The sequence below is a fragment of the Sparus aurata genome, chromosome 12 (assembly GCF_900880675.1).
Source record: "Sparus aurata chromosome 12, fSpaAur1.1, whole genome shotgun sequence".
In the NCBI taxonomy this organism is placed as follows: Eukaryota; Metazoa; Chordata; class Actinopteri; order Spariformes; family Sparidae; genus Sparus; species Sparus aurata.
In genome coordinates, this window is record NC_044198.1 from 23,504,351 (window position 1) to 23,644,831 (window position 140,481).

General features: G+C 41.2%; 15 protein-coding genes, 2 long non-coding RNA genes and 1 pseudogene across 19 annotated transcripts; 3 read left to right on the top strand and 15 right to left on the bottom strand.

The window, feature by feature from the left end:
- Positions 1-22,217: 22,217 nt before the first annotated feature.
- On the bottom strand, positions 22,218-38,357 carry enc1 (ectodermal-neural cortex 1). The gene is made up of 3 exons (XM_030436433.1): positions 38,008-38,357; positions 29,532-31,348; positions 22,218-25,038 (listed from the first exon to the last, which is right to left on the bottom strand). The coding sequence occupies exon 2, from the start codon at positions 31,340-31,342 to the stop codon at positions 29,567-29,569; it is 1,776 nt and encodes a 591-aa protein (XP_030292293.1). The 5' UTR covers positions 31,343-31,348; positions 38,008-38,357; the 3' UTR covers positions 22,218-25,038; positions 29,532-29,566.
- A 3,183-nt stretch (positions 38,358-41,540) lies between these two features.
- On the top strand, positions 41,541-50,980 carry hexb (hexosaminidase B (beta polypeptide)). 2 transcript variants are annotated; one of them, XM_030434852.1, is made up of 14 exons: positions 41,541-41,896; positions 42,038-42,189; positions 44,217-44,282; positions 44,955-45,001; positions 45,105-45,215; positions 45,302-45,403; positions 45,581-45,713; positions 46,095-46,275; positions 46,360-46,446; positions 46,546-46,618; positions 48,409-48,589; positions 49,003-49,093; positions 49,213-49,317; positions 50,632-50,980. In XM_030434852.1, the coding sequence occupies exons 1-14, from the start codon at positions 41,619-41,621 to the stop codon at positions 50,693-50,695; spliced, it is 1,671 nt and encodes a 556-aa protein (XP_030290712.1). In that variant the 5' UTR covers positions 41,541-41,618; the 3' UTR covers positions 50,696-50,980. The 2 variants fall into 2 exon arrangements, with proteins under 2 accessions (XP_030290712.1, XP_030290713.1); XM_030434853.1 differs by lacking the exon at positions 48,409-48,589 and adding an exon at positions 47,388-47,562 and having other exon boundaries at positions 41,543-41,896.
- A 54-nt stretch (positions 50,981-51,034) lies between these two features.
- Positions 51,035-57,121, bottom strand: gfm2 (GTP dependent ribosome recycling factor mitochondrial 2). The gene is made up of 20 exons (XM_030434851.1): positions 56,791-57,121; positions 56,616-56,700; positions 56,003-56,048; positions 55,821-55,918; positions 55,606-55,731; positions 55,420-55,508; positions 55,240-55,328; positions 55,091-55,151; positions 54,320-54,505; positions 54,162-54,242; positions 53,920-54,068; positions 53,434-53,574; positions 53,238-53,337; positions 52,961-53,147; positions 52,802-52,878; positions 52,581-52,719; positions 52,298-52,483; positions 51,944-52,059; positions 51,676-51,858; positions 51,035-51,355 (listed from the first exon to the last, which is right to left on the bottom strand). Exons 1-20 carry the CDS (start codon positions 56,797-56,799, stop codon positions 51,227-51,229), a joined length of 2,277 nt encoding a protein of 758 aa, XP_030290711.1. The 5' UTR covers positions 56,800-57,121; the 3' UTR covers positions 51,035-51,226.
- A 210-nt stretch (positions 57,122-57,331) lies between these two features.
- Positions 57,332-60,146, top strand: nsa2 (NSA2 ribosome biogenesis homolog (S. cerevisiae)). Its single transcript, XM_030434859.1, has 6 exons — positions 57,332-57,491; positions 58,445-58,632; positions 58,723-58,873; positions 59,005-59,184; positions 59,322-59,514; positions 59,833-60,146. Exons 1-6 carry the CDS (start codon positions 57,489-57,491, stop codon positions 59,898-59,900), a joined length of 783 nt encoding a protein of 260 aa, XP_030290719.1. The 5' UTR covers positions 57,332-57,488; the 3' UTR covers positions 59,901-60,146.
- Positions 60,147-60,823: 677 nt separating this feature from the next.
- Positions 60,824-65,371, bottom strand: tor1 (torsin family 1). 2 transcript variants are annotated; one of them, XM_030434854.1, is made up of 5 exons: positions 65,007-65,371; positions 62,907-63,172; positions 62,641-62,816; positions 62,357-62,484; positions 60,824-62,222 (listed from the first exon to the last, which is right to left on the bottom strand). In XM_030434854.1, exons 1-5 carry the CDS (start codon positions 65,203-65,205, stop codon positions 61,978-61,980), a joined length of 1,014 nt encoding a protein of 337 aa, XP_030290714.1. In that variant the 5' UTR covers positions 65,206-65,371; the 3' UTR covers positions 60,824-61,977. The 2 variants fall into 2 exon arrangements, with proteins under 2 accessions (XP_030290714.1, XP_030290715.1); XM_030434855.1 differs by lacking the exon at positions 65,007-65,371 and adding an exon at positions 64,170-64,558.
- Positions 65,372-65,970: 599 nt separating this feature from the next.
- Positions 65,971-66,385, top strand: LOC115592274 (uncharacterized). The gene is made up of 2 exons (XR_003986100.1): positions 65,971-66,108; positions 66,207-66,385. It is a non-coding gene; the product is annotated as an uncharacterized LOC115592274 (long non-coding RNA).
- A 530-nt stretch (positions 66,386-66,915) lies between these two features.
- LOC115592270 (torsin-1A-like) lies at positions 66,916-70,696 on the bottom strand (annotated as a pseudogene).
- A 2,172-nt stretch (positions 70,697-72,868) lies between these two features.
- LOC115592268 (torsin-1A-like) lies at positions 72,869-76,136 on the bottom strand. Its single transcript, XM_030434856.1, has 5 exons — positions 75,843-76,136; positions 74,924-75,189; positions 74,664-74,839; positions 74,030-74,154; positions 72,869-73,925 (listed from the first exon to the last, which is right to left on the bottom strand). The coding sequence occupies exons 1-5, from the start codon at positions 76,012-76,014 to the stop codon at positions 73,684-73,686; spliced, it is 981 nt and encodes a 326-aa protein (XP_030290716.1). The 5' UTR covers positions 76,015-76,136; the 3' UTR covers positions 72,869-73,683.
- Positions 76,137-77,504: 1,368 nt separating this feature from the next.
- LOC115592272 (torsin-1A-like) lies at positions 77,505-81,009 on the bottom strand. The gene is made up of 5 exons (XM_030434858.1): positions 80,814-81,009; positions 79,176-79,441; positions 78,916-79,091; positions 78,624-78,748; positions 77,505-78,517 (listed from the first exon to the last, which is right to left on the bottom strand). Exons 1-5 carry the CDS (start codon positions 80,977-80,979, stop codon positions 78,273-78,275), a joined length of 978 nt encoding a protein of 325 aa, XP_030290718.1. The 5' UTR covers positions 80,980-81,009; the 3' UTR covers positions 77,505-78,272.
- A 4,873-nt stretch (positions 81,010-85,882) lies between these two features.
- On the bottom strand, positions 85,883-89,312 carry LOC115592269 (torsin-1A-like). Its single transcript, XM_030434857.1, has 5 exons — positions 89,103-89,312; positions 86,899-87,164; positions 86,643-86,818; positions 86,345-86,469; positions 85,883-86,241 (listed from the first exon to the last, which is right to left on the bottom strand). Exons 1-5 carry the CDS (start codon positions 89,272-89,274, stop codon positions 86,000-86,002), a joined length of 981 nt encoding a protein of 326 aa, XP_030290717.1. The 5' UTR covers positions 89,275-89,312; the 3' UTR covers positions 85,883-85,999.
- A 7,351-nt stretch (positions 89,313-96,663) lies between these two features.
- LOC115593343 (zinc finger protein 665-like) lies at positions 96,664-100,273 on the bottom strand. Its single transcript, XM_030436860.1, has one exon. It carries the CDS (start codon positions 100,113-100,115, stop codon positions 98,742-98,744), a length of 1,374 nt encoding a protein of 457 aa, XP_030292720.1. The 5' UTR covers positions 100,116-100,273; the 3' UTR covers positions 96,664-98,741.
- A 3,745-nt stretch (positions 100,274-104,018) lies between these two features.
- LOC115593335 (zinc finger protein 260-like) lies at positions 104,019-109,507 on the bottom strand. The gene is made up of 2 exons (XM_030436853.1): positions 109,219-109,507; positions 104,019-108,558 (listed from the first exon to the last, which is right to left on the bottom strand). Exons 1-2 carry the CDS (start codon positions 109,388-109,390, stop codon positions 106,424-106,426), a joined length of 2,307 nt encoding a protein of 768 aa, XP_030292713.1. The 5' UTR covers positions 109,391-109,507; the 3' UTR covers positions 104,019-106,423.
- A 2,994-nt stretch (positions 109,508-112,501) lies between these two features.
- On the bottom strand, positions 112,502-113,126 carry LOC115593346 (uncharacterized). Its single transcript, XR_003986294.1, has 2 exons — positions 113,002-113,126; positions 112,502-112,917 (listed from the first exon to the last, which is right to left on the bottom strand). It is a non-coding gene; the product is annotated as an uncharacterized LOC115593346 (long non-coding RNA).
- Positions 113,127-115,018: 1,892 nt separating this feature from the next.
- On the bottom strand, positions 115,019-116,952 carry LOC115593340 (gastrula zinc finger protein XlCGF57.1-like). The gene has a single exon (XM_030436857.1). The coding sequence runs from the start codon at positions 116,759-116,761 to the stop codon at positions 115,328-115,330; it is 1,434 nt and encodes a 477-aa protein (XP_030292717.1). The 5' UTR covers positions 116,762-116,952; the 3' UTR covers positions 115,019-115,327.
- Positions 116,953-119,587: 2,635 nt separating this feature from the next.
- On the bottom strand, positions 119,588-121,077 carry LOC115593342 (zinc finger protein 135-like). Its single transcript, XM_030436859.1, has 2 exons — positions 119,821-121,077; positions 119,588-119,736 (listed from the first exon to the last, which is right to left on the bottom strand). The coding sequence occupies exons 1-2, from the start codon at positions 120,926-120,928 to the stop codon at positions 119,702-119,704; spliced, it is 1,143 nt and encodes a 380-aa protein (XP_030292719.1). The 5' UTR covers positions 120,929-121,077; the 3' UTR covers positions 119,588-119,701.
- Positions 121,078-123,136: 2,059 nt separating this feature from the next.
- Positions 123,137-125,147, bottom strand: LOC115593338 (gastrula zinc finger protein XlCGF57.1-like). Its single transcript, XM_030436855.1, has one exon. It carries the CDS (start codon positions 125,006-125,008, stop codon positions 123,467-123,469), a length of 1,542 nt encoding a protein of 513 aa, XP_030292715.1. The 5' UTR covers positions 125,009-125,147; the 3' UTR covers positions 123,137-123,466.
- A 6,085-nt stretch (positions 125,148-131,232) lies between these two features.
- On the bottom strand, positions 131,233-135,458 carry LOC115592979 (zinc finger protein 501-like). The gene is made up of 2 exons (XM_030436297.1): positions 135,454-135,458; positions 131,233-132,918 (listed from the first exon to the last, which is right to left on the bottom strand). Exons 1-2 carry the CDS (start codon positions 135,456-135,458, stop codon positions 131,556-131,558), a joined length of 1,368 nt encoding a protein of 455 aa, XP_030292157.1. The 3' UTR covers positions 131,233-131,555.
- A 1,456-nt stretch (positions 135,459-136,914) lies between these two features.
- Positions 136,915-138,749, bottom strand: LOC115593336 (zinc finger protein 260-like). The gene has a single exon (XM_030436854.1). The coding sequence runs from the start codon at positions 138,717-138,719 to the stop codon at positions 137,058-137,060; it is 1,662 nt and encodes a 553-aa protein (XP_030292714.1). The 5' UTR covers positions 138,720-138,749; the 3' UTR covers positions 136,915-137,057.
- Between the last annotated feature and the right edge of the window lie 1,732 nt (positions 138,750-140,481).

Here is a 140,481-nt window from a genome sequence, read left to right on the forward strand (position 1 = left end):
AATGCGATTATTTCAGGAAGCTGGCTGCGGTTTATAAAAACATGTTCCCTTTGCACAAAGATCTTGCACAACGTCGTCTCGCCGAATGATTTCCCTCCAGAACTCCCCGAAAGGATTTCTGTGAGGAAACATAAACCGGGTTCACAGACGAGAGCTGCCCTGAGTCTATCAGGAGTTCACGCCAGTCAGGAGCGAAATACGACCCTTGTATCATTTGATACTGCGGACTTTACAGGCCTGTTGTTGTGGATCACAGGACTAACACTTTACACAGAGATCAGCTCCCCCGAACATTATGTTAGACGAGCCGTAAATCATCTTAACGCTGTGGCAACATGGCACAAACTCAATCCTGAGCCCAAATGAACCCTGATCCTGAGCTGACAGGTTCTGTACTTTGCTGGAGGGTTGCATCACAACGTCCGTGTGCTCAGTTTCACCTCGGGAACATTAAAGTTTGAGCTTATGTATTATTTGTTGTTTTGTTCTCATTGTGTCCGTTTACGAGCTGGTAGCCCGGCCTGAATGACGTACGAAGCCCAACAGGTGAAAGGCAAGGTTTGCAATACCGTATTCATTATTCATCCGCAGAGCCGAGCCTGTGAAGGATTGATCACGCCGGCGAACCGCTAAAGTGAAAGAAAATGCAGGAAAAACTTGTCTGACCGGAGACATCCTGAATGAGTTTCTGTCTGTTTCGCTCGCTCTCCCACATTAGTTTGATCAATAGCGCCGACGCGCACAAACATCGGGGGTCATCCATCAGCCGGAACCAGCTCGCACACAGAAAAGGAGGACATCAAATATTTACGCCCACAAGTCCTCCGAGCGCGGAGCAGAACTTTGACACGTACAGTGGAGTGAATTATTGAAACTATTCAACAACTATAAAGCCACTGACGTACACCCACAGCTGTTGACGGGCAGGTGAGGTAACCTGAGCTGTTGTCTCACTTCCACTTGAGGATCCATCACGAATAGATTGAAATAGTTGAAATGCTGAGCAGAAGTCAGGTGTTACCTACTGCACCTACCAGAGGATAATGTCTTAAGATGTTAATTACAAGTAGTTTTAAGTCTTCATTCCTCTTAGGTAATAATAACGCTGCCTCGCCCGGTTGATTGCTGAAGATGTGGGAATGTTGCAAAAGAGCAGTTAGATGTTACAGCACAGACAATGGGTTGCAAATCAGACAGCTGCGTAGCCTGATTGAGCAAACCCTCTTTATTTGCAGGCGAAACAGGAAATAAACACGCAAGAAATTCTGAAAAAACGTTCAACTGACAAACCCCAAATAACTTGTGCTTTTTGAGAAGCGACTTTTGTGTAGTTGCAACAGTCCGTACTGCAGGTCACATGACTCCTTTTGGCCTCGTCTCAAGGAACACATCAGTCAGTAACCTACGTTTGACAATGAATGATAATGTGTCTTTAAAAAGGCGGTCACTAACAAGAGGCAAAATGAAGCTACAGGTCAGGTCACAGAGTCAAGAGTCAACGCATGCACAACAACATGACACTTATATACTAATTTCAACATATCTGTGGTTTGCAGGAATGTACAATGCCAACGTTTTATTCTGCTGAATGGGCTGCGTTTTCACTGCTAATTAGGAAATGTCGACATGCTTATACAGGTACTATACTATACTTCTCCGCTGCCATGACGGCGGCTAGCGGAACAAGCTACTGCTAACGTGAGTTGTTCAAAAACTTTATTTTTAGCAAACTCTTTTGTACACAAACAATGTTCTCAGTGCTCGTGTTCATGTGTAGAGACCCTGGTGATACTACGAGCAAAGTTTCATGTTGTGTCGAGCCTTCTTAGTGTTTTAAAAATACCAGTTTTGATGCTAGCACTAATCACTCCCATTGAAAATGAGTTTGACCCCCCAAAAAATATGGTAAATCTTAAAAGTGCCTCTTTTGTCGTAATTATGCTTTCACACAAAGGTTTGTCTCGGGTACATTCACAGAAAAAAGCCTAGGTTGCATTTTGGCGAGAGTTTAACGTTAAAGGACAACACAATTTCATACTGTTTTATTTTGTTTATATGTGGCGGACCCTGCCACCTCTCTAGCTTCAAACTGTGTTCTGGGGACCTTATTTTCCTCTGAGAACAGTTAATATATTCACTGATGGAAAAAAATATGATTTCTCAGTTTGTGTCATTACCTTATAAATAATGTGAATATTAAAAAACTGAATTGTAATTTATTCTCCAAACTACATAATGCCCCTTTTAAAGTGGATGGAAACTTTCTACATGTGGCAGTGTTTTCAGAACGTTCCGCATCATTGTTAAAAGGGGTATTAAACCGGCCCGGCAGGGTTTTTTTCCCTGCACATGGCTTCTTGTTCATATGCACGAAGATAATTAACAGAGATAGAGAAGAACTACGGCTCTTTCCTTCTTTACTACACCACATTCCACCTTAACATGGACGCGGAGACAAAAGGAGACAGAAGAAACAGGCAACAATGCATGTTTCACACTTTAAATGATACTAATCTACCTCCTTCCAGGGTTTTCTAAATTGCAAAGGTTACTCCAGCGCTCCACCTCCATGTGTTGTTCCCTCCAGTCGCCCAAATGGGCTCTCGGCAGGGAGCTAACTAGTAGATGACAGTCTGAACCAGCAGGTGACAGTGGCAGCAACAAAGCCAAAAGGGTGAAGAGGTTGAGAGGGAGGGGGTATCATTGAGAGAGGAGGTGAGAGAACGCAGGGGTCTGAGCACGGCGAATAAAACACTCAACCTCCTCCAATTAAAGGCAGCAGGTGCCAGAGGCTCCCATTGATGAAGCTGGCTGTCTCGTGAAAACATGAACTCAGCGCTATTTGTTAATTCTTCGCCCTTTTAGTCGCTCATAGTCGCAGCTTGGAAACAATTATTCCATCAGGCACGAGGCCTCTGTTAGGAAATCAACACGTCTGCACGTTTACACCTCATTTTCTCACATGGTAATTTTTGTGAATGAGCCATATGGTTGGGGGGTCGGGGTGGAAGTGGGGGGTGGGGGGGTCTGTTTCCTCAGTCGAGGCCAATCACAAGTGTCACTGCAGAGTGTGTGTTATTTATCTTACAGTGTGTCTGTTCGGTCGGAGATTAATCAGGGGAGGTAGGGTATGTTTGGGTGCCTTTAGAGGACGGCCCCGCAGGCTCTTTCCCAAAACATATGTGAGCGATTATGACAGATGGGGCCCTGGACAGGGGGCTGGGGGAGGGTGGTGTAGGGTTGTGGTTGTGGAGGGGTTGCTTCAGATGTGACTCCAGTGTTTTTTAACTGATGTATCGGTGTGACTAATTCAGCACTGGGAGTCTGTTTTTCTGACAATACATCAGCTCTTGCAGTCTATTCCTCTCCAGCCGCCCCCGTACAATCACTTTTCTCTCTGACTCACTGCTTTATGGTCTTATACATCTGGGCATGTATGCAAGAGACTGGGACCGATGTTTTTCCACTGATATTACTGCGTGCAACCATAATCCCACTTAAGCACTGACTGTATTTTTAACCTTTAGTTCACCATCTTGTTGTTCTCTGATCATTATTCACCATCTTTTTTTATCATCTGGAACAAGTATCACGGCTCATTACTACACGATCTACCATGCCGTTATATTCCTTAATTTCCTTAAGTCCAGAACAGTGAAAGAATGAACCAACATCATGAAGAGATTGTAACGTAATAACAGTTTTGACGTTGATGTATTGTGTTGCAGAGATATCTACTGTAGTTAGCATGCAGAAACAAAGACGAGCTTATTTGCATCGTTAACGCATCTGAAAAAAGACATGTTATTTAAACCTCAACGCAAAATAAATGAAACTCACCAAAACCATCTTAGATTGCTCTCCATAATCAACTCCAGTTCGATCCCTATGAATCCTCAATTCACAAGTAGGATGTTAAAATAATCCGGCTCTACACACCGGTTTTGTGGATTGCTGTAAATCGCCTCTGTACTGTATCCTTTGTCTTCCAACAGGCATCCATCGGTCTCAGAGACTGCGTTCAGTCCCCGTTTAGTGTCCAGAGGTGGCTGAGTCCTGTTGAGCTGAGTCCTGTTGCCCACAATGATTCCCCCCATGATCCAACGTTACATTTCAAACGGACTGTTGTTAGCTAATACAGCCACTTAACAGCTGGATGCAACAGGCAACGGAGAGTTAATGGTTATCTTGCACAGTATATTTTTTGGATCTAACTTGGACGGACAGCCATATCTTACACGTTACACCTTTGACAGTCAGTGTTATCTTGGTTGTTTTTTGCAATTATTTTTTTTTTTTTAAAGAAATTAACTTAAAGTCAACATTTTGAAGCTAATGTTTATCACTACTCAGCCAAATTCAAGCTGTCACAGCCACATGAGGCATTTTACTGTATGTTTCTTTAAACTGTCAACTCAAAATCTGAAGAAATCAAAGATTGAAGAATAACTGAAGAAAAAGTTAATCTCCGGTAATTTGACAAAACAATCCGAACTCAAGGACCACCTAGCTTTGTCCAATCCTTTCACTTTTCTTCCTCAGCAGACACTTTTTGAGATGGATCTGTTGACATGCAAGCTCAGAAGTCGTTATAATTCCATCAATGACATATTGATGACTTTTTAAAAATCATGTAAGTGGACCTTGAGTTTTGTCGAAGGACCATTTCTTGTAGTTGCTACTGATTTAGAAACCTATTTGCTTTTGTTGCTGTGATGATAACATCATAAACTCTTCTCAGCAGGCAATAAAACGGTGGGAATTACATTTCCCACAGACAATAATAAGTTTCTGTTCGGAGTATGGTGTCATGGCATGACATTTTTGTCCAGATCGAGATAACAAGAAAAATATGCCTTAATCTTATACGTGCTATACCTACCCTATAGCTGTTAATGTTTATGAACTCATGGGTCTTTTTCTGCTGCAGTATTGATTATCTGTTTCTCTTATCATACTGAGCTTTCACCCACCAGCGGCATCTTTCCTTTTGCCGTCAGTATGATGAATGACTGGACGCTGCACCACAGTCTTATCAGGAGGTATATCTGCAAACTTCTCATAATAATGCCATTTAGTAGTTTTTGCTATTACTGCCCCCGCGCTACTGAGGCACTGCAGTCCATCCAGTGTGTCTTTCATGTCCGATGATTGATTTGTTCCATTTATTTTACATCCGCTTTTAACTGTGAGCAGGAATTAGAAATAGTTTTCTCATCCAAACCCAGCCAGTGAACAACAAATGACAATACGCCGCCCAGCCCACAATGCCGCAGTGAGTCATTTTATCCCATTATTTCCCCTCAGCAAGGGACTACCAGTAATGAGTAAACAAGGCATTATGTTACTGAGTCTTTCTCTCTCAAAGGCTTGAGACCCAGAATGATGCAAAAACCAACAGACAACCAACAGTACTTATTGTTATTCGCCATAAAGTTTTATTTCTGGGGAATTGCAGCAGTTTCGTCTCTATTCAAATGCGGTGCGAATGGTTTCACAGCTCGGGGAAATGCAGTGGAAATCTCATTACAGTGTACACATGCTGGAAAAAATGTTGGCTCCGGGGCAAATTAAACGCCTTCTCCTGAATTGCAATAGGCTTGTTAGGATTTTAGTGTGGAAATGTAGCACAGGAGGTGGTGGGGGGGTGGGGGGGAGGAATGGGCAGGATAACAGTTCTGCCACTACCTGACTGCTGTAACAAGCGGGGTTAAACTGTAACCTGTGGTCTGCTGTGACCCTCTCAGCAGCAGCGACACGGGGGTGATTTGCATGAGATGTGACTGCTGGAATTTCCATCGGTCGCCTGAAGCACACTGGCAGGTGTGTGCAGTATGTGTAAGTACTGCTTAACGGATAAGCACCCCTTGATATTTGGGTCAATTCACATTCTGGTGTCATGTACCAACATTCCTGTGATACGCCCACCATGTTCAGGCAAAACGAATGTGATGCATTTTTCAGTGATTCACCCAATGAAGCATTTGCTGCTGAGAGCTAACAAGAATACAAAGGTGACTGTAGTAGAAGTGTGGTGTTGTTAAGAGGGAGAACTCTTAATATATGTTGGAACTTAACTCTCTTTATTTCAAGTTGTAACCTTTATATTTGGTGTCAATTTTATATTTTATCTTGTGATATTGCTGTGTTTGTTTAGTTAGGTTTAGGCACAAAAAAACATTGGGTTAATGGCAGGAAAAGATCATGTCTTGGATTAAAATATCTGGTTTTATTAGCCCAGACACAGCGAGAGATGTCCTGATGTCTCGTCAAAAATATGTTTTTTGTGTTGCTTCGATGTCACTGCATCTAATTAGAAATACCAGTTATTGTCACTGCAAACAAAGCCGGGGATTACCTAATGTCTCATTCAAAACACGCAGCTATGTCACTACAAACATTGCTGGTGACATCCAGTGTCCGTGTTTGTTGTCGCAAACATGGGTGGAATTGTCCTGACTTCTCCTCAAATATCTGTTTTTTTGTCAACGCACACATGGCTAAAGGTATCCTATAATCTCGTTAAAAAAAAACACATTTTGTTGGCAAAAACATGAATGGAAATTTCCCCAACCTCTAGTCACAAAAAGGCAGTTTTTGTCACAAAAAATATGGCTGCCAGTAGTGTCACCCTTACAGATGTTGAAACGCAGTCTGGTCAGCTTATGTACATGAAATCTCATTATAGTGCTAATGACACATACAAACGTAAACATATGTATGTTAGCTGAAACGTTAACTGCCAACATTTTATTGTGGGTAGTAGCCTGGACGCCTCTTAATACAGTCTGCGAACTAGAACAACAACATGGACGTCTGATACTACAATAATTGAATACTTGAACAAACAGCATCACAGTAGTATTGGATTAACACCTCCTTTACACACTCTGAACGATAGATTCGCAAGAAAAATAAGAAACAACACGGGTGGTGAGAAATCTTAAGGTGGCAGGAATACCATGAGAACAAAATCAGATGCTTTTGAGAAATGACTGATTATCGTGGTTTTCAGAACAATCTCTGCTGGCATAGTCTCAGAGTTACAGTAGTATAGCTATCAGTTATCACTTACAGTACTAAATTCTACCAAATTAGTGTAATATTAAAAAAGGTAAGCTGTAATATTTTGAAAATGTTATAATAAAGACTTCTTCAAACCCCAAAAAACATCATATTGTTGCAGGAAAAGATCATGTTTTGGCTCAAAATACTCGGTTTTGTTGACATGATACGTATGAAATGTACAAATTTAACATACCTAGCTCTGCAGAAATGTACAATACCAACATTTTTTTGCTGGCAACTGGGCTGGTTGTAAATACACACAACAGCAACAAATGTGTCTTAATCCTCTTGAAAATAGTTTCCAACAAATACACTGTTTACTCCTGTTGGACTAACATTTGCTAAAAAACGACAGTGCCCAGCTGTGTAAGGGAATAACTCAGCCTTCAGAAGAAAACAAAAAAGAAAGCACATATGTGGAATTCATTTTTAAAGCCACAAAAACAGGAAATCATTGCATATTTCTATGATGTGTTGTTGTATTACATGTCTAAATGTAATTGGACACATTAAGAGGAGGTGCAGTTGTTTGTAAAAATTAATTAATTGGAGCCATGTTTTAGTGGATGAAGCTTCAAAGTATAGTCAAACATATAAGCGCTGTAAATTCTGCATGTGCGTCTGTGTGTCTCTCTCTGGAGCCGAAGACAAAAAACACCTAGTGATTTCTGGGTTAATTAACATTCCAGTGTCATTTCACTGAGAGTGACCGAGCGCCCCAGGGGCATTGTGGGATAACAGATGCTCACAACACACACCACCACCGTATCAAACTGGCGTCACAACCTGAAGATAAAACCCACAAGAATGTCAGCCTTCTTTGGCTCGGGGACGTTTAATGACACTGAGAAAAGGTCCAATTCTCTCTCCCGGTCTGATGCAGAGGGCGGCGGCGGGGAAAGAATCGCAGTACATGACCTGCCTCAGGGGACAGAAATTTGAGTATTGAGCGGTGACCTTGAGTGATCCGCGAGCTAGTGAACCTGTTCCATCACAAATGGACCAACGCCAGTGCAGAGCCATCCGTGCTGGAACGAGGGCCAAAGTGGGCTCATTTGGACTGGACCAGAGCCAAAGTGGTGACTCTGTCAGCAGGTCAGCATTACTTAGAGCCGGCTAATGGACACGAGAGGACAAGGAGAGGAGAGGAGGGGGGGGGAATCTAATGTTAGGAAAGATGTGGAAAAATATGATGTATATTTATATCGTATATTTATACATGCAAGGGAAGGAAACATAATATAAACGAGGGAGAAATCTTTGCTGGCTTACCGTAGCAACAGTTTTTGAGGGCGTTTTAATCGCATCTCATCTCATCTTAATTTTTCTTTTAATTTCTAATTGGTTGTTTGGAGAAATATCAGAAAGGCGTGAAAACAGCCCGTCACACTTTCCAAGCTGATGTCTCGAAATCGCTTGTGTTGTCTGACTAACAGTCCCGCAACCACAATATCTGTCTCAAGTGTTGGAACAACAAAACAACGCGGATAATTTAACAGTGAGAAATCTTGTCACCTCAAATGATGTCACTATGTGTCAGCACCGGATGGGACTGAACTATTTTTACACCATAATTACTGTTTACATGTAGGATTTTATTCAAACACATAGACGCGCTCAAAGTAGTTTCCCACTGCCAGGAGACAATGGGTGCCTTTCTCTTTGTTTGTTTGTTTTAAAGGGAGTCTTAATCAGCCGATGATGGAAATGGCTAAAGAGCGAGGCATCTTGATCCTTTCCCATCTCTGTTGAGAGCTGCACATGCGCAGTACCGTTACTTACCTTTCAACACGTTGCTTGAGCAGAGATGGATGGAATGGGGTAGAAAATGAGTGTGTCGACAAGGCGGGTGTGTTTTCACCGCAGCCAGACGGAGCTGGAGCTGATAAACTTCTGTGTCTACTGCTGAGTCATTCGACCCAGCGACTGCATGCAGAAAGTACCCATTCCCATTAAAAGTCTGCGCAATGAAATGATTAAAATGTGTTCTGAGTTTGTCACACCAATGAAAGCCAGATGTTAGTGGGCGAAAGTGTTTTTTTTTTTTTTTTGTCCAGTGTCAAAGGGGTATAAAACAGTAACAGTCGTGAATATTTGAGGGTGTGGATCTTATCAGAGCTCTGTAGCCGGCTCCTGAGAGTCCATAGAGTCGAAACTAAACATGAAGAAGCAGCATTCACTTATTATGCGTCACATATCCGGAACAAAGTCCCAGAAAACTGCAGGTCCGCTCCAAATCTCACCTCTTTTAAATCAAGGCCGAAGCAATTGCAAGGCTTCGAACTGCACTGTGACTTTTATTTTCTTTTAAGCCTTTTGTATTTTAGCCTACTCTACTATTTCTTAACTTGTTTTCATGTTTTTTTTCTTTTTCTTGGTGTCTTTCTACTTGTTTTTAATGTATTTTAAATGCAGTTCTGAATGTCTTTTGACGCAACTGTATTCCCCTGTAAAGCACTTGGAGTTGCCTTGTGTCTGAATTGTGAGATACAAATAAACTTGCCTTGCCTTATTTCTGCTTGAGGCTATCTGCTCAAGGCTACATTAGCCGCGACCAGTAAAACAAACCCAAAATCTCAGATTTAGCTGTTTGCAGTTGAGTTGTGGATAATGTAGGGGCCCAGATTTCAACAGGGAAAAGGAAATGCATGACATTTTAAAGAAAGACGTCTCCGGTTCTGCTGGATTCATTCTGATTCTTTCAAAACAAATATGAAAAGAAAAGAAAAAACCTGTCAATCTTGAGTCCGACAATGTTTTAGGAGTACAACGTAAGGTCAGTTCCAGATGGTGAGGTAAAGTCAAGAGTTCGCAGGCAGTGGGAGAGGATGGAGTGCTGTGTTCTAGGGAGGAAGAACCGTTCCAGCTGATTAGTCATGACAGAGGGGTGGGGTTGTATGTCCCCCCCCCCCCTCCCGCATGTGATCTGATGAAGAGAGAATCTGCTGCTGCTCTCACACAAAAGCCAAGAAGAGTTGAAAGTTGAAAAGTGGGCCAGCGTCTCTTGGGACGTAAATGAAGAGAGACAGACGCACGAGAGAGATGACGTCAGGGTTCGAGATGGATGAAGTAGAGTTTAACCAGCGAAAGAAATGATGATTGCTCGTTATGTTAAATCCACATTTTGTCTTTGTGAAGCTGAAAAAGCACGACTGAGGTGCAAAACAAGCCAAACACTCTCGGTGAGCTGATTTGCAAATGGCCTTTTACGCATTTGCGAAGGAGATTTTTCACGTGCTTTGAAAATCCTGCTGGCTCCCAGTTTAATATACGATGCTCTAGTTTCTTGCTGCTGAGGATTAATGGGTGTGAAGATTTTTGTGTGGGAGGAGAACTGCGGGGTAAGGTGTTATACAGGGATTTCCTCATACGGCAGCTACTTTTTTTGGTTGGGGGGATTTATTGCGACTCCCACTGCAACTCACACATGAGGCTGTGAAGACGAGAGGGAACTGTCTCTCGCACAAATAACATCACAGGTGAAATGGAATATTTAAAGCAGTTATTTGTCTTTTTTTTTTTTACTCCTGTTTTTGTGGTGGAGCAAACAAGCGAGATATACGCGTCATTACGTGAGTTTAAAGTAGCTGGTACGAGGAATTTGTGACCTTTGGACGGTCCCAAGCTCGCTAAGCTAAGCTAATCATTCACTGGCTGTAGCTTTGTACGTAGCACACAGATTCGAGCCTTTAAATTATACAAATAAAGAGTAGTTGTTGAACTCTACCCACAGTTTCTTCAGCAGACTCGAAGATATCAAACATCAGGAGTTGAGCAACGTTTGGGAGGACAGTGAGAAATGAGACGCGGGGAGCTGGAGAGAAGACAGTCGTGGGAAAAGAGCGAAATAAGCGAGATAAAAAAGACATTCTTTCAAGTACATTAACTCTGTTAAGCTACAGTATATCATTCTAAATCCCCCTCAGCTCGCCCCGGCCTATTAGCCATTAGCACTGAGGACCATGTGTGTTATCACACTCCAACACACTCCAGCCAAGGTTATATCCCCTCATGTTTATGGCACTGCACTTTCCAGCGATTCAAACACGCCTGATTAAGCAGCGAGTCCACTTTTTCACCTTGGAAGCATATGACAGGAGTCACAAGGTAACACCCGAAGGCGCTGTGTTTAGGAGATAAGAGAAATAAAAAGGTCTTATCAATTTGCACCTGTGGCAGCTGATTCAGTCTGTGTGTGCTCAGTCTCAGATAGTCGGTCCTATCGCCGGTTCAGTGTCGCTTTAATCTTAATGTTTGGTTTGTTAGTTGGGATATAAACTGGGGAAATTTATGCAAGTAGAGTTTTATAATTCAAGTGTTTGTCTTTCCATGCAGAACTCATGAGGTGGCTTCTTTTATAGAAGAATGTTTATATCCAAGATGATGTCTGTAGATATAGAAATGTAGATGCCTCGTTGGATCGTATGTCAACATTGACGCCATATTGAACCAGGCAAAACTGGCCTGTACACAAATAGCAAGGAGCTGCAGTTTTAATGAATTAAAAGCACAATAATGTTCACATTTCTCCACCAATGAGATGCTTTTATATTCATGGGTTTATGATCCAAGTAGAGTAGAAGTTTTCTCTCCAGTGACCTCAGATATAAGCCTTAAAATGTCTAAAAAACGACTACACCTTTGTTATACTTTTTGTCGAGTTGAGTGTCAATTCAGAGCAGACATGACTCTTGGTGTTTATTCCTCCAGGAGGTCCGGCTCTGCACCCAACTCTCTAGTCGGATCTGCGCAGCTTCCATTCAACACTTGGCAAATGTTTTTTGTTTGCTTGTACAATCGCCTCAAGAGACGAGTGTGTATCAACCTTATTGGCTGACTGAATTACCAACATGGCGGAAAATAACTCAATATTTAATTGTCATAAGGAGCCAATGTTATTCAAGAATGAACTTGACTTATTTTTCTGGAAGAGTACTTGTAGAAACTTCCCAATAACTATGACCTTCCATTTGATACATTAAATGTGTAGAAATGTGGCTTCTACTGTACATATATGTCCACAGTCTGTAAAGCAAATATGAACATAGTGCCTGTGGCCGGTGAGCTTAGCACAAAGTCTGGAGAAAAAGTTTGCCTGGCTCTGTCCAAAGGCAACAAAACACCTACACAATTAACACGTTAGCTAAAGTGTAAAAGCAAGAGGGTTGTGGTTTTTACAGGGGCTCGTGTGCCAGACTGTTTCTTGGAACCATTTTACGAGTAAACCACAACTATTTCCCTAACCTCTGTCGGGGCTGGGCAGGTGGACAGGTCTGCGAACGGCATGAATATTTTGTAAATTGCGCTCCCAATTCCCAATATTGTCACAAATTCTTCTCACCTCTCTCTGCTGGCAATTTTTCAATCATTTTTCCTGCTCGTGATCTGACCCAGAGTCGTCACCGCTGCGGGGAATCCAGTGAAAGGATATCGCCTGTGACTTTGTCAAAGAGAAAACTCATTTTGCAGCATAATTGAAATTGTCATTTCATCCTATCTCGTCTAGGTTTTCAGAGGGAAAAAGAAGAAGAGTCTCCTCAGCATTCTCCCTAAATATGCTCTCCTCCTATTTGTTTTTTCTCTACGCTGGGAATAAAAAGATTTGCAGGCTTATATAGGGTACACACAGTGGAGCCCACAGAGAGTGGTGCCAGCACCCACTGCCGTCTGCCTCCCTGCAGACTCTGCAGCTAAATCCTCCCGCTAATCTCCAATTAAAATGGTGATAATAGGTGTTTGCCCAACTCAGTGCCCACCACTGCACCCCTGCTACGTCCTCCCTCCCTGCAACCTCCCGTCAAATCTGTCACGGGGGGACTCCAACACACACATACACACTCACATACACACTCACATACACAAACCCCCGGCAGACTCTTTCCAAAGTGCCCGAAGGATTGACCTAGATTGAGCCCACTTCACAAACTAATTTCTGCAAACACAAAGGAGGATTAGCAGAGATTAAGATGACAAGGTCTGAGGATTGAGAAGTAGCTGGCATAGGCCAATTATAATTACTGCCCTAATAAAAAGTGGACTGTGGCTAAAGCAGTCACTGGAGGGTTTGTGTTTGGATCTGCTCTGCTCTCAGACCATTAAATAGCTGTTGCCACCGACTTTACTTTGAAGGGTACACATGATACTGTACACTGCAGTTTGTTCTGGTCAAAGCTCCCAAAAGCTTTCACCAGTGCACATTTTCCACCCACTGCTGATGTTGAACTCCTCGATGTCTCCTCATCCCTGGAGGTCAGGGTTGCTGTAAATCGCCTCCATACTGTATCCCCAGTTTGCAAACTGACCTCTGTTGGTCTTGGTGGCTGTTTTCAGTCCTTGTTTGGTGTCCAGCTGTGTTCGCTCTCACGTCTCTGGCCACTGTCTCGGCCAACTGAGCCATGAGCTAATTAGCTAACGGGAGCTAGCCGCAGCCAAGGATAGCTAACAAAGAACAGCAGCAGCCAAAATTAACACAGCTCCGGTGATATGTTGTTTTTTGCACTGCCTTTGAATTCTGGCCTGATTCTACAAAGTACACCTCTAACTCACCTCCCTCTCATCACTTTGTATTCCTTGTTTTGGTTCTGTTTGCTCCCCACATGCACTGTTGTAGAATTATTTTCAGACTGTTCGCAGGTTGCCTACAAAAGCTTAACATTTTCCATATGTGGCTCTGCTTTGTCGGAAAACACATCTGCTGTGCCAGATTCATGAAAATAATTCATGAATGCATGTTCGGTTATTCCCCTGTATTCGTGCTGAAAAGTGAGATTAGGGAATCTAATGAAAATGCAGAATTCAGCCTTCTCAGGAACACTTGAATGGTTTAAATTTCTTCAATGTGTCGTGCATCTGAGAGCGACTCGGCGGCTTCGTGACGCCGCGGCTCTTCTCTGAAAAGACGGCTTTTTTTCAAGTAAATCCCCTTTTTTCACCCGCGATGACAGCACAAATATGTAAGCCCCGGCTCTGTCTCCTTTACTCGGTCCACACGAGGCGGAATAGAAGGGGAAAAACATCTGCAAGGAGAACCCAAGTTTTGATGTGGTCACTTAAGCCATCAGCAAATCCGCGTGATAAAGCTCCTCTGAAGTGTCAGATACTTTCATCGTTTCTGACGCGGAGCTTTGGGTGTTTTCAAAAACTTATCGCAGCACATTGGGGACCGGGTGTCTGAGTGACTGCGGCTGCACCGAGTGAGTCTGTGGGTGTTTGGAAGTGTGTTCGAGTGCATGTGTGGTTCGCCGTGTTTGTGTGTGTGTGGTCCGGTGCGGAACAAAAGCGGACACTCATCAGAGGAGTTGGCGTGTGCACAACACATTGGGAGCAGGGAAAAAAGCGGCAGGCTTTCATCTTTGCTCATGCTTGCCGAGAAACCCAGTGGGGACCACATGCCCGAGTCGGCCGAGGAATCCTTTTGTGTGATTAATACTAAAAGTTTAGGGGTCCCCCGCTGTCAGGGTCCCCAACAGGGGGTCAGGAGAAGCCAGTGAATTCTCTCAAAGGCACAGATAACAACCTGCCACGGGGGAGGGGAAGGCGGGCAAAGGATAAAACAGTAAAAAATCTGCATTACTCTGCTAATTACAAACTCAGTGGGCCTCCCGATCCCCCTCCTTCTCCACATACTGCTGTCCCAGCCTCACCTCTGTCCCGGCGTTTAGTTAAAGAGGCTCTCCTAATTGATGAAAGAGCGAGGACTTCAAACCCGCAGTCTGACTTCAAGTGCTTATAAAAATGCCTGAGAAAATTGGAGTTGTGCACACGACCCCGCGCTCATTCATTAGCTGCGGCGAGGCTACCTTACATCAGCACGCACTCATTTATCAGCCTCCTTGTGAGCATGCCTCAGTAAACACAGGCTTTCCATTCCTTCAGCTACTTTTTATTGTTTTCTTGATTTTTTTTTTTCTTTCTTTCTTTCTTTCTTTCTTCCCCCCTCGGTGAGGTTGTTTTGGTTTGCAGATTAAGGTCTTAGCCTGGAGTTGTTTGTGCAGACATGTCTGTCAGAAGGAGAGCGGGGCTGACCTTTATCTGACAGTTCGTTTCAGGGGGATCAGGGAGGGTCACTCTGCTGAGCATGATGGGTAATGAAGAGTTTGGATCATCTCTCTCCTAAAGGATTCACATTACATTGCTGAGTCCCCGAGAGCGTAAAGCAATCCAACCTTGAGGTAACTTAAGAAAGTTGGAGGTCAATAAATATATTTTCTTCAGTAGTGGAAAGTAAAGTGCTGCATTCAAGTGCAGTTTTAAGGTTTTTGTACATTACTGACTTACATTTTATGCATCTTTTGTCTTTAATTACACTACATTTACTGTAGCTGTCAGAAAATGGTTACATTATTAGATAGAGTCTTTTTGTATCAGTAACAGTAGTATTTTATCGTGTCATCACTCATAATACAAAGTAAACAGTATAGATTGTAGGGTTATAAACAAAGTCAAAAGTCTTTAAGTCTTTGGTTTTGCAAGGCGCTATGGAAAGAAAGTTTCTTCTTATCAGAGTTAAAAGGTGCTTAAGAAAATAAAATACCAATGAAATGCAATTAAATCAGAGGAAACATGAATCGCAGAGAGATCAAACAAAATATTACCCTAAAACCCTAAAACCTTTGTGTACACCTATATAAATACCTGACTTACATTCAATCCCTTCAAAATAAAAGAAAAGGCCTTGTGAAGCATTATTTCGAAACGTGTTTTTTACATTTATATTGGCATCGGTCCATAACTTAACCCCGACAATAGAAATACTTCAGCTTTTTTAATCCCTTTTGTAGCTTTTTGTACAGTTTAGATTTTCTCTCCTGTACTGAAAAACAAAGATAAAACACTCAAAAGTCTCTCCAGCGACGGCCTCTCTCCAGTTGGAGGTCGGGTCCTTCACAGTGTCCCCGGATTGGAGTCCAGCCAGCGGCTCTTTCCAGTCACTCTCTAATCTGTCCTACTGAATAACAGCCCATAAAAATAATGGTCACTCCGATGAAACTCTTGTCTTACAGTGGAATAACTGTTAGAGGCAAAAACTGGTGAAAGAATCCAAAATTTTGAAAAATAGAGAAAGGACTTTATGCAGATTTGTGCTTCAGAATGTTGTTTTTTTCCTTCTTTCTTCTCCCATTAATCATCCCACGACCCCTCGGGTTTATCTTGTGACCCTTAGGAGGGGGCCGACCCCGGGGTCAAAAACCACCGGACTAAACCAAACTGAATATAAAGCGGGGTTACAACGGCATGAGATTTTCACACTGCGATAAGCCTCATATTACACAATTACTACCATTTTTATAATCAGTTCCAACGACCCTTCACAGAATAAAACAGAGAGAAAGATTATATTATAACGTACTGTTGAAACTCACATTTTTGGTGATAATACTCGACAGGAGCTTTCATTTTGTGGTGGTTCTGGCGGCCTCGTGGTCAAAGCAGACAAAGAAAACATAGTTTTGCTGGCGTACCACCAGACTACCGAGCAGCTTCTTCTCTCAGACTGTGAGACTCCTCGGTTCATCCTCAGGCCTCTGCCATAAAACATTGTCTTTGTTGACTTATCCAACCAGAATTAGTCAGAATCCGACCCGGCGACAGGGGTTGTTAATAATAACTACATAGATATGGCCAGTCTTCTTGCTTCATGCTTATGTCGGGCAATTAGAGACCTCAGTAATTAATTGAGACTGTTTCAAAGCCAGCTGAAAGTTCACTGATTTTGAACAAAGAACTTTTTACGTTGCATCTATTCATTTTTACTCGAACAAATGCTCAGAATATCCCTTTCACCGCTGATTATTCTGAAGGATCTCTGAGAGCGTACATGTTGTCAGAATGATATAGGTCAACACCGACAAACTATCATACGAGTTGCGTCTGTTGTCTGTTTGAAAAGGGCAGCTGGCGGGGAATGAAAGGAGATAAGAGTGCACATTACAGCCGCCACCTCTCCCGTGAATTCCCTTCCTTAATTAGAAGGCAGGAGTTAATTGATTGTTTTGGCTCCCCGTTCACGTCGAGAGAGAATAATGTTCGACTGTTCAACAGACTTCTCCCGAGCTATGCCGCTTTAAAGTGCAGTGAGTGTACGCCGCCGTCCCACCTAAACCGCCAGGCCCTCCTCTGCCTCCCTCTCTCCTTACCCAACCTCAAACCACACCCGGGTGAAAATCCTTATAACAGCAGAAATTGCAGGGCAAAAAAAATGCCTTTGAGCCGCACTGATTAAAAGACCCAACAACTCGATTTCAAAGGGAACGTCAACAAACTTATGAGCACGCTGCCTGCAGTGACTCACCCCAAACTGTTATTACACCTACCTTTATGAAGCCGGGCAGCGTTTCATCTCTGTGCGGTTTTCAGCGATGAGATAAGCCTGGGATTGCTGCGGTAAGCTAAGTGGCCTTAAAAGCATCCCTAAGCGGTTAATAAGTATGTGCTAATGACCCCCAAACACGTCTTATCAACATGAAAAAGACTGATAAAGCTCGGTGGTATCCAAAGGCTGAGATGGTGTTTTCATTCACAGGCTCATAAATCTGCAGCTGTCAGAGGAATATTGCAACATGCAGGTACTGAGCCAGTTCAGAGGAACACATCGGCCCTCTTGTTCTTATGACTCCTTAGTGCCAATTAGAAAATGCTAGCATGCTAGCAAGTTAACCTCACCTACCTATTTGGTGGCACCCAGGTGCTGTTCTGCCGGTTCTTTGGGTTTCCACAGCCAAAGAACTGGAACCCGGCCAGGAAAACTGGTTCAGGGTGGCACCGGCACTTTGCTAGTCTAGATTTAGCTTTCATCAGGGCAGTCGCCCCTCCTCGAGGCCCAATTGTTGAAAAACGCATGCTAAAGTGCCCTGCTGGGCACCAAAACGTGTGCTAAAGTGCCCTCTTGGTTGGCAAAACACACTAAACTGCCCCCTTGGCTGGTTAAAACATGATAAACTGCCCTCTTGGGAGCAAAAACAAGTGCTAAAGTGCCCTCTTGGGAGCCAAACCGCGCGCTAAAGTGCCCTCTTGGAAGCCAAAACACGTGCTAAAGTGCCCTTTTGGGAGCCAAAACGCGTGCTAAAGTGCCCTTTTGGGAGCCAAAACACGTGCTAAAGTGCCCTTTTGGGAGCCAAAACGTGCGCTAAAGTGCCCTTCTTTTCGCCCCTGCCCTTCAAAAAGTCTGTGCACGCCACTGGTGACAGTGGTTCAAGGACCAGTCCTGCAAAGCCAAGAAAAGAGTCGCCATAGTTGCATTTGGGGCATTTATAACAGATGCTTTTATCCAAAGCGACAGTAATTCATACATTCATCCTGCCATGCAAGGTGCAGACCAGCACATCAAGAGCAGTTTTGGGTTCAGTATCTTGCCCAAGGACACTTCGACATGCAGACCAGGGGAATCGAGCCAGCAATCTTCCAATAACAAGACTCTGGCTCTGCCCCTGAGCCAGAGCCGCAGTAGTTGTTCCTAGCGAAAGTTGAAATTCCTTGACTAAAGTAAGTTACGAAGACAAAAACAACTCTCATATTTGTTGATACGAAGCCAGTTAGCTTAGCACACAAAGACATGAGAGTCGTTTCGATCCTCTCATCTAACTCTCGCCAAAGGAATGGTGCATTACTGCCTCACAAGTTTGAGTTTGTTGCCTGTGGAGTTTCTCACCAAATCAGAGAGGAAAGTAGTCAAGGTCAGTCACGTATTTGTTGCTCCCCGGTGCTCCATTAATTACGGCCCGTTTCCAAATGTCCTCGTCTGATGGGAAATCACTTCAGGTGATGTTTCGAGCCGTAAATTAGCTCGTGGCATCAGACAAACCCAATCAGCAGGGGGGTGGTATCTTTCCTGGGATGGCAACACATTTTAAGGATGGGGTCAGGCAGATTACCCAGGGAGAGGCTGAAGTAATGACACAAGTGAGAGACAAAGGCACGGGCCAAAACTGAGGGGAGAAAGAAGAGAGGATCCATTGTGCATCCGAGAAGAACCTCCTTAGACTTAATTACCGCTCATCCATTTTCATTCAGCCTGCTCGCGATAACACAGGGGGAAGGGCGCATGCTGTGGAGGATAAACAGAGGACTAATGAAGTCATGCACGCACTGAAATGGAACAAAAATGAAAAACACACATTTGAAAACATCGAGAGATACGACTCTCAGGAAATCTGAGCTCCCGGAAACAAACAGCGGCAAGAATTCCACCTCTGCGGCCAGACATCAGTCCGGAGTCTGATAAGAGAGGGTTTTTTGAAAATCTTGTGTGATCTTCAGAACTGATTCTCTAGCAGTCCGGCAGATGCTATTTCTTTCTCTCCCCCCCCACCTCCCTCAGTATGTTATCTCCTTCCTCCTGGTCGAGATAAGCAGGATCAGCTGCAGGGTTTCAGAGAAGGACAGTGAACTTTCTTTAAAGGAGGCATTTCAAAGCAGGCGACATATTCAGATTACCTCCGGTTTGTCACACGTCTGGGGAGGCCGCATCAAAAAAGTGGCGCGCTCTGAAAGTTAAGGAAGTTAACTTTGCCGCGAGTAGAGCCTCGCTTTAAATTCCATTTCAGGACATTTGACAGAGACACACACTGGCCCCCCGACACGGTCCCCCCCTCGCCCGAGGCGTCCTCAGCTGCCTGCCTGAATGCTGATGTAACTCGGGAGGTCAGAGCGAGCACAGCCCAGTGGACGGCTCTCTCATTTTGAAAACATCCCCGACATGATCGCAGCGTCTGTGTGTGTGTCTGGAGCAGCTCCACCCTGCATAGTATGAACGTCGTTTTGTGGGTGGGCGAAGGTGCAGGAGCTCTGCGGGCCTCTTCGGCTTCACGTCAACCCACCTCATGAAATCCTCTGGTAGAGATCTATTTGGCTTTGTGTGTCAACAATCTCATAACAAATAATAAATGTCCAAGTAGCTAACTATAGATTCAGCTACTTTGTTTTTATTTTTTTCTGTTGTGAAGGACGAGAACCGACGTCTGTGCATCGTGCAAGTAGTATTATGGCCACTGTGCACATATGCTGATTTTTATTTTACCCTAAAAGCTGCTACAGAAATTTGTCTCAGCCAGATCTATGCATTCTTCCCTGAGATGCTAATTAACTCGCGATGTTAAAGAAAGTGAGAATAAATTTTAAAAAAAATTGTCACTTAATCAAGATCAACACTAAAAGTTAATGGGCTCTATTCTGGGCCGAGACTTGTGCTCCGTCCGAGTTTGGTGGAGATCCGCCCGGTAGTTTTTGTGTAATCCTGCTGACAAACCAACAAACACACGAACAAACATGGGCGTGAATCAACCATATCCATGGACAAAGACCCCCGGATAGCTGAGCTGGCTAAGCTAGCTAACGTCGCAGCACAGCGGAGGAGGACGTCACTAACGTTTACATCCCGCTCTGTCACGCCTCCCTCTGTGTTCTCGTGTGGTTGGGGAGTGTAGAGAGAAAGAAGTTCCGACATGAAAACCCCCTCACAACAAGGTCTGTGGATTATCTTGAGCAACTGGGTCGCGTTTTCTGGAAAGACACGCTGCCGTCGAGCTTTTCATGTGTCTTTTATTCTCACTGTCGCTTATATTCGAGAAAGGAGAAGAAATCTCCAAAACTCTGCAACTCACACCGAAACAATCTACATGATTGGTTAGCGCGAGAGTTGAGAGGAAACATACGTATTTTAGATTTTTCATGTCAACGTTCACTTTAAAATAATCCGGACACTCAAATGAGTAGTGTAATATTTTGTGATTCATCTCATTATACACAGCAATTAAAGCTTGGGTGACTTTTTGTGTAGATTTCTTTTTTTTAATTCCTTTTGAAACTATGAATAATAAATGTGCAAACCTTGACCAGACATCTGCTGACACAGACACGGTGCAGCGTAAGGACATGCACTGCTGGTATACCGTCTTACATCTGCTGGAAATCGTTTCTTTACTGACTGTGTGTGTTCATGTGTGTGTGTGTGCTTGAGCTGCAGCTAATGCCTGCGTTGCCAGGCGACTGTGGCATGTAGGTACATTGTTTTTATCACACTGGGCCACACATACAGACTGCCCACACAGAAATGCTAGACTTTAGTCTGTTCCGCCAAGCTCCGCATAAGCTAACGGCACCCAAAGGATTCACAGTGTTGAAGGGTTGAGCCACCAGCGGTATGTTCTGGATGGTGGTCGGAGGGGAGGGGGAGTGGAAGGGGGATAAGACCCACTTCCTGGCGGACAGGAAATTCAACTTCCTGCCTTGATTAATGGGGGGACTGTTGGATCACACAGGGGGCACCGAGGGGCCTCCCACACACAGAGCTCCCACATTTCACCTTGGCTGTCGACCCCTCTCGCCTGAGAGAGCTTGAGAAAAACCATCTTGAAGCAATCCTGAATCTTAACGTAGATAAGATTTTTCTTTTTTTACGGCTCACTGCAACGTGTCAGCACATATTGTGAAAGTCAAAGCGGTGCTTGTTTATTTCCCAGGCTTTCTCCCCTCCCCTTTCCCCCCCAGTACACTTTTTTTTTTTGTTTGCATGAGGGTCAGGATCCAGAAAAACTGGTGTTTCTCAACCCTCCTGTCACCGGTCAGGAGTCGTGTCAGAGCGAGGAATGTAAACAGCGGCTGCAGAACGCGCCGCCGCCGCTGCTCGCTAATAGGGACGTTCGACTTGTTACGATCCAGGGGAGCGCTCAACTGGCGAGGGGCGCTTTTGCGAGGCATTTCGCTGATGAGAAGCGCGAGAAGGGGCGTAGGAAGTGAGAGGGGAGGCAGGCCATGGGAGGGAGGAGGGGGGAGCAGAGAGAGAGAGGTGCCTATTTGAGATTTCATGTTCTCCTCCAGCCCCCACAGTTTGCAGATAAAGGTTGCCGTTGCCAAGGTGACTTGACAGAGAAAGGGAAAGTATCTGGCTGCGTTTCGCCTGTTCTTGTGCAGCGAGCTTAGAAGCCAGAGGCACAGATAAGATGATTTCAGTCCCTCCTCCACAGAACAAAAGCCGTACGCATGATATACTGCCTTAAATACCTCAGGACACTCTGTGTGCTGCTGCCGTGTGTGTGTTCACTCCAAAGCCGCCTAAATATGCGAAACATGCAGTAATGAGGGGGAAAAAACTCTCACTCTCTCCTCTCTCCCCTTAGAAACCCGTCGCATTGAAACACAGAAGACACAAGGCGTTTACAGTCAAGAGGAAAAAACTCTTATGTTTATTAGCCATGAATTTCACATTGTGAAAAAAATCACATGTACAAAATAATGCCATTAAAAAATAGAAATTAAAACTCTTACATGACAAAAAAAAGAAAAAGATGAAATTGATGCGCACACACCGACAGCGATCTTTTTTCTTCTTTTTTTTTTAATCATTCTGTCTCATTTACATTGTTACATGAAGCGGGACACCGGATTTGGATTTCCAGATGAAACAAGAGGACAGGGCAGGAGTAGAAATGGGAAATGCCACTCAGCAATTAGGTGCAAATTGAAGGGGCATTCAGCACTCGCTGTTGCCGGGGAGACTTGGCTTCTATGGGACAGAAACGCTGCTGTCTGATTGGTTGAGGGGGGCCCACGGGCTCTGCGCTCAGTGGTCGGAGGAGGTCAACACTATGGAGCCACAAGGGTCTCCATTGAAGTCTTGAAATTGCCAATAAAAAAGATGGACTGTGTGTGTGTGTGTGTGTGTGTGAGCAGGAGCTCACAGAGCGGTTTCACCAATTTCTACCCCACGGATTTGATTCTTTGTTTTTTGTTTTTGTCATGAATCCAAGTTGACGGACGTTTTTTGGAAAAAGAAAATATATATACACACACGTAACACCAAAACATTACCTCTTACATTGAAGCTCAATGATTCCCATTAATATTCAATTGCAAAAACGTCAATGTTCAGGTCACCGAGACGGGACGCACGGACAAAAAAAGAAAAACACTTATCAGAGTTACCGAGTACGCAAGTGTTTTAAGACATTCTCTCTTTTTGGTCTTTTAAAAACTTGCTCGTTTTTTTATCTTCCTTTTTCTTTTATCTGAATGCTCGTCGTTGACACTATGGTGAAAAAGCACTGCGGTGTCTGCCCTTTTTTTTTTTTCCCGATGCACAGCTTACTGGATCCAACTCTACTCTCAACCCAGCGGCGGTGAAGAAAGACCGTTAGTTATCAACCCCCGAGGAGCCGAGTTAGCACATGTGACGGTTCCTCCAGCTGCCCCCCCGAGGACAGCTGCGAAGACATTCCTAACCATGTCAGGGTTACTCAGCGACGTCCCCAACAGTTACTAGGTCACAAACTGCATCGTCTCTTATCAGTTTTATGGTTCCTATATCTTCTTGTTTTGTTGGTACAGGGTGATTTAAGACAGGTTTGGACCCAGGTCAGAGCTTAAAGAGAATTTATAAGAAGGAAAAATGAATATTTCTTTCAACTCCCTCTCGACCCCCTCGGCCTAAACCGCGTCCACCACCGGTAATCCGAGCCATTCTTCCTGAAAAACCCCGTGAGAGGTGCACCTCTGTCTCTTCTTTTTTAAAAAAAGAACAAGCTCCTCCTGGGAAAGAGACTGAACTGTGCAAAATGCAGCCCGACTGAGATCAAATTAAAAAAAGAACAAAACACAACACCTGGCCATGCATGACACAACCGGAAACAAACGTACATTCACATAAGAACGCAGGCAGAGTAAAAGTAAATAAATAGGATTAAACATATTAAACATAACACAGTAAATCCTTGTCATATAAATTAAGACTACATTGCAGCGAGTTTTAACAAGAAAAACTGATTCATTCTCAGTTTTAGGGTTAAGGTGACAAGATTTCCTGCGACCACAGAGAAGAGTTCATGCCAGTTTAACTGAATCACTATGAGTGGACATGCTCTACAAAGGGTTCAGCTATGACTCAGCGAGCGAGCCGCGGCTTTTTTTTTTTAACCAGAATAACAGAAAGCATAGCCGGTCTCTTACAGCATTAAGTGTACAGCTGAATGTGCGACAGCGTCCGAATACCGCGTACAGGTGGGTTAGTTAAAACCGGCGCTCGGCGAAGGAGGGGGGTCGGCGTTAATGCGTAGCTGCAAAACAGCAAACATGTAAGGTCGTGACCTTGGAGGCACCTCGACCTCCGCGACCCCCCACCAACGCCACGCACAGGAAAAACCAACTCAGTCCTCCTCAACCTCAGCTGGTGTCGGTCGTCAACACCTCGTGGGCTGGCGAGTGACAGCAAAACTGCCAAAGCCTTCATAAGAGGAAACACTCAGCGGTTCTGTGTCAGAGCGCGTCTTTGAAAGAAGAAGAAGAAGAAGAAGAAGAAAAAGATAGCAAGGGTCAAACAGAAGAGCTTATCAGAGGAGAGAAGGGAAGGTTTGCTCCTTCATTGTGCCTTTTTTTATATATTTATATATATAAATCAGCTAAACTCAGTCATATCTGAGCTGCGTTCGGTTTCGTCAGCACACCCAATCACTGCATTCTCCCTCCCTCGGTCTAAATAGAAACATCCATCATGCTATACACTGCAGTCTCAATGAAAAGAGCTTTTTTTTGTTTTTCTTCTTGTTTATCATAGAGAGAAAGAAAAAAAACATCGATACGGATCCTCACAAGCCTGTGACGACAACACTGAGGGGGGAAAAAGCAGTTTTGCGTAACATGTTCTGGAGTCGTCGTATGGCGGCATGAAAGCACTTGAACGCCACGTGCACACAAGGAGTTGGGAGTCCGTGCCTCACATGACAAGCGGCGGGTTTTGTTTGGTTTGTTTTTTGCGCGACCGACTGCTGCTGCGTGTCTCAGCTTCCTTCTCGGAACCGGGAGGCGACGATCATTCCAGCGAAAGTGTCCGGCCGTACGTGTTTCCTGGCTCTGCGTCGCTTGCGACATCGAGATGAATGCGGGTGTCTGTACATCGCTGCTCAGCGTCTCTTTTCGGGGAGGAAGATGACGTGTGCTTCTTCACAGTTGGGAGTCCAGTAGATGATGCAGAAACAGGGATATCTGAAGGAAGACAGAGGAGATGATAAGACAAAAACACTTGACCGTTTAAGGGTGACTTTTTAATTCAAAGCTTAGAATAACACATCAAGAACAACAAGACGAAGGCTTTCCTGGACAACACCTGTACAATGCTATAGTGTTGATATTTAGCTCAACTGCATTTTATTCACTCCCTCTTCCTCAAAAAGAGCTACTGTATTACCATACACTGTGAAACTATGGCTGATGTAGCCATTGTATACTGTACATCCTGCTAGACTCATAGACTTGGTGAGTCCGCCCACTCTGTTTCTGTAGCCTACAGTCTGGCTGTCGTCAAGCTTCTCCTCTCCCCCACAGCCTACTACACTTTTTCACATCTGAGCGTGTTTTACTCTCAGAATTTCACTCTGGCCGTTTCCATTTTTAAAGCTATTACTTAATATGTACTTATGTATGAGGCACAGATGGTTACAGGCTTGGCAGCCCTCTCTCTCTGCTTCCAATGTGAATGCAATGTGATCAGCTGTTTGGAGATCTATGGCTCGTCTTCTTTCCCTTCCTTGTTGAGATTAGCTAAAACTCAAATAGCGCGTTCCACTCGTGGCTGACTCGTGCTGAAGCCTTGATCAATGTGCTTGAATTCCAAAAAGACTAGCAAAGCATTGGATGCTCATCAATGTAGCCTAGCTTTAGCAGCAGAGTATGCTACTGGTGCATTTAAACTGCATGCTAGCTCTGACTTTTGGGGCATTTTTGCATAAGATTTAGATTGATGCTACTCTCATATCCGTAAACTAAAAACATAGCCAAATCCAGCAGTCGGTTAACTCAGCATAAAGGCGGGAAAAACAGAGTGTAAGACTTCACAGTGTGGTCTGATTTGGTGTTATGACGCATGATACTTCTTGGACACGAACAGTAACCTCCTTGAGTGTAGCTAAGCTAAACGGCTGTGGACTGTAGCTTCAATTTTAGCCATAAGCTCCGTCCGCCAGGCTATACAGCTCATTCATTAAAACATCACATCTTGTTTGTTCAACCCATACAAAAAGACGCAACGTTTTTGGTTTACGGATCCAAATTTGCACGAGTAGCAGTGTGAGCTAACTGTTCCGTTACTGGTGCATTTGAGCTACATGCTAGCTCTGACTTAGGTTAGGCTACATCTTGCAAACTAGCAACACATGTTTTTTAGGGAATATTTAGACATTTTGGGACATTGTTGCTGAGAGTTTGATAAGGAGATGATGCACACTCTTAAGTTTTTAAACTAAATACAAAGCTTAATCCTACAGCAGGGGAATTTAGCAAAAATGCTGGAAAAGGGGGAAAACAGCTAGCTAGCTAGCTAGTCAGCTCTGTCCAATACCAGCAACTCTAAAGCTCACTAATCAAAACTTAACATATTGTTTGTTTACTCAGACAAAAAACACAGAGTAAAGACATCACATAGTGGTTTTATGGGAGGCTTTGGCCCCAGAAAACTTCTTGGGAGTGCAGCTAAGCTAACTGTTAACGACTGTTGGCTGCAGCGTCTAGGGCCATTTAGCCTATATGAGTCATCGGGATCTTCTCAACTTACTCTAAAGTAAATAGACCTAAGCGTATTGCCCGAAATGTCAAATGATTCCTTTTACACTGTGCACATATAGCCAACACCACGCTTCCTCCATTTAAACTCCCACACTGGGAATTGGGAGCCGGATGAAGCGGTTCAGGTTACTTCAGACTAAACTGTATGTAGACTCTGACTCATTTGTTGAGATGATATATTCTTTCGTTTAGTCATGGTCATATTCTTGGATTACCTGGAAAACATAGTCAGGCTTGAAATGGTGACACAACATGCCATAAACGTGACCCTTTCCTGGCTTAAACGCTGCATCTCAGCTCAATCAATTAGACCTTTCTTGCTGAGAAAACCGAGAACTGTTTGGTTGTTATCAAATCCTCAAAACTTCTGGCAGTGCAAATAACTTCTTGATACATAAAACAACCTGGAAATATAGCAAGGAAGTAAAAAAAAAAATCCTGCATTCGTCTAAATGTCAGTACTATTCGTCACTACAAAGAAAAAAAAACTTTCTAAAAAGGAAGGAATCTCAGACAAGTTGAAATTGTTCCCCTGGGAAAAACCGAGAGAGAACTTTCTTTCTTCTCTCGCAGCTACAATCTCCTTCTGTGAGGTCTTACATACTTCCTTTCCCCTTTCATTCCTAAACAGTCAGCCCCTCTCTTCCGTTCCTCCACAATTTTCGTCCTTTTCATGGCGTTCAGGGAGTAGACTTGTCAGTTGCCATGACAGGCAGGCGCACCGAAAAAAAACAAATTCTGTATTAAATTAGCGGCGGGATTATATCCTTCGCTGAGCACTGTGTAGCATTGGCTTAGAGATAGTTAAAACCCCTTCAGTCCGGTTTCTCCTTTTCAGAGATGAGTCACTGGAAAGAAAGGGACAAATATTTCATCCCGTGGAGAGGAGGCACATCACTGTATCGCAGCAGTGAAGCTGCTCCGAGCTGCTTCCTGGCATTATCATAACGGGGAGGGGGGGACTCTGCTGTGCTGGACAGCTGGGGAGTCACTCTCTCCTTCGCTTTCTCAGGAGCTGAGGGCCTACAGCCATTTCAACAATTACACTGCCTGCCTGCCTGCCTGCCTGCCTGGGTATGTGTGGGACCATCGGTACATGGTATATGTGATGTTATGTGATCGTGAGCCTGCAGCACTCAGAAAGATCAGGTTTGCCAGCTGACTACACATGCTCCACATACGTCTGACCTGTTTAGCATCATTGTGGGGAGAGCGGGGTTAGAACGAGGCCAAGAAGACGTAGATGGTAGGCAGAGGAGACTGCAGAGTTCAACGGTAAATTGTCAGAGCGAGACCATCAAGGGTGATGTGTGTCTGGGGGAGGTGAGGGGAGGGAGGGCTGACGCTATCTAGCCCTCCAACTCTCCCTCCTCACTTCCCTCGCTGCCACTTCTCTCAGTCACCTCTACTTGTAACTGATGATGAATGGTTTCCGACGCCGCGTGAGTCGCCGGGCCGCCTCCCTCTCAACCCAGCGTAAAGACCGTAACCTCATCAAAGGGAAGGCGACTGAGAGTGGATTATACTCGCCAGGGTGTTGTAGCCTGCTGGTGTGTGGCTTGTCTAATTGGCAGACCCCCGTTCCCCTCTTGGAGGGATTTCCCCCGCAGGAGCAATAAAAGTATCCTATTCTCTTTCAATTACCCTCTCTGTCCTTCGGCCCATCCCCACAGCCACATAACTCACTTAACCAACGCACACGAGCTTCCTATCGATGCCCCCCAGCGGGCCACTCTCCCGCCCCTGGAGCTCCATCCTCTCCTTCTCCTTTATTCAAGTTTATAATCTATACAGGGAAGTAGCGGCGCAGCGTTCTCCTCAACAACATTAGTAGATGGGGGCTTTCAAAATGTGTAAAACAAACAACCCAAAAAGATCCTGACCGGCTACTCGATCAGAGTCTGTGGAAGCCCTGAGGTCTCAAATTGATGTGGAAAGGTGTTAATTTCACCCAAATCTTCACCGTAGCTGCTGAGCTAAAGGCGTTAGCTGCATCCCGTCTGAGGGCCCTCTCAAATCCTCTCGGTATGAAGCCATTTTATGTTATTCTCGGTTATTTTTTTACATTTTTAAACAAGTTCTCATCTACTTCAGTTGTTTAGGAGAGCGCTGATTTACTGAGAAGCTCCAGAAATGTTTTGTGGACCACAAAACTTCGCCTGACTTTCCATCGGCACGCAGTAGATAATGGCTGAATCATCGTTTTGGGGTAATCTGTTCCTTTAAGTTGCATAATTGTTTCTTAAAACTTTGCCTTTATATTACTGTAAAGGAATTAAAGGGAAAGGGAAGGAAATTAACCAATAATCTTGTTTCATCTATAGCCCTCATCTGGTGGTCTGCTTCACAAATCCCGAATGGACTGAGCACTAATTCATTTATATAAATATATTAGAAATTACACCAAAAAAGCAACTGAATCAACGTTTACTGATGGGTAGAGGTAAAAATGCCAAAAAGAGACCTTCACTGACGTTTCCCCTCCTGTTGAACTCACTGTGAACAGTTCAAAACCTTAATATTGATGTAGCAGAGCCAGAGATTACTTCAGAGATGTCTCATTTTTCTTCCTTGTTAAAGCCTTGTACATTATGCACAATGCAACCCGACTGCCAACAGCTGAAGTCAGAGATATCTGGTGTGTGTTCGGCTAATGTAACCTCGAGCCACTGGCCTCGAACAGAGACGAGGAGGTCAGGTGAGCTCACTTCTTTCTACCTCCACACCCCCAGATGTCTTTTCTTTTCATTTTCAAATTTACAGTCTTCAGACTCGGCAGATACTGACTCAAGATGTATAACTTGAAGCAATTTATCATTAAGCATATGCAGTAGTGCTCCCAAAGACCTGTAAACAGATTTCGAGGCGCTGGTTTCTTCCTTTCAGACACACAAAGAGACCTGAGAGGTCAAACTCACCTCGGGGAAAGGTTGCAGGTCGAAGGTTTTGGGTCTCAGGCAGGCAGATGTTTCCAGGTACTGACGAAAGCAGTGGGAATGAGCGAGTATGGCACAGTGGTGATGCTGTTCCAAGCATCCAAGGTGGGGTCATAGCAGTCCAAAGTTTTGCAGCGCTGCGTGCCAAAGTACCCACCCACCACATACAGTTTGTTCCCTGACGCCACAGCCTGGCAGCTCATCCGCTTGGCTGTCACGTCGCCCACTTTAGTCCACTGGTAAGTCTCACTGCTGAATTTATAAGCCGAGCACGCTGAGAACTCTGTGTCCCCGCCCATGACAAAGATCTGGTTTCCCAGCACGGCGGCGGCTGTGTAGCGCCACGGCTGCGGGCAGGACGCCGGCACAGTCCATCGGTTCTCCTGCGGGTCGTAGCACTGCACCTTGGGCAGCTTGTCGTGGGTGACGCTGGTTCCTCCAAAAGCAAAGAGCTTGAGTTTGACGCTGACGACCGCTGCGTTGCTAACACCCTCTCTCAAAGGAGCTACCATGGTCCATTTGTTTGCCACTGGGTCAAACTGCTCCACCTGTTTGAGTGATACAGACGGGGAGGCCGGGAGGCAGCCAGTTGCTGCGGTGTGACCTCCGACCACGTAGAGGCAGTGTTTCAGCTCTGCAGAGCCGTGACCAAACCTGGCAATGAGCATGGGCGCTGCCTTCGACCATTCTTCATGGACGGTGTCGTAGACCCATACATCTTTGGACACACCGTTCTCTGAGCCTCTTCCGCCAGTGATGTACACCTTGCAGCCGATGGCGCAGGCGCTGAACTCCTTCCTGGGGCTGGGGATGTCAGCCTTGGGGATGATCTCTTTGGCTTTCTGGTCCACCAGGTACAACTTATCACACATGAAAGTCTGCCCGCCCAGAAGAAAGAGGGCATGGCTGGTTTTCCTTGGTCGTGCACATGGGCTGTTGACGACGCCATCGTTCTGCAGGATCTTCAGCTTGCATCGGATAGCCTCATCCACCAGCTCCTTGCTCTTGGCCTGGGCGTTGATCAACTCTTCCGTAGACACGTTCTCCATGAGAAAGATGGCAGGCAGCAGCGCCAGGCGAACCGTTCTCAGGAGCTCTGGAAGGTGGCAGTGCCTCTTTTCCAGGTCGTAGTTGATCCAGTTGAGTGCCGCTTCATAAACCAGTCTCTCGTCTTCCGTCTCCAGCTCCTCGTGTGACAAAAGCTGCACCACCATATCTTTGGGCAGTTGGAGGAAGTCCTCCGTCTTGCAAATAGCGGGAAAGTTGCTGAGGCACATTCCCCAGGAGAGCTCTGACAGCTTGGTGCACTGGTGGGCGTCAGACAACAACAGCATGCCAAGGCAGTTAGACGGGTGAAGGTTTCTCTCCAGGAATTCGGCACAGGCATCCCGGATGTCCTGAAACTCGAGCATGTCCCCAGCCTCTAGCAGCGACTCCGCATTCTCCTCATTGATGACCACACGGGACGAGTAAGCGTAATCCAGCAGGAGCTCTAAAACCTCCGGGTGGATGGAGTCACGGAAGTCTACCTCACTGGCCTGGCTCTCCCTCAGCCCGCCGCTGAACATGGCCTCAAAGTATCGGCTGCAGGCTGCCAGCACGGCGCGGTGGCAGGGGAAGGAGCGGCTCCCGGCGTGAAGCAGGACATCCGTGAAAAGCCGCTGCTGCCGGAGTGAGTTGAGGTGCATGAGGACACTGTCGGCATAGGAGGACTTGTGGAACAGGTAGATGTTCATAGAGCCGGTGCTGGCTCTTGATTTCCGGTTCTCATGGACGCACACGGACATTTTCATTGAATCCTGAAAAAGACAAGGGAAGAAAAAGACAGAGCTCTTGTCAATGCTTTTCATTTTTTGAAAGTAGGTGACCTTTTTTTTGCAGTGAGCAAAGATTTAAATGAGTTTACATTAAAGACGAGGCAAGTTTTTGGTCATGAAATGTGCATGTACACAGCATAAACAACAAAATCAGATCATTAGAGAGTTTTAAGCATCGATCTTCTATCATTCGATCTCGGTCTGAATTCACTGAAGGTCTCCACTCCTCCATGCTCCTCTTCCACTTCGATCCGTCCGCCACTAATTAGCCCGGACACATATCCAATGATATCAACTTCTGCGCACTACTGCATCTTCTACTAACTTCACATTTTTCACTGTGTCCACTAATTTTGAAGTTAAATGCAAAATATGCGGGAGAGACTTAGGTTTATGTAGGTTTATATGCCAAAGCAGTGTGTAATCACTGTAAATCAGACGAAATTATGTTGTTTACCAGAGAGACCAGACTGTTTGTCTGTAAGATTAGTCATGAGGAAGCAGACTGCGGGAGTTTCGGCAGCTTCCAATCAAGTATTAAAGTGTGCCGTCATTTTTCCTTATTAAATATTCTCAGCCTCAACTATTTTATATGCACACTGAGATGTCTAAATAATGCATTTTGCAACCGTGACATGATGGATTATGTGTATTTTCTTGGAGAGTATTGCAATCCTTCTCGAGAGAACAGGGAGACAAGGGATGCAGTGATTGCGAGTTGCAAAACAGCATACGTTTGGGAGTTATGAAGGTCAAGTAGATAACAATTGGCTTCTCGCGGAGACTAGAGGGCTTTTCCGCTTTCGGCTCCAAGCAGTACTAATCCCCCTCTTTTTTAGAGATACCATGATTTACAAGTAAGTTCCTTCGCAGAGCTCTTTAAGAAAAGAGGAGAGAAAGAGACAGCAGGACTCTTTTTAAGCCTCTGAGAAATGCACCAAATTTACTCCACTCCCCCTCCAGAAAGTCGCAGCTCCCATCTTCGCTGTCCTTGCTCTGTCCTCGCTCCCAGCTCACATTTATTCCACCCAATTTCCGGGCGCGTCAAGTGCCTCCTTCACTCTGTTTGCAGAGTCCCCGTGTGACCTAGTAAATCCACAGCTGTCAGATACTTTGACCGGACTTGCAGTCTTTTTTAAGTTCTCTTCTAGGTCACCGCTGATGATTTTTGGAGTGACAGAACATCGCTCAATCTAAGGAATAAACCTCAAAAACCAATCATACAACCGAAAACTGCCATTTAACATCCAAACAGGTATCAGTTAACAGCTGATCACAGCTAGAATCCATCAGTTAAATCTTAAGATAACAACTTTTTAAGACAAAAGAGAATGAAAACATCCATAAAATGTACTAAAACACTCCTGCAGGTTGTCACAAACACAGTTAAAGACTTAAGTTAATGACTTAGTGCAGAGCTCATGACTTTGAGGTGACTGACAACATGACACAGATGTTGTGTATTCATCTATGCTTTTATTTTGTAGGGGCTATGAGTACCATTTATTTTTTTATTTGTATTTATCCATTATAACTGACTCAAGTCAAGACAATAACCGACAATTACTTGCCTCTAATGACCGAAACCGATGAGATAATTGATCATTTCACTGTTTGTTCACTTGTAAAAGTTCATCATAGCCTGAAGTTTATGAACGCCGCAGGGTAAGAAAGTATTTTTCTTCTTCCCTCTCTCTAATTTCATCGTAAACAATAAAAACTCAATAAAATTAACCGTCGGCCTCTCTGCAGGTGATCTGATTCTCAAAAGAGCAATTTTTAGGTAAACCACCACTTCAAGACTTCCAAAGTTCAAAAGTTTCCAGGTGTTGTCGGTGGCTCCTCTGTGAAGCAGCTGCAGAGCGGAGCGGACAGTTCCCATTTTCCTTCAGTTGCATCATCTGCTCCAAAAATCCTCAGAATGCTGTCTTATGAATAGACAATGGGGCGTGAACCACATACAAATCAAAGTCCAGCGGGGCTTTCCAGCGAGTACTGTTTTACTCACACCTTCGGCTTCCACAGAACTGTATTGTTCCCGGTCATATGTTCCAGGGTTATGATTAAATTCCAGTTAAACCAACTCCCCAGACCAGCTGCTCTATGTAATGTTTTTTTATTTTCACCCAGGCTGTTTCGTGGCAGCTGTCAATGGAGAAAACACGACCTGCAGCATGTGTTAGCTCAAAATATTCTTTGTGCACAACTGTGTGTATTTGCCTTCAGCCGATATGAAGGCAGGCGCTTCAAGTTTTTTGGCCAAGCTAGCAGCACGCCTCTGGGGACGGCACTGTCAGTCACAGCTCCAGTTTGGTTCAGACTTGTCTGACGATGTCACCAACTACTGCATGGATTGTTATGACATTTGGTTTAGGACATTCATGGTGCCCAGAGGATGAAGTCTACTGACTCGTAACTGGTCATTTTTTGGATGGTTTAACATGAAAGTTCGTACAGGCGATAATTCTCCGTTGAGGAGGAACAGTAATAACTTTGTTTAGGATTTAAATGTTTTACTTCTTTATGACCAGTTACCTGCAAAATGAATGGAATAGCAACGACTTCTTTAGCGTAACTTTGTTCACTGCTAATCAGCAAGTGTTAGCATGCTAACATGCGATACTAAAATGGTAAAAGATTGCACATTAGACTTCCCAACAGGATAAGTTGACTCCAAAACGGACATTTAGTCATTAACAACTCTGGTCTTGTTGGTGCTGGTCACCAGCAAAACCAGCATATGTTGTGTTTTGGTGCTGGTCTATGCCTTTTTTTTTCCAGCAGGAAAAAGATGTTGACTTGTTTTAAAACATAAAAAAGAAAAATTGAAATGTCTCAATTTAGCTTGTCCGCCTTAGTCCAAGTCTTCAGAAGCCACAAGATCCCAAATCGATTTGAAAAGACGTTATTTACACCAGAATCTTTACTGTAACTGCAAAGCTACAAGCGTTAGCATGCAACCTGTCCTGCGTGGATGCACAAGCTCAACCGAGGGTGTAAATTATTTATTATTCAATCAATCAATTTGGGATCTTGTAGACTTGAATAAAGCAGTTTGGAGCCATTTTATTGATCTATTTTTTTAACATTTCAAAACAAGTCCCCATCTATATCACTTGTTTAAACGGATGCTAGCCTTACAACGCTGTTTTGCCGCGGAGCTTCAGAAATGTTTGGAGGACTACGAAACTTAAACTGTTAGCATTAGCATCGACTAGCGGTAACTCAAAACTCACTGCAGCGTCACATATCTCCTACGACGGCTGCAGACTCTCGCTCTTGTTATTCTAATGCCGAAGACTTCACAAAGAAATATCTGGTTTAATAGTGACGCTAAATGACTCATAAATGTGACACGCTTGAAACAACAAGAATAAGCAGCCTGCAGAGACTTAAAACTATACTAAATGTTCCACAGGTGTCCTCACAGCTGTCAGGTACACTCTCGCCTGAGTGAGGAATGTATTCCAATTAAAAGTCATATTTCACAATAATTATAAGCGGCACGAAATTATTTATCACGACTTGATGACATACACAACCGACCGCAACCTTGGCTCGTCGGGATTTATTGCATTCCAGCGCTGACAAAAACTTGCAACCCGTCATCCTCTGGCCTCTGGCTGCGCTATAATGAGAATATTCTAACCTGCTCTCTCACCTGCACGTCAACCTCCCTCCCACACACACACACACACACACACACACACACAAACACACATGCATACAGATACCGCAGCACGTGTTTTCTAATTACAGCTTGCAAATGGCTCGATTTGAATGAGTGGTCCTAATAAATCAGGCACTTAATTGGAGAAGGTTTTTTTTTTTTTGCATGTACTCATTAATTAGCACGTTATTAATTGTAACCCTGGGTGAGTCCAGGTCCGAGGCAGGAGAACACCTTGATTAGTCACGACGGGGGACTAAAATGATTGAGAACAAACCAACAGTCGTGTTTGTGCTCCGAGGAGAGATGGAGGACAACTCTGCCTCACCTGAAATCTCCATCGGAGAAAACATCATTGTCGCAGCCCTTTTATCAAACAATCTGTTGCCTGACTTCCAGAGTATAATCATTTCCTCTCCGAGATGACTCACAAGAGCTGCTTTCTCATCTCGATAATGGCACGGCACGACAGAGCCGAGTTCTCAGAAATGCCAAATATTTTTGCTCCGTTGTCCAAATAAAACTTTGCGCCAAGAGGTTTGAAATGTCTCGGGTTCTTGCTCGGCTTTCTACTTATCTCCTCGACCGTTTGTGCTCGTTATAATTTCAGGTCTCTCTCTTAATTTCGAAATCGTGACAATCACAGCCTGCGCGCCGCGTTTTCCCCATTGAATTACACACCGCCTCCTGTTTTGCACTTTTATCAAACAAACTTTCTCGGTAGATGAATGAGAGCTGAACAAAGAGAGGAGCAGTCAAACAGATACTTAAATCATTTGCATATTAAAGGATAAAGCCTGGACTACCAACTACAGCCTGCACGTCCTGAAAACCCCCAGTGTTCATTTACTTGCGATTTAAATGGAAATGTGTGCTTTGCTTCAACTCTCCAGTGGGAAGTTTTGTATTATTATTCAATGCAAAACCTTCAGAATCAAACAGAAACTTGGTTTTAAAAAGATTTTTTCTTACATGGAACATACTTTGTGTTCTCCTTGATCACAAACATCAACACCTCTTCAGACGGCAAACAGCCGGACGTCCCTCTGGATATTAACCCAACACGTTCAAACACAGATTATTAGGGGGGGGGGATCAGATTACTGCAACCCCCATATAACCACTCAAATCAGATTATTGCTTTAACCTAGTTGCTGACAGTAAACAAGCTGCTGTGAAACTCTTTGACTGACTGTCAGGCAGAGACTGATGTCAGGTGTTTCAAAACTTTATCCATGAAATTAGATTGGAAATGATGAAAAAATGAGTCGATCATAAGAAAAATACCAAACATTTCTCTGATTCCAGCTTCTCAAATGTGAATCTTAGCTGCTCATATTGAATAAAGTGATTGGAAACTGAATATCTTTGCAGAGAAGCGATTTGAAGACTCGACTTTGAGCTTCAGGGAACTTTGATGGACATGTTTCACTCTTTTTACTCGGTTATTAGTTTATTACATGAGCCCACTGAAACTATTAACTCAAAGTAGACGAGCAGAAATAGAAAAGTCTTGGAGCCGACTGGAGCTGAAACAGCCATCGATTCGTTGACTGAGAAAAATAACCAATTGTTTTGATCAGGGCCAGAGAATAATGATTATTCTCATCGTCAAATAATCTGATGATGATTTCATTGATTAACCGATGAGTCGTTTGATCTATAAAATGTCAGAAAACAGTCAAAAGCCCGAGATAATGTAGAGAAACCTGAAAATATTCGCATTTAAGAAGCTGCAATCGGCAAATTCTGACTTTTATTCCTTTAAAAACAAAACTCAAAGTGATTAATCGACAATAAAAATCGTCAATGACTAATTGATTAATCGATTAATCATCGCAGCTCCAATTCTGACACTTGTTTAATTCGCTTTGAAGCAAAAACTGTGAGAAAATGCGACACATTCTCTGCTTCAGCTTCTCAAATGTGAGAATTTGCTGCTTGCTGCTGGTTCATCAGACATGAAAAGTCGAATCTTTCACCAATCTTAACATCAAACACCTGACTGATCATAGAAAATCATCACTGGGTTCATTAATAAAAGCAACTATTAATTACAGCCACTGCTCTTGGTGTTACAACTGACTGGTGGTCACTAACAGTAACTTGGCGTGAGAGGAGGAGAATATTCCAGCAGCGTGACACTGAGATCCGGCTGGATGTCTGCGAGAGTTGTCATCCTCATCCCCCCTTCACAGAGAGCAGATCCACAGGCACATCACCGGAAAGCACATACATGCCACACTCCACAAAAAAGAAGCGCACAGTGAGAAAGAAAAAGGAGAGAGAGAGAGAGAGAAGGCATGCGAGCCTCTGCTCTCGCTCTGTATCCGAGCTGAGGCCCGGCTTTGGCTGCAGTCTGTTTTAAAATCATTGCCAGGTGTTCACAGTCAACCATGGACTCAGGAAGAGAGGGATGGGGAGGGAGAGACTTCAAAAGTAAACACCACAGGCTCATATGGGCCGGCTCAGTACATCTGCCACTTGGAGGAAGAAAGGAAAAAAATGAAACAAAATGCAAAAACATGGACGCTGTTTTTGATTGATCTGCATCAATCTGCATCAGACTCAAATGTATGTCTTCGAACCCAGATGTGCATTCACACCCAGAAGAGCTCCACTGTTGACTTTTATTCATTTATAACAAAAAGAAAAAAAATCACACCTTCTGCATGCATGGGTATGCAAGACACAAGGGGAGAGTGCACAAAGGACTGAGAGGGAGCTGGGGAGCAGATTGCATGGAAATAAAGAAGAAGCAGGAATAACAGTGAAAACACAACACGGACACGAGCAGCGGGTCTGTTGTGCATCAGCCTCTTTCTCTGCCACAGCCCCCGAGTTTTCCATCATCAGGTGAAAATCAGACACAAAAACAACGGGGTGCAGCAGCTGATGGAATTAAAACTAACAAATGTGTTTGTGAGGTGTGATCATGAGAAAAAAGGAGGAGATATTTATTTATTTTTACCTCTTTGGGTGAAAGCAGGAGTTCAATCGTGTCCGCGGGATCCCTCGAACATGCCACTTCTGACAGAGCCACGATGCAAAAGCCTGCGCGCCCGGGGAGCGAAACAACTCCGTGGTTATTCCCCGAGAAGCTGCAGCGAGACGAGGCCGCTTTCTCCCTCAGATTACTGCGCTACAGCTGACTCTGGATCAGATCCGGCGAAGTAGTAGTTTTTCTATGAAACAGGAAAAAAGAAGCTGTTTCAGTGGGTTGAAGATGATCGGAGGCGTTTCTCCTCCTGTGCTGCTCCGCTCCTGAGTGTCGCTCCTCCGCCTGCGCTCTCAGTCCTCTCCGGCTGGATCAATGGGTGTGTTTACAAAGAGAGGAGGGGGGAGGGAGAGAGAGAAGGAGGGAGAGAGAGGGGGGGTGACGCCTCCTCCTAGTGCAGGAAATGAAGTGAGACAGACTATGTGCGAAGATGAGGAGGATTCATCGTCTCAGGGCACAAGTTTCCCCCGCAAACGTGCAAACAGTTGGTTTAAGTTGGTAGATATATATTTTTTTGCACTGTTCCTTTAAGCCTCAACAAACTCTCCTTTGTTTTTCAAGACTGAATCAACAGAAACAAACTGAGGCTGCTGTTTTGACTTTGTCTATATGTGGCGGACCCCGCCACCTCTCTAGCCTCGACCTTATTCTCCTCCGAGAACAGCTCGTTTGTTCAGTTACGAAAGACGTAAATATGTATGAGTTTGCATCGTTACCTCATTGATATTGTAAATATTCAAATTCTGAGTTTGAACGCTTTCGCCAAAGTGCCCCTTTAAAGTTGCGCTCGTGTTTATGAACCTTAAACCTCAACCAGGCATCTGAAAAGTGAACAGTCAGCAGTTTTCAGACTAAGATTTACTTATGAACCATTTATAAAACATTTAAATCGGCCTCATCCACAACATGCAGGGAACACTCGTGTTACTGAATCAATAATCAATTCCCAATCTATTATCCATCTGACTATTGATACAATTAAGTAAAAACCTGATTACCACATAAACTAGACTAGGCTTAAAAGTTTGAACAATTTCGAGGTTATTTTTTAGTAAAGACACTTTGTCAGATTTCACAGTGTATGCTTAAGTGTCGTATTGTCACTTTTGTTTAAAAAAAAAAAAAGACAATCTGAAAGCTTCTTTTCTAGTTTACAAGTTTATTGTTGTCACATTGCAAATAATCACATGCAGAGTTGTTGTGTAGCAGTTTGCAACACATTTTAAGTTGGTATAAATACCCAAATAAAAAACAATGCTAACACATGAGCAGTTTTATTGTGTTGGGTTAGATTTGACCGAGCACTTTTTACAGTGTCACTCTAGGATCCGACTGCATTTGTCGTTTTTAAAGCCAGTTTAATGAACATTGTGCGAGTTTTTTAAAGCACAACAGTGGATGAAATGTTCCTGCCAATGTACAGACGCTGATGCTTAGAGCCCGAGCTTGTTCCCCAGTGTGCACTGTGATCAGGGCCTGAAAGAAAGAAGTTCAAGTTGTTTTTGTTTTGCTTTTGTGGCGTCACAACTCTAAAAACTACGATAACATATAGAAAAACACCATAGTGGTTTGGCTGAGTCACAGCAGACTCCCCGGTCGTTCCCACAGACAGTGTAAATCCTATAGGATCATAAAGGCCCTGTGGGTTTTGGGGTCGGGGTAGCTGGGAACAGGAAGTCCAACTTTATCCCTGGACATCTTGTGTGAGTCACATCTGCGGTTCCTGTTGACGGTACTTTTGGCTCTGACTAAACTCCTCACTGGACCCTCGAGGCCGTGTTATTCTGTCTGTCTGTCTGTTTTCGGTGATTAGAGCCGTTACATAATCACATCCTGCTTGTTTTCCCATCAACTGGCTTTTGTAGAGGCAGAATATCACAATTACAGTCGCTTCATGTTAAGGATGATGTAGCATATTGTTCCTGAGAGAGAGAGAGAGAGAGAGAGAGAGTGATTAGTTGGAAATAAAAAGCTCTTGGTGGCAGCAGCTGCTTCATACGTGTGACCGGAGAGACATCTAGTGGACAAAATTATCCTGACAATGCTGAGAAAACAGGAAGTCATTTATCTGACTATGATTGTCTTTCTATTCCCGGTGCTATATGTGTAAAAAATAACAATAACACCTGCAAAATAAAGCATTTATTTTCTTTAAATATCTATATTTTCTTTTCTTCTGACCTCATTAAAACCCCTCTCTTTACAACAAACAAGCTCTACAAGCTTAATGAAGGGAACACATTAAGAATATCACAATGACAAATCATTGTAATTCACCAAATGAGAAAATGTTTCATGTTATATGGGCCATAATTGAACTAATGCGTTCCTAGTAATCAGATTCAGATAAGAGTCTTGCTTTGAGATGTTTTATTAAAGAAGGTGTATGAAACCTGTGACCACAACAGTCATAAATTCAGTTAGTGTGTTGCTTGTGGATGGAATTAAGTGAACATAAATGATTTCCCTTTCTGCTGAGGACCAACTGGAGCCCCCTCAAGGACCAGTTCACTATGAGAATCACTGAATTAAAATAGCCATAGCGTTGTTTTGTATGCTCCCTTGCTGGTAAAAGTTTTAAACGGTGAGTAAATGCTTCATTTAATTTGTATTTTCATGTCATGCACAAGCGTTCCAAACACTCACAGGTTTACAAGACACCAAAATAACAGTTGTAGTGGTCAAACAGCTCAGTGCATTACAACATTAAACATTATTTGCAGCTTAAACAAAATGTTCTGCCTTTTCTCCCAGGCTTAACAAAAAATGTATGTATGTTATCCACATTAAAGCGATAACTAGCCCTATAGGGGTGTTTGTAGCATCGGATAAATCGGGTCCTGTCATCCATGTCGATGTTACTTTCCCACATACCACCTACCTGAGCATTGCTGCTGACCAGGTACAACCTTTCATGGAAACAATACTCTCTGATTGGCTGCAGCCTCTTTCAGCAGGACAATGCACCGTGCCACAAAGCAAAAAATGCTTCAGAGATGGTTTGAGGAGCGCAACAACGAGTTTGAGGTGTTGACTTGGCCTCCAAATTCCCCAGATCTCGATCCAGTCAAGCACCTGTGGGATGTGCCGGACCATGGAGGTCCCACCTCACAACGTACAGGACTCAAAAGGACCTGCTGCTGACATCTTGGAGCCAGATACCACAGCAGGGGTCTAGTGGAGTCCATGCCTCGACGGGTCAGGAACAAATCTTTGTAATGGCTTTTACTGATTTTATTTTATCTGAATGTTTATTATAAAAATCCAGCATTTCTTTTCAACAGCTCACATGTCATGTGACTCCAAACCAATGTGAAATTGCATCACCACACTGTGTGACATATGTTGTATTTGTTTTTCCAATAACTTGCATGTCATGTAATCAGTACCCTGTCTTGTCACACTGGTTGAACGGGACACACCTGTTTTGTTTTGTTGTTTTTTTTTTTTTTTCAAATCACTGCGTCCCCTTTAAAAATCGTTGCACAAACTTACTTCCGCATTAAAAGCCCCGCCCACCTCGCTCCACTCATAATGCCGCTGCCTGATCTGCAGGTCTTGTGACTCCACTTCCCTCCGTCAACATGATCACTACAGTGAGGTGGACGGTGCTGCTGCTGGCTCTGGGCTTCTGCCGGGGGCTGAAGCACAACTACATCGATGACTACGAGGTGGTGGAGGTGGAGGAGGACTGGGATCTGGTGTTCCAGCCCTCCGAACATGGCTCCCTGTGGCCTCTGCCGCAGAAAGTGCAGATCTCGGATGTTTCCTTCAAGCTGATGAGCTCCAGCTTCAGGATCGTTGACGCCAAGCAGTCGTCCGCCGGTCCGAGCTGCAGCCTCCTCCAGGACGCCTACAGGAGGTGAGACGCTCCGTTTTGATTTGCTGTCAAAGTTTCGCTTTGTGCGCCGTGGTGCGTTCAGGGACCCGTCACAGCTCAACAAACAAGTGGCCCCTCTCTCTGAGTGTGTGTGTATGTGTGTGTGTGTGTGTGTGTCCACAGGTATTATGAATACATGTTCGGCAGCGCTAAAAGGCAGCAGCTGTACAAAAGCAGGCGAACAGGCCCCACCGAGCTGACGGAGCTGCAGGTGTGGATCACGTCACCTGACTCTGAATGTGACGGGTACCCCAGCGTGACCTCCGTCGAGTCATGTGAGTGTCTTCCTCTTTGATATCACTTCATATCTGTGCACAATCTGATGCGCATGCGCAGTGCTGCTGGTTGAGTATTTCTGTCTATGCTGTGCTGTAAAATAAAAAAAAAAGTACCCAAACGTCATCGTGTATTATATTTACTGTAAGTGCAATTTACAGGTATTTATACTTTACTTGAGCATTTCCATGTTCTGCCTACTTTTAACTTCTATTCAACTAAACTTTGGAGGCAAGTGTTGTACTTCTTAATCCGTACGTTGATATAATAACTTTAGTTACTTGTTACTTTTAGGATTACATGCTGAGTGCGTGTTTAAATGACTTATTTTATTGACAAGAAAATCCAATAACTTGAAAAATGCTGAACGTCAGATCTGATAATCGGCCAGACAGATCATTGATCGACCCACAGTATATATGCATATGTGTAAATGTGTCATTTACTTTTACTCATACTACTACTATTAATACTTGAATACATTTAATATGAGGTACTTTAAGACTTTTAATTAATTATTATTGATAAGGGTGACATATTTTAACACATTCTCTTTACTTTTACTCAAGTATGAGAACAGATATTAAATGTATTTTAGTATAGATAGTAAAAGTAAATTACACATTAAGTAAAGTGTGTGTATTCTGGATACCAGGCGTCAGATTTTTCTGATTATCAAAATCCAAGTTTAATTTAAGCTGATGAATGTAATAAATTACTTTTAAAAATGTTCTACTTTGATTCTGATGCAGCATGTTATCTGTAAAGTAACTGTCAAAACCCCCGAACCCTTCACTCCACATTTATTTAACAGCTTTTTGTAGACTTTTACAGACAAAACCTTGACGATTTTATAAAACAAGATGCACACTTTGAATTAAACGTACCAACTGATAAAGTATTAACTGACATTCAAATGTCTCTTTTATCTTGCAGCATCTTTTACTTAGTGGTCTGATATTTCTCAACGCCTCTTCTGCGGAAATGAAATTTGCATGTTGTTATCTGCTGGCCGCTGATATTTCTCCACCTCGGAGGTCTTTTCTGTTTAAGGCAGCGTCGTCACAATGTTGACATTTCGAAACACACCTTGAAAAATGTCAGCGTTCAGTAGTATTTTGGATTCCACAGGGTTAAACTGACACAACATTGATATGAGGGCTTTTAGATTTGGATGAAAAGATGGATTTTAACAGGTTTTGTGTTAAAGCAGAAGTGGGAGCAAAAAACATTTAACTACAAATTTTATCTCGCGGCATTGTTGCTTGGTAATCTGATTATTCTTCTGCGGAAATGAAAGCATGTTGTTATCTGCCGGCCACTGATGATTAATCATAAAAAACATCCTTCTCTATTTCAGATATATTTCCCTTTTTTATGGTAGTGTTGTCACGATCCGGACGTTTCTAACTTTGATACAATACCTTGAAAAATGTCAGTAATCAAAAGTGTTACAAGATAAACTCGAGCACTTTACTTTGTATGTCTACTCGACTACATTTCAAAAGGAGACGCTGTGTGTTCCTCCTACATTTATATGACGGTTATAGTCATTACCTTTCAAATTTAAGATGCATTGCATCACACAATCATATGATGAGCACATTGAATAGAGTGTGTAGTTAAAGATTAAACCAGATGCTCACATAGATTTTTGTCTTGTGATCCGTGTCCCTACTGCAGTTTCACCAGAGAGACACTTTCCCTTCTAAACTTCTCATATGATTTAATGTAAATGATACTAAATAGGTTTATACGTTTGCTTTTGAAATACGTCTGTGCCTTTAATTGTAACTGAGTGTTTTTACATTGTTGTATTCATACTATTACCTAAAAAAATTACCTGTATACGCTGAGAATATTGAGCGTCTATCTGATTGTTGAAAGGGGGATATGCTCATCGTATTTACCAGTGGAATTGGAGTTTACCTGGATGGTAGATGCTCAGATTAACAAACTTCTACAGCTTTAGCAGCATAACAACCACCTGCCAGCACTGACCGTGCATCTCTGTTTGTGTCCACAGATGAGCTGTCAGTGGATCAGCCGTTTGCGGTCCTGAAGGCACCGACGGTCTGGGGAGCCCTGCATGGTATGATGACGCGCAAATGAAGAGTTAATGACATTATTTGTTTTCTTGCTGAGGGTTAGATTAGAAAATCCGTCTCACTCTTATGTTGAATACGCTAAGCTAATGTAGCTTCATATTTAACAGACCGACGTGAGAGTTGTATCCATCCTCTCAGCTACGTCTCACCTTATTCTTGTTCCGTCTTTGTAATGACAAAGTGTTTTCAGCCTCTAAAAGATTGAGAACTTCTGCTTTTATGTCATATTTGACTGAAAATCTAGACATTTTTTCACTATTTTCAGACATTTTATTGAAAAAATTATGAATCTAGGAAATTATCAGCATTTTAAACATAAATGAAACAAATCGTTTACTTGCAAAAAAGTATTTTTGACTTCAGCTCTACTCTGGACTATTAAACTGTGTAGGATGTGTCTTTGCACGTATTTTAATATGAAACATGAGCATTCAAAAGCTGTTTAACACAGCAGACGCAGCATTTCAGTAGACTTGCAAACTTGGCGTCACTCCCTGCAAAATAAAACTACAGTGCGTGTTTGTAACTCTGCTCCCATATCTAGGGTGTGTTATCAAGTGACCCACTTTTACCATATGGTATCATAAAAGCTCATAAAAAAGAACCTGGCACGACGACCTAAAGTGTGTTTGTTTGTTTGTAATCCTCGTTCGCAGGTCTGGAAACGTTCAGCCAGTTGGTGTATGAAGACGAATATGGAACTGTAAGTGAACGACTGTATGATTTATTTCAGATTTTCTTTCAAGAATGAGTTTGTCGAATAAGTCAGATTGATTTTTTTTTTTTTTTACTTTTTATCTTTTCAGAAAAGCATCAATTCAACACAGATCAACGACTTCCCCAGATTTGCCCACAGAGGCATCTTACTGGACACCTCTCGTCATTTCCTGCCCGTCAAAGTCATCCTGGCCAATCTGGTGCGTCAGTACAAGATTGTTTCTCTCATTGTTTAAATTCTATTTCCAATTTTTAAATTTTTTTTTCTCTTTGTTTATTCATGCAGGAAACGATGGCGATGAACAAAATTAATGTTTTCCACTGGCACATCGTGGACGATCCATCCTTCCCTTACCTGAGCCGAACATTCCCACAGCTCAGCCGGCAGGTCAGTGACACCGCTTACTGGAGTTAAAACGGCACTTCAAAAATATGTTTAGAAAAAAGAAAAACAGTTATTTCTTGCTTTTAATCAGAGAGGGGGGAATAAATCTGTCAATACTTGTAGAAAGATACTGAAATGCTACCCTCAGGAGCTGGTTCACTGTTGTACTCCTGTTCACAGGGAGCTTACCACCCGTACACACATGTGTACACACCCGCTGACGTGAAGATGGTGATCGAGTGGGCCCGTCTGAGAGGCATCCGTGTCATCCCGGAGTTTGACACTCCAGGACACACACAGTCTTGGGGCAAAGGTGAGTTTTGCAAAGGTTAAAAGATGTTTTCTCTTTTTACAGGTGTGTTTTTAAAAGGTGGTTGTATTAGCTGACTCTGAATTATGTCGTGTTACATTAAAAAAAAAAAAATGCTCTGCCAGATCGTCCTTTATTAATAAACATATTAAAGGTGTAATATTAGGGAAATAGCTGCCTGTCAAATCAGTGCTCCAAACCAGTAGGGGGCAGCATATCACCAGTAACCGCTAGCTGTGCAGTTAACGCTCCTGTGGGTTGCTAGGAGCTAGCTGGTTAGCATGTTAACTTCACTGATTTCTTCATCTTCTGTTGATTTTAGTGGTTAGGTACAAATTTAAACTAATGGATAAAACACATCTAATCGACCTCTTTTCCTCTCAGGCCAGGCGGATCTGCTCACGCCCTGTTACTCTGGCGCCAAACCCTCTGGCACCTTCGGACCGGTGAACCCCATCCTGAACACCACGTACGACTTCATGAAGCTGTTCTTCGGGGAGATCAGCACCGTGTTCCCTGATGCCTACGTCCACTTGGGAGGTGATGAGGTGGACTTCACCTGCTGGTGAGTAATCTGTGTTTAAAAATAATCTCCTTGGCGTCAAAGATCAGACGGCAGATATTGATTTTAGTTTTTTCTGCCTTGCAGGAAGTCCAACCCGGACATTCAGAAGTTCATGGAACAGCAAGGCTTTGGAGACGACTACAGCAAGCTGGAATCATTCTATATCCAAAAGTGTGTTTCCCATTTCGTTGGTTGGTTTTATTCTTTGTACAAGAAGAGAATCATTTTAAATTTTCTGCTTGTTTTTTTTTTTTTTTTGTGGTCTGATAGACTCTTGGAAATCGTCACAGCTACCAAGAAGGGCTACATGATCTGGCAGGAGGTCTTCGACAACGGTGTTAAGGTAACTAAAGAGAAATTGTGTGTAATTCTGCAGAAAATCAATAAAATTATATCCATGTTAAAGTTAGTGTAGCTTGCATATGTAAGTCCTACATTCCTATTTAAATCTGAACATTTTATATGTACTTTTATCACCATTTATCGGTCATTTGTGCCCAACATGTTTTGTTGTTTTTCATTCTGTGTTGTTAAAGGAGTAGTTTGGATGTTTTGGGAAATACGATTATTTGCTTTCTTGTCAAATGTCGGATGAAGAGATTGATACCACTCTCGTGTCTGAGTGCTAAATATGAAGCGATCACCAGCATCAATCTTACCTGACGGGCCAGATGGTTTGTTACACAGAACCATCTGGGAAGTTCTCTTCGGAAAGGGTTTGGAAAAGGGGCGGGCACTTTAAAATGATTTAAGGAACCATCTGTTTGACTTCAGCCAATCAGATCAACAGTAGGTCAGATCAATTAAGTCTGTAAATAATCTTCCGACTTTGGTGTGATCATGTCTTTGTTCAGGCACAACATGGACGTCAAAAATAAGTTGTTTTGCATTCCCCGTGTGTCCAATACTTATGCTAGGCTAAGCTAACTGGTTTCTACTGGTAGCATTATAACTAGCATACAGGTGTGAAACTGGTATCAATCTTCTCATTCGCCGCTCAGATAAAAAGTGAATAAACACATTTCCCAAAATGTCAAAACTACTCCTCACAAAACCACCCACTCATGTAGTGTCTGACCTGAGTACAACAGCGTGGTCTGTAACTATTCCAGCTAAAGTCAGACACAGTAGTGCATGTGTGGATCGGCGGCGGGTCTAATGATGAGATGAGCAGAGTGACAGCAGCAGGGTACACCACCATCCTCTCCGCCCCGTGGTACCTAGATTACATTAGCTACGCTCAGGACTGGCAGAAGTACTACAAGGTTGAGCCGCTCAACTTCAACGGTTAGTTTTTCATCAAAATGGCTACTTACGACGAATCAGTACGTTTTGGTGGAGGAAAACCTTGATTTAGGCAAAGAAAATCTGGATTTTGTTCAACAGGCTTACGCTTGAAAACTGCACAGTTGTGACGGAGTCAGACGACATGGGGCCGTGTGGTTGGTGGTTTTTGGAATGTGTCATGGATTGATGTAGTTCACCACAGTGGAGGACCAATCCTGCTTTATTTGAGGCAATGAAACCATAAAGGAAATACTCAGAAAATGACAATAATGAGTAAACGAAGCCTTGTTTGGGTGAACTGGCTTCAAATCCACCAGCCAGAGGAGAATAACTCAGGTTTGGTCCTTCAGTAAACTGGACCAAGACGAAATTAAGACTGAACCTTTTTTTGAAATCCCAACAATTCCCTAAAATGTGTATATATATTTTTTTTTCCTTGAGTAATCGATTAGTTGTCAGATCTAAATAATGTCAGAAAATGATGAAAAACATGACGTCACACATTGACATAATTTCTGGCTCGCTGCTAGTTTGGCACATCAAACTTAATTTAGCACAGCTGCTCTGTCGTTGTTGTTGTTGTTGTTGTTAGAGGTGCTGGGTCAGGCATGCGTGAGCTGACCAATCAGAGCAGACCGGGCATTCAGGAGGGAGGAGCCTTAATTTCATCATGACAACTAATCGATAAATTGAATATAAGCAGACGTTAAGATTCTTTAAAAGGACTTGACAACGGAAGGCTCAGACATTTTTCGTCTTTGTTCCACTCCACAATTCTCTTCTTTTTATTTTTATTTTTTTTAAATCTTGCTGACACTGATATATTTATGTGTGTGTGCTGTGTAGCTGAAACCAGACACACTTATCCACGTCTGGAAAGGAAACAAGCAGCAATACCAGAATGAGATGGCAAATGTTACATCATCAGGGTACCAGACCCTGCTGTCCACTCCCTGGTACCTGAACCGTATCTCCTACGGCCAGGACTGGCACGGCCATTACAAGGCCGACCCGCAGGATTTTGAGGGTTCGTCTGCTTGATATATTTTCATGGCAAGGCTTTTTTTTTTTTTTTTTCCTGCCCATTGCGACTGGTCATTTGCTTTTTATGCAGCATTGCTTTTTTTTTATTATTATTATTTACATGCTGGTGTTGGCTCTTTGCCCCGCTCATGTGATTGTTTTATTGCTCTGTTGTTGGCCTAGTTCAGATTTTATTAGCTGTATTGACTCTTCAACACAGATATGAAATGTAATAGAGATGTTTGTTCCCTCTGTGCAAACATGTGTAAGCCTGTTGAATGAACAGATGGAAAATATTGTAATTTCAATCAAACGTTTGCCGTCATTAATCACTCCAGTTCAGTGGAAGTTTTAGATTCCCTGGACGCTGCTTTGGCTGCCTGATCTCACCAAATATTAAATTTTTTTAAAAAACAGGAACTGAAGCTCAGAAGAAGCTCGTGATTGGCGGAGAAGCCTGTTTGTGGGGAGAGTACGTGGACGCCACCAACCTGACACCCAGACTCTGGTACTGTACGGCTCACGCGATGCCTTCATAAACTCATTATCAGCACATTGTGAACCTTAGCACATCATATGACAGAAGACTGATCTTATCATCTTTTCCTCGTCTTCGCTGATCCTCAGGCCTCGTGCCAGCGCTGTGGCCGAGCGGCTGTGGAGCGCCAAAGATGTGACGGACATCAACGACGCCTTCAACAGACTGTCAATGCACCGCTGCCGTATGGTGGAGTAAGTATCTGAAGCGTCTTCATTAGGAGGGGTAACGATACGCTAAATCAGCTGTTCGGTTCAGACCTCAATCTTTGGGGCAAGTGAGGACTTTTTTTTTTTTTTTTTAACTGAAATAGTTTTCCCTCCTGTGTTGATGACTTGAGAACAGTGGGAGGATAATCTAACTTCCTTGATTCTTTATCATCTGTGAAAACAGGTTTTAAAATATCTGCAGACTAAACACAAGATACATCTATTGTGTGTGAGCAGGTGATGTTTTTGGACCACTTGACATTACACATGGAGAAAAAATTTCTCCTAGATGTTTTATTTAATGTTTTTTCACAAGTGGGAGGAAAAAAAAGGGAACATATGAAGATTATCCTGCCAAACTTTTTTTTCCGAACCGGTTCTCAATTCATAATCACAGGTGAGAAAACAATTTAGATATCAAGAACACTATGAAGCTAGTATAACTTATAAATATGTAACACTTAACTTAAAGGAACAGTCCACCCAAAATTGAAAATGAAAACATGTTATCAACCTCATGCTGATGGAAAGTCAAGCTTCGTAGTCTACAAAACATTTCTGGAGCTTTACGACAAAAAAGTGTTGCAGCAGTCTCCTAAATGACTGAAGTGGATGGGGACTTGTTTCAAAAACAAATGAAAAAAAGACCAAAATGGCTTCATACAGGGTTCGTACACATTTTTTAAGGTCAAATTCAAGCACTTTTAAGGGTCATTTTTAAGATTTTCCAGCACCTTACTGCTGGGGTAAAATACGTATCTAAAGGAATATATATACTTGTGATTTTTTTCTTCACTTTTTATCACAATTATGTACATTGTTATGCTGTAAACATCTAAAATTATATTCTATAATAGCAAAAACTTCAGAAATTAATTATCAAGTCTGATCCGAATTTTGTGAAAGACACAGAGTTATAATGTCAAGCACTTTCAAGCACTTAAACTAAAATCTAAGCACTTTTCAGACCTTGAAAACACAACATTGAAATTCAAGCACTTTCAAGGATTTCAAGCACCCGTACGAACCCTGTTCATACAAATCATCATCACGTCCCAGATGTATTTGAAAAGACGTCATTTACACTTTCGATGCACAGCTGAGCTCCTGCACCCACTCTTTTTTAGAAAATGACTGAATTCAAATTTTGGTTGAATTGTTCCTTTAAGACCAGTCGACATGTAAGGTGCAGTTTCAGAGTTGTTAAACTCTCCTTTGCATCAGTCTCCAAATACTTCATCATCTAACAAACGTACTCCTGTGCTAGAAGATTGACTGACTATCTTTCTCCTATCCAAGCCGTGGAATCCCAGCTGAGCCGCTGTTCTCCAGCTTCTGTCCCCGAGAGTACAAGGGGATCTGAAAACACAGAGTCTGGCCGTGGGAGCAAGAAAGGGAATCCATACATCCATACAACAGCAACTACCCCCCACGCTTTTAAACTTTAAAATTCAAATGCTGAACTTGCCTTGTCAGAGGTGTCACTGCAGCGATCATCCTCTTTTATCCTTTTAAATCATCCTTTTTAAATCCGCTGAACTCTTGATCGCATTTTATGTCACACACACATCTTGGGATTGATTAATGCACTCATTGTTTTTCTATGAATGTTTGTATATTAACTGTGAATAAAAATGTTTACATTTTAGTTGCTGGTTGTGAGTTTCATCTAAAAAAAAAAACAAAAAAAAAAACAAGGGTATAAATACCTGGCTGCAAATTTATTTTGCATCCAACTGAGAACGTCGTACAATATTTCCATTATTCTTCTGCAGTAGGTGTTCATATATAAATATTATATATTCAGGCTACTTGTCTGTAGTCAAGTCTTTTAATGTGAGTCCTGGTTTAGGCCCAGTAGGCTGTTTGTCGTATTTCTACACCGAAGTTGAGATCAGAGCAGACCAGACAGTCTTTTAAGGAGGACGTTCTGGTCCTGAGGGTTCATGGCGTCATAAACGTCCAACTCCAGGGAGAAGGTGGCGTTACCAGATGTCAGCGTCCGGAGGATGGTGGAATAGCCCTTTAAAAAAACAAAAGAAATACACAAAATATGGGTTTGAATAATAAATAACTGTAGGACTGAACCTAAAAGCTACTGCAGATGCGCAGACATATTGATCACACGGTTGTATTGCAGGCAAAAAAGCCTTTCAAGCATTTACTTTCATGCATACAAAAGAAGGTTGTTTTACTCCAGTTAGTGCAATAAAGGGATTAATGGTTTATTTGATTCCCTCGTGCATAAAAGGTGGAATAACTTGAATAAAAAAGAACATCTCTTAAACATCAGTTCATCCCTGAAAGCTACAGACAACATGTTTGAATCGTGTGTCCACTCACCATCATCTCAGCCAGGGGCACATTCGCTATCAGCACCTTGTTGTCATGACGACTCTGGATGTCTTGGATGGTTCCTCGCCTTTGAGCCAAGTCCCCCAGCACGGCGCTGAGGTGCTCCTCCCCGACAGTCACCTCCAGCGACATCAGTGGCTCCAGCACCTGATTTCCCGCCAGCTTCATGGCCTGCGTGCGAGCGACCAGAACTGCTGTTTACCCGTCCATAATCCCGACATTTACGTTTATGATAAAAGAATGCGTGATGGTTTACCTTAAGCATGCAGCGAGACACGCAGGCGGACACCATGGCGGCGGACGTTCCTGGTTCGATGTTGACGCTTTGGATCAGCGTGGACACACCCAGTAAGGGATAACCTAGCAAGGGACCTGAAGGTGGACGCAGGCATTGAATAAAACATCTGGAGACAGTCTTAAATAATCGATGCGCCTCCAGGTCGTCCACACACAACATTCAGCAAGTGTCTTTTGTTCTGATTTGATACAGCAACCCCTAGTGGCAATATTTACATTATTGTGCATTTAGGACTAAATTTAAGTATAAATCTAAGAGTATTTGAGGCACCGGGATGGCTTTGCAAGAAAATAAGGTTTCGTTCAGTGATACCTTGAAGGTACGAGCTGTGTACTCCGTTCTCCACCGCCTCTTTCAGATCTGGTGACAGCTGCGCCTCCAGTTCCTCTCTGAGAGCTACTTCACACGACCCACTCGAAGACAGGATGTCCATAGGTCGGACGGTCAGCGCCACTGTCGCAACATGTCGTCTCTCTCCAACAGTACGGTCCAGCGTATCTGCATTAGAGTAGTAGAGTAGTACAGTATGTTGGTGGGAAGAACAGTTTCTCCCCCACAAAGATTTTTTTAAATGTGTGTGTGTGTGTTTTTGTACCTGTCGTAGAGACCTCATTGAGAATAGTCTCCCTGTACGCCACCTGTAGTGGTCCGAGGTGAGTCTCAATGCCGTACTCTCTTCTGATCCGATCGTGGATGATCTCTATGTGCAGCTCTCCCATCCCACACAGAATGGTCTGAGGATGTGGAGTGATTAGACAGTTAGTTGACTCATTGTGACTAAGGTGGTCCTGGCTAATCCCATGATGGTATTATTACCTGGCCGGAATCAGGGTCAACCCTGACTTTAAGACTGGGGTCTTCTCTCTGGAGGCAGCTGAGTGCGTTCTCAAGATCTACCAGGAAGAAATACTATGTGTCAGTGACGGGAAAGCTTGCTGGAGCGTTTGTAGCAAAAGAAATATCCATGTCACTGACCAGCCTGTTTGGCCATGGTGGGCGGCTCAATGGTGCAGAAGAAGACGGGATCAGGGACCTCCACCCCTGAGAGGACCACGCTGGCCTGCTCACCACGCTTCTTCCCTCCCCCGCCGTCATTTTGGGCTCGGCGGGCTGCGGCTGCTGCCGACGACTTCGACGAAACGATGGTGTCCCCTGTGACTGTCTTCAATGAGAGCGTAAAACATAAACTGAGCTTAAAAAATCTTCCAAATAGAAACTACGAAATGTGACTTATGAATGTATGATGCAGAACCTGCTTCAGTCCCACAGTCAGAGCGATGTTTCCCGCCGTCATCGAGGGGATTTCAACATGCTGATCCGCGAACGGCACCAGCAGCCGGCTCATCCTCTCACTACACACAAAACGACACAAAAAAAAAAACCTTCTGACACATCATACTCGTGATTTTGGTAAAAAAACTGACTGGAGGTTAATGAAAACGACGTACATGCTGTTCCTGTTGATGTTGTGGACAGCAGATTGTGGTTTCAGAGTACCGGAGTAAATCCTAAGAAACACCAGAGGACCGCGCTGCTTGTCATGGAGGACCTTGAAGGCCAGAGCGCACAGGTCGTCCTTGTACCACCGCCTGCAGGATGATTAACAGAGTGCGAATAAGCAAAACACATCTCAATCTCAACTCTGTGCTTCTTTGATTTGTGTATTTTTTTCTCTGAAATGAAACATCCAAACAGCAGCTGACCTTTGCTGTGGTTAAGATCGATCTCAACACAGTAAAGAAACAAATTAAGAGTCTTCTATCATCCTCCTCTCAGCCAGGAATAGCAGTGGATGTTTTAATACTTATTTTGTTAAAGAAAAATTTCACAAAGGTTAATAGGAAATAAGAAGATATTAAAACTACTGGAATGCAAAACCTACAGAAAATACTCCAATCATGCTGGAATTGTTATAGGTTGAATAAATCACTTACACCAGGTCATGGTGTCGTTCGTCGGGGGCGGGCAGGTAGGCGGTGATGGCGTCTAAGAGAGGCTGAACACCTTTGTTCTTCAGAGAGCTCCCACAGAGGACGGGGACGCCTTTACGGGCCAGAGTCACCCGCCGCACAGCCTCCTGCAGCTGAGGACACATGAGCACCGTTCATTCTGGATTCTCAAATAACAAGGCTGCTTTATAGGCTCATAGTGTGGCACCATGCCACACAACACTCACCCTGACGGAGGGGACGGCATCGAAATTGTCGCCAAAATCAGTCAGCAGCAGTTCAGCAAACTCGTCATCCAGGTCAGCGACCTGCGATGAGAACAGAAATATTAACCAGAGAAAACTTAACTAATTGTGAGCGCTGCTGTAAATGATTTGAAGTGTACCTGCTCAATTAAAGCCGTCCGGGCCTCGTTGACCTCCTGCAGCAGTTCAGGCTCATCCGACTGGTCAAGAGGTTTGCTTTCAAACTTTCGTCCGTCATCCCCCGAAGATCCGAGCTTCCAACTCAGCTTCTGGTTGGTTAACAGGTCGACCACACCGGAGAAGCTTTTGCCGCTGCCGACGGGAATCTATGAAACAGGAAGGTGACACTTAATGACACGCTGACAGATTTACTTTCTTCGTATGGTTTGATTACAATTTTTTAAGTAATGTAATTACATTTGCAGCAATTTGGCTTTGTGTTAAAGGACCAATTCACTCAAAAAAAAATAAAACTCTGTCATCATCTACTCACCCCAATCCTGATAAAAAAAAGTTGGGTGATGCCAACAAAATATTTCTGGACCTTTGAGAATTGGATTACACCAGAGGAGCTGTGTGGAACCATTCTAATTTTTGGTGTTTTTTTCCCAATATTTCATGCTTTAAAAACGATGGCTGTGAAGATCCAGAAATATTCTGTGAACCACAAAACTTCAGCTGACTTTCCATCGGCATGGGGGAGTGTAGATAAAGACAAAATTTTCATTTTTGGGTGAACTGTTCCTTTAAAAACCCTGTTTGTCTCAATAAGTGATGTAAACCACTTGTTAGAACACTTATTATAACAGCATTATCAGTAATTGTGACTTGTGTAGCATGTAATTGTTACATGTCACCAAGAGATTTCCTTTTTTTTTCTCATTTCTTGCTGTGTTTTTCCATCAGCCTACCTGCAGGAGGACTGGGTTGGCTTTCAACTTCTGTCTTATGCTCTCAATGGAAAAACTTAGGCTGAGAAAAAAAAAAGTTTCAGATTATTTAATTTGTTTTGAAATAAAAAGGTAAAAAAGAACTTTAGTCGGACTGTTCAGTCGCTCACTTTGCTGCAGGCTTATCCATCTTGTTCAGGAAACAAACACAGGGAACATGATGCTTCTCGGCTTGTCGCCACACGGTCAGAGTCTGAGCCTGTTTTCAAGGTCAGAGGGAAGCCAGTTATAGAACACAGCACAGGACATGTTCAAATATAAGAGAAGCAGTTTGAAAGCAGTGGACGGACCTCGACGCCGGCAGAAGCGTCAAACACGGCGACCGCCCCATCAAGAACACGAAGTGCCCGCTCTACCTCGAGAGTGAAGTCAACATGTCCTGTAATCACACACACAGGCAGACGGACGGTCATATTTGCGTGGCTGCTCCTTCTCAGAATCAGAATATAATATTCTCACAAGGATGTCACTTCTACCTGGGGTGTCTATAAGGTTTATTCTATAACTTTTCCAGTCAAACGTGACGGCCGCCGACTGTATGGTGATGCCACGCTCCCTCTCTTGAGCCATAAAATCTGTGACTGTATCTCCATCGTCCACATCTGAAAGCAACCGAGTCACAGAAATAAATTAAGGATGTAGGTAATAAAAACTAAATTTTGTCGCATCTTATTTTTGCCATCCTACACACCTCCAAGTGCTCTCGTGTAGCCAGAGTAATAAAGCATCCTCTCTGTGGTCGTTGTCTTCCCCGCGTCAATGTGAGCCATGATGCCGATGTTTCGGATCCTGCAGACACAGAGTGGGAGTTAACGCAGAGCCTTAAACACAGCTGAATCTAAACAGCAGAGTCTGCAGAGAGGAAACACTTACTTGGATATATCAGGATTGACCACCGCCCGCAATGACTTGACATCATCTGTGACAAAAAAAAAAAAGAATAAGTCATATCGTAAGTTCCTTTGTACGTATGACCTGATACATTCTTCAGGTTGTTCGTCTCGGAGGAGCTCAGAAAAACGGGGGGAACTGTGAAAATCCATCTGCTGAAGAAGATCGTGTGATATGATCGGAAGCTCAACTACTGAATGGACGCCGGTGCGCCCATGTTGGAAATTATGCAGAGAAAGATCCCCTTTTGGATGGTAAATAAAACATGATACAGTCCTCTCTTACGTCATGACTTTCTGCGTGCAAACGCCCCAAAACACATTTTTATTTTATTTTTTCACCCCTGCCCCCAAAAGTCCAGCACTGATACAACTAATCATACTGTATGATTACCAGATAATCCATGAAATATCTGGGAAACTTAAACCAGCAAATGTCTGGCATTTTTGCATGATAGCTGACTGCATCCAGTAAGTGATGATCAAAATTTGAACCCTTTACTTACCTGATGAATCAATGAATTAACCAATTCAAGCATTGCTTGATGCTAGTTAATTTGTTAATAACTATGGATCTTATTATGAAAACAACGTACCTGGAAGAAAGCTGAAGTACCTCTTTAGTTGCCAGCTCGGTCTACACCTGCAGCACTGGAGCCCAGCAGTGAGCAAACACCTTCCCTGTGAACGACAGCGACAATGTTATGAAACCGACATTACGTTAACATAAAGTATCACTGACAGCACTTGGTTTTGCTGGTTATATCTTACCCAAATCATCCTGCTTAAAGTCCGAAAGGCTCTCACAGGCAATGTCGATATGTTTTTTTATAATTCAAGCTTTACACTCAGAACCAGTCCGAGCTTCAGTAGAACCACTGTGGAGCGACATTGCTCTCAAAAGATGTCAGCTCATTTGTAATAGCGACAACATGACGATAACAAATCAAGGGAGCCTTATAGCTCCAGCCAGCAGGTAAATACTAAATGTATCCTGGAATACAGTATTAAAATGTCCTACAAAACAACATAATGCTTGCTGTTAAATGTCACGCTTTTATAATGCGCAGCTCCAAAATACGTCCCTAGAAACAAGCGTGTCCGGCTTATGTTTTCCGGCATCGAAACAAAAATGTCCCCGTCAGGATTAGAAAATGTAAAATTGTTTCATACAAGTTATAATGTTATCCAGAAATTATGTACTAAATTATCACAAAGTGAAATCGCGCATTTTGTCCGTAATAAGCTTCAGTGTCACGTTAAGCGTCCGTTAAGCCGAAGCCGGTCAAATTAGACCAGCGGACAAGCTGCTACTTCCGGATGACGCACTTCCTCTAAGTATCGGCTGCGGGGAAAACAACATCGAAAGGACCCCAGCCCCGAGTGAAAAACACCGAATATTCTGCGTCTTTACCAACTGCTACCACCTGCGACGTATTCACTGTAACCCCTAACATCTTATACACAAAATGGTAAGAAGGCAAACCTTTAAAATCGCTTAATTTGACTTTTATCACGCTGTTTAACAGGTTAGCATGCTGTGCTAGCATTAGCAGCAGTTGACATGTGGCTCGGTGGAGTGCTGCTCCGCTCTGGTGTTGTGTTTAGTATTCACATTTAAAACTCTTGCCACCTGACAGAGATGTAATTTAACTAATATGTGTATGAGTTTGAACATGTTTAAGAATCATGTTTCTTTTTCCACTTTTTTTTCTGAAAGTTGGCTTACTTGAATACGATCCATATGGTGTGCGAAGTTGCTAATGTCGGATCGGAGTTGAGTTTCTTAAAACGTCAAGTACCTGAAGTGTAACTTTGGCGTTGGTGGTCATTTCATTTCATCCAGTGTGGATCCCTTTGGACTGCCTAGACGTTTAGCTGTGTGGGATTAATTACTTAATTTAAATTTATTTTGTCGGCAAGCTAGAGATGAGCTGAATTGTTTTCCTCTACAATAATAATAGATGGATTGCTCCAGGGTCGCAGTCAGCACTATCTTTTAATGATCAATCAGTCAATATATGATGCTTCTTAACCGAAAATAAGCCTTTAGATTTTATGTCCATTCTTCTGTCCCAAAAGCAAATACATTCGATTTGTTATGCAATAAAGTAGAGGAATGTACAAAATCCTGATAATTTTTGGTACTTTTGCATGAAAAGTGACTGAAATTACTAAATAATAAGTTAGAAATATGTTGTCAAGTTAACAAGCACATCTAGATGGATTTCTTCAATAAAAGATGTGTAATACCATAAATGAACTCTGATTTACTGATTGAATGTCACTTTTCACTCTTAAGCAGACTGTATTTTGGTCCACATTAGAGGATTTCATACTTACTGCACTGTTGTGGTTTGTAGTTCTTACTTGGAACTTCATAATCAGGGTGAATAAACTTGCACGGTTGCTTTATGTTTTACAGCCTCAGAACGAGCACATTGAGTTACACCGTAAGCGGCATGGCTACCGCCTGGACCACCATGAGAAGAAAAGGAAGAAGGAGAGCCGTGAGGTTCATGAGCGATCCCACAAAGCCAGGAAGTTGATCGGTTTGAAGGCCAAACTGTACCACAAACAGAGACATGCAGAGAAGATCCAGATGAAGAAGACGTGAGTATAGACGGAGGATAGAATTTGCTCTTTTCGAAAAAAATCAACTATGGAAATTGTGTCCAACAATCCTGACTTGTATCTTTGCAGCATCAAAATGCATGAACAGAGGAACACCAAGCAGAAGAACGATGATAAGACCCCAGAGGGAGCAGTGCCAGCCTACCTGCTGGACAGAGAGGGACAGTCCCGGGCTAAGATCCTCTCCAACATGATCAAACAGAAGAGGAAAGAGAAGGCTGTAAGTACCTAATCATCTGCAGCCCATTATCTATAATATTTTTAATCAGCTAATTTTATAATTATGTTATACATGTATGGGGGGAACAAATTAATTGGTTTCTCAACACAAATGTACAATGTGTTCTGCAGGGCAAATGGGAGGTGCCCCTGCCAAAGGTTCGTGCCCAGGGAGAGACGGAAGTGCTTAAAGTCATCAAAACTGGAAAGAGACAAAAGAAAGCCTGGAAAAGAATGGTCACCAAAGTTACCTTCGTCGGTGATGGCTTCACCCGTAAACCTCCAAAGTATGAGCGTTTCATCAGACCCATGGTAAGACTGCTTTTAAATGTCATGGTCTTCTACAGATTCTTCGTGTGCTTTTAGGATTAAAGTTGAAGCTGAGTGGTGCAATTTTGTTTCACATCAATAGACACCATAATGACCTCCCTCTCTTTAATCTTCTTTAGGGTTTGCGTTTTAAGAAGGCTCACGTCACACATCCCGAGCTTAAGGCCACATTCTGCCTGCCCATCCTCGGAGTGAAGAAGAACCCCTCGTCGCCCCTGTACACCTCACTGGGAGTCATCACAAAAGGAACGGTGGTAGAGGTCAATGTCAGCGAGCTGGGCTTGGTTACACAAGGAGGAAAGGTTATCTGGGGTGAGTACTCATCAGTCGATTGGTCTGTGTAGTTACACGCTCTTCAGTTATGTGTCTTTCCCTCAGGTTTGGAGTTGATTCAGAAACATCTGCGTAAACAATCAAATCCAGCTTCCAATTTTCATCAGAGGGTTAAACAGTGACTTGATAAACTCTGAGATATTGATGTAGAAACACTGATTGGAATCAAGATAAAAGTGTTCAAGATTCAAACTGTAATACATTTTACGGTGCAACATAGTATTATTTACTATATATAAAATCAGTGTGGTGTATGATTGTGTTGTAACTGACTTTTTTTTTTTTTTAACTTCCCAGGTAAATACGCCCAGGTGACAAATAACCCAGAGAACGACGGCTGCATTAACGCAGTTCTGCTGGTATAAGACTCTTGACCTTTTTATACAGACTGTGCCTGGTAACTCTGAATTTACACGAGGAGTGTTCACTACAACAAAGAACACAAAGATGCAACAAGGAATGGGCTTCATATCACGGGACCATCAGGAAGATCGCTGATGCTGCACTTGGCAACACAACCGTATTCTGTAACAGCTGGAAGCTCAACGGAGAAGAAAATGGGGTGATTTATGTGTTAAATGTGATATAAATAAACTTGATATGACATCGTTTTTGGACTTTTGTCTTTTTCTTTGCCTGCTACTAAAATACTCTATTGCATTACAATATGAGTTTTTTATACAGTCTACAGTGAATATAAAACAGCATTCCTCATCAATCCATGCTATAGCAGAGATTTGAGACAGTAACTCTGCTTTTATACTGAGTTTTACTACAAATGAGCTATTTTACGTCCTATCAGCTACATGTCTTTACTGCAGCCCTATCCACAGCAACAGGACCAGAATCTACCACATGGTATCTGCTGTTTCTGTCTTGCATACAGGTGAATGTTGGAGCTAGAGTTGCACTTTGCACAGTGGTGTTTCACAAGCCATTTGATTATTACATAACTCCTATTCCAGTCCAAGTTCCCAGCTGGCGTTTGAGTCTTTGTGCTCATCTACTGCATTACGTGAACAGATGAGAATCCAATCTGAATCATTTGAGGTCAAAGAGGAGAAAATTATCTGTGGAATTACTGCCGCACTATACACATGCTTGGGAAAACTAGCCTAATACATGGCATATGCACGGTTTGCATCAGCGGTTGTGTAAAAGAAACACCAGATTATGTCAAAAACCAAGCTTTTTTCAGGGAATACATTTGAAATTGAACTTTTTTCTAACCTTGAAAACATAACAGTAAAAATAGGCCCATTCCCAAACTTTCAATCATCAGTGACAGAATGAAAATTTCACATTTTATTTGCGATTTCCTAGTGTGGTGTGTTTTACAGCAGAGAAGCTCACTGGTGTTTTCCATTTCACACCAACGATGTTTGTCCACAGAACACCAGAGCTTCTTCATTAACAGGAAGCTGAACAACTACATAGAAAATACACCATGACATTTTTTTGTTACGGTTTCATAACCTTCAGACTTTGAGAAATCAACAAAACATTTAGTTTCACAATACAGGGGACTCTGACTTAAGACTTCTTCCTCTGTAAGAGGGACTATAGCGCAGAGCGTTGTGTTTTGAAAGAAACCTCTTCGCTGATTTTTAAATAATTGGATAACGAACCACTGTGTTATATACAATATCATCGGGGTTTTGTATTTTCAAGGATAAAAAGGAAAATCAAATTCTGGTAAAAATCAATGTTGTAAGAATTCTATCCTGAGGTGATACACAGCGTCCAGAAACAATATGACAGTAAGGCAAAAATTACATCTGGAGACATTTTACCATGGACACATCCACATCAATTTATCATATTAATCACATCAGATAGTAAAGGTGTGTGGCTGCACGGTATAAAAAGCACTTCTTGCTAATGTTGATTTCAATATGATACATTGAAAGTTATCTGCATTGATGTATTTCTGTATCTGAACGGTGGGTCTTTGCTGTAAGGCCACCGTTACATGTCATTGAACCCATTTGTACAGTTTGTAAAATTTCAGTAGATCTTTAAAAAAAAAAAAAAAAAAAAAGGGAAATTAAAAAGCATTAAGGCTCCAGAAATCCACGTATATAAAAACAAATGCACAACAGTGACGTGCCAGACTTTCACTGACAGAAGGACAACCCCTGTTGGCCGATGGGATTTGACATAAAAGCGGAGGTCAAACCCTTCAATCAGTTACACGGGATATCATTTCCAGTCTTATTATTTTTTAATCCGACTGGCGCTGTGCTCTGTCAGCCTTCTCGTTGAGTGTAAGCGAGATGCAACATCGGAGAAGGCCTGCGACATCCTCCTCGCTGCCACAAGGTCAGACGGAGAAACCCCAGCTGAGACCTTTTAAGCCAGCTTTACTTCTTCTCTTTAGTCATTTGGCTTGTTTTTAAAAGTGCACACAGTGATCAAACAGCGTCCACGAGATGCTGACTTTTAAGTGTAGTAGTCAAGTTTGCTCTCTATCGTTTTGCAGCCTTTGACGGCGAACACTCTCTCGGCTTTTGGGAAGTAGACCAGATCTCTGGCCACCTGGTCGGCCACATTCTGGTCCGGCTCAACTCCTCGGGCTTTCATCTCGGCCATGGCACACTGGACGACGTGTTTGTACTCCAGAGGCAGGAACGGGACGAAGAAGTCCACCAGGTTCTTGTCAATCAAGCTTGTGTGCCACAAGCCACCTGAAGGAACAAATCCACAGAGACGTCCTCAATACCCAAATTCACATTTTTCATCAGATGTAGTTTCTGATAGATAATCATTCCAAAGTAAAACAGCAACACAAAGAAGTATTTTAATATTTTTTTTTACGAACTTTTCTTGTTGTTGAACACCGCTAAAGAGAGCGCCGTTTCCAGGTCTTTGAGCTCGATCTCTTCCCGTTGTTGTCCTGTTTTCCAGAAATCTAAAGCAGTCTGTATGATGCTCTCCGCTCCAGCATTGCTGTAATACAACACGCACAGATATACATCTTGAAGACCCTTTAAGATCTTTTCACTATTTTTGGAGTGACACTTCAGACATACAACACACACTTTAGCTCCATGGATTGATACCTGCATGTGGTTCAAATAAAAATGTTTGACTGGTCGCACTAACCTGAGGAAGATGAAGATGGCTTTCCGGTAAGAAACTCCATCCAGCTTATCGTAGTAGTCTAGGTACGGCTTTATGCTGTCGATCAAGCCGGGATGCATCTTGTCCATCTCATCAAAGATGAACATGGAATGCGCACAGTTGGTGACGTTACCTTTTATCCACTGCTGCAACTGAGTCTGAGGTGAAACAACAGAACATGTTTTTTTGAGTCAGAAAGTACCGCACCTGTGTACTTCAATTTAAGGTATATGGAATTATCATACTACCTTGTAGGTATCTAATTGACTCGAATGTGGGAAGTGAAGTTCAGACGTGAACACATGAACAAAGCTGCTGTCCATTCCCTCTTTGTAAATGCTGTCCGCAATCAGCTGACTAACAAAGTTCTTCCCTGTGCCCGTCCATCCGTGCAGCGAGAGCACCAGCGGCTTCTTCGGGTTGTCGTTGCTCATGAATCCGCTCACCGCTTTCAGGATGATGCGTGACGCGATGTGCTGTCCGAACAGTTTGCTGTCCAGGTCAGCGTTGAGAGCTAGAGAGAGCGCACAGCAGAAAGTCAACAGGATCAGTGGCTGACTGAAAACATTTTTCTCAGCATCTCCCTCAGGAATCTGTTTAGCTTCCTTTGGTGTTGTGATCCATTTAGTTTTTAAGGTGACAGTTCAAACAATTGCCACGCTCATTTATCTTAACTTAATTTGAGACAAAAGTATGTGAACGTGCTTTACAGTATCAGTACAAACGGGGCTTTAACTACACATTGCAAGCATGCCAACCAAAATGTCCGGTGCAAGACCACATAAAGTTTATGAAGGTGTCTGCTTTTAGCTCAATGTTCAGGTTTAATCTCAAATAATGCTATTCATTACAGCGCTTAGAAATTTAGTCAGTGGATGGCTCAGTTTAAAAAGACTGAACAGTGAATCCTGTCTTTTCTGCGGAAGAAATTTTAATGATTAGAAATCTTCACAGGTAAAAATCTTGAAATCTTTCTTTGAATTTTTTTTTTTTTTACGATGACAAACTCTTTGTTTTCATGACAGTATAAACAAAGTGACCTTAACGGACAACACAATGTCATACTGTTTTACTTTGTTTACATGTGGCGGACCCTGCCACCTTACCAGCTTCAAACAGCGTTCTTGGGAACTTACTGTCCTCTGAGAACAGCTTGCTTATCCGGTTATGGAAAGCATGAACTATGTCTCAGTTGGTGTTGTTAGTATTCAAAACTCGAGTTTGAATTTCTTCTCCAAAACAACATTGTTCCACATTCCACATTTTGTATTGGGAGGATTTGATGCTTTACTATCTGATAGTAAACTACATATCTACGACTTTGTTGTTCAAAAGATCATTCAGAATGTATTACTCTTCTGGTTAAGTTTCGGTTTTAACGAGTCGAGTCATGCCGTTTTTATTCCCACGCAGACCGCACGTTGTGTAGTAACAACGTTACAGGCTTTTCTCCATTTAGCAGCGTTAACGCAGCAACAGTGTTTACACATTTGAATGGCGCACATGCTCACCTGTTCCATTGAAGGCTACCCATTTTGGATCACAACTTTCATGTAAATAATTCCATATTGTCCGCCCGAGTGTTGCACCGACACCTAACACTACGGTTGTTGTGATCGGATCGAACGCGTTCACCAACACGCCGGCTGTCGAAAAGACGTGTAAAAACAAAAACAAGTGTGCCGCTTTCATCGTCGAAACCGATTAATTCCTGACAGCAATCGTATTTATCCGGTAAAACAAACATAACACCAGGGTAAAACCGCGCCGAACCTGCAGGGCTAACTAGCTTCTTTCTTTGCAACGCGGAACTTCCGCACACGTCATAACCACGCGACAAAACACAGCTCTGTTCAACACCACTAAAACCGTTTGACAAGTTAAAAGACGATGAACATATTTCCAATCAACATATTACACTTGCATCAACGAGAACATTTAATTCCTGATATTAAACGCATTTATCGTGTAAAACAACCACAACACCACGGTCAAAACGCGCCGAATAAGCTGGCTAACTAGCTTATTTCTTAACAACGGGCAACTTCTATATGCGTCATAAACACGCGTCAAAACACAACGAGCTATGTTCAACACCACCGGTCACGTTAGACAAGTTAGTTAACGACGCATTAGCATTAAACGAGTAACAGCTGAAGCTTGTAAAAATTTAGGTAATAGTTTTGAGTAAAGTTGCGATGTAACAGAAGCACCAGCTCGGCTAACCTTAAATCAATCGTTGACATTTAAAAATCACAACGTTAGCTTAACAGGTTTGAAGTGTGAAAACATCAACAAAGAATCAAATATGGTGGCCAGTGTGTTAACCGGACACCCCTGTGTCTTACCTGTCCTGTTGAACGAAATCCACTCGGGTCGACAGCACTCGTGGAAATAGTAGAGGATGTTCTGGTAGCTGGCTAAGAAGCCCGTCAGAGCCGCAGCCATGCCAACCGCTATGCTGGTGCTGATGGGCTCGATCGCTTCTGTCATGCCGGAGCAGACGAGCATCCACAGCAGCAGGACGTGTCGCTTCCTCGGCTTCATTGCGCGAAGATTCACCAAACTCAGTCACGAAGAGTGTGAGTGAGATGTGAGCGGGTCAAAAAGTGTTTGCTAAAGCGGACTGAGTAAACACAGTGGAGAGTGATGGTGGCGGAGGAGGCGGGGCGGTTGTCAGGCACTTCCGGAACTGATGTGACGTCAGAGTCCAAAGGTGAAGCTTTTGGGTTCAGTTGGGGCTGAACTACTGGAAATGTACCTCTTTTATCACAATCCTCGAGTTTTTCAGATGTTATAAACACGTCATATACAATTAAAGTGACAGACGCTCCAAAAAAGAATTGTTTTTTTTAAGTAAGAGTCAGTTTACTGATTCTGTAGGTCGTCTTCGTACGACCATACAATAATAATAATAACAGATTCAATTTATATAGCTCCTTTCAGGGTACCCAAGGACACTTAACAAAGCGGAACAAACAAAACAAAGAGTAAATGGAGCGCCAGTCAGTCAGCACGGAGGGAACAGCCGCACCATGTCAACACCGCTATCAGCACCGCCGTCAGCAGCGCAGGGAATAGCAACTTCCGTCAAAGCAAACTTGCGTCTGGCGGCCCCGTTCACACAGTGGGGGCAACACATTAGACCCAGAGATCCAATCCCAGCGATGGAGCCTGGGGTGAAGTGACAGCAGAGGTCCAGGAGCTCCTGTGCTGAACACCTGAAGACCCCGCCAGCAACGGCGGAGCAGCGACCATCCAACATCGCCGCGAGCCGGGGGAGACCACAGCAGCAGTGGAGAGCGACAAAGGAGCCCGAGGTTGCGGTGGAGGAAGGACCAACAGAGCAACGATGGACAGCCCACAGAGTATTGAGCATGTCGGCTTATAAACTAGCGTTGCTATGCTAACAGCTGATCGGCGAGGCTAACAGCTGATCAGCGGAGAAGGGTGAGTCCATGGAGCCTATTCTTCAGGTGTGCAGCCTTCAAAGGTAGTGGCACAGCCTCAGAGCTTGTAAAGACAACTTGGCTTTCTTCTTTCAACAGAAAAAAGCAGTTTTGTCACGGATCGAGAAGAAGATATTCATGCCAGCGTCCTCTCGCATCCGGGTTGCCATGGTGATACAAAGAAAACATGACAGCATTTTGGATCCCAGGAACCTACAGACAGGCCTATATATATCGATTGCGATTTTCCCATTAATAAATCAAACAACAATCCTCAATTACTCCCTCCTTTTACACACCAACCTAGGTTCAGTCCCATACAACACACAATGTGTGTTAATGAAGATGTAGCATTCATTAATCTCACAGAAACAAACACATTTGACATAGAGACTCAGTCCCTCCTTTTACACACAAACGCAAACCTATGACAAATTTGTTGTCAATGTGTCAAAGAGACTCAGTTCCTCCTTATACACACAAAGGGTTTTGCGTTAAAGGAGGAACTGAGGGTAACTGCCATCTCAATGTCATACAGGCTTTTCTTTTAACCTCATACACGCTGTTTTCTCGGCATTCAATAAAAGACACGAATCAATTATTGTTTTGAGCTCAATATCCAGTTGTTTCTCTGCAATCATTTCTTCAATTTCTCTCTTTATTTAAACATTACTGCGTCATCTGCACACATTAGTGTTAATAAAATAGATCAAAGAATAGAGCCTTAGGTACCCCAACATGACATTCAAGGTAAGGATAGTTTGGTACCTTTAACACACACACACACACACACACACACATACATTGCTTTCTGATGGATATATGTGATTTAATTTATTGTAACAGCACTTGACTGACTGACTTTGTTAAGTGTCCATTTGTTTTGTACACCTAATAATCATATACATCCATCACATTACAACATTATATATAGTATAACCTGCTTTCTATCGTCTTGCAGCCTTGTGAGGAGAAGATTCTCTCAGTTTTGGGGATATAGACTAATTCTTTGGCCACCTTCTCTGCCACATTGTGGTCTCGCTGAAGTCCTCTAGCTTTCATCTCAGCCAAGACACACTGAACCACGTGACTGTACTCCAGAGGCAGAAATGGAACAAAGTAGTCCACCAGATGCTTGTTAATCAAACTTGAATGCTTCAAGCCACCTACAGGTGGAGATAGAAAGGATACCGCCAGTAGTTTTAAAAAAGCGAGGTTTGTTAAATTCTATTTCTGTGTGATGACTCAAACAAAAGCAATTGTGTACTCACTATTTTCATTAAATGCTGATACGGAGAGAGATAGTTCCAGGTCCCGAAGCTTGATCTCTTTTACGATCTCGTCCATTCGTTCCAGAAATCTAAAGTTGTCTGTGTGATGCTCTCCCCCCCAGCATTGCTAGGAGGACGATCCAAAACAGGAAACATATGAGAACTGGTACAGATTTGGATTCCACAGGTGGATTAATCAAACACAAAACAATAATTGATGATACATTTTGTCCAGGAAAGAGAAGCTGTGGAATTACTGCTGGTGAGTCAGAGGGAATTGTAGATCTAGTGTTAGGCATTCTGTGAGGAGGCTAACATTTAATCTTGTCTAGATACTTTTAGGGTAAATTGTTGTGAAACTGTTGAAACTAAGCATTAACAGGCAGTTTCGCCCAAGTCAGCTGTGACCAATAGGCTTAATTGCAGGGCGGAGCCAAGTCAGCATGAGCTAAATCTAGCACATAGGGGCTAGTCACGACAGCATTCCGCTTTCTTAAGATGCTCCCATGAAGATGACACATCGCTGGTTTCCCTGAGTGACTTCATCATCCCCCACAGAAACTGCGCTCACCTGAATTCATCGACTTCTTCTCCGCATTTGAACTCAAACTCTCCAGAATGCCCCCTCGGGCTCAGGACTGGGATTGGAGTGAAAGGTTGTCTATAAAATATGCATGTCACACCAGGGGCTGGCGGTGGAGTAAGTGTGTGTTTGTCATGGCCATGTTGCATGCTGTCAAAAGTCAACTAAGAAATGCTGAGATTATAATGCTAACGACAAACGACGCAAGAGGAGATTGGTCCATCCTCACACACACACCCTCCTGTGTATCTCAGCAGCCTTAGCAACACTTTTCCACGATGGGTCTTCGGGGAGAGAGCAAGCGTTGCACATGATGTCATCCTCACTTATAATGAGGTTGGATGTAGTTGTAAAAGTCTCGGGGGGGATGACAGGGGAGGAGAAAAAATAAAGGACACATGTGGATGCTGTCCCATTAGGAGACCTTTTACTTTAATATCCAGTATTTTACTTGTATTTGAGTAAAATTTCAGTAATGTACGTGTACTTACACTACTGTTACTTTATGTTTTACATTTAAAACACGATAAGCTCATCCCAAATCTTTTTATGTCCTGTGACCGCTCATTATAATAGAGCAGTGTTTTAGCCTGGCTCCCTTGGTGAGTGTTTGAGCTCACAACCTTCTCACATGGTTTAATTGAAAATAACTGGTCGAGGCTCAAAAGGCCCGTTCGTTCTAATAAGTCGGTCAAACGTCTCCCGCAGGTGTCTAACTGGGTTAAGATGCTGAATGAGAAGGCTGTAGCCTTTGATTCACTTCATTTTCACATTCATCCAACCACTCAGAGACACATTATGCATTTGCATTTATTACTCCAATGTTTACCCGCTCACTTATTCAGGATCTTCCTGTCATTTGTTACCCAATTGTAAATGCATATAGATACTGAAACGCTCCAAATCTGTAATTAATGTAATGTAATTGTAATTAATGCACCACAAGTGTTTTAATACTATATAAACACACTTTTTTTTACTTTGTGACTATAAACACCAGATGTCTGATTTGATGAGTAAAATCTGAAATTATGCGTTTCGCTCTTTTTGGATGGAAAAAAGAGGATTTATTTTGGCGAGGAGAGAAAAAGGAATACCACTAATTCAGACTGCGCTCATCCTCTCACCTGAGGAAGATGAAGATGGCTTTCCGATAAGAAACTCCATCCAGCTTGTTGTAGTAGTCCAGGTACGGCTTAATGGTGTCAATCAAGCCGGGATCCATCTTTTCCATCTCATCGAAGATGAACATGGAGCGTTCACAGTTGGAGACATTGTGTTTGATCTGCTGATGTAACTGAGCCTGAAGAGAGACGGAAGGCATATTTAATTCACACAGAATGCCAAAAGGAAACAATTTCACTCTGTTTGAATTGTACCTATCATACCTTATAGGTCTCAATATCACTTAAATGTCGGAAGTGATGATCAGCTGTGAAAATATGAACATATTTGCTGTTCATTCCCTCTGAGTAGATGTTTTCAGCAATCAGTCTAGCAGCAAAGTTCTTCCCTGTGCCGGTCCGTCCGTGCAGAGACAGAACCAGAGGCTTCTGTGGGTTGTTGTTGCTCATGAATCCAGCCACAGTGTTCAGGATGACATCTGCCGCAATGTGTTGTCCAAACAGTTTGTTTTCCAGGTCATCCCTGAGACCTAAAGAGTGCACAGGAGAGAGCTATTATCACTCTGTACATGTTTATATTTGGCTCCCTGGAAGGTTTTAAAATGATTTTTTTAGGGTATAGAATTTGTGTCTGTATTAGACAATGAATTTGGACAACAGACAGATAAAATAAATATAAAATAAATTAATTACTTGTTTAGTATGTTAAGTTATTACAACACAAATAAGAACAAGAACTGAACTGTTTAAAGCCAGGGTTTAAGAGACAGGAGTCTATTGCAGAATGCACAATGAATAATGAATACAAACACCAGAGAAGCCTATCAAATCAAATCAATTTTATTTATATAGCCCAAAATTGCAATCACATTGCCTCAATGGGCTTTACAATTTGTACAGAGAAGCCTACACAGTATTGAAAAAAAAATAGTTTGAAGAAAATACAGTAAAGATCTGTCAAATACTAACGGTAAGAGACCATAAAATCCAAAAGAGATTGCTACTGCAGTAGCTACATTGATATACCCTAAATCCAAAACAGTGCTTGACCCTAACTGTCCTCATGTGTAGAAAACACGCAATTTTGATGTAAAAATCTAAAGACTTGGGTAAAATGTTTTAAAAGTTAACTTCACTTAAAAAACTAAAAAAGTAGGGTACAGAAGTATTTAACATTAAAAATTGTTGAAAATTTCTGAGGATTTGAGGTTGGCAGACTATCTATAAAAGGGAACTATTACAGATTTTTGTCCCTTCAAGTTACAAAGTTCTACAAACACAACTGGCACATTTGCGTGCCTCACATCATCCTCACCTTTTGCCTTGAAGGATATCCATGTTGAATCACAGCTTTCCTGTGGATTGTACACCTTCTTCCAGAACTTCTTAAAAAAGCCAAATATTCCTTCGAATGGATTGAAGGTGTGCACGAGGACACTGGTTGTCATGATAACATTCAGCAGCAAATATATTTGTACTGGTTTCATAGTTGAAAACCAATTAGTTCTTGTGGTTAGCAGTTTTTTTGTCTGATAAACGAACTCACCACTTTTGACTGAAACCTCTTCTACAGCGATCACTGTTGACACAGTAAACCGATTCAGCAACTTTTGCCACGTGTCAACAGGCTCCTATGAAAGCATTTCCGTACACACCCTATAAAAAGGGGAAGCTATATTTGAATGATCATTTGAATGCAAGCCAAGGCGCCGCCAGGAGAGCACCATGTGATTTGTTTAAATATGATGAATTGTAACTTTATTACCGTAAATTGCTGAAGCAGAATGTGCAGAATACATGATTTAAAGGTCCCATGTTATACTGTTTTTCATCAATTTCACACAGCTGTCAGAGATCCAACAACACTGTATTCGATATGCATTGCCCCAAACCCGTCCGTGGTCCTGAATTACAGCTGTCTAAAAGTCACTCGACTGAGCTCTACTGAGAGCACGCTGTTTCTGTGCCTGCACCTTTAAATGCTAATGGGCTCCATCTGTCAACGCCTGACTTGCCTGCTACATGCCCCTCTCAGGGAGATGATGCCGCTTGATGGATGTATTGCTATGGCTCGACGAGATGCTGTCGTTCAACCGAAACAGTCTGACCCAGAATCGGACCCAGAAGGAGAGGCTCCTGAAGAAGTACAGACTCTGCGGCTGCAGCAGGGCAGTTCAGAATGGTTATGGTGTCTGAATAATGTTAGTTTGTTTGTATGTGTTGTTACAGTTACTACCATGTAGCTAATGGCTAACAGCTAGCGAAAGCTGTGTTTGTCTCCAACACAGTCTCCAAACTCTTGGTCACTGTTCGCATCGTCTCTGTCTCTAATCTACCAGGTTTCCAGACTTTTTACTGTGACAACCAAGCTCCATCGTAATATTATCAACATTAAACTGCGACACTGCTGTCTCACCGCTGGACACACAGAACTTCACCTCTGGGATCAACGCCCCCCTCTCGGATATCACCTCTCATCGGGCAGAGGAGGTCGGCCTATGATAATTACTCCTTTTGTTATGCAACGAAAGGAGTTGAATCTGAACAGCCTGTAGGAGCGCCGTTTTACCAGTGGGTGGGCTGCAGAGACCATGCAGGAATATCTTGTCTTCCTCATTCTGGAAGTTGATAGGCTCAGGGAGGACCAGTTTATATAGAGACTAGAGAAAATGTGTTTTTCATAATATGGGACCTTTAAGTTGAGTGCTGATGAAGTAGGCTTGTAAACCTGGTGAAGAAATGAATACTTTGCTTCAAATGAATATATCGCTGTGTCTTAATTAATTTGTATTTCATCAAACAACCCTGCAGAAAACATGGGCCATAAAATATTTCAGTCTGGGAACACTGAGTGTGACAGGAGCAGAACGGTTATAAGGTGCCCACCAACTCAATAAGCAACACTTGGTTGGTTTCAAGTTAAAAGAAAGTGAAACTGGAATATGATATCACAGCTACCAGCAGAGGGAAGCTGCACACAGAGAATGGAGGTTTGTATGTTGGACAAACAAGTGAGCATGATCTCTGACATCGAGGTAATCTCATCTATCTTTATTGAGAGTCTTAATCCTCATTGTTAATGAAAGCAAATTCACTTTTTATGATGTAGTCTGTCTAATAAAAAAGATTGGCTTATCTTTTTGGCTGCAGGAAGCTGCATGATGACGATATACATCAAGCTGTATGTGCAGTCACATGAAGAACAATATAGTCACAGCCTGATTTCAAGTGACTGATTTCACAGCAACGGAGCTCATAATCCATAAACCAAGCTGACTTAATTAATTTAAAATATAAACAAGTTAACAATTATATACATCTTTTTAGCTACAATACAACAGAGTACAATACAGTGAAGAAAAAAGTGAAAAAAAAAAAGTGAACTTGGCAAGCAGCACTTAAGGTTTGCCTTCTTTTTAACTCTTTCTCCTAATTTTTTTCAGTTTTTCCCATTAATTAATTAATTAATTAATCTCACGATGTTAATCAGGTCCCAAGAAGAAGAAAATAGGCTTTTAAATGTAAAACTCTTTTGTGATGTAAAGGTTAGATGTTGATCATTTTATTGCTCATTTTGAACAAACACAAGGTTTTCAAAGTGCTGCACAAAAAGATAAAACAGAGATAAAAATATGCATGTATACACATAAATTTAAATTTAAATTCAAATCAATTAATCAATTTATTTTCATGTAAGCTATATTCAAGACACTGAAAAGTCATTATACTTACTAATAAACAACAAATTAACAATAAACTAATCAAAAACTAACTAACTAACTAACTAACTAACTACTGAACTACTGGAAATGTACCTCTTTTATCACAATCCTCAAGTTTTTCACATGTTAAAAATACCTCTAATTAAATAAAAGTGACGGACATTTAAAAAAAAAAAATAACATAACATAACAGCATCTTGGATCTGAGGAACTTACAGACAGGCCTATATATATATATATATACATATATATATATCATTTAAGATTTTCCCATTCATAAATTATACAACAACCCTCAATTACTTTTACACACACTAACACACCAACCTTGGTTCAATCCCATACAACATACAATGTATATTAATGAAGATGTGCCATTCATAAATCTCACAGACACAAATTAGGAGAATCAGTTCCTCCTTTTACACACAACCCCGTTCACCATCTCAATGGCATACAGGCTTTTCTTTTAACTTCATACACACTGTTTTCATGGCATTTAATAAAAGACGTGGGTTAATTATTGTTTTGAGCTCAGTATCCAGTTGTTTCTCTGCACTCATTTCTTGACTTCTCCAGACCTTCAATGTTTCTCTTAATTTAAACATTACTGCATCATCTGTATACATCAGTGTGAATGAAATAGATCCAAGAAGAGAGCTTTAGGTACCCAAACATGACATTCAAAGTAAGGATAATTTGCTACCTTTAACACACACACACACACACACACACACACACACACACACACACAGTTTTCTGATGGATATATATGATTTCATCTATTGTACCAACACTTGACTGAGAGTGTTTTTCTTTTAAGTGTCCATTTGTTTTGTACACCTAATAATCATGTACATCTATCACGTTACGACATTATATGTAGTATAACCTGCCTTCTATCGTCTTGCAGCCTTGTGCAGAGAATATTTTCTCAGGTTTGGGGCTATAGACTAATTCTTTGGCCACCTTCTCTGCCACATTGACGTCTGGCTGAAGTCCTCTAGCTTTCATCTCAGCCAAGACACACTGGACGACGTGACTGTACTCCAGAGGCAGAAACGGGACGAAGTAGTCCACCAGATGCTTGTTAATCAAATCTGAAAACTTCAAGCCATCTACAGGAGGAGATAGAAAGGATACCGCCAGTAGGTTTAAAAAAGCAAGGTTGTTTAATTCTATTTCTGTGTAATGACTCAAACAAAAGCAATTGTGTACTCACTATTTTCATTAAATGCTGATACGGAGAGAGATAGTTCCAGGTCCCGAAGCTTGATCTCTTTACGATCTCGTCCATCTTTCCAGAAATCTAAAGTTGTCTGTGTGATGCTCTCCCCCCCAGCATTGCTAGGAGGATGATCCAAAACAGGAAACATATGAGAAATGGTACAGATTTGGATTCCACAGGTAGACAAGCATAAAACAATAATTGATGATACATTTTGTCCAGGAAAGAGAAGCTGTGAAATTACTGCTGGTGAGTAAGAGGGAATTGTAGATCTAGTGTTATGTATTCTGTAAGGAAGGAAGGAAAGCCCGCTCAGCGAAGTTGCGAATCACTCTCCATCATCCGCAGAAGACTCGAGACTCATCTGTTCAGACTTCACCTCGACCCCTGCATAGCATACAATTATTTTCTATATTTCTTTTAGTCCATCAGTGGTGATATATCGTGGTTTCTCTCTTGTGACAAATATAGTTATTGTAAGTCGCTTTGGACAAAAGTGTCTGCTAAATGTGCTAAATGAAAATGTAAATGCAATTGTAATGATACTTCATGGTACTTGATAACCACCCCTCTGTGGTCCAATAGCAATTTTAAGGTCTGCTTGTTCAGACTGTGTTCATCCTCTCACCTGAGGAAGATGAAGATGGCTTTCCGATAAGAAACTCCATCCAGCTTGTTGTAGTGCTCCAGGTACGGCTTAATGGTGTCAATCAAGCCGGGATCCATCTTTTCCATCTCATCAAAGATGAACATTGAGCGTTCGCAGTTGGAGACATTGTGTTTGATCTGCTGATGTAACTGAGCCTGAAGAGACACGGAGGCATATTTAATTCACACTGAAGGCCAAAAGGAACAGATTTCACTCTGTTTGAATTGTACCTTTCATACCTTATAGGTCTCAATATCACTTAAATGTCGGAAGTGATGATCAGCTGTGAAAATATGAACATATTTGCTGTCCATTCCCTGTGAGAAGATGTTTTCAGCGATCAATCTAGCAGCAAAGTTCTTCCCTGTGCCGGTCCGTCCGTGCAGAGACAGAACCAGAGGCTTCTGTGGGTTGTTGTTGCTCATGAATCCGTCCACAGTCTTCAGGATGACATCTGCTGCAATGTGTTGACCAATCAGTCTGTTTTCCAGGTCATACTTCAGACCTAAAGAGTGCACAGGAGAGAGCTATTATCACTCTGTACATGTTTATTTTTGGCTCCTTGGAAGGTTTTAATAGGATTTGTTTTTAGGGTATAGAATTTTTATCTGTATTAGACAATGAATGTGACCAACAGACTGATGTAGTAAATCTAAAATCAATTAATTTACTTGTTAAGTATGTATAGTTACCACAACACAAATAAGAACAAGAATAGAATTGTTTAAAGCCAGGGTTTCAGAGACAGGAATAATGAATACAAACCTCAGAGAAGCCTAAACAGTAAAAAAAAACAAAAAAAAAAAAAACAACATTTTGAAGAAAATACAGTAAGAAATTGTCAAATAGTAATGGTAAGAGACCATAAAACCCAAAAGATGTGTCGAAAAGACACAATTTTACTGTAAAAATCAAAGGATGTGGGTAAAATTTGTAGGAAAAAACTGTTTAGAACATTAACTTCACTTGAAAAACTGAAAAAATAGAGTACAGAAGTATTTAACTTAAAAAAAAAAATCTAAAAATGTAAATTTGTGATGTTTTCAGGTTGTCAAGTATGACTCCAGACCATCTGCACAAGTGAACAATTACAGATTTCTGTCCCTTCAAGTTACACAATACTACAAACACAACTGTCTTCACATTCGCATGACTCACCTTCCGCGTTGAAGGATATCCATGTTGAATCACAGCTTTCCTGTGGATTGTACACCTTCTTCCAGAACTTCTTAAAAAAGCCAGACATTTCTTCGAATGGATTAAAGGTGTGCACGAGGACACTGGTTGTCATAACAACGTGTAACAGCAAATATATTCGCACTGGTTTCATCGTTGAATACCAATTAGTTCTTGTGGTCAGCAGTTTTTACGTCTGATAAAACTATCTCACCACAATAAGATCAGACTTGTTCAGCTGACTGAAACCTCTTCTACAGCGATCACAGCTGTCAATGTGAACCGGTCCAGCTACTTTTGTTACCGGTTTCCATACACTCCCTAGAAGAGGAAGTTAGATAGGAATGATGAAATGAATGCAAGCCAAGGTGCCGCCGGGAGCCTCAAAAGTCGAGTACACCATGTGATTTGTTATAATATGATTAATTGTAGCTTTATTTAGGTACATTACGAAAACAGAATGTGTAGAATACATGATTTAAGTTGAGCGCTGGTGAAGTAGGCTTGTAAACCTGGTGAAGAAATTAATACTTTGCTTCAACTGGGAACACTGAGTGTGACAGGAGCAGAAGGGTTATAAGGTGCCCACCAACTCATTGTTGCTCCTGGACCTTCTAGAAGGTCAATCCGGCCATGTCTGTAGATTCAACACCCACAGATTTGTAGTGAATATTGTTTAAATCATATGCAGGAGATGTTACATAGCTGGAAATAAAGCAACACTTCATAGATTCGGTTCAAGTTAAAAGAAAGTGAAACTGGAATATGATGTCACAGCTACCAGCAGAGGGCAGCTGCACACCGCAGATGAAGGTTTGTATGTAGGACAAACAAGTAAATATGATCTCTGACATCAAGGTAATTTCATTGATCGTTATTGAGAGACTTAATCCTCATTGTTAATGAAAGCAAATTCACTTTTTGTGATGTAGTCTGTCTAATAAGAATGACTGGCTTATCTTTCTGGCTGCAGGAAGCTGTATGATGACAATATGCATCAAACTGTATGTGCAGTCACATGAAGAACAATAGTAGTCACAGCCTGATTTCTGTCTGATTTCACAGCAACAGAGTTCATAATCCATAAATCAAGCTGGCTAAACTCACTTTAGATATAAACAGGTTAACAATTATGTGAATATGTTTAGCTACAACACAAGAGAGTACAATACAGTGAAGAAAAAAGTAAGTGAACTTTGGGTCTTTGGGTTCTGCTTCTTTTTAAATCTTTCTCCAGATGGTAGTTTTTCCCATTAATCTCATGATCTAATGTAGATACAGGTGTTAATAAGGTCCCAAGGGGAAGAAAATAGTCTTTTAAATGTAAAACTCTGCAGACTTTAATGTTTTTGTATCCCTCCTCCTCTACTTTTTGTGATGTAAAGCTTAGATGTTGATCACTTTCTTGCTAATTTTGAATGTTATTTAAATCAATTAATCAATTTATTTTACTGTAAGCTATATTCAAGGCAATGAAAAGTCATTGTACTTACTAACAAACAACAAATTAACAATAATCTAATCAAAAACTAACTAACTAACTAAATAACTACTGGAAATGTACCTCTTTTATCACAATCTTCCAGTTCTTCACGTGATAAATACCTCAAATTAATAAAAGTGATGGACACTTAAAAAACAGAATTGGTTTCATAAGAGTCAGTTTATTGATTATGTAGGTCGCCTTCATACAATCATACAAAGAAAACATAACAGCATCTTTGATCCCAGGAAATTATATATCGATTTTTTCACATAAATAAATAAACACACTAACCTTGGTTCAATCCCTGCCCTGTGTTTACATTGAAGAACCCTTCTCACTAACGTGAGCTTTAGGAAATTAAAAAATAGGTTGGGGCACCAGTGCACACAAGGTGTTGTTCAACAGTCTTCTCAGGCCTGATTGCACTGCATTGTGTTTTCTCCACTGGATGGGCACCCTTAAAAGCAAATGATAAAGGGGGGGTTCGGGTTGATACCCCGAAACCAAGGAAAGCATAAACTATCTTGAATACCAGTAACATACAATTCTTATTAATGAACATTCATAAATCTCATAGAAATCCTCAGTTACTACCTCCTTTTACACACTAACCTTGGTTCAATCCCATACAACATACAATGTACGTTAATGATAATGTGCCAATCATAAATCTCACAGACACCAACAAATTAGGTATAAAGAATCAGTTCCTACTTTTACACACAATACATTAGTGTTAACTAAATAGATCCAAGAAGAGAGCTTTAGGTACCCCAACATGACTTTAACGCACAGAGAGATATATTGCTTTCTGATGGATATATATGATTTTATCTATTGTACCAAAACTTGACTAAGAGTGTTTGTCTTTGTTAGGTGTCTGTTTTGTACACGTAATTATCATATGCATCCATCGCGTTACAATATTATATGTAGAAGTATATCCTGTTTACTATTGTCTTGCAGCCTGGTGAGGAGAAGATTCTCTCAGGTTTTGGGCTATAGACTAATTCTTTGGCCACCTTATCTGCCACATTGACGTCTGGCTGAAGTCCTCTAGCTTTCATCTCAGCCAAGACACACTGGACGACGTGACTGTACTCCAGAGGCAGAAACGGGATGAAGAAGTCCACCAGATGCTTGTCAATCAAATCTGAATGCCAAAAGCCACCTTCAGGTGGAGATAGAAAGGATATCACCAGTAGTTAAAAAAAAAACAAGGTTTTTTTTATTATATTTCTGTGTGATGACTCAAACAAAAGCAATAGTGTACTCACCTTTTTTGTTAATTGCAGATAGGGACAGAGATAGTTCCAGGTCCTGAAGCTTGATCTCTTTTCGATCTCTTCCGTTATTCCAGAAATCTAAAGTTGTCTGTGTGATGTTCGTCCCGCCAGTATTGCTAGGAGGATGATCCAAAACAGGAAACATATAAGAATTGGTACGGATTCCACCGGTAGATTAAATATAAACAAAACAATAATTGAGGATAATTGATTGATTACCACCCTTCTGTTGTCCAATAGCAATTTTAAAGTCTGCTTGTTCAGACTGTGTTCATCCTCTCACCTGAGGAAGATGAAGATGGCTTTCCGATAAGAAACTCCATCAAGATTGTTGTAGTTGTCCAGGTACGGCTTGATGGTGTCAATCAAGCTGGGATCCATCTGGTCCATCTGATCAAAGATGAACATTGACCGTTCGCAGTTGGAGACATTGTATTTGATCTGCTGCCGTAACTGAGCCTGAAGAGCGACGGAAGCATATTTAATTCACACTGAAGGCCAAAAGGAAACAATTTCACTCTGTTTGAATTGTACCTATCATACCTTATAGGTCTCAATTTTACTTTGATGTGAAAAGTGATGTTGAGCTGCAAAAACATGAACAAATTTGCTGGCCATTCCCTGTGAGTAGATGTTTTCAGCCATCAGTCTAGCAGCAAAGTTCTTCCCTGTGCCGGTCCGTCCGTGCAGAGACAGAACCAGAGGCTTCTGTGGGTTGTTGTTGCTCATGAATCCGGCCACAGTCTTCAGGATGACATCTGCTGCAATGTGTTGTCCAAACAGTTTGTTTTCCAGGTCATCCCTTAGACCTAAAGAGTGCACAGGAGAGATCTATAATCACTCTGTATATGTTTATTTTTAACAGCAACAGAATCCAGTACAATTTTAGATGGAGCTCTATGGTGACCTGTGCATTTACAGAGAAAAAAAGGTGCTGCACTTTCTCACGTGCAGTAAGTGTGGAATAACGATGCTTGTGCGTCTGGGGCTTTTAAAAAAGCTGCGGAAAAGTACTCTCAAGTCATTAACAGACTTAGGCAAGAGTTTGAGAACAAGTTTTGTGACCTTGATCAACTTGAGCCATGTGTGTCATTCATTTCAACTGGAAATGGAAACTGAAAGGTACAAAGGTGTACACACAGCGGCTATGAACGTTGTTTGCCTTTTTCATCCAACCTATCTCTGTGACAGCCTGACATAAACTTCAAGAACAAACAGGAGACACCCTACCCAGAGTTGCTGTGTAAATATACCTCAGTTTGCAATACAATACACTGATGAACAGTGCCAGGCTTCCCACTTACAGACATTTACAGACAAAGAAAGAGATAACAGATGTTTTCAGTGAAACACCATGGCAACGTTAAACTCAAATATTGTACAAAAATGTGAAAAATATGTTGCTTTTTTAAGTATAACAGATGGGATGATTTGTTAAAAATGCTACAGATTGGTTCGAATGTGACATGGTTCATTTAAAAATTTGAAAGAGTTAATGTTGATGAACTGATCATTTGTACAAACATGAGACAGAGTTTATGACTTGTTCAAAGATGTTACAAAGGTAGTGGTTTGTACAAATTCGACACAATTTGAAGACGTGACGGTTAATGATCTCCTAAAAAATGGTACAGAAGCGTTAAATTGTATAAAAATATAACAGTTGCCTTTCTGAATAAAATGCTACAAATGAGCTCATTCATACAAAACTGTCAAGAAACATTTATAGATGTGATAACTGACTTTGAAATCCTGAAACAGATTGAGATTAACAGAAATAAATAGTGTTGTATGTATAAATATATCTGTGTTTTCTACCATGGTAAATCCTTGTTAATTATTGTGAGAAATCATTAACATTAACATGTGATAAGACAGTCTCTACACATATATGAATATTTATTATTATTATCATTATTATTTTTAACAATAATATTATTATCATTAAAGGTGAACCACGTAACTTTATGTTATTCAGGAAGTTTGTTTCAAACAAGTAGCCCTTCATATTACTTCATGACCTTGAAGTAGCTCCCAGTTTCAAAAAAGGTAGGAGACCCTGCTCTAGACTTTAAAAAGTGAATCTTTAAAAGTGAACAATGACAGATTTTTGTCCCTTCAAGTTGCAAAGTTCTACAAACACAACTGTCTTCACATTTACGTGCCTCACATCATCCTCACCTTCCGCCTTGAAGGATATCCATGTCGAATCACAGCTTTCACATAGATTGCACACCTTCTTTAACGACTCCTTGCAAACGTCTTTGTTTGGATTAAAGGTATGCACGAGGACACTGACTGTCATAACAACGTGTAACAGCAAATATATTCGCACTAGTTTCATCATTGAAAACCAATATGTTCTTGTGGTCAGCAGCTTTTACGTCTGATAAACGTCTGATAAAACAATCTTAACCCAATGAGACCAAACTTGTTCATCTGACTGAAACCTCGTCTACGGCGGTCATTTTTGTCAGTGAGAACCGGTCCAGCAATTTCTCTCACAAATGTTAATGTGCACCAATGAAAACGCTTCCACACTCACCCTATAGGAGGGGGAGTTTACCTTTTAATACTCGTTTGAATGAAGGTGCCACTGAGAGTGTCAACAGTCGAGTACACCATGTTTGTCCATCTCATCAAAGATGCACATGGAGCGTTCACAGTTGGCGACATGTTGTTTGATTTGCTGCCTTAAATGAACCTAAACAGAGACAGGAGTATATTTTATTCACACAGAAGGCCAAAAGGAACAGATTTCACTCTGTTTAAATTGTACCTTTCATACTTTATAGGTCTCAATTTCATGTGGATGTCGGAAGTGATGATCAGCTGTGAAAATATGAACATATTTGCTGGCCATTCCCTGTGAGTAGATGTTTTCAGCGATCAGTCTAGCAGCAAAGTTCTTCCCTGTGCCGGTCCGTCCGTGCAGAGACAGAACCAGAGGCTTCTGTGGGTTGTTGTTGCTCATGAATCCAGCCACAGTCTTCAGGATGACATCTGCTGCAATGTTTTGTCCAAACAGTTTGTTATCCAGGTCATACTTCAGACCTAAAGAGTGCACAGGAGAGAGCTATAATCACTCTGTACATGTTTATTTTTGGCTCCCCGGAAGGTTTTAAAGGAATGTTTTTTCAGGGCATAGAATTTGTATCTGTATTAGACAATGAGTGTGACCAGCAGACTGATATAATAGATATGAAATCAATTCATTACTTGTTTAGTATGTATTGTTACCACAACACAAATAAGAACAAAAACTGAACTGTTTAAAGCCAGGGTTTCAGAGACAAGAATCATACATCAGAATGCTACAGGAATAATGAATACATCAGAGAAGTAACAAAAAAATAAATAAATAAAAAAGGCAAAATGATGGAAATAGAGTAAAAAACTGTCAAATAGTAACGGTAAGAGACCATAAAATCCAAAATGACTGCTACTGTGGTAGCTACATTGATATATCCTAAATCAAAAACAGTGCTTGACCCAAACTTTACGCTATCATCATGTGTAGAAAACACACAATTTTACTGTAAAAATCAAAAGATTTGGGTAAAATTTGTGGGAAAAAACTGTTTTTAAAGTTAACTTCACTTGAAAAACTAAAGAAGTACAGTGCAAAAGTATTTAACTTAAAAAGTATTTCAAAATTTCTGATGTTTTAAGGTTGGCAAGTATGACTCCAGATCATCTGTACAAGTGAACAACTACAGATTTTTGTCTCAAGTTACAAAGTTCTATAAACACAGCTGTCTTCACATTTACGTGCCTCACATCATCCTCACCTTTTGTATTGAAGGATATCGATGTTGTTTCACAGTTTTCCTCCTTGAAAAAGTCAAACATGGCTTTGAATGGATTAAAGGTGTGCGTGAGGACACTGGTTGTCATAACAACGTGTAACCAAATATATTTGCACTGGTTTCATCGTTGAATACCAATTAGTTCTTGTGGTCAGTCTGATAAAACAATCTCACCCCAATGAGACCAAAGTTATTCAGCTGACTGAAACCTCTTCTACCGTGATCACTTTGTCAATGTGAACCGGTCCAGCAACTTTTGTTACTGGTTTCCACACACTCCCTAGAAGTGGAAGTTTGATAAGAATGATTAAATGAATGCAAGTGAAGGCGCTGCCGGGAACCTCAAAAGTCGAGTACATCATGTGATTTGTTTTAATATGGTTAATTGTAACTTTATTTAGGTATATTACTGCAGCAGAATGTGCAGAATACAAGCTTTAAGTTGAGCGCTGGTGAAGTAGGCTTTGTAAACCTGGTGAAGAAATTAATACTTTGCTTCAACTGGGAACACTGAGTGTGACAGGAACAGAAGGGTTATAAGGTGCCCACCAACTCATTGTTGCCCCTGGACGTGTACCAATGGAAACACTTTGATACACGCCCTATGCAAAAGGGGAAGTTAGATTTGAATGATCATTTGAATTAAGTACTGGTGAAGTAGGCTTGTGAACCTGGTGAAGAAATTAATAGTTTGCGTCAACAGAGTCGCTGGGTGTTCATTAATTTGAATTTAATCAAGCAACCTACAGCAAAACATGGGCCATGAAATATTCCTTTCTTGGAACACTGAGTGTGATAGGAACAGAAGGGTTATAAGGTGCCCACCAACTCATTGTTGCCCCTGGACCTTCTAGAAGGTCAATCCGGCCATGTCTGTAGATTCAACACCCACAGATTTGTAATGAATATTGCTTAAATCATATGCAGGAGATGTTACATAGCTGGAAATAAAGCAACACTTAATAGATTGATTTCAAGTTAAAAGAAAGTGAAACTGGAATATGATATCACAGCTACCAGCAGAGGGCAGCTGCACACAGCAGATGAAGGTTTGTATGTTGGACAAACAAGTGAGCATGATCTCTGACATCAAGGTAATCTCACTGATCGTTATTGAGAATCTTTATCCTCATTGTTAATGAAAGCAAATTCATTTTTGTAATGTAGTCTGTCTTACAAAAAAAGATTTGTTTATCTTTTTGGTTGCAGTAAACTGTATGGTGACGACATGCCTCAAACTGTATGTGCAGTCACATGAAGAACAATATAGTCACAGTCTGATTTCTGTCTGATTTCACAGCAACGGAGCTCATAATCCATAAATCAAGCTGGCTAAACTAATTTAAAATAGAAACAGGTTAACAATTATCATATACATCTTTTTAGCTACAATACAATGGAGCACAATACTGTGAAGAAAAAAAGTAAGTGAACTTGGCAAGCAGCTCTCTCAACTCCTTCTCCTTATTGGTAGCTTTTCCCGTTAATCTCACGATTTAATGGAGATACAGGTGTTAATCATGAAAAGTCATTGTACTTACCTATCAAACAACAAATTAACAATAAACTAATTAAAAACTATTTAACTAACTAAATAAATAGATAAACAAATACATACATTATGAATAAATGAATGAATAAATACTAAATGACTTAGTATGACTAAGTAATGACTAAGTAACTAACTTACTAAATAAATAAATGAATTAATGAATGAATAATGTAGCTTGAAGTCCAAAGGTGATGCCTTATTTTGTCCATGTCGATGAAATGGTGGGTGTATTTTTGTAGTCCACAAAACATTAGGAGTTTCACAGCAAAACAATGTTGAAGCAGTCCCCTAAACACCAGAATGATGGACACTTGTTTTGAAACGTTAAAAAACAGAAATATTGCTCTGTACAGCTCGTCCAGCGAAATCGAAGACTCAAGAAGCCCTGACATCCTGAATTTGTTTGAAAAGACATTATTTACATTTTCTTTTGTCCCCATCTACTTCACATGTTCAGGAGAACGCTGCAGCACTGTTTTGCTTTGAAGCTCCAGAAATGTTTTGTGGACCACGAAACTTCACTCGACTTTTCATGGACATGATGGTGAATGGACAATGACTAGATTTAAGTTTTTGGGTGAACTTTTCCTTTAAGTTGTTGGAGAGAACAAGCAGCCTGATCACCCCACATGGCTGTCGCATATGAAACATAAAACATGAAATGAAAAATGCCTTTCAAAGCATTTTAGAGCATCCACAGTCAAGCAGGCAATAAATATGTGATTGGTAAAAAAATTTGAAAAAAATATGTTTCATTTTTATATTTAATTCAGTCATGTCTTAGTCCTTTAAAGCAAAATGTCACATGCACACCTATGTAATCTCGAGTTTTTCACAAGTTATAAATACATCAAATAATATAAAAGTGACGGACAATTAAAACAACCAATTGGTTTTATAAGTAAGAGTCAGTTTATTGATTCTGTAGGTCACCTTCATACGATCATACAAAGAAAATATAACAGCATCTTGGATCCGAGGAACTTACAGCTTGGCCTATATATTTATATTTATATATATATATATATATATATATATATATATATATATATATATATATATATATATATATATATATGTATATATATCCCTGTGGTAGTGGGGGCACTTGGGGCAGTAACCCCCAAACTGGGAGAGTGGCTCCAACAGATACCAGGAACAACATCTGAAGCCTCAGTCCAGAAGAGCGCAGTCCTAGGAACAGCCAAGATACTGCGCAGAACCCTCAAACTCCCAGGCCTCTGGTAGAGGACCCGAGCTTGAGGATGACAAAGATACCACCCTACCAGGGTGAGCAGGAGATTTTTTTTATTTTTTTTTATATATATATATATATATATATATATAGGCCTATATACATATACGTATATATCGATTAAGATTTTCCCATTCATAAGTCACACTATAACCCTCAGTTACTGTCTCCTTTTACACACAAACACTCTCACCCATCTCATTTCACAACGTGGCAACATTAACTGTCACAAAAGGCTTAACTTGCTCAAAATTTGTTAAAGTTAGTTTGATACCTTTTTCACATGACTTTCACAGGTTAATGTAGAGTTTAGTGTGGCTCAAAGATACATAAGCTAATTTCCAATGTCAAGCTCTTTTCCTCTCAGGATCACATCAGATCAGGTCACCTTCACGCACTTTTCTTTTTACTTCACACACAGTTTTCTTGGCATTCAATAAAAAACACAAGCTCAGTATCCAGTTGTTTCCCTGCACTCATTTCAGGCCTTACATTTACATTAATAGCATTTAACAGACGCCTTTGTCCAAAATATGTAAAGGATAATCCCCAACGAGGTGTCCATAAACAGGAATTAATGGACGACGAGGAGGCCTAAGAACCGTGCGACGCGCAGTGACAGTGACAGCCCTAACACACACACACGTAAATGTTATCTGATAGATAAAGATGATTTAATCTATTGTTCCCCCCCTTTTTTTTTTTTTTAAATGTCCACCTAATATTCATATACATCGATCACGTTACGACATTATGTGTAGTATAACCTGCTTTCTATCGTCTTGCAGCCTCGTGAGGAGAAGATTCTCTCAGTTTTGGGGATATAGACTAATTCTTTGGCCACGTTCTCTGCCACCTTGTGGTTTCGCTGAAGTCCTCTAGCTTTCATCTCAGCCAAGACACACTGGACGACGTGACGATACTCCAGAGGCAGAAACGGGACGAAGTAGTCCACCAGATGCTTGTTAATCGAATCTGAACGCCAAAAGCCACCTACAGGAGGAGATAGAAAGGATACCACCAGTAGGTTTTTAAAAAAGCAAGTTATTTTAATTCTTCTGTGTGATGACTCAAACAAAAGCAATTGTGTACTCACTATTTTCATCCAATGCTGATACGGAGAGAGATCGTTCCAGGTCCTGAAGCTTGATCTCTTTTCGATCTCTTCCTTCTTTCCAGAAATCTAAAGTTGTCTGTGTGATGCTCTCTGCTCCAGTATTGCTGGGAGGACGATCCAAAACAAGAAACACATGAAAACTGGTACGGATTTCACTGGTACATTAATCAAACACAAAACAATTATTGATGATACTTGATGGTACTTGATTACCGCCATTCTGTGGTCCAATAGCAATTTTCAAGTCTGCTCGGTCAGACCGCTTTCATCCTCTCACCTGAGGAAGATGAAGATGGCTTTCCGATAAGAAACTCCATCCAGCTTGTTGTAGTGCTCCAGGTACGGCTTAATGGTGTCAATCAAGCTGGAATGCATCCAGTCCATCTGACCAAAGATGAACATTGAGCGTTCGCAGTTGGAGACACTGTGTTTGATCTGCTGGCGTAACTGAGCCTGAAGACGGAAGCATATTTAATTCAGACAGAAAGCCAAAAATAACATATTTCGCTCTGTTTGAATTGTACCTATCATACCTTATAGGTCTCAATATCACTTAGATGTGGGAAGTGATGATCAGCTGTGAAAATATGAACAAATTTGCTGTCCATTCCCTGTGAGAAGATGTTTTCAGCGATCAGTCTTGCAGCAAAGTTCTTCCCTGTGCCGGTTGGTCCGTGCAGAGACAGAACCAGAGGCTTCTGTGGGTTGTTGTTGCTCATGAATCCAGTTACAGTGTTCAGGATGACCTCTGCCGCAATGTGTTGCCCAAACAGTTTGTTTTTCAGGTCATCCCTGAGACCTAAAGAGTGAACAGGACGTGCACATGATTATAGAGGGGCAGGGGCTCAAAGTCAGAAGAGGGCAGTACAATTTTTTTTTCCACAATATGTAGATTAATTAATGTAAAATTAATAAACAAAGTACTTATAGAAAGCTAACTACTTAGCTGTGTATCCTGTGTAGCTGTCAGTGATATGCAATTGCCATTTCTTTTGTGTCAAAAAATTATATTCAACATGAGTTTATTGTCATTATCATAATACTGAGGTTTGGAAGACATGCAATTCAGCTGCAATGCTTAAAAAGCAATAAAACACTGGTTTATTATTAGGCTATTTATTGGAGGGCAAGTGCAAACTAGAAATACATGCTACATATCTAAAAATGTGACAAAACCAAGAAATGACTACTGTGTCTGTTAGTAGGAAAAGAAATGTTTACAACAGCAAAGTCACAGTGAACTCAATATCTGGAAGAAGTTTAAGATTTGTGGCCAGATAAACGGCAGCTGTCAGATTATTCTTAACTCTCATAAACAAGCAGTTAGCTTAACAAGCACAAATGGGCGCTCTTCCGAAATATGACTCATATTTAAGCACGTTGAATAAGTGGAAGGCGACTTGTTAGCCCCCACAAGGAAGTTATGTTAATGGTTTATAACCCACAAAGGTTCAAGTCGCTCCACTGAGTTGGAAATTTGGAAATATATTCACAGATTCGAAATTCACGGATCAATAACTCATAAGCGAAACACTGCTGGCAGCAGGAGAACACTGATGTGTGGAGTGATTTTGAGGACACTACACTGAATAATGCTGAAGTTCTTGAATATTTTTTGTAGTGTCTCTTTTCGGTGTTGCAGTTTGTAGAGGGTCCCTGCGCCCTCGTCTCACAGACAGCTGACATAGAGACCACTGTTAATGTCCAGCCCGGAGGAGCGCTCGTTTTGATGAAAATACGGTTGTAGCCCGGCAAATTGGGGGTCTGTTTTGGCCTGCCGATTTTCCGCCTCGGAGGGTACACTTATTTCCGCCTCGCCTGCTATCTAAAAACGAGGCGGAAATGTGCCGGCCTCTGCGTGAGGTGGGCGGAGGTGTCAATGACCTCCACTGTTGTGCGTCCCACAGCTGGGGAGTTTCAAAACCAGGAAACAGCTGATCACAGCAGTCAGTCCATCACTTCATCCGCAGACATTAAGATGAGCAACTGGACAGCCGCTGAGATCCAGGAGATGCTAGCGTCTCCTCGGTCTCTCTAGCTGTCTTCATTGTACGCTTATTGTTGCAGCAGCAAGCTAGGAACGGTCGCTACTTTCAAATTAAAAGCCCCTGCTAAGAACCCACTTCTAAACTCCAATGGGGTGCAATGTAAAGCTCTTATTTTGAAGTCAAATTCGTTGTCACGGTTCACAGCCCAACTTCGAGCTTCACGTCACGTCACATGTTAACGCCTACCTCAGAGGCAGCTTGTGGAAAAGGAGGAATAATTTCTAAAACGCCTCCGTTTTCCGCTCTCAAGCACCCCTTGGGCCCTTCATGTGCACGTGCCTGCACAGGAGAGACCTCTAATCACTCTGTACATGTTTATTTTTGACTACCTGGAAGGTTTTAAAAGGATCCAGTGTATAGAATTTTTATCATTTTGAAGAAAATACAGTAAAAAAAAAACTGTCAAATAGTAACGGTAAGAGACCATAGAATCCAAAATTGACTGCTGCTGTTGTAGCTATGTTGATATACCCTAAATCAAAAACATTTAGGTAAAATTTGGAGGAAAAAACAGTTTAAAAAGTTAACTTCACTTGAAAATCTAAAAAAGTAGAGTGCACAATAATTAATGTTTTAAGGTTGGCCAGTATGACTCCAGACGATCTCTACAAGGGAACAATTACAGATTTCTGTCTCTTCAAGTAACAAAATACTACAAACACAACTGTCTTCACATTTGCATGACTCACCTTCTGCGTTGAAGGATATCCGTGTTGAATCACAGCTTTCACATGGATTGTACGCCTTCTTCAACGACTCCTTGAAAAAGTCAAACATTCCTTCGAATGGATTAAAGATGGGTATGCAGATATGGGTTGTCATAACAACGGGTAACAGCAAATATATTAGCACTGGTTTCATCGTTGAATACCAATTAGTTCTTGTGGTCAGCAGTTTTTATGTCTGATAAAACCACAGTGAGATCAAAATTGTTCAGCTGACTGAAACCTCTTCTGCAGCGATCACAGCTGAACCGGTCCAGCAACTTTTGTTACCGGTTTCCACACACTCCCTAGAAGGGGAAGTTAGATAGGAATGATGAAATGAATGCAAGCCAAGGTGCCGCCGGGAGCCTCAAAAGTCGAGTACACCATGTGATTTGTTTTGATATGATTAATTGTAGCTTTATTTAGGTACATTACTGAAGCGGAATGTGCAGAATACATGCCTTAAGTTGAGTGCTGGTGAAGTAGACTTGTAACCTGGTTAAGAAATTAATACTTTGCTTCAACTGGGAACACTGAGTGTGACAGGAGCAGAAGGGTTATAAGGTGCCCACCAACTCATTGTTGCCCCTGGACCTTCTAGAAGGTCAATCCGGCCATGTCTGTAGATTCAACACCTACAGATTTGTAGTGAATATTGCTCAAAGGAGAACTTCGGTCGATTTAAACATGCAGCTAGACCAAACTAGTATATCCATCGAGTGTGCACTTAACAGGCTTAACAGGCTATTGTAAGGCTCATGGCTCATGACAGGCTGTAACATGGACATGTACATTATGAACATAAACACGAAAATGCTGGAATACGTTTCCATCTCCACCAGTGAGGGAGTAAGCGCACGCTCGACGGATTGACCAGTTTGGTCTAGCTACCGGAAGACACGGATGTCAACAAACAGGTAAGTAGCTCCTTGCACAAACACACTGTTTTAACTACTTTTTTATTCAGTTTGAGTCATACACGCTACAGTGCTGTGTTGTAAGGTGTCTGCTGATGTTGCATAACTTTTGGTGTGAGATGTGGAGCATGTTAAGACGCTTAAAACACAGTGTAAAGTTCTGACCCCATGCTGTTAGCGTTCAATGCTAAATCTGCGTTCACGGAGCTCTGTAATGGTTGGACCAAATGTGTTCGCGTCTTCGGTACTGGCAAGTCAAGGGTAGCTTGAGCAATGAAGCTGCATGTTTAAATCGACCGAAGTTCTCCTTTAAATCGTATGCGGGAGATGTTTCATAGCTGGAAATAAAGCAACACTTCATAGATTGGTTTCAAGTTAAAGGAAAGTGAAACTGGAATATGATGTCACAGCTACCAGCAGAGGGCAGCTGCACACAGCAGATGAAGGTTTGTATGTGGGACAAGCAAGTGAACATGATCTCTGACATCAAGGTAATCTCATCCATCTTTATTGAGAATCTTTATCCTCTTTGTTAACAAAAGCAAACTCACTTTTTATGATGTAATCTGTTTAATAAAAAAGATTGGCATATCTTTTTTGGCTGCAGGAAGCTGTATGATGACGATATGCATCAAACTGTATGTGCAGTCACATGAAGGACAATATAGTCACAGCCTGATTTCTGACTGATTTCACAGCAACGGAGCTCATAATCCATAAATCAAGCTGGGTAAACTCATTCAAAATATAAACATGTTAACAATTATGTAAATATTTTTAGCTACAATACAATAGAGTACAATACAGTGAAGAAAAAAGTAAGTGAACTTGGCGAGCAGCTCTTTGGGTTCTCTTTTTTTTTTAACCCTGCATTTTTTCCCATTAATGTAGATACAGGTGTTAATCTGGTCCAAAGAAGAAAATAGGCTTTTTAATGTAAAACTCTGCAGACTGTAATGTTTTTGTATCCTTCCTCTACTTTTGTGATGTAAAGGTTAGATGTTGATCACTTTCTTGCTCATTCTGAATGTTATTTAAATCAATTACTCAATTAATTTTACTGTAAGTTACGTTCAAGACACTGTAAAGTCATTGTACTTACTGATAAACAACAAATAAACAATAAACTCATTAAAAACTAACTAAATAACTACTGAACTACTGGAAATGTACCTCTTTTATCTCAATCCTCGAGTTTCTCATGTTATAAATACCTCAAATTAATTAAAAATGATAGACACTTTGTAGGGGATATAGCTGCTCGATAATAAGGGTAATTAATCACTGGCAATTAATAATACAATCATAAATGGGGCACAACCTCCGTTGTTTAGTTCTTGGAATAATCCGGAGGAAATTATTCCAAACACCTAACTGTACCAGTTTGACAGTTTGTTCAATTTCAAATCAATTTATTCAGTCTCAATATCCTGAAGCAGTGAATTCTTTGCACGTATCCATCGGTTCTCCACATTGAAATTAAGTTCCAGAAAAAGACAAACGATTATATATGTTTATTGACTAAATAATTCAGGGTAAAATAAATGAAATTACATTTTTAGACAAATAACAGATAACAGAAAAGGTAAAGACTGTAATAAGCAAAGTAATAAAGTTATGTGACCGTCGGCAGATGGTAAAGTTAAAGGGTCGGGTTTTTATATATTAAATATAACGGGAGTAAATTTTAATACTAATGAGACCTTAATCTCAATTCTCTTAAGTTCATAAGATAGAAGTCAGAACTTAGACAGAAGTCAAAACTTTAGACAGAAGTCAGAACTTTAGACCCCCACTCATTCTCCCGTGTGTGGATCCAGCTGTATGAAGACGTTTAGCTTGTTTCGTCTGGGCGTCAAGAGGTACTGATGCTTGGTTTCCTTAAGAGTTCTAGGTTGGACTACGGCACAGCGTGTCGGTCCAGTAGCCAGAGCGAGGGCCGGTACTCTGTTGAGAAACTCTTGGTCTGAAGGCCCAGCGGGGTTTCCGTCTTGGGAGCGCTGGGGGCAGAGTCAGTCTTGGTTGCGAGCACACAAAGTCTCTTTTGTTGGAGACTCCTTGCAAGGCTTCTGAAGCAGACAATGACTGCAATGTTCTTCTTTAAATGATCACAGTCAGTAACGGTATATTAAAATCAAAAAGAAAAGAAATTTGTTGCATTAAAAACTTGGATAAAAGTAAAACATTTAAAGCAGTGATTCAATTCGCTTTACTTAGAGCTTGTTGCAAAAATAAAAGTAAAGATTACTTTAAAAATAAAAATAAAATTGAAAAGCTGGCTGCTGGCTGACAATCATTCCTTCTGTTTAGACCCACAAAACTTTAATTTTACTAAACTATTATTTTAATGTTTCGAAATCGTGTTTTAACTTCCCAAAAACTTTACCATCTTAAAAGTCGAATTTTTGCCTTCATGAAAAGATTAAGACATAAACAATGAAGTATACAATACACAGTAGGACAAATGATTCATACATATTCCTCGTAGTTCTATCTTAACAAAACATATCAGACATTTAACTGGTAAATAACACAAGTATTACACAAAGAAGAATAAGGATCTGTACCCATCACCAAGGGTAGGGGGTGGTTTCTCCCAGACTTCAAACTCATTAAGTAATAAGCTTCATTTGGGCTTGACAATAACATGGGAAAGATCTTTTGTATGATCTTAGGCTATTTGGGAATCTGCTAAAATTAAGAAGATGAAATTGTGGTTTAATAGTTATTCAGAACGTATTGGAATTTGGATGAGTATAGAGGCTGCAGTAAGATTGGAATGTTATAGACAGAATCATAAAACGGTTTGACCCTTGAGGGGGGGAACTGGGTCATCTTTACCCCAGCCAATTTCTTCCCCCACCCTCTGTCATCTGATGTGGAGAGAGAGAAGACTCATGCTGGACCTCGTTTGGCCTGAGGAAAAAGGAGTTCATCTTCTTTGGAGGGGGGGGAAGAAGCGAATATTCAGTCAAACAGATTTGTTTGTTAAGTTAATCTTGTCTTGTGGTAGAGAGGTGAGAGGTCAGAGGACAGGGAAAGGAAGCAGAGTCTCGTGATGGAGACATAAGGGCTGGTGTTCCTACATGACAAATGAGATGGTCAGAAGCATTAGTCTCTTTTATGGGGGGCTAATACATGGAGAACAAAGCCAGGGTATGAGAGAGAACACATTCCCCTTTCACACATGAAGAGGCCTCGAAGGCCAGCAATATCAACTCCCAAATCCCTTATGCGCATGCAATAGTGAAGGAGCCACAAACTAAGGCAGATATGGAGAACAGACAGATGAGGCCAGGGACATTTTGTTTTCTTCAACAGGGTGACATCTCCAGGAATCAGGGTTCGTGTGCCAAGAAACTGGGACCAGTTTGTGCACCACCGATGGGAGGGCTAAAGTCTAAACCACGGATTCTCCCCACCTTATTTACTTGATTGTCCAATAATAGTATTCACCCTATCCATATGAATGACCAATGACAATTCAACACATACACTGTAACAGCAATATATAATGCATCACATGCTGAAATTCTGCATCTTTTTCTAGGCGATTGGTTGCAGCTGACAGCGTTGCTGCCTAATGATCTGCTGCCTGCGATTTTTCAAACAGAGAAAGTCATTGATCAAGCTTTTTGCTTAAGGATACAATTATTCTTATTAAACAGTTAACAGTACGTCGTAGCCTGTCTTCTCTATTATTCTGTCTACTTTCACCTCTAAAACAAACGAACACGCCTGACAGTGCCCACCAACTCATTGTTGCCCCTGGGCCTTCTAGAAGGTAAATCCTGCCATGTCTGTAGATTCAATACCCACAGATGTGTAGTGAATATTGCTCAAATCAGATGCAGGAAATGTTACATAGATGAAAATAAAGCAACACTCCATAGATTGGTTTCCAGTTAAAGCTGCAGTCTGGAGTGGATTTAGCCAGATTATTTGAATGATCACAGCTCCCAGATCCCTTCTTCTTCCCAAGTAACAAACAATATATTCCTCACATCGCTGAGTTACCAGCTAATTATCATCCGGTGCAACGCCATGCTGCCTTTCTGAAGGTCTGAAGCAAAACAGTGTTGAAGCGGTCCTCTAAACACAACGATGAAGATGGATGCTTAGACCAGACATCCTGAATTTGTTTGAAAAGACGTTATTTACACCTTACATTTTCTTTTGTCCTCATCTACTTCACATGTTCAGGAGAATGCTGCAGCACTGTTTTGCTTTGAAGCTCCAGAAATGTTTTGTGGACAAGAAACTTCATCCGACTTTCCGTTGACATGGTGATGAGTGGATAATGGCTAGATTTATATTTTTGGGTGAACTTTTCCTTTAACTCGTTGGAAACAACAAGCAGCCTGATCATCCCACATGGCTGTTGTATATGAAACATAAAACATGAAATGAACAATGTTTACATATTTTAGAGCATCCACAGTCAAGCAGGCAATAAATATGTGATTATATAAGTCAAAAAATTAGAAAAAAATCATTTGTTTGTATCTTTATATTTAAATCCTGTCATGTCTTTGTCCTTTAAAGTAAAATGTCACATGCACACCTATGTAAGCATGAGTTTTTCATATGTTATAAATATCTCAAATTAATTGAAGTAGCAAACACTTAAAAAAAAAGAACTGATTTTTATAGGAAGAGTCAGTTTATTGATTCTGTAGGTTGCCTTCATACGGTCATACAAAGAAAACATAACAGCATTTCTAGATTTATATTAAGATTTACATTAGGATATATATTAAGATTAAGATTTTCCCATTCATAAATCACACAACAACCCTCAGTTACTATCTCCTTTTAAACACTAACGTTGTTACAATGTATATTCATGAAGATGTGCCATTCATTAATCTCACGGACACCAACACATTTGATATTGAGACTCAGTTCCTCCTTTTACACACAAACCCTCTCACCCATCTCATCTCACACCGTGGCAACATCAGCTGTCACAAATGTCTAAACTTGGTAAACATTGTAAGTTAAAGGTTGTTTGACAACTTAAATAAAAAACACGAGTTAATTATTGTTTTGAGCTCAGTATCCAGTTGATGTCTTCATTGTTAATAAAAGCAAATTCATTATTTGTGACGTAATCAGTTTAATAAAAAAATGTTTGGCTTATCTTTTTGGCTGCAGGAAGCTGTGGGATGACATTATGCATCAAACTGTATGTGCAGTTTGAATGAACATGAAGAACAATATAGTCACAGCCTGATTTCCGTCTGGCTTCACAGCAACTGAGCTCATAATCCATAAATCAAGCTGGCTAAACTATATACTGTATATGAAGAAATATAAACTATGAAGAAAAAAGTAAGTGAACTTGGCAAGCAGCTTAAACTTGAACACCTGACAACACTTTAAATCAATTAATTTATTTTACTGTAAGTTATGTTCAAGACAATGAAAAGTCATTGGGCCTCATTCACCAATATCTTCTTAAGAATCTTCTTAGATTCTTTCTTAAGTTGTTCTTAAGAGGTTCCTTAAGAAAACCCTACGTCAGATTCACCAACTTGTTCGTAAGCCTCAGAATTGTTCGCAGCTGTGTTCTTACATGGATGAAAGCCGCAGGAGCAACATATATGCCATTGTTTTGCGGGACTTGGATGGAGAAATGCCACGTATAAATAGGGGGGGGGTTACTAATTGATGGCATGTTTCCAATTTACTTGATTTATCTTAAATCATTGGCACATTTAATTTATTTTAGAATTTAAATTCTTTGTAGATTACCAAAAATATGAAATGAATTAATAAATGAATAAATATGACAGAATTATCACTGTAATATCGCATTTTATTGAGAGAAGAAAACACAACCATGCCAACATTTCGGCACTGAAATGTGCGTAAGAGTACTCCTGAGTGTTCATAGGATTTGTTCTTGTCTAAGAAAAAATCCTAGATAAGAAAAATTCATGCATGCCACAATCTTCGTAAAATCTTCGTAAGTGGGACTTAAGAACAAATCTGTTCGTAAGAATGGTTCTTACTTGTATGTACTAGGCTATGCGGAGGGAGAGGAACAATGGCGCACATACTGGCGGGATGCAAGACAGCTCTCAGCCAAGGAAGATACAGATGGCGCCATGACAAGGTTCTCTGTACACTGGCTGACATCTTGGAGCGGAAGAGACAGAAAAAGCATCAGACCAGGACGAGACCATCAACATCCATACAGTTCATCAGAGAAGGGGAGAAACCACCCGCCCCTCAAAATGAAATCAAACAAGATAAAAAAAGAGGGGAAAAAACTTGGTGGTCCAATAGCATTTTTTTTTTCTTAAACGTGTTTATTGTTTTTTCACAAAAGGGTAACAACCATTGACAGCATGGTAAACATTCATACGGCTGGTCCTGTAATTTGTAGTTCAAATAAAGTTATTTGACCAACCATATTCATACTTAACTGATGAAAGTACACAAATTGAGTACAAGTGTTTATCAGGAAAAAAAAAGGTAGCTGCAGACAAACCAACAAAACAAAGATTCCTTGTACCCTCTGCATTACGATACAAATTTCCTCTAACATTGTTGTAAGTTAACAAAGAAACATACCATTAAAATAAACAAACACAAACATGTAAACAAATGATGTCAAATTGCCAAAAGATAGGAAAAGAAAAAAAAAGCGAGAGAGTGTTTTGGTATTTGGATGTCAGACATATGTTGATGCTTACAAAGCAAAGGCACTTAGGCACATGGGGCAAAGGCAAACAGGAGGCTCATTACAATAATACAAGGATGTTAACATGAGCAAGATACATTTATACTTAGGGAAACAGATATCTGGTAAAATTATAAGCTTATAAAACATTGCTAGTCATAAAAGTTTTAATAGGATTCCAAATATTTGTCAATAACTCAAGCTTCTTGTTTAAGTGATATCTGAGCTCGTCCAGATGTAATACACTGCTCAGTTCCCTAATCCACATCTCAGAAGTTGGAACCGACCCCCTTTTTTTGCTAGTACCATGATAAATAAAACTGCTTGAGATTAAAATTTATCAGCTTAATCAAGTGTGGCCCCAAAAACACTTATCAGTGGATCTGGCTTCACAGTGATGTTATACGTTCTGGACAGACAGTCAAATATTTTATCTCAGAATGGCTGAGTTTTTGGACACGACCACGAAGATTGGAGCAGTGTACCTTCATATACCACATATAGGAGATACATCTTATGCAATCTAGATTTTGTATAATGTAGTCTATTAATGACCTTGAATTGGATTTATATATGTCTGACATTTATGGAACACCTACTGACATTACAAAGAGATTCCTCGCAGGTATCCTCAGCTCTCCTTTACCTGTTCATCCTTGATTTTGTCTGTGTTTATATTGTCCGGACTAGTCAAAATATCATTATAGAAGGAGGTTGCCCCCCAGTCTCTTTCCATTTCTTGCATGTTTTTTAAATTCATAATTAACTATATTTAACACCATGTTTATACTCTATTCACACAGTGTGTTTACAATATGTTTGTGTACTCCTTGTATTAAGGTGTAGATCTACTCTGCCTAATTCCACAAAGAAATGTGGTACTCTTTTCTAAACTGCTACTTTGAACTAACAGCTAACTTTTTGGTTACATACATGGAAGCGACTGTAAAAACAACTATTTAACATGTAACCGTTTTAGCAGGACAGGAGGAGCGATAATAACTGGGACAGATGAGACCGATTAACTCGACTTTTAAGTCATGGTGTTAACAAATATGGGCAAATAGGGCTGGGCGATATGGCTAAAAAATCTATCACGATATAACTGTTTCATATCAATCGATATTGATAATTATTGATTTTTTTTTTTTTACCCATTAGAAATAAGTAAAATTTGAAAAAAAAAACCTTTAAATGACATTGCTACGTGACAATAAGTTAATGGGATGGTTCGTTTTTTTGAAGTGGGGTAATATAGTCATAATATAGTTGGTCTGTTTCCTACTGTAATCACCGATCAGCGGCACAGAGCCGCTCCAGCCCAGACGCTCAGCTTTGTACTGCAGTGAACACGGACCAGTGCAAAGCGAATTTTAACCACCTAAAACGAGGCCCACCTCAAAAAAAATCTATATTATTGCAAGTGTACGTTGTATAGAGAAAATTCATACCGCTTTACATCTCCGTCAGACCGCCCTTTCTTTTGGCACGACATTTTCTCAACCCTAGAACCTCTGTATCCCGACGCATTAGCACAAATGGGCCGTTGCGCTAATGCGTAGAGATACGGAGGTTCTACGGTCTGTGTCTGTGTCTGAAATTAAGTTTTGTTTTGATCAAAAGTAAACAGAGGTGCGTGCATAAACCTCTCGTCCAGCAACTGGACTATATATCAAACTATTGATATTGATCACGTGTCTATCGCGATAGATATCGTTATCGTTTTATCGCCCAGCCCTATGGGCAAATCAGCATGAAGATAGACACAAACATATTTTGACATCTTCTCAAGGGGGAATTGTACACATTCAGCATCAGCTCATCATTCCTCCTGTGTATATTGATCCTCTGAGGATTCTTCAAGTATGTCATTTAAAGTTACAGTTGCGCAATTATACATGAAACACAAGAACTAATGCCCCTCCAACATATTTTGCAAATACAAGGCTACTCGCCATCAAATGTCTGGTCAAAGCAGACTGATCAGACAAACTTTCCCCAGGTCTCGCAGGGTTACGGTTTCTCACCTGTGTGGGTTCTCATGTGAGAAGTTAACTGAGTACGACCCCCGTAAGCCTTCCCACAAATTTCACAGGCAAAAGGTTTCTCACCTGTGTGGATACTCATGTGATAAGTTAACTGGTCACGACCCTTGAAATCCTCCCCACAAATTCCACAGTTAAAAGGTTTCTCATCTGTGTGGGTTCTCATGTGACAAAGTAAGCTTTTTCTTTGCATGTAAGCTTTCCCGCATGTTTTGCAAGAATACGGTTTCTCGCCTGTGTGGGTTCTCATGTGACAAGTTAACTGAGCACGAAGCATGAAAGCCTCCCCACAAATTTCACAGGTAAAAGGTTTCTCACCTGTGTGGGTCATCATGTGAACTGTTAAGGTTCTCTTTAGCGTGAAAGCTTTCCCACATGTTTTGCAAGCAAACGGCTTCTCACCTGTGTGGATTCTTGTGTGCCTTTTCAAACTACATGAATTAATTAATGATTTCCCACATATTTGGCAAGAATATGGTTTTTCACCTGTGTGGATTCTCATGTGATAAGATAACTGATAACGCTGCCTGAAAGCCTCCCCACAAACTTCACAGGTATGCGGTTTCTCACCTGTGTGTATTCTCGTGTGATTAGTTAATTGATAACGCTGCCTGAAAGCCTCCCCACAAATTTTACAGGTATGCGGTTTCTCACCTGTGTGTATTCTCGTATGTTTTTTTAATTCGCCACAAGAGATGAAAGTCTTCCCACATGTTTTGCAAGCAAATGGTTTCTCACCTGTGTGGATTCTCTCATGTTTTTTTAAGTGGTTACTAGAGCTGAATGTCTTCTGACATGTGTTGCAAGAAAATGGCCTTTCACCTGTGTGGATTCTCATGTGCTGCTTGCATTCAAAATTAGACCCGAAACCTTTCCCACATGTTTGGCAAAAATACGGTTTCTCACCTGTGTGGGTTCTCATGTGGACTGTTAATTGACAACGAAACCTGAAATTTTTTCCACATGTATTGCAAGTAAATGGTTTCTCGCCTGTGTGGATTCTCTCATGTTTTTTTAAGTGGTAACTAGAGCTGAATGTCTTCTGACATGTGTTGCAAGAAAATGGCCTCTCACCTGTGTGAATTCTCATGTGCTGCTTGCATTCAAAATTAGACCCGAAATCTTTCCCACATGTCTGGCAAGAATACGGTTTCTCACCTGTGTGGATTCTCATGTGCCGTCTCCATTCACAATTAGACCTGAAATCTTTCCCACATGTTTGGCAAGAATACGGTTTCTCACCTGTGTGGATTCTCATGTGAACTTTTAAGGAACAATTTAGCGTGAAAGATTTCCCACATGTTTTGCAAGAATACGGCTTCTCACCTGTGTGGGTTCTCATGTGGACTGTTAATTGAAAACGAATCCTGAATTTTTTTCCACATGTTTTGCAAGAATACTTCTTCTCACCTGTGTGGGTTCTTAGGTGTATATTCAATTGGGACTTTAACTTAAAGGTCTTTCCACATGTGTCACATTTGAAGGACTTTTTACCTGGGTCAGTGTTATGTTGAATGTCTGTTGAGGTAGAGTTTTTGGCATCATCACTGTGACTTTTGCTTCCGTGATGTTTTTTCTTTTCCTTTGGCTCTCCATCTCCAGCTGATCCCGAGTCTCCATGTTTTCCACCTTTCTGGTCTCGGCTCTCAGCTACATGAGAGTTGTTAGAGAGGAGCTGCTGGTCACTTGTTGGTTCTGCTTCACTGTGGTCACTTTCCTCATGTCTTGGAGTCAACATGACGGTATCCGTCTCCACCTTCAGTACAAGCTGCTCTCCCTCTTGACTGGTGCAGAGTTCCTCCTGTTCCTCTTTAATCTCTGGAGGCTCTGAGTCCTCTTGGTCCAGACTGGAGTTCCTCTCCTGGTTACAGAGCTGCTGGTCAGCGAGAACCTCCTCCTCCTTACAGACATGTTGCTGTGGGAGCTCTGGAGGGGCAGAGAACAAAAGACAGAGAATATTTAATCAACCAACCAACCTTTATTTAGAGAGATCCAGAGATCATTGAGAGGCAACCCTCATTCACAAGGGCACTGAGGCACACAGAACAAAGGCAGAATAACAAGTAGAAATACTCAAAAAGTTTCAATAGCTTCCAGGTCATGTGACCAACTGACTCCAAACCAATGCCGAATTGTATTAACACACTGGGTGATTAGTACACACCTTGTTAAAAGGACTTTAGTGCTCCACATAGTTGCCATTAATGTTTTTTTATTTAAAAATCGACATTTTTTCCAACAGTTTCGATCTCATCTAACCCACTTACTCAACATCAATGCCGAAATGTCTTCCTAATAAGTTGAATGAGACACACCTCTTTCTGTTGAGTTTCAGTGTTCCTCACATTTTTCGGAACGTTTTGTGTGTAAAAGGATCATTTTCTATGTGGAGTTTCGCCGCGGTCTTCTATAGAATGGAGCTCAGCCGTGCAGCTGAAACGCGGGAAACACCAGTTTGTTCGCTCGATGTGGTGAAACGTGGCTGCGATGTATATGTCCCCCTCTGTGGCCACTCCAGGGCCCTGAATAACATTGTTATTAAAATAAGAAACTTTTACTCACCTATCCTGTTTAACTTTACTTGGGGTTTCCAGCAGATATCCAGCATGACGCGATGCCGATCGATCTCTTCCTCGTACTGGACGATAGTTGTTTTAAAAACTCTGAATATTTCTTCAGCAGCAGCAGTTAGTCGCTCGTTGACAAACTCTCTCAAACTCTCAACTGAACTCATTGCTCTGTTTTTAACTCCTCAAATAATGAGCTGCGCTGTGACTCAGTACTGTCTTCACTTTACTCATTACACACATGAAGCTAATGCTACTAACTGCTACTGTTTACTTCCGCTGGGTGCCACGCTCTAAGGCTCCGACAGGGGAAGTGCGCCGCGGAGGCTTTTAGTTCCACTTCAGACTGAAGACATTTAATTCAGAACTTGTTTGAAACTGAAATATCTGACTACAGTTTTAAACTTGAACAAAATAATTGGGCCAACACATATTCTCCAGTTGCTAAGCAGAATCAAAAAGACTTTTGATATTTTTTTTTTCCATTTCTTACATGTTATTTAAATCCATTTAATTTATCTATATTCAACACCACCATCTCCACAAGAACCAAATTGTTTATAGCCAGGGTTTCAGAGACAGAAATCATACATCAGAATGCACAGGAATAATTAATACAAACCTCAGCAAAGTAGAAAAAAATAATTAAAAAACAGTTTACAGAAAATACATTTTAAAAAAAACTGTCAAACACTAACGGTAGGAGACCATAAAATCCAAAACAGACTGCAACTGTAGTAGCAGAAAAAATCAGGAAAACGACTCCCGCACACTGTCCACTTCACTTGCAATAAAGTTTATTGACAACAGCATTTTGGCACTTAGACTGTCATCAGGTTATCTGATAAGATGACCTAATGAATTAAGCAATTTAAACGGCATAACATTTACGGTATTATTCTGACCATATGACAGATTTTGCTGATGTGTATATTTAAATATATTGTAAACAACCTTTAATCATTCAACACAATCAAAACGTAACTTCTACAGAAATAAGATACATTTGTTTGAAAATCTGATTTCAGGGTAATACTCGTATGATCAAGCCAAGGGGCACCCGGGAGCCTCAAAAGTCGAGTACACCATGTGATTTGTTTTAATATGATTAATTGTGACTTTACTTAGGTACATACTGAAGCAGAATGTGCAGAATACATGATTTAAGTTGAGTGCTGGTGATGCAGGCTTGTAAACCTGGTGAAGGAAAGAATTCTTTGCTTCAACTGGGAACACTGAGTGTGACAGGAGCAGAAGGGTTATAAGGTGCCCACCAACACATTGTTGCCCCTGGACCTTCTAGAAGGTCAATCTGGCCATGTCTGTAGATTCAGCACCCACAGATTTGTAGTGAATATTGCTTAAATCATATGCAGGAGATGTTTCATAGCTGGAAATAAAGCAACACTTCATAGATTGGTTTCAAGTTAAAAGAAAGTGAAACTGGAATATGATATCACAGCTACCAGCAGAGGGAAGCTGCACACAGCAGAGGAAGGTTTATATGTGGGACAAACAAGTGAACATGATCTCTGACATCAAGGTAATCTCATCTATCTTTATTGAGAACCTTTATCCTCTTTGTTATGAAAGAAAATTCACTTTTTGTGATGTAATCTAATAAAAAAATTTTGGCTTATCATTTTGTTTGCAGGAAGCTGTGTGATGACAATATGCATCAAACTGTATGTGCAGTCACATGAAGGACCATAATCCATAAATCAAGATGGCTAAACTCATCTTAGATATAAACAGGTTAATAATTATTATATATATCTTTTTAGCTACAATACAATAGAGTACAATACAGTGAAGAAAAATGTAAGTGAACTTGGTAAGTAACTCTTTAGGTGTGAATATGCATCAAACTGTATTTGCAGTCAAATGAAGGACAATATAGTCACAGCCTCATTTCAAGTGTCTGAATTGAACAGAGTACAATGCAGTGAAGAAAAAAGTAAGTGAACTTTGCAAGAAGCTTACACCAAACCTGCCAACAGTTTGCCTTGGGGTGTCCTTATTTTGAACTTTATCCCGATTGGTATTTTTTCCCATTAATCTCATGATTTAATGTAGATACAGGTGTTAATCAGGTCTCAAGAGGACAAAAATGGCATTAAAATGTGAAACTCTGCAGACTGTAATGTTTTTGTATCCCTCCTCTAACACTGCAGAGGAGGGACATGATGCAAGCCGAGGTCCGACACCTGGAGGAAGAAAGGCGCAGGTCTAGGGCCGTCGAACTTGGATCACAAGGAGCCTGGACAAAGTGGGACCTGCCAAAGTGGAAGATCACGTGGCCTGAGATCTTGAGAACGGAGCCCTTTCCCATCTCTTTCCTGCTCCGCTCTGTGTATGACACCCTTGTACCACCAACAAACCTCCACATATGGGGAATGAGGGAGGACCCATTGTGTAGGCTATCTGGAGGGATTGGAACAATGGCGCACATACTGGCGGGATGCAAGACAGCTCTCAGCCAGGGAAGATACAGATGGCCCCATGACAAGGTTCTCTGTGCACTGGCTGACATCTTGGAGCGGGAGAGACAGAAAAAGCATCAGACCAGGACGAGACAACGCCATCCATACAGTTCATCAGAGAAGGGGAGAAACAACCTGCCCCTCAAAATAAAATCAAACAAGATAAAGAAGGGAAAATAAATATAGGTGGTCCAATTGCATTTTTTTTTTCTTAAACGTGTTTATTGTTTTTTCACAAAAGGGTAACAGCCATTGACAGCAAGGTAAACATTCATACGGCTGGTCCTGTAATTTGAAGTTCAAATAAAGTTATTTGGCTGATCATATTCGTTCTTAACTGACAAAAGTAAACAAATTCAGTACAAGTGGTTATCAGGAAAAAAAAGGTAGCTACAGGCAAACCAACAAAACAAAGATTCCTTGTACCCTCTGCATTACGAAACAAAATTCCTCTAACACTGTTGGAAGTTAACAAAAAACACATACCATTAAAATAAAAAAACACAAACATGTAAACAAATGATGTCAAATTGCCAAAAGATAGGAAAAGAAAAAAAAGGCGAGAGATTTTTGGCATTTGGATGTCAGACATATGTTGATGCTTACAAAGCAAAGGCACTCAGGCACATGGGGCAAAGGCAAACAGGAGGCTCATTACAATAATACAAGGATGTTAACATGAGCAAGATAAATGTATACTTGGGAAACATATCTGGTAAAATTATACGATTATAAAATATTGGTAGTCATAAAAGTTTTAATAGGATTCCAAATATTTGTCAATAACTCAGGCTTCTTGTTTAAGTGATATCTGAGCTCATCCAGATGTAATACACTGCTCAGTTCACTAATCCACATCTCACAAGTTGGAACCAATACCATGATAAATAAAACTGCTTGAGATTGAAATTTACCAGCTTAATCAAGTGTGGCCCCCAAAACACTTATTAGTGGATCTGGCTTCAGAGTGATGTCATACGTTCCGGACAGATAGTCAAATATTTTGACTGAGTTTTTGGACACGACCACAAAAATTGGAGCAGTGCACCTTCGTATACCACATATAGGATTTATATATGTCTGACATTTATGGAACACCTACTGACATTACAAAGAGATTCCTCGCAGGTTTCCTCAGCTCTCCTTTACCCGTTCATCCTTGATTTTGTCTGTGTTTATATTGTCCGGACTAGTCAAAATATTATAATAGAAGGAGGTTGCCCCCCAGTCTCTATCCATTTCTTACATGTTATTTAAATTCATAATTAACTATATTTAACACCATGTTTAAACTCTTTTCACACAGTGTGTTCACACTATGTTTGTGTACTCCTTGTATTAAGGTGTAGATCTACTCTGTTTAATTCCACAAAGAAATGTGGTACTCTTTTCTAAACTGCTACTTTGAACTAACAGCTAACTTTTTGGTTACATACATGGAAGCGACTGTAAAAACAACTATTTAACATGTAACTGTTTTAGCAGGACAGGAGGAGCGATAATAAGTGGGACAGATGAGACCGATTAACTCAACTTTTAAGTCATGGTGTTAAAAAATATGGGCAAATAGGGCTGGGCGATATGGTTGAAAAATCTATCACGATATAACTGTTTCATATCAATCGATATTGATAATTATTGATTTTTTTTTTACCCATTAGAATTAAGTAAAATTAGAAAAATAACCCTTTAAATGGTGACTACAGGTGAGACTTTTGGGGGAAAAAATCATTTTCAAGATTTTAGAATCAGAATTGAAGACATGAGACAAAATAGTGTAGATGCTGACATTGCTGCTTGACAATAAGTTAATGGGATAGTTCATTTTTTTAAGTGGGGTCATATAAAGTACGTATCTATAGTCGGTCTGTTTCCTACTGTAATCACTGATCAGCGGCACAGAGCCGCTCCAGCCCAGACGCTCAGCTTTGTACTGCAGTGAACACGGTCCAGTGCAAAGCGAATTTTAACCACCTAAAACGAGGCCCACCTTAAAAAAATCTATATTATTGCAAGTGTACATTGTATAGAGAAAATTCACACTGCTCTACATCTCCGTCAGACCGCCCTTTCTTTTGGCACGACATTTTCTCAACCCTAGAACCTCTGTATCCCGACGCATTAGCGCAAATGGGCCGTTGCGCTAATGCGTAGAGATACGGAGGTTCTACGGTCTGTGTCTGAAATTAAGTTTTGTTTTGATCGAAAGTAAACAGAGTTGCGTGCATAAACCAATCATCCAGCAACTGGACTATATATCAAACTATTGATATTGATCACGTGTCTATCGCGATAGATATCGTTATCGTTTTATCGCCCAGCCCTATGGGCAAATCAGCATGAAGATAGACACATAAACATATTTTGACATCTTCTCAAGGGGGAATTGTACACATTCAGGATCAGCTATGATTCCTCCTGTGTATATTGATCCTCTGAGGATTCTTCAAGTATGTCATTTAAAGTTATAGTTGCACAATTATACACGAAACACTAGAACTGATCCACCTCCAACATATTTTGCAAATACAAGGCTACTCGCCATCAAATGTCTCGTCAAAGCAGACTGATCAGACAAACTTTCCCCAGGTCTCGCAGGGTTACGGTTTCTCACCTGTGTGGGCTCTCATGTGAGAAGTTAACTGAGTACGACCCCCGTAAGCCCTCCCACAAATTTCACAGGCAAAAGGTTTCTCACCTGTGTGGGTACTCATGTGATAAGTTAACTGGTCACGACCCTTGAAATCCTCCCCACAAATTCCACAGTTAAAAGGTTTCTCATCTGTGTGGGTTCTCATGTGACAAAGTAAGCTTTTTCTTTGCATGTAAGCTTTCCCGCATGTTTTGCAAGAATACGGTTTCTCGCCTGTGTGGGTTCTCATGTGACAAGTTAACTGAGCACGAAGCATGAAAGCCTCCCCACAAATTTCACAGATAAAAGGTTTCTCACCTGTGTGGGTCATCATGTGAACTGTTAAGGTTCTCTTTAGCGTGAAAGCTTTCCCACATGTTTTGCAAGCAAACGGCTTCTCACCTGTGTGGATTCTTGTGTGCCTTTTCAAACTACATGAATTAATTAATGATTTCCCACATATTTGGCAAGAATACGGTTTTTCACCTGTGTGGATTCTCATGTGATAAGATAATTGATAACGCTGCCTGAAAGCCTCTCCACAAATTTTACAGGTATGCGGTTTCTCACCTGTGTGGATTCTTGTGTGATTAGTTAATTCATAACGCTGCCTGAAAGCCACCCCACAAATTTTACAGGTATAAGGTTTCTCACCTGTGTGTGTTCTTGTATGTTTTTTTAATTCGCCACAGGAGATGAAAGTCTTCCCACATGTTTGGCAAGAATACGGTTTCAAACCTGTGTGGATTCTCATGTGGAGCTCTACGTGTGAGTGTTGGCTGAAAGCTTTCCCACATGTTTTGCAAGTAAATGGTTTCTCACCTGTGTGGATTCTCTCATGTTTTTTTAAGTGGCTATTAGAGTTGAATGTCTTCAGACATGTGTTGCAAGAAAATTGCCTCTCACCTGTGTGAATTCTCATGTGCTGCTTCCATTCAAAATTAGACCTGAAAGCTTTCCCACATGTTTTGCAAGTAAACGGGTTCTCACCTGTGTGAATTCTTATGTGCCGCGTGCATTCAAAATTAGACCCGAAATGTTTCCCACATGTTTGGCAAGAATATGGTTTCTCACCTGTGTGGGTTCTCATGTGAACTGTTAAGGAACAGTTTCGCATGAAAGCTTTCCCACATGTTTTGCAAATAAACGGTTTCTCACCTGTGTGGATTCTCTCATGTTTTTTTAAGTAGTTTCTAGAGCTGAATGTCTTCTGACACGTGTTGCAAGAAAATGGCCTTTCACCTGTGTGGATTCTCATGTGCTGCTTGCATTCAAAATTAGACCCAAAATCTTTCCCACATGTTTGGCAAGAATAGGGTTTCTCACCTGTGTGGATTCTCGTGTGCCGCCTCCAGTCATTATTAGAAATGAAAGCCTTCCCACATGTCTGGCAAGAATACGGTTTCTCACCTGTGTGGATTCTCATGTGAACTTTTAAGGAACAGGTTAGCGTGAAAGCTTTCCCACATGTTTTGCAAGAATACGGCTTCTCACCTGTGTGGGTTCTCATGTGGACTGTTAATTGAAAACGAATCCTGAATTTTTTTCCACATGTTTTGCAAGAATACTTCTTCTCGCCTCTGTGGGTTCTTAGGTGTGAATTCAATTGGGTCTTGAACTTAAAAGTCTTTCCACATGTGTCACATTCGTAGGACTTTTTACCTGAGTCAGTGTTATGTTGAATGTCTGTTGAGGTAGAGTTTTTTGCATCTTTACCATGACTTTTGCTTCTGTGATGTTTTTTCTTTTTTTTTGGTTCTCCATCTCTAGCTGATCCCGAGTCTCCATGTTTTCCTCCTTTCTGGTGCTGGCTCTCAGCTACATCAGAGTTGTTAGAGAGGAGCTGCTGGTCAGTTGTTAGTTCTGCTTCACTTTGGTCACTTTCCTCATGTGTTGGAGTCAACATGACGGTATCCGTCTCCACCTTCAGTACAAGCTGCTCTCCCTCCTGACTGGCGCAGAGTTCCCCCTGTTCCTCTTTAATCTCTGGAGGCTCTGGGTCCTCTTGGTCCTCTCGGTCCAGACTGGAGTTCCTCTCCTGGTTACAGAGCTGCTGGTCAGCGAGAACCTCCTCCTCCTTACAGACATGTTGCTGTGGGAGCTCTGGAGGGGCAGAGAACAAAAGACAGAGAATATTTAATCAACCAAACAATGTTTATTTATCCTCCAGAGATCATTGAGAGGCAACCCTCATTCACAAGGGCACTGAGGCACACAGAACAAAGGCAGAATCACAAGCTTCAACAACAATAGCTTCCAGGTCATGTGACCCACTGACTCCGAACCAATGCCGAATTGTATTAACACACTGGGTGATTAGGACATATCTCGTTAAAACGACTTAAGTGATCCACATATTTGCTAATAATGTTTTTTAATTTAAAATCTACATTTTTTCCAACAGTTTCCATCTCATCTAACCCACTGACTCAACATCAATGCCGAAATTTCTTCCGAATAAGTTGAATTAGACACACCGCTTTCTGTTGAGTTTTAGTTTTCCTCACATTTTTCGAAACATTTTGTGTGTAAAATCATCATTTTCTGAGCGGAGTTTCGCCGCGGTCTTCTCTAGAACGGAGCTCAGCCGCGCAGTGGAAACTCAGAACCTCCAGAGTCCCGGAGTGGAATGAACCAAAACGCGGGAAACACCAGTTTGTTCGCTCGATGTAGTGAAACGTGGCTGCGATGCATATGTCCCCCTCTGTGGCCACTCCAGGTCTCTGAATATTAGTGTTACCAAAATGATAAACTTTTACTCACCTATCCTGTGTAACTTTACTTGGGGTTTCCAGCAGATATCCAGCATGACGCGCTGCCGATCGATCTCTTCCTCGTACTGGACGATAGTTGTTTTAAAAACGCTGAATATTTCTTCAGCAGCAGCAGTTAGTCGCTCGTTGACAAACTCTCTTAAACTCTCAACTGAACTCATTGTTCTGTTTTTAACTCGTCCGATGATGAGCTGCGCTGTGACTCAGTACCGTCTTCACTGCACTCATTACACATATGCAGCTAATGCTACTAACTGCTACTGTTTACTTCCGGTGGGTGCCACACGCTTAAGCTCCGACAGGGGAAGTGCGCCGCGGAGGCTTTTAGTTCCACTTCAGACTGAAGACATTTAATTCAGAACTTGTTTGAAACTGAAATATCTGACTACAGTTTTAAACTTGAACAAAATAATTGGGCATGTTCTCCAGTTGTTAAGCAGACTCAAAAAGACTTAATATTTCTTTACAATTTCTTACATGTTATTTAAATTAATTTAATTTATCTAAATTTAACACCACCATCTCCACAAGAACCAAATTGTTCATAGCCAGCGTTTCAGAGACAGAAATCATACATCAGAATGCACAGGAATAATTAATACAAACCTCAGCAAAGTAGAAAAAAAATAATTAAAAAACAGTTTACTGAAAATTCATTTTATAAAAAACTGTCAAACAGTAACCGTAGGAGACCATGAAATCCAAAACAGGCTGCAACTGTAGTAGCAGGCCGAAAAAATCAGGAAAAATACTTCCACACACTGTCCACTTCACTTGCAATAAAGTTTATTGACAACAGCATTTTGGCACTTAGACTGTCATCAGGTTATCTAATGAGATGACCTAATGAATTAAGCAACTTAAACGGCATAACATTTACGGTATTATTCTGACCATATGACAGATTTTGCTGATGTGTACATTTAAATATATGGTAAAAAACCTTTAATCATTCAAAACGCAACTTCTACAGAAATAGGATGCGTTTGTTTGAAAATCTGATTTCGGGGTAAAACTCGTATGATCAAGCCACGGTGCCGCCGGGAGCCTCAAAAGTCGAGTACACCATGTGATTTGTTTTAATATGATTAATTGTGACTTTATTTAGGTACATACTGAAGCAGAATGTGCAGAATACATGATTTAAGTTGAGTGCTGGTGATGCAGGCTTGTAAACCTGGTGAAGGAAAGAATACTTTGCTTCAACTGGGAACACTGAGTGTGACAGGAACAGAAGGGTTATAAGGTGCCCACCAACTCATTGTTGCCCCTGGACCTTCTAGAAGATCAATCCGGCCATGTCTGTAGATTCAACACCCACAGATTTGTAATGAATATTGCTTAAATCATATGCAGGAGATGTTTCATATCTGGAAATAAAGCAACACTGTTTTCAAGTGTCTGATTTCACAGCAACGGAGCTCATAATCCATGAATCAAGATGGCTAAATTCTTCTTAGATATAAACAGGTTAATAATCATTATATTGATCTTTTTAGCTACAATACAATATAGTACAATACAGTGAAGAAAAATGTAAGTGAACTTGGTAAGTTCACGTGGCCTGAGATCTGGAGACTGGAGCCCTTTCCCATCTCTTTACTGCTCCGCTCTGTGTATGACACCGTTGTATCACCAACAAACCTCCACATATGGGGAATGAGGGAGGACCCATTGTGTAGGCTATCCGGAGGGATTGGAACAATGGCGCACATACTGGCGGGATGCAAGACAGCTCTCAGCCAGGGAAGATACAGATGGCGCCATGACAAGGTTTTCCGTGCACTGGCTGACATCTTGGAGCGGGAGAGACAGGAAAAGCGTCAGACCAGGACGAGACAACACCATCCATACAGTTCATCAGAGAAGGGGAGAAACAACCTGCCCCTCAAAATAAAATCAAACAAGATAAAGAAGGGAAAATAAAAATTGGTGGTCCGATAGCATTTCTTTTTCTTAAACGTGTTTATTGTTTTTTTCACAAAAGGGTAAACAACCATTGACAGCAAGGTAAACATTCAAACGGCTGGTCCTGTAATTTGTAGTTCAAATAAAGTTATTTGACCGATCATATTCGTACTTAACGGACGAAAGTACACAAATTGAGTACAAGGGGTTATCAAGAAAAAAAGGTAGCTACAGGCAAACCAACAAAACAAAGACTCCTTGTACCCTGTGCATTACGATACACATTTCCTCTAACACTGTTGTAAGTTAACAAAGAACATACTATTAAAATAAACAAACACAAACATGTAAACGAATGATGTCAAATGTAAAAAGATAGGACAAGAAAAAAAGCGAGAGAGTGTTTTGGTATTTGGATGTCAGACACATGTTGATGCTTACAAAGCAAAGGCACTTAGGCACATGGGGCAAAGGCAAACAGGAGGCTCATTACAATAATACAATGATGTTAACATGAGCAAGATACATTTATATTTGGGAAACAGATATCTGGTAAAATTATAAGATTATAAAACATTGCTAGTCATAAAAGTTTTAATAGGATTCCAAATATTTGTCAATAACTCAGGCTTCTTGTTTAAGTGATATCTGAGCTCGTCCAGATGGAATACACTGCTCAGTTCACTAATCCACATCTCACAAGTTGGAACCGACTCCTTTTTTTGCCAGTACCATGATAAATAAAACTGCTTGAGATTGAAATTTAGCAGCTTAATCAAGTGTGGCCCCCAAAACACTTATTAGTGGATCTAGCTTCAGAGTGATGTCATACGTTCCGGACAGACAGTCAAATATTTTATCGCAGAATGGCTGAGTTTTTGGACATGACCACAAAGATTGGAGCAGTGTACCTTCATATACCACATATAGGAGATACATCTTATGCAATCTAGATTTTGTATAATGTAGTCTATTAATGACCTTGAATTGGTTTGATATATTTTGTCTGTGTTTATATTGTCCGTACTAGTCAAAATATTATAATAGAAGGAGGTTGCCCCCCAGTCTCTTTCCATTTCTTACATGTTATTTAAATTCATAATTAACTATATTAAACACCATGTTTTTACTCTTTTCACAGTGTGTTCACACTATGTTTGTGTACTCCTTGTATTAAGGTGTAGTTCTACTCTGCTTAATTCCACAAAGAAATGTGGTGCTCTTTTCTAAACTGCTACCTTGAACTAACAGCTAACTTTTTGGTTACATACATGGAAGCTACTGTAAAAACTACAAGTATTTAAAATATAACTGTTTATATAAAAGCAGGACAGGAGGAGCGATAATAAGTGGGACAGATGAGGCTTATTAACTCGACTTTTTAATCATGTTAACAAATATGGGCAAATCAGCATGAAGATAGACACAAACATATTTTGACATCTTCTCAAGGGGAAATTGTACACATTCAGCATCAGCTCATCATTCCTCCTGTGTATATTGATCCTCTGAGGATTCTTCATTTAGTCATTTAAAGTTACAGGTGCGCAATTATACAAGAAACACTAGAACTGATCCACCTCCAACATATTTTGCAAACACAAGGCTACTCGTCTGTACGTGTCATCGAATGTCTCATCAAAGCAGACTGATCGGACAAACTTTCCCCAGGTCTGGCAAGGCTACGGTCTCTCACCTGTGTGGGTTCTCGTGTGAGAAGTTAACTGACGACGAACCCCGAAAGCCTCCCCACAAATTCCACAGGCAAAAGGTCTCTCATCTGTGTGGGTCGTCATGTGAACTGTTAAGGTTCTCTTTAGCGTGAAAGCTTTCCCACATGTTTTGCAAGTGAACGGCTTCTCACCTGTGTGGATTCTTGCGTGCCTTTTCTAACTACATGCATTTCGTGATGATTTCCCACATATTTGGCAAGAATACGGATTCTCACCTGTGTGGATTCTCATGTGATAACTTAATTGACCACGCTGCATGAAAGCCTATGAGAGGTATAAGGTTTCTCACCTGTGTGTATTCTCGTGTGATTAGTTAATTGATGACTATGCCTAAAAGCCTCCCCACAAATTTTACAGATATAAGGTTTCTCACCTGTGTGTATTCTTGTATGTTTTATTAAGGCGCCACAAGAGATGAAAGTCTTCCCACATGTTTGGCAAGAATACGGTTTCTCACCTGTGTGGATTCTCATGTGGAGCTCTACGTGTGAGTGTTGGCTGAAAGCTTTCCCACATGTTTTGCACGTAAATGGTTTCTCACCTGTGAGGATTCTCTCATGTTTTTTTAACTGGTTACTAGAGCTGAATGTCTTCTGACATGTGTTGCAAGAAAATGGCCTTTCACCTGTGTGGATTCTCATGTGCTGCTTGCATTCAAAATTAGACCCAAAATCTTTCCCACATGTTTAGCAAGAATACGGTTTCTCACCTGTGTGGGTTCTCATGTGAACTTTTAAGGAACAGTTTAGTGTGAAAGCTTTCCCACATGTTTGGCAAGAATACGGCTTCTCACCTGTGTGGGTTCTCATGTGGACTGTTAATTGACAACGAATCCTGAAATTTTTTCCATATGTTTTGCAAGAATACTTCTTCTCGCCTGTGTGGATGCTTAGGTGTATAGTCAATTGGGATTTGAACTTAAAGGTCTTTCCACATGTGTCACATTTGAAGGACTTTTTACCTGGGTCAGTGTTATGTTGAATGTCTGATGAGGTAGAGTTTTTTGCATCATCACTGTGACTTTTGCTTCCGTGATTTTTTTCTTTTCTTTGGCTCTCCATCTCCAGCTGATCCTGAGTCTCCATGTTTTTCTCCTTTCTGGTCTCGGCTCTCAGCTACATGAGAGTTGATAGAGAGGAGCTGCTGGTCACTTGTTGGTTCTGCTTCACTGTGGTCACTTACCTCATACGCTGGAGTCAACATGACATGAAAATCATAATTTTCTGAGCGGAATTTCGCAGCGGTCTTGGAGAATGGAACTCAGCCGTGCAGCGGACACTCAGAACCTCCGGAGTCCCGGAGTGGAATGAACCAAAACACGGGAAACATTCGTATGTTCGCTCGATGTAGTGAAACGTGGCTGCGATGCATATGCCCCCTTCGGTGGCCACTCCAGGGCTCTGAACATTAGTGTTACCAAAATAATAAACTTTTACTCACCTATCCTGTGTAACTTTACTTGGGGTTTCCAGCAGATATCCAGCATGACGCGCTGCCGATCGATCTCTTCCTCATACTGGACGATAGTTGTTTTAAAAAGTCTGAACATTTCTTCAGCAGCAGCAGTTAGTCGCTCGTTGACAAACTCTCTCAAACTCTCAACTGAACTCATTGTTCTGTTTTTAACTCGTCCAATAATGAGCTGCGCTGTGACTCAGTACCGTCTTCACTTCATTCATTACACACATGCAGCTTATGCTACTAACTGCTACTGTTTACTTCCGCTGGGTGCCACGCTCTAAGGCTCCGACAGGGGAAGTGCGGAGGCTTTTAGTTCCGCTTCAGACTGAAGACATTTAATTCAGAACTTGTTTAAAAATAATTGGGCCAACAAATGTCCTCCAGTTGCTGAGCAGCCCCAAAACGACGTTTAATAATTATTCAATTCCATAGACGTTATTTAAATTCATTTAATTAACTATATTTAACGCCATGTTTATATTCTTTTCACAGTGTGTTTACACTATGTTAGTGTTCTCCTTGTATTAAGCTGTAGATCTACTCTGTTTAATTCCACAAAGAAATGTGGTACTCTTTTCTAAACTGCTACTTTGAACTAACAGCTAACTTTTTGGCTACATACATGGAAGCTACTGTAAAACAAGTATTTAACATATAACTGTTTATATAAAAGCAGGACACATGAGACTCATTAACTCGACTTTTTAATCATGTTGTTAACAAATATGGGCAAATCAGCATGAAGATAGAAACAAAACATATTTTGACATCTTCTCAAGGGGAAATTGTACACATTCAGCATCAGCTCATCATTCCTCCGGTGTATATTGATCCTCTGAGGATTCTTCAAGTACGTCATTTAAAGCTACAGTTGCGCAATTATACATGAAACACTAGAACTGATCCACCTCCAACATATTTTGCAAATATGGAGGTGTCATCGAATGTCTCGTCAAAGCAGACTGATCAGACAAACTTTCCCCAGGTCTCACAGGGTTACGGTTTCTCACCTGTGTGGGTTCTCATGTGAGAAGTTAATTGATCACGACTCATGAAAGCCTTCCCACAAATTTCACAGGGAAAAGGTCTCTCATCTGTGTGGATTCTCATGTGCCTTTTCAAAATATATGAATCACGTACTGATTTCCCACATGTTTGGCAAGAATACGGTTTCTCACCTGTGTGGATTCTCATGTGAACTGTTAAATTACACTTAAGAGTGAAAGCCTTCCCACAAATTTCACAGGTAAAAGGTTTCTCACCTGTGTGGATTCTCATGTGAGAAGTTAATTGATCACGACCCCTGAAAGCCTTCCCACAAATTCCACAGGTAAAAGGTTTCTCATCTGTGTGGGTTCTCTTGTGCCTCTTCAAAATATATGAATCACGTACTGATTTCCCACATGTTTGGCAAGAATACGGTTTCTCACCTGTGTGGATTCTCATGTGAACTGTTAACTTACTGTTTAGAGTGAAAGTCTTCCCACAAATTTCACAGGTAAAAGGTTTCTCACCTGTGTGGATTCTCATGTGATAAGTTAATTGAACACGAAGCCTGAAAGCCTCCCCACAAATTTCACAGGTAAAAGGTTTCTCACCTGTGTGGGTCATCATGTGAATTGTTAAGGTTCTCTTTATCGTGAAAGCTTTCCCACATGTTTTGCAAGTAAACGGCTTCTCACCAGTGTGGGTTCTCATGTGCCCTTTCAAACTACATGAAGTACGAAATGATTTCCCACATGTTTGGCAGGAATACGGTTTCTCACCTGTGTGTGTTCTCGTATGTTTTTTTAAGTCGCCACAAGAGATGAAAGTCTTCCCACATGTTTTGCAAGTAAACGGTTTCTCACCTGTGTGGATTCTCTTATGTCTTTTTAACTGGTTACTAGAGTTGAATGTCTTCTGACATGTGTTGCAAGAAAATGGCCTTTCACCTGTGTGAATTCTCATGTGCTGCTTCCATTCAAAATTAGACCCGAAACCTTTCCCACATGTTTGGCAAGAATACGGCTTCTCACCTGCGTGGGTTCTCATGTGGACTGTTAATTGACAACGAATCCTGAAATGTTTTCCACATGCTTTGCAAGAATACTTCTTCTCGCCTGTGTGGATGCTTAGGTGTATAGTCAATCGGGACTTGAACTTAAAAGTCTTTCCACATGTGTCACATTTGAAGGACTTTTTACCTGGGTCAGTGTTATGTTGAATGTCTGATGAGGTAGAGTTTTTTGCATCATCACTGTGACTGTTGCTTCCGTGATGTCTTTTCTTTTTCTTTGGCTCTCCATCTCCAGCTGATCCAGAGTCTCCATGTTTTCCTCCTTTCTGGTCTCGGCTCTCAGCTACATCAGAGTTGTTAGAGAGGAGTTGCTGGTCACTTGTTGGTTCTGCTTCACTGTGTTCACTTTCCTCATAAGTTGGAGTCAACATGACGGTATCCGTCTCCACCTTCAGTACAAACTGCTCTCCCTCTTGACTGCTGCAGAGTTCCTCCTGTTCCTCTTTAATCTCTGGAGGCTCCGGGTCCTCTTGGTCCAGACTGGAGTTCCTCTCCTGGTTACAGAGCTGCTGGTCAGCGAGAACCTCCTCCTCCTTACAGACATGTTGCTGTGGGAGCTCTGGAGGGACAGAGAACAAAAGACAGAGAATATTTAATCAACCAACCAACCTTTATTTATCCTCCAGAGATCATTGAGAGGCAACCCTCATTCACAAGGGCACTGAGGCACACAGAGCAAAGGCAGAATAACAAGTAGAAATACTCAGAAAGTTTCAATAGCTTCCAGATCATGTGACCCACTGACTCCAAACCAATGCCGAATTGTATTAACACACTGTGTTAGAAAGGCCGCTCCTGCGCGCATGTGCCTGTGAGTACGTTCCTGCAGGCTGGCTAAGTGACATGCAGCAGCGGAGTGAGAGCAAGACATTGTGTGATGACGTTACGTGTGTGTGATTGACCCTAAAGTGAGTTATAATTCAATCCTGCATGTTACTTGTTTGTAACGTAATATAATGCTTGTCAGACAGTCATGTTAAAGTGTCATTGAAACATGTTTCAAGTTTGAATAAAGACGTAATAGAGATTAGGCTTAAGTTCGTTTACTTTCACTTTGTATATTTTGTATTTACTCTGTCTGTATCCTTTAGATATTACTAAGTTTACATCTATATTGTATTAGTTTGTGGACATTATGTTGGTTAGAGTAATTAAGTAATTGTCGAGCGTTTAATGTGTGTAACCACGTTCTTAGAATATTCCAGAGGTGGCGCCATTGCACTATTTTTCTACATAGAAAACCTAATTTAGAGGTAAAGTTGCACTGTTATGAGGCTGGTTAACCTCATTATGCTAATGAAAGTGATTTGGAACTTTACGTAATTAATTTGTGATATTAATATGAATATTATTTAATATTAATATTATGTTCCTTGTAAGAGTTGGATTGCATATTCCTTGAGTCCTGTGTTCTGACCAACACCCCAGGGAGACACCCATCCTAATTACATCATTCTCTACAGTCCATCCACATTTTTGCTAAAGCACCATCCAACACACTGGGTGATTAGGACACACCTTGTTAAAAGGACTGTAGTGCTCCACATAGGTGCCATTAATGTTTTTTTAATTTAAAATCTACATTTTTTCCAACAGTTTAACATCTTGTCTAACCCACTGACTCAACATCAATGCCGAAATGTCTTCCTAATAAGTTGAATGAGACACACCTCTTTATTTATGTTGTTTGTTTCGGGCATGTCAATTCATAAGCATCACATTTCATCATTGTTCAAATAATACAACACACATGGCCGAAAGGGAAAAGCGGGAGAAGCCAAAGCTTATCAAGTCCCGCCCCCATTACCCACAGGATAAAATCTTCATCCTGATCTTTTCTTGTCTTTTGCAATTTACTTTTTTCTTTTCTTCTCTTTTTTTCTTTTGTTATGACCTTTGACAAAACATATTACAGCAGTAGCATACAGAGCTGAATTCAAGCTCTAAACAGTACATACAGATTACATGTGTGTCTGCACATGTGTCCATATTAGTCCATCATGAGTGAACAACAGTCTCATCTTATGGCCTCATTTTATAGCCAGGCTTGCCACAAAGTCAGAATATCCAATTGAGAGAGAGCAAAAGTCCAGTGTATTTATTATTTGTTGAGATGGTGTTGGGATGGTGTAAGAGCCCTTTAATGCATTTTCATGTTATTCATCAGTCTCCTCTGCAGCTTTTATCGCTGCTAGCTTCGCCATGTCCTCCCGATTCTGTTGAGTTTCAGTTTTCCTCACATTTTTCGGAACGTTTTGTGTGTAAAAATCATCATTTTCTGAGCGGAGTTTCGCCGCGGTCTTCTATAGAATGGAGCTCAACCGTGCAGTGCAAACTCAGAATCTCCGGAATCCCGGAGTGGAATGAACCCAAACGCGGGAAACACTCGTTGTGCGCTCGATACCAAAATAATAAACTTTTACTCACCTATCCTGTGTAACTTTACTTGGGGTTTCCAGCAGATATCCAGCATGACGCGCTGCCGATCGATCTCTTCCTCGTACTGGACGATAGTTGTTTTAAAAACTCTGAATATTTCTTCAGCAGCAGCAGTTAGTCGCTCGTTGACAAACTCTCTCAAACTCTCTACTGAACTCATTGTTCTTTAATAACTCGTCCAATGATGAGCTGCGCTGTGACTCAATACCGTCTTCACTTCACTCATTACTCACATGCAGCTAATGCTACCAGCTCCTATTGGTTACTTCCGCTGGGTGCCACGCTCTAAAACTCCGACAGGGGAAGTGCGGAGGTCTTTAGTTCCGCTTCAGACTGAAGACGTTTAATTCAGAACTTGTTTGAAACTGACATATTTGACTACAGTTTTAAACTTGAACAAAATATATGGGCCAACAAATGTTCTCCAGTTGCTAAGCAGCCTCAAAAAGAAGTTTAATATTTTTTCCATTTCTTACATTTTATTTATATTCATTTAATTAACTATATTTAACACCATGTTTATATTCTTTTCACAGTGTGTTTACACTATGTTGGTGTACTCCTTGTATTAAGGTGTAGATCTACTCTGTTTAATTCCACAAAGAAATGTGGTACTCTTTTCTAAACTGCTACTTTGAACTAACAGCTAACTTTTTGGCTACATACATGGAAGCTACTGTAAAAACTACAAGTATTTAACATATAACTGTTTATATAAAAGCAGGACACGAGGAGCGATAGTAAGTGGGACACATGAGAATGATTAACTCAACTTTTTAATCATGTTGTTAACAAATATGGGCAAATCAGCATGAAGATAGACACAAACATATTTTGACATCTTTTCAAGGGGGAATTGTACACATTCAGCATCAGCTCATCATTTCACAGGTAAAAGGTTTCTCACCTGTGTGGGTTCTCATGTGCCTTTTCAAACTATATGAATCACGTACTGATTTCCCACATGTTTGACAAGAATACGGTTTCTCACCTGTGTGGATTCTCATGTGAGAAGTTAATTGATCACGACCCCTGAAAGCCTTCCCACAAATTCCACAGGTAAAAGGTTTCTCATCTGTGTGGGTTCTCATGTGCCTTTTCAAAATATATGAATCACGTACTGATTTCCCACATGTTTGGCAAGAATAAGGTTTCTCACCTGTGTGGATTCTCATGTGATAAGTTAATCGAACACGAAGCATGAAAGCCTCCCCACAAATTTCACAGGTAAAAGGTTTCTCACCTGTGTGAGTCATCATGTGAACTGTTAAGGTTCTCTTTAGCGTGAAAGCTTTCCCACATGTTTTGCAAGTAAACGGCTTCTCACCTGTGTGGGTTCTCATGTGCCTTTTAAAACTACATGAATTACGTAATGATTTCCCACATGTTTGGCAAGAATACGGTTTCTCACCTGTGTGGATTCTCATGTGGAGTGCTATGTGTGCGAGTCGGCTGAAAGCTTTCCCACATGTTTTGCAAGTAAACAGTTTCTCATCTGTGTGGATTCTCAAATGGTTTTTAAAAGCAGACTGAAAAGTGAATGTCTTCTGACAGGTGTTGCAAGAAAATGGCCTCTCACCTGTGTGGATTCTCATGTGTTGCTTCAATTCACAATGAGACTTGAAATCTTTCCCACATGTCTGGCAAGAATACGGTTTCTCACCTGTGTGGGTTCTCATGTGAACTGTTAAAGAACAGTTCCGCGTGAAAGCTTTCCCACATGTTTTGCAAGTAAACGGCTTCTCACCTGTGTGGATTCTCATGTGGACTGTTAACTGATAACGAGTCCTGAAATCTTTCCCACATGTTTTGCAAGTAAACGGTTTCTCACCTGTGTGGATTCTCAAATGGCTTTTTAAAGCAGACTTAAAAGTGAATGTCTTCTGACATGTGTTGCAAGAAAATGGCCTCCCACCTGCGTGGATTCTCATGTGGAGCTCCATGTGTTTGCGTTTTCTGAAGGCTTCCCCACATGTGTTGCAAGAAAATGGCCTCTCACCTGTGTGGATTCTCATGTGCCGCTTACATTCACAATTAGTCCTGAAATCTTTCCCACATGTTTGGCAAGAATACGGTTTCTCACCTGTGTGGATTCTCATGTGAACTTTTAAGGAACAATTTAGCGTGAAAGCTTTCCCACATGTTTTGCAAGAATACGGCTTCTCACCTGTGTGGGTTCTCTCGTGGACTGTTAATTGACAACGAACACTGAAATTTTTTCCACATGTTTTGCAAGAATATTTCTTTTCACCTGTGTGGGTTCTTAGGTGTATATTCAATCGGGACTTGAACTTAAAAGTCTTTCCACATGTGTCACATTTGAAGGACTTTTTACCTGGGTCAGTGTTATGTTGAATGTCTGATGAGGTAGAGGTTTTTGCATCATCACTGTGACTTTTGCTTCTGTGATGTTTTTTCTTTTTCTTTGGCTCTCCATCTCCAGCTGATCCCGAGTCTCCATGTTTTCCTCCTTTCTGGTCTCGGCTCTCAGCTACATGAGAGTTGTTAGAGAGGAGTTGCTGGTCACTTGCTGGTTCTGCTTCACTGTGTTCACTTTCCTCATAAGTTGGAGTCAACATGACGGTATCCGTCTCCACCTTCAGTACAAGCTGCTCTCCCTCCTGACTGCTGCAGAGTTCCTCCTGTTCCTCTTTAATCTCTGGAGGCTCTGTGTCCTCTTGGTCCAGACTGGAGTTCCTCCCCTGGTTACAGAGCTGCTGGTCAGCAAGAACCTCCTCCTCCTTACAGACATGTTGCTGTGGGAGCTCTGGAGGGGCAGATAACAAAATACAGAGAATATTTAATCAACCAATCAACCTCTATTTATCCTCCAGAGATCATTGGGCCTCATTCACCAATATCTTCTTAAGAATCTTCTTAGATTCTTTCTTAAGTTGTTCTTAAGAGGTTCCTTAAGAAAACCTTACATCAGATTCACCAACTCTTTCGTAAGCCTCAGAATTGTTCGCAGCTGTGTTCTTACATTGATGAAAGCCGCAGGAGCAATATATATGCCATTGTTTTGCGGGCCTTGGATGGAGAAATGCCACGTATAAATAGGGTGGGGGGGGTTACTAATTGATGGCATGTTTCCAATTTACTTGATGTATCCTAAATCATTGGCACATTTATTTTAGAATTTAAATTATTTGTAAATTACCAAAAATATGAAATAAATAAATAAATGAATAAATATGACAGAATTATCACTGTAATAGTGCATTTTATTTATCTACACAAAAGAAGAAAACACAACCATGCCAACATTTCGGCACTGAAATGTGCATAAGAGTACTCCCGAGTGTTTGTAGGATTTGTTCTTGCCTAAGAAAAAATCCTAGATAAGAAAAAATTCATGAATGCCACAATCTTCGTAAAATCTTCGTAAGTGGGACTTAAGAACAAATTTGTTGCTAAGAACGGTTTATGAATGAGGCCCATTGAGAGGCAACCCTCATTCACAAGGGCACTGAGGCACACAGAACAAAGGCAGAATAACAAGTAGAAATACTCAAAGTTTCAATAGCTTCCAGGTCATGTGACCCATTGACTCCAAACCAGTGCCGAATTGTATTGATACACTGGGTGGTTAGGACACAAGTTGCTATATGTAGTTTGGTGCTCCACATAATTGCCATTATTGTTTTTTCATCTAAAATCTACATTTTTTCCAATAGTTTCCATCTCATCTGACCCACTGACTCAACATCAATGCCTAAATGTCTTCCTAATAGGTTAAATGAGACACTCCTCTTTCTGTTGAGTTTTAGTGTTCCTCACATTTTTCAGAACGTTTTGTGTCTAAAATCATCATTTTCTAAGGGGAGTTTCGCTGTGGTCTTCTACAGAACGGAGCCCAGCCGTGCAGCTGACACTCAGAACCTCCGGAGTCCCGGAGTGGAATGAACCAAAACGCGGGAAACATTTGTATGTTCGCTTGATTTAGTGAAACGTGGCTGCGATGCGTATGTCCCCCTCTTTGGCCACTCCAGGGCTCTGAACATTAGTGTTATCAAAATAATGAACTTTTACTCACCTATCCTGTGTAACTTTACTTGGGGTTTTCACACACTCTTTTCACGCAGTGTGTTTACACTATGTTTGTATACTCCTTGTATTAAGGTGTAGATCTACTCTGCTTAATTCCACAAAGAAATGTGGTACTCTTTTCTAAACTGCTACTTTGAACTAACAGCTAACTTTTTGGCTACATACATGGAAGCTACTGTAAAACAAGTATTTAACATATAACTGTTTATATAAAAGCAGGACACAGGGACCGATAATAAGTGGGAAACATGAGACTCATTAACTCGACTTTTTAATCATGTTGTTAACAAATATGGGCAAATCAGCATGAAGATAGAAACAAAACATATTTTGACATCTTCTCAAGGGGGAATTGTACACATTCAGCATCAGCTCATCATTCCTCCTGTGTAAACTGATCCTCTGAGGATTCTTCAAGTACGTCATTCAAAGTTAGAGTTGCGCAATTATACACTTAAAACACTGAAACACTAAAACTGATCCACCTCCAACATATTTTGCAAATACAAGGCTACTCGCCTGTACGTGTCATCGAATGTCTGTTCAAAGCAGACTGATCAGGCAAACTTTCCCCAGGTCTCACAGGATTACGGTTTCTCACCTGTGTGGGTTCTCATGTGAGAAGTTAATTGATCACAACCCATGAAAGCCTTCCCACAAATTTCACAGGTAAAAGGTTTCTCACCTGTGTGGATTCTCATGTGAGAAGTTAACTGAGCACGAACCATGAAACCCGCCCCACAAATTTCACAGATAAAAGGTTTCTCACCTGTGTGACTCATCATGTGAACTGTTAAGGTTCTCTTCAGCATGAAAGCTTTCCCACATGTTTTGCAACTAAACGGCTTCTCACCTGTGTGGATTCTTGTGTGCCTTTCCAAACTACATGAATCACGTAATGATTTCCAACATATTTGGCAAGAATACCGATTCTCACCTGTGTGGATTCTCATGTGATAAGATAATTGATAACGCTGCCTGAAAGCCTCCCCACAGATTTCACAGGTATGCGGTTTCTCACCTGTGTGTATCCTCGTGTGATTGGTTAATTGATCACTATGCCTAAAAGCCTCGCCACAAATTTTACAGCTATAAGGTTTCTCACCTGTGTGTATTCTCGTATGTTTTGTTAAGGCGCCACAAGAGATGAAAGTCTTCCCACATGTTTGGCAAGAATACGGTTTCTCACCTGTGTGGATTCTCATGTGGAGCTCTACATGTGAGCGCTGGCTGAAAGCTTTCCCACATGTTTTGCAAGTAAACGGTTTCTCACCTGTGTGGATTCTCTCGTGTTTTTTAAAGTGGTTACTAGAGCTGAATGTCTTCTGACATGTGTTGCAAGAAAATGGCCTTTCACCTGTGTGGATTCTCATGTGTTGCTTCCATTCAAAATTATACCTGAAATCTTTCCCACATGTTTTGCAAGTAAACGGTTTCTCACCTGTGTGGATTCTCGTATGTTTTTTTAAGTCACCACTAGAGCTGAATTTCTTCTGACATGTATTGCAAGAAAATGGCCTCCCATCTGTGTGGATTCTCATGTGCTGCTTGCATTCAAAATTAGACCTGAAATTTTTCCCACATGTTTGGCAAGAATACGGTTTCTCACCTGTGTGGGTTCTCATGTGGACTGTTAATTGACAACGAACCCTGAAATCTTTCCCACATGTTTGGAAAGAATACGGCTTCTCACCTGTGTGGGTTCTCATGTGGACTGTTAATTGACAACGAATCTTGACATTTTTTCCGCATGTTTTGCAAGAATACTTCTTCTCATCTGGGTGGACACTTAGGTGTATAGTCAATTGGGACTTTAACTTAAAAGTCTTTCCACATGTGTCACATTTGAAGGACTTTTTACCTGGGTCAGTGTTATGTTGAATGTCTGATGAGGTAGAGTTTTTTGCATCATCACTGTGACTCCTGCTTCCGTGAAGTTTTTTCTTTTTCTTTGGCTCTCCATCTACAGCTGATCCCGAGTCTCCATGTTTTCCACCTTTCTGGTCCTGGCTCTCAGCTACATCAGAGTTGTTAGAGAGGAGCTGCTGGTCACTTGTTGGTTCTGCTTCACTGTGGTCACTTTCCTCATGTGTTGGAGTCAACATGACGGTATCCGTCTCCACATTCATTACAAGCTGCTCTCCCTCCTGACTGCTGCAGAGTTCCTCCTGTTCCTCTTTAATCTCTGGAGGCTCTGGGTCCTCTTGGTCCAGACTGGAGTTCCTCTCCTGGTTACAGAGCTGCTGGTCAGCGAGAACCTCCTCCTCCTTACAGACATGTTGCTGTGGGAGCTCTGGAGGGACAGAGAACAAAAGACAGAGAATATTTAATCAACCAACCAACCTTTATTTATCCTCCAGAGATCATTGAGAGGCAACCCTCATTCACAAGGGCACTGAGGCACGCAGAACAAAGGCAGAATAACAAGTAGAAATACTCAAAAAGTTTCAATAGCTTCCAGATCATGTGACCCACTGACTCCAAACCAATATCGAATTGTATTAACACACTGGGTGATTAGGACACACCTTGTTAAAAGGACTTTAGTGCTCTATATATTTGCCATTAATGTCTTTTTAGATCTACATTTTTTCCAGCAGTTTCCATCTCATCTAACCCACTGACTCAACATCAATGCCGAAATGTCTTCCTAAGAAGTTGAATGAGACACACTTCTTTCTGTTGAGTTTAACTTTTCCTCACATTTTGTGTGTAAAATCATCATTTTCTGAGCGGAGTTTCGCCGCAGTCTTCGGAGCTCAGTCAGGCAGTGGAATGAACCAAAACACGGGAAACATTCGTATGTTCGCTCGATGTAGTGAAACGTGGCTGCGCTGCCCATAGACATATATACATAGACGCCTCATTGAGCGCTGGACCGTACGTCGACGTCGCCGCCATATTGGAGGAGGCAGATCCGCCCCGTGAACTAATACGAGTCAATGGAGTGAACTTTATAAAGCTCCTTCTACAAAGTGCTATAAGTTAATGTGTCTCATTTACACATTCACACACATACGGATATATTCAGGAAACAGAGAGGAACCAAAAACAACGTCTGTAACGTTCTCTGAGGATTATAAATGTTAGCTAATCCTCATATGTTCAGTATACAGGTCGGCACCAAACCATTTTATAATGTTTTTATGAGTGTTTACAGCTGCTAATGTATGTAACGCTGTTACTGTGATGATACATGACAGTTAAATATTCAATCTGTCCATAATAACCACATCCTGACATGCAAATGAGACATCTGTCCGCCATTCTGTCAACTTGGTTAATCTAATTTAACTTTATATGGACAACTGACTGCATAATATACGAATCAGAATCAGAAATACTTTATTGACCCCCGATGGGAAATTCAAGCGTTACAGCTGCTCCCATTCAAAGTCAAGAATATGCAGAAAATACTACTACTATGATTTCACTAATAATAATGATGAAAACTATATATGGTGCATATTTATAATAGTAGCCTGCTGATACTTCACTTTTTTTTTTACCATGAAATGTTATTTTATACCATATTTGTCATGGTGTGTATCTCTTCACTGCTGTTGCAGTTTCTCATCTTGATTTGCAGACTTTATTTTTGTCGCCATGATATTATTAGTCAAAAATCACTGTATTTATAAAATGACGGTGTTTTTGATTCACACAGATGCCACATTTGCATGTCAGGATGTGGTTATTGTGGACAGATTAAATATTTAACTGTCACGTATCATCACAGTAACAGCGTAGCATACATTAGTAGCTGTAAACACTCATAAAAACATTATAAAATGGTTTGGTGCCGGCCTGTATACTGAACATATGAGGATTAGCTAACATTTATAATCCTCAGAGAACGTTGTTTTTGGTTCCTCTCTGTTTCCTGAATATATCCGTATGTGTGTGAATGTGTAAATGAGACACATTAACTTATAGCACTTTGTAGAAGGAGCTTTATAAAGTTCACTCCATTGACTCGTATTAGTTCACGGGGCGGATCTGCCTCCTCCAATATGGCGGCGACGTTGACGTATCGCAGCAGCGGGCCAACCCGCTCAATGAGGCGTCTATGTATATATGTCTATGGCGCTGCCTATGTCCCCCTCTTTGGCCACTCCAGGGCTCTGAATATTAGTGTTACCAAAATAATAAACTTTTACTCACCTATCCTGTGTAACTTTACTTGGGGTTTCCACCAGATATCCAGCATGACGCGCTGCCGATCGATCTCTTCCTCGTACTGGACGATAGTTGTTTTAAAAACGCTGAATATTTCTTCAGCAGCAGCAGTTAGTCGCTCGTTGACAAACTCTCTTAAACTCTCAACTGAACTCATTGCTCTGTTTTTAACTCGTCAAATGATGAGCTGCGCTGTGACTCAGTACCGTCTTCTCTTCACTCATTACACACATGAAGCTAACTCTACCAACTGCGACTGTTTACTTCCGCTGGGTGCCACGCTCTAAGGCTCCGACAGGGGAAGTGCGCCGCGGAGGCTTTTAGTTCCGCTTCAGACTGACAACATTTAATTCAGAACTTGTTTGAAACTGAAATATCTGACTACAGTTTTAAACTTGAACAAAATAATTGGGGCAACACATGTTCTCCGGTTGTTAAACAGACTCAAAAAGACTTTTAATAGTTCTTTTTTTTTTTCCATTTCTTACATGTCATTTAAATTCATTTAATTTATCTATATTTAACACCACCATCTCCACAAGAATCCAATTGTTTATAGCCGGGGTTTCAGAGACAGAAATCATACATCAGAATGCACAGGAATAATTAATACAAACCTCAGCAAAGTAAAAAAAGAATAATTAAAAAACAGTTTACAGAAAATACATTTAAAAAACTGTCAAATAGTAACAGTAGGAGACCATAAAATCCAAAACAGGCTGCAACTGTAGTAGCAGAAAAAATCAGGGAAACGACTCCGGCACACTGTCCACTTCACTTGCAATAAAGTTTATTGACAACAGCATTTTGGCACTTAGACCGTCATCAGTTTATCTGATGAGATGACCTAATGAATTAAGCAACTTAAACGGCATAAAATTTACAGTAATATTCTGACCATATGACAGATTTTGCTGATGTGTACATTTAAATATATGGTAAACAATCTTTAATCATTCAACACAATCAAAATATAACTTCTACAGAAATAGGATACTCGTATGATCAAGCCAAGGTGCCGCCGGGAGCCTCAAAAGTCGAGTACACCATGTGATTTGTTTTGATATGATTAATTGTGACTTTATTTCGGTACATACTGAAGCAGAATGTGCAGTATACATGATTTAAGTTGAGTGCTGGTGATGCAGGCTTGTAAACCTGGTGAAGAAATGAATACTTTGCTTCAAATGGGAACACTGAGTGTGACAGGAACAGAAGGGTTATAAGGTGCCCACCGACTCCAATTCATTGTTGCCCCTGGACCTTCTAGAAGGTCAATCTGGTGCACATACTGGCGGGATGCAAGACAGCTCTCAGCCAGGGAAGATACAGATGGCACCATGACAAGGTTTTCCACGCACTGGCTGACATCTCGGAGCGGGAGAGACAGAAAAAGCGTAAGAACAGTACGAGATAACGCCATCCATACAGTTCATCAGAGAAGGGGAGAAACCACCCGCCCCTCAAAATAAAATCAAACAAGATAAAGAAGGGAAAATAAAAATTGGTGGTCCGATAGCATTTCTTTTTCTTAAACGTGTTTATTGTTTTTTCACAAAAGGGTAAAACAACCATTGACAGCAAGGTAAACATTCATATGGCTGGTCCTGTAATTTGTAGTTCAAATAAAGTTATTTGACCAACCATATTCGTACTTAACGGACGAAAGTACACAAATTGAGTACAAGTGGTTATCAAGAAAAAAAGGTAGCTGCAGACAAACCAACAAAACAAAGATTCCTTGTACCCTGTGCATTACGATACAAATTTCCTCTAACACTGTTGTAAGTTAACAAAGAACATACCATTAAAATAAACAAACACAAACATGTAAACAAATGATGTCAAATTGCCAAAAGATAGAAAAAAAAAAAGCGAGAGAGTGTTTTGGCATTTGGATGTCAGACATATGTTGATGCTTACAAAGCAAAGGCACTTAGGCACATGGGGCAAAGGCAAACAGGAGGCTCATTACAATAATACAAGGATGTTAACATGAGCAAGATAAATTTATACTTGGGGAAACAGATATCTGGTAAAATTATAAGATTATAAAACATTGCTAGTCATAAAAGTTTTAATAGGATTCCAAATATTTGTCAATAACTCAGGCTTCTTGTTTAAGTGATATCTGAGCTCGTCCAGATGTAGTACACTGCTCAGTTCACTAATCCACATCTCACAAGTTGGAACCGACTCCTTTTTTTGCCAGTACCATGATAAATAAAACTGCTTGAGATTGAAATTTATCAGCTTAATCAAGTGTGGCCCCCAAAACACTTATTAGTGGATCTGGCTTCAGAGTGATGTCATACGTTCCGGACAGTCAAATATTTTATCTCAGAATGGCTGAGTTTTTGGACATGACCACAAAGATTGGAGCCATGTACCTTCATATACCACATATAGGAGATACATCTTATGCAATCTAGATTTTGTATAATGTAGTCTATTAATGACCTTGAATTGGATTTATATATGTCTGACATTTAGGGAACACCTACTGACATTACAAAGACATTCCTCCCAGGTTTCCTCAGCTATCCGAGTAGACGTCTCCTTTACCCGTTCATCCTGGATTTTGTCTGTGTTTACATTGTCCGTACTAGTCAAAATATTTTAATAGAAGGAGATTGCCCCCCAGTCTATTGGGTTATGTTTGTTTATCTTTCCATTTCTTACATGTTATTTAAATGCATTTAATTAACTATATTTAACACCATGTTTATATCCTTTTCACAGTGTGTTTACACTATGTTAGTGTACTCCTTATGTTAAGGTGTAGCTCTACTCTGCTTAATTCCACAAAGAAATGTGGTACTCTTTTCTAAACTGCTACTTTGAACTAACAGCCAACTGTGCATTCAGACCGAAAGCGCACAAAGAGGAAAAAGATCCCGGAAGTCATTCATTGTGTATTGGGAGCCAGGCAGACAAGGAGGGAAAGGTGGAAAAGGCGGAGGCGGGAGGAATAGGCGGATTAGGAGGGGAAAAAATTTTAAAAATCCTCCAACTTTATGTAATGAGCTATGACGCGTCTAGGTGGAAAAGGGGGAAAAGCCATGCGATAACCAATGGGGATGTCTCGTTCTGCTGTCGTCCCTCGGTCAGGTCGGTCCGAGAGAAACACCCTCGTAACTTTGGTTCCTACCAAACATTCGTTCAGCGATGGCGCTGGAAACCTTGATTACGGTCATTACTCGTCACCTCTCCGCTGTGTCTGCAGCTGAGCATTCTGATGCATGTCTCTCTCCCCGGCTGGGAGAGTTATCATATTGTAAATAAATAATAATAAATAAACCAAATAATAGCCGGGGCGTTTATTTGGGGCAAACATCTGGGATGAAAATGTCATAAACTTCGCCAGCTTCTCTGTGAATTCTCTGGCCAGCACTCGCTGCAAACTCCTCATCTCTGCTGTCACTCACGGTGGCAAACATTTGTGTTGCCATCGCCCTGATCATTTTGCGGGACACTCTCTCGTGGCGTGCCCGTTTGCTGATCACCCATCCCCGCATGTTTATCTTAAGCTCCTCGCTAGACTTCTTCCTCCCTCCACCAGGCAGCCTGGTCCTGTTGCTCTCCTCCTTGGACAGACGCTGAAGCTCAGCTTCATTTTTTCGCCAATCTCTCTCTCTCTTGCGGTCGACAGACAAACGATAGGCGCAGCAGAAATAAGTAAATCAATGAATAAAAATAAAATAAAAATCGGCTGTCCATCGGCCCACTGGGAAAAATCCCGGTACTCCCGATGGCCAGTCCACCCCTGCATAGTAGTTTCTCCAGTGGCTGTGCGTGTGTCCAAGCGTGCGTGTGTGTGTGTGTGTGTGTTAGTGCGCTCGCGTAGTGCGTTGTCAAGTTACTGTTCATCAAGTAACTTTCCGTGATCAACAATGTCGGTAAATGGATGGGCTGTGCTACAGCAGCAGTTGTGTGGTGGTGTTTAACGCGAGTGGCATGTGAGCCCTTTGAATTTAAAAGCAAGAACGAACAGGGTGACTAAGCGACTTAGGTGGAGTGGGCAAGGCGGATTTTCCTCTTTGTGCGCTTTTGGTCTGAACGCACAGTTAGTTTTTGGTTACATACATGGAAGCTACTGTAAAAACTACAAGTATTTAAAATATAACTGTTTATATAAAAGCAGGACAGGAGGAGCGATAATAAGTGGGACAGATGAGACTTATTAACTCGACTTTTTAATCATGTTAACAAATATGGGCAAATCAGCATGAAGATAGACACAAACATATTTTGACATCTTCTCAAGGGGAAATTGTACACATTCAGCATCAGCTCATCATTCCTCCTGTGTATATTGATCCTCTGAGGATTCTTCATTTAGTCATTTAAAGTTACAGTTGCGCAATTATACAAGAAACACGAGAACTGATCCACCTCCAACATATTTTGCAAATACAAGGCTACTGGCCTGTACGTGTCATCGAATGTCTCATCAAAGCAGACTGATCAGACAAACTTTCCCCAGGTCTCGCAAGGTTACGGTCTCTCACCTGTGTGGGTTCTCGTGTGAGAAGTTAACTGACGACGAACCCTGAAAGCCTCCCCACAAATTCCACAGGCAAAAGGTCTCTCATCTGTGTGGGTCGTCATGTGATAAGTTAAGCTACTGCTTCGTATGAAAGCTTTCCCGCATGTTTTGCAAGAATACGGTTTCTCACCTGTGTGGGTTCTCATGTGACAATTTAACTGAGCACGAAGCATGAAAGCCTCCCCACAAATTTCACAGATAAAAGGTTTCTCACCTGTGTGGGTCATCATGTGAACTGTTAAGGTTCTCTTTAGCGTGTAAGCTTTCCCACATGTTTTGCAAGTGAACGGCTTCTCACCTGTGTGGATTCTTGCGTGCCTTTTCAAACTACATGAATTACGTAATGATTTCCCACATATTTGGCAAGAATACGGTTTCTCGCCTGTGTGGATTCTCATGTGATAAGATAAGTGATAACGCTGCCTGAAAGCCTCCCCACAAATTTCACAGGTATAAGGTTTCTCGCCTGTGTGTATTCTCGTGTGATAGGTTAATTGATCACTATGCCTGAAAGCCTCCCCACAAATTTCACATGTATAAGGTTTCTCACCTGTGTGGATTCTCGTATGTTTTTTTAAGGCGCCACAAGAGATGAAAGTCTTCCCACATGTTTGGCAAGAATACGGTTTCTCACCTGTGTGGATTCTCATGTGGAGCTCTACATATGAGTGTTGGCTGAAAGCTTTCCCACATGTTTTGCAAGCAAATGGTTTCTCACCTGTGTGGATTCTCTTGTGTTTTTTTAAGTGGTTATTAGAGCTGAATGTCTTCTGACATGTGTTGCAAGAAAATGGCCTTTCACCTGTGTGGATTCTCATGTGCTGCTTGCATTCAAAATTAGACCCGAAACCTTTCCCACATGTTTGGCAAGAATACGGTTTCTCACCTGTGTGGGTTCGCATATGGACTGTTAATTGAGAACGAATCCTGAAAGCTTTCCCACATGTTTGGCAAGAATACGGCTTCTCATCTGTGTGGGTTCTCTTGTGGACTGTTAACTGACATCGAATCCTGAAATTTTTTCCACATGTTTTGCAAGAATACTTCTTCTCATCTGGGTGGACACTTAGGTGTATATTCAATTGGGACTTTAAATTAAAAGTCTGTCCACATGTGTCACACTTGAAGGACTTTTTACCTGGGTCAGTGTTATGTTGAATGTCTGTTGAGGTAGAGTTTTTTGCATCATCACTGTGACTTTTGCTTCCGTGATGTTTTTTCTTTTCCTTTGGCTCTCCATCTCCAGCTGATCCCGAGTCTCCATGTTTTCCTCCTTTCTGGTCTCGGCTCTCAGCTACATCAGAGTTGTTAGAGAGGAGCTGCTGGTCACTTGTTGGTTCTGCTTCACTGTGGTCACTTTCCTCATGTGTTGGAGTCAACATGACAGTATCCGTCTCCACCTTCAGTACAAGCTGCTCTCCCTCCTGACTGCTGCAGAGTTCCTCCTGTTCCTCTTTAATCTCTGGAGGCTCTGGGTCCTCTTGGTCCAGACTGGAGTTCCTCTCCTGGTTACAGAGCTGCTGGTCAGCGAGAACCTCCTCCTCCTTACAGACATGTTGCTGTGGGAGCTCTGGAGGGACAGAAAACAAAAGACAGAGAATACTTAATCAACCAATCAACCTTTATTTATCCTCCAGAGATCATTGAGAGGCAACCCTCATTCACAAGGGCACCGAGGCACGCAGAACAAAGGCAGAATAACAAGTAGAAATACTCAAAGTTTCAATAGCTTCCAGGTCATGTGACCCACTGACTCCAAACCAATGCCGAATTGTATTAACACACTGGGTGATTAGGACACACCTTGTTAAAAGGACTTTAGTGCTCCACATAGTTGCCATTAATGTTTTTGAATTTAAAATCTACATGTTTTCCAACAGTTTCCATCTCATCTAACCCACTGACTCAACATCAACGCCGAAATGTCTTCCTAATAAGTTGAATGAGACACACCTCTTTCTGTTGAGTTTTAGTGTTCCTCACATTTTTCGGAACGTTTTGTGTGTAAAATCATCATTTTCTGAGCGGAGTTTCGCCGCGGTCTTCTCTAGAATGGAGCTCAGCCGTGCAGCTGAAACGCGGGAATCACCAGTTTGTTCGCTCGATGTGGTGAAACGTGGCTGCGATGTATATGTCCCCCTCTGTGGCCACTCCAGGGCCCTGAATAACATTGTTATTAAAATAAGAAACTTTTACTCACCTATCCTGTGTAACTTTACTTGGGGTTTCCAGCAGATATCCAGCATGACGCGCTGCCGATCGATCTCTTCCTCGTACTGGACGATAGTTGTTTTAAAAACGCTGAATATTTCTTCAGCAGCAGCAGTTAGTCGCTCGTTGACAAACTCTCTCAAACTCTCAACTGAACTCATTGTTCTGTTTTTAACTCGTCCGATAATGAGCTGCGCTGTGACTCAGTACCGTCTTCTCTTCACTCATTACACACATGAAGCTAACTCTACCAACTGCGATTGTTTACTTCCGCTGGGTGCCACGCTCTAAGGTTCCGACAGGGGAAGTGCGCCGCGGAAGCTTTTAGTTCCACTTCAGACTGAAAACATTCAGAACTTGTTTGAAACTGAAATATCTGTCTACAGTTTTAAACTTGAACAAAATAATTGGGGCAACACATGTTTTCCGGTTGTTAAGCAGACTCAAAAAGACTTTTAATAGTTTTTTTTTCCATTTCTTACATGTTATTTAAATTCATTTAATTTATCTATATTTAACACCACCATCTCCACAAGAACCAAATTGTTCATAGACAGAGACAGAAATCAGGATGCACAGGAATAATGAATACAAACCTCAGCAAAGTAAAAAAAGAATAATTAAAAAACAGTTTACAGAAAATACATTTAAAAAACTGTCAAATAGTAACAGTAGGAGACCATAAAATCCAAAACAGGCTGCAACTGTAGTAGCAGAAAAAATCAAGGAAAAAACTCCCACTGTCCACTTCACTTGCAATAAAGTTTATTGACAACAGCATTTTGGCACTTAGACCGTCATCAGTTTATCTGATGAGATGACCTAATGAATTAAGCAACTTAAACGGCATAAAATTTACAGTAATATTCTGACCATATGACAGATTTTGCTGATGTGTACATTTAAATATATGGTAAACAATCTTTAATCATTCAACACAATCAAAATATAACTTCTACAGAAATAGGATACTCGTATGATCAAGCCAAGGTGCCGCCGGGAGCCTCAAAAGTCGAGAACACCATGTGATTTTTTTGATATGATTAATTGTGACTTTATTTCGGTACATACTGAAGCAGAATGTGCATTATACATGATTTAAGTTGAGTGCTGATGAAGTAGGCTTGTAAACCTGGTGAAGAAATGAATACTTTGCTTCAACTGGGCACACTGAGTGTGACAGGAACAGAAGGGTTATAAGGTGCCCACCGACTCCAATTCATTGTTGCCCCTGGACCCTCTAGAAGGTCAATCTGGCGCACATACTGGCGGGATGCAAGACAGCTCTCAGCAAGGGAAGATACAGATGGCGCCATGACAAGGTTCTCTGTGCACTGGCTGACATCTTGGAGCGGGAGAGACAGAAAAAGCATAAGAACAGTACGAGACAACGCCATCCATACAGTTCATCAGAGAAGGGGAGAAACCACCCGCCCCTCAAAATAAAATCAAACAAGATAAAAAAGGGAAAATAAAACTTGGTGGTCCAATGGCAATTATTTTATTTTTTTTAAACATGTCTTAACGTTTTTTCACAAAAGGGTAAAACAACCATTGACAGCAAGGTAAACATTCATGCGGCTGGTCCTGTAATTTGTAGTTCAAATAAAGTTATTTGACCGATCATATTCGTACTTCATGGACGAAAGTACACAAATGTGTCTAAATTAAGAGAAATTGTGCTTGCAGAATACCCCCCACCCCTCAATCACTGTATAAAATGAAATTCTCAGCGTGTCAAACTGAGTACAAGTGGGTATCAAGAAAAAAAAATAGTTACAGGCAAACAAACAAAACAAAGATTCCTTGTACCCTCTGCATTACGATACACATTTCCTCTAACACTGCTGTAAGTAAACAAAGAACATACCATTAAAATAAACGAGCATAAACACAAACGTGTAAACGAATGATGTCAAATTGTCAAAAGACAGGAAAAGAAAAAAAAAGCGAGAGTGTTTTGGTATTTGGATGTCAGACATATGTTGATGCTTACAAAGCAAAGGCACTCAGGCACATGGGGCAAAGGCAAACAGGAGGCTCATTACAATAATACAAGGATGTTAACATGAGCAAGATAAATTTATACTTGGGGAAACAGATATCTGGTAAAATTATAAGATTATAAAACATTGCTAGTCATAAAAGTTTTAATAGGATTCCAAATATTTGTCAATAACTCAAGCTTCTTGTTTAAGTGATATCTGAGCTCGTCCAGATGTAATACACTGCTCAGTTCACTAATCCACATCTCACAAGTTGAAACTGACCCCCTTTTTTGCTAGTACCATGATAAATAAAACTGCTTGAGACTGAAATTTAGCAGCTTAATCAAGTGTGGCCCCCAAAACACTTATTAGTGGATCTGGCTTCAGAGTGATGTCATACGTTCTGGACAGACAGTCAAATATTTTATCGCAGAATGGCTGAGTTTTTGGACACGACCACAAAGATTGGAGCAGTGTACCTTCATATACCACATATAGGAGATACATCTTATGCAATCTAGATTTTGTATAATTTAGTCTATTATTGACCTTGAATTGGTTTAATATATTTTGTCTTTGTTTATATTGTCCGTACTAGTCAAAATATTATAATAGGAGATTGCCCCCCAGTCTCTTTCCATTTCTTACATGTTATTTAAATTCATAATTAACTATATTTAACACCATGTTTATACTCTTTTCACACAGTGTGTTGACACTGTGTTTGTGTACTCCTTGTATTAAGGTGTAGTTCTACTCTGCTTAATTCCACAAAGAAATGTGGTGCTCTTTTCTAAACTGCTACTTTGAACTAACAGCTAACTTTTTGGTTACATACATGGAAGCTACTGTAAAAACTACAAGTTTTTAAATACAACTGTTTATATAAAAGCAGGACAGGAGGAGCGATAATAATTGGGACAGATGAGACTTATTAACTCGACTTTTAAATCATGTTAACAAATATGGGCAAATCAGCATGAAGATTGACTCAAAAAACATATTTTGACATCTTCTCAAGGGGAAATTGTACACATTCAGCATCAGGTCATCATTCCTCCTGTGTATATTGATCCTCTGAGGATTCTTCATTTAGTCACTCAAAGTTACAGTTGCTCAATTATACATGAAACACTAGAACTGATCCATCTCCAACATATTTTGCAAATACAAGGCTACTCGCCTGTACGTGTCATCGAATGTCTCGTCAAAACAGACTGATCAGACAAACTTTCCCCAGGTCTCGCAGGGCTACGGTTTCTCATCTGTGTGGGTTCTCATGTGAGAACTTAACTGAGTATGACCCCTGTAAGCCTTCCCACAAATTTCACAGGTAAAAGGTTTCTCACCTGTGTGGATACTCATGTGAGAAGTTAACTGGTCACGACCCTTGAAATCCTCCCCACAAATTCCACAGTTAAAAGGTCTCTCACCTGTGTGGGTTCTCATGTGACAAAGTAAGCTACTGCTTTGCATGTAAGCTTTCCCGCATGTTTTGCAAGAATACGGTTTCTCGCCTGTGTGGGTTCTCATGTGACAAGTTAACTGAGCACGAACCATGAAAGCCTCCCCACAAATTTCACAGGTAAAAGGTTTCTCACCTGTGTGGGTCATCCAGTGAACTGTTAAGGTTCTCTTTAGCGTGAAATCTTTCCCACATATTTTGCAAGTAAACGGCTTCTCACCTGTGTGGATTCTTGTGTGCCTTTTCAAACTACATGCATTACGTAATGATTTCCCACATATTTGGCAAGAATACGGATTCTCACCTGTGTGGATTCTCATGTGATAACTTAATTGACCACGCTGCATGAAAGCCTTCCCACAAATTTCACAGGCATAAGGTTTCTCACCTGTGTGGATTCTCGTGTGATTTGTTAATCTATGTCTATACCTGAAAGCCTCCCCACAAATTTTACAGCTATAAGGTTTCTCACCTGTGTGTATTTTCGCATGTTTTTTTAAGTCGCCACAAGAGATGAAAGTCTTCCCACATGTTTGGCAAGAATACGGTTTCTCACCTGTGTGTATTTTCATGTGGAGTTCTACGTGTGAGTGTTGGCTGAAAGCTTTCCCACATGTTTTGCAAGTAAACGGTTTCTCACCTGTGTGGATTCTCTCATGTTTTTTTAAGTGGTTACTAGAGCTGAATGTCTTCTGACATGTGTTGCAAGAAAATGGCCTTTCACCTGTGTGGATTCTCATGTGCTGCTTGCATTCAAAATTAGACCCGAAATCTTTCCCACATGTTTTGCAAGTAAACGGTTTCTCACCTGTGTGGATTCTCTTATGTCTTTTTAAGTTGTTACTAGAGCTGAATGTCTTCTGACATGTGTTGCAAGAAAATGGCCTTTCACCTGTGTGGATTCTCATGTGCTGCTTGCATTCAAAATTAGACCCGAAATCTTTCCCACATGTATGGCAAGAATACGGTTTCTCACCTGTGTGGGTTCTCATGTGGACTGTTAATTGACAACGAAACCTGAAATTTTTTCCACATGTTTTGCAAGAATACGGCTTCTCACCTGTGTGGATTCTCATGTGAACTTTCAAGGAACAGTTTAGCGTGAAAGCTTTCCCACATGTTTTGCAAGAATACGGCTTCTCACCTGTGTGGGTTCTCTTGTGGACTGTTAACTGACAACGAATCCTGAATTTTTTTCCACATGTTTTGCAAGAATACTTCTTCTCGCCTGTGTGGATGCTTAGGTGTATAGTCAATTGGGACTTGAACTTGAAGGTCTTTCCACATGTGTCACATTTGAAGGACTTTTTACCTGGGTCAGTGTTATGTTGAATGTCTGTTGAAGTAGAGTTTTTTGCATCATCACTGTGACTTTTGCTTCCGTGATGTTGATGATAATGAGCTGCGCTGTGACTCAGTACCGTCTTCACTTCACTCATTACACACATGCAGCTAATGCTACCAACTGCGACTGTTTACTTCCGCTGGGTGCCACGCTCTAAGGCTCCGACAGGGGAAGTGCGCCGCGGAGGCTTTTAGTTCCGCTTCAGACTGAAGACATTTAATTCAGAACTTGTTTGAAACTTAAATATCTAACTACAGTTTTAAACTTGAACAAAATAATTGGGCCAACACATGTTCTCCAGTTGTTAAGCAGACTCAAAAAGACTTTTAATAGTTTTTTTCCATTTCTTACATGTTATTTAAATTAATTTATACCATGGTCTGGGGGAATATTCGATTCTGGTTGGCTGCAGGGTGTCCATTAACCCCTGATATATGTACACCTACTAAGTAGTTCAAGTCAAATTGACTGTTCACCGCTGTAAATTAATTAACTCCTGTTTATGGACACCTCGAAGGGCATTATCCCGCTTATACCATGGTCACTTGCCAAAAGAAAAGAAATTCGGACCATTAATTTATATTTTCATGCGTTTTACAATCAAAATATAAAGTTTTTCACAAGCCATAACTATGTTTCCCTGGTAACGCCTGAGGGTTTGACTAATGCCTGGAACAGTCATTACTCTCCCCTAAGATTCTTATGCAACGGAGACGTTGTTCACTCCTCCAGTAAATAGGACGGATCATAGATACGACTTGGCAACAGGAGATATTCTAGTCCGCTCAGCCATGAGCAAGAAAGCTAACGCTATGCTAGCAAGATTCAAAGTCAATAACATTGCGTACGGTTGACAAACAGTAAATATAATTTGACACTATGCTAGCTAACATGATTAGCTAGCAAACCAGTCATGTCATTGTACCCAAATCAATAGCAAGATTTTCACGAACAAATGACCGGCCGTGTGTAACGCTACTGTAGCCGCAGCCTGAGGCAGAGAGTTGAACAGCGAACGGGATGTGAGATTATTATTCGCGTATCAGTAAATTTAGAGGGGTATTGTACTTTCTGCAGCTTGTGTGTTACAGTCGCCACCCTGTGGTGTTCAGAGGATAAGACACTGAAGGACTGACGGACTGCACTCAGTACTGGAAATAAAATATTCAGATTTGATACACCAGCTAGCGCATTGATTTACAGCTGTGAACAGTCAATTTGACTGGAACTACTTAGTAGGTGTCCATATATCAGGGGTTAATGGACACCCTGCAGCCAATCAGAATCGAGTATTCCCCCAGACCATGGTATAACTATATTTAACACCACCATCTCCACAAGAACCAAATTGTTTATAGCCAGCGTTTCCGAGACAGAAACCAGAATGCACAGGAATAATGAATACAAACCTCAGCAAAGTAAAAAAAATAATAATTAAAAAACAGTTTACAGAAAATACAAAAAAACAACTGTCAAATAGCAACGGTAGGAGACCATGAAATCCAAAACAGTCTGCAACTGTAGTCGTAGAAAAAAATCAGGAAAACGACTCACACTGTCCACTTCACTTGCAATAAAGTTTATTGACAACAGCATTTTGGCACTTAGACTGTCATCAGGTTATCTGATGAGATGACCTAATGAATTAAGCAATTTAAACGGCATAACATTTACGGTATTATTCTGACCATATGACAGATTTTGCTGATGTGTACATTTAAATACATGGTATACAACCTTTAATCATTCAACACAATCAAAACGTAGCTTCTACAGAAATAAGATACATTTGTTTGAAAATCTGATTTTGGGGTAATATTCGCATGATCAAGCCAAGGTGCACCCGGGAGCCTCAAAAGTCGAGT

Excerpts from the sequence above, each read along its gene's own strand:
- LOC115593335 (XM_030436853.1), bottom strand. The coding sequence starts at position 109,390 with ATGAGTTCAGTTGAGAGTTTAAGAGAGTTTGTCAACGAGCGACTAACT. Across the intron at positions 108,559-109,218 it reads AGTAAAGTTACACAGGATAG|AGCTCCCACAGCAACATGTC; the intron begins GTGAGTAAAAGT and ends CTGCCCCTCCAG.
- LOC115593336 (XM_030436854.1), bottom strand. The coding sequence starts at position 138,719 with ATGTGTGTAATGAGTGAAGTGAAGACGGTACTGAGTCACAGCGCAGCT.
- gfm2 (XM_030434851.1), bottom strand. Across the intron at positions 55,919-56,002 it reads GTCAATCCTGATATATCCAA|GATCCGAAACATCGGCATCA; the intron begins GTAAGTGTTTCC and ends CTGTGTCTGCAG. Across the intron at positions 53,338-53,433 it reads AACATCAACAGGAACAGCAT|TGAGAGGATGAGCCGGCTGC; the intron begins GTACGTCGTTTT and ends TTTTGTGTGTAG.
- LOC115593342 (XM_030436859.1), bottom strand. The coding sequence starts at position 120,928 with ATGAGAATCCACACAGGTGAGAAACCGTATTCTTGCCAAACATGTGGG. Across the intron at positions 119,737-119,820 it reads TCACATGAGAATCCACACAG|GTGAGAAACCTTTTACCTGT; the intron begins GTGAGAAACCGT and ends GAACCCACACAG.
- LOC115592268 (XM_030434856.1), bottom strand. The coding sequence starts at position 76,014 with ATGAAACCAGTGCGAATATATTTGCTGTTACACGTTGTTATGACAACC. Across the intron at positions 75,190-75,842 it reads GATATCCTTCAACGCGGAAG|GTCTGAAGTATGACCTGGAA; the intron begins GTGAGTCATGCG and ends TGCACTCTTTAG. Across the intron at positions 73,926-74,029 it reads ATCAGCATTTAATGAAAATA|ATGGCTTGAAGTTTTCAGAT; the intron begins GTGAGTACACAA and ends CTCCTCCTGTAG.
- tor1 (XM_030434854.1), bottom strand. The coding sequence starts at position 65,205 with ATGAAGCCGAGGAAGCGACACGTCCTGCTGCTGTGGATGCTCGTCTGC. Across the intron at positions 63,173-65,006 it reads GATTTCGTTCAACAGGACAG|CTCTCAACGCTGACCTGGAC; the intron begins GTAAGACACAGG and ends CGCTCTCTCTAG. Across the intron at positions 62,223-62,356 it reads GGTGTTCAACAACAAGAAAA|GTGGCTTGTGGCACACAAGC; the intron begins GTTCGTAAAAAA and ends TTGTTCCTTCAG.
- LOC115593340 (XM_030436857.1), bottom strand. The coding sequence starts at position 116,761 with ATGTTGACTCCAACTTATGAGGAAAGTGAACACAGTGAAGCAGAACCA.
- LOC115593343 (XM_030436860.1), bottom strand. The coding sequence starts at position 100,115 with ATGAGAACCCACACAGGTGAGAAGCCGTATTCTTGCAAAACATGTGGG.
- hexb (XM_030434852.1), top strand. The coding sequence starts at position 41,619 with ATGATCACTACAGTGAGGTGGACGGTGCTGCTGCTGGCTCTGGGCTTC. Across the intron at positions 46,619-48,408 it reads TCTTCGACAACGGTGTTAAG|CTGAAACCAGACACACTTAT; the intron begins GTAACTAAAGAG and ends TGTGCTGTGTAG. Across the intron at positions 49,318-50,631 it reads CACCGCTGCCGTATGGTGGA|CCGTGGAATCCCAGCTGAGC; the intron begins GTAAGTATCTGA and ends CTCCTATCCAAG.
- LOC115592269 (XM_030434857.1), bottom strand. The coding sequence starts at position 89,274 with ATGAAACCAGTGCTAATATATTTGCTGTTACCCGTTGTTATGACAACC. Across the intron at positions 87,165-89,102 it reads GATATCCTTCAACGCAGAAG|GTCTCAGGGATGACCTGAAA; the intron begins GTGAGTCATGCA and ends TTCACTCTTTAG. Across the intron at positions 86,470-86,642 it reads GCCATCTTCATCTTCCTCAG|CAATACTGGAGCAGAGAGCA; the intron begins GTGAGAGGATGA and ends TCGTCCTCCCAG.
- LOC115593338 (XM_030436855.1), bottom strand. The coding sequence starts at position 125,008 with ATGAATGTGGAGACGGATACCGTCATGTTGACTCCAACACATGAGGAA.
- enc1 (XM_030436433.1), bottom strand. The coding sequence starts at position 31,342 with ATGAAAATGTCCGTGTGCGTCCATGAGAACCGGAAATCAAGAGCCAGC.
- LOC115592272 (XM_030434858.1), bottom strand. The coding sequence starts at position 80,979 with ATGATGAAACTAGTGCGAATATATTTGCTGTTACACGTTGTTATGACA. Across the intron at positions 79,092-79,175 it reads GTAAAATTGAGACCTATAAG|GCTCAGTTACGGCAGCAGAT; the intron begins GTATGATAGGTA and ends GTCGCTCTTCAG. Across the intron at positions 78,749-78,915 it reads GCCATCTTCATCTTCCTCAG|CAATACTGGCGGGACGAACA; the intron begins GTGAGAGGATGA and ends TCATCCTCCTAG.
- nsa2 (XM_030434859.1), top strand. Across the intron at positions 58,633-58,722 it reads AAGATCCAGATGAAGAAGAC|CATCAAAATGCATGAACAGA; the intron begins GTGAGTATAGAC and ends GTATCTTTGCAG. Across the intron at positions 59,515-59,832 it reads AGGAGGAAAGGTTATCTGGG|GTAAATACGCCCAGGTGACA; the intron begins GTGAGTACTCAT and ends TTAACTTCCCAG.